Source organism: Diadema antillarum, unplaced genomic scaffold (assembly GCF_040938485.1).
Source record: "Diadema antillarum isolate AM-2024a unplaced genomic scaffold, OU_Dant_1.0 seq00001523_RagTag, whole genome shotgun sequence".
In the NCBI taxonomy this organism is placed as follows: Eukaryota; Metazoa; Echinodermata; class Echinoidea; order Diadematoida; family Diadematidae; genus Diadema; species Diadema antillarum.
Genome location: NW_027272255.1, coordinates 126,745 through 247,782, shown reverse-complemented (window position 1 = coordinate 247,782; position 121,038 = coordinate 126,745). Strand labels below are relative to the sequence as shown.

The window sequence follows — 121,038 nt, the reverse complement described above, 5'->3', positions numbered from 1 at the left end:
TGAAATAACAAAAAAGGTTATCGTTCTCTTTATCTCTTTATAACCTCAAACAAAAACAAAATGGGAAACTAAAAGGGGAAAATAAGAATTTTCTGTCAACTCAAACTTTAAATGAAATAGGGAATAAAGGCACAAACATGATTAAATCAACAGAATTTCTAATATTACTCTTTTGATTTAATAATTCAAAATCCATGAGACAAATTCAAGGACTAAATATCATTCACAATTTTCCTAATTTGAAAAATCAGTTCAAATTTTTACCATTTTTCTTGATATTGGTTCTTTTCTCATTTCATTTGAATTTGGATTTTACAGGCATTTCTTCATTTTCCACCATTATTTTTGGCCTCTTTTGAACTTTTAGCTTCAAAGATGCTATAGAGATCATAGGTTTAACTTTGAAACTTAATTAATGTTTCTTATTGTGTTAAATTTGTCTTTTATTCTTATTGTTATATGGAAGAGCACTTACGCATGAATGATAACTTGTTCATTTTTGCAATTTTTACTTTTGTGCCTTGGAAGAGAAAAACAAAAATGTTTTCTCATGCGTAAAGTTCAGCTGTTTTTTAATCTACTAGGTTGATAGCCAATCAAATCATCTTTAATATGGCATATAGCACATTTAGCTTTTCGCCAAATATTCTATGATAAATATAAACTTGAAAAAGTGTTTACTTTCTTTTTTCGCTGAGTGTAGCTCTCCCTGTAAGACTGTTATCTCCAATCCCCGCTCGATTTTGCTTTCAAATAGATATCTTTTCACCCTGCTAGATTGTACATTTCACCTCGGTGATGCCGAATCAAAGGCAATACGTGTAACTGGTATTGTCAGTATATTGTATTATTGTTATTGTTATTATCGTTATTATTATCATTATGGGTATATAGGAGTAGTAGATCTATAGCAGCAGCAGCAGCAGCAGTAGTAGTAATAGTAGTAGTAGTAGTAGTAGTAGAAATAGTTGTAGTTGTAGTAGTAGTATTAGTCGTAGTAGTAGTAGTAGATAGCACTATAGATAGTAGTAATTTGTTATCTATTACTTTTTATCAATTTAAGAATATGTTTATATTCATTCATTTATTACAAATGTAGTTTCTTTCATCCTTGTGCCAGTGACAGTCGGGGAGGGTCTCAGCAAACTCAGTATAAGAGTATAGGCAGTTGTTGTTTTTTTTTTTTGCTTATAGTGTGAGATATATATGTTGTGGAGAAAACAAGAAAAGAATCTGTTGAGTTGACTTGAGGGGTAAATCGGATGTAATAGTTATAATTGTTGATACCAGTTAGAATATATTTCTTTCTTTTTTGTACACAAACTTTATTCAATTAAATTCATTTATTTTCATTCTCTTTTTCCCCCAACGAAACACAGAATAAATCAGGAGTTATATCTTATATGCATATACACCTTTGACTGCAAAATAGATAAATTACAGTTAACAAAGTAGAGTTATACATACATATTACGGGAAAAATACTGAGTAACGTTTGGAGAAAAAAAAAGCAAATTTTCTCTTCCTCACTGGCCCCATACCATTTTCTGTGATGCGAAGATCATGTCTACCACTTGTTTCTTTGTGTGTGCGTATTTTGTCAACTTCTGTAATGGTCTTGCACAATTATTTCCTTTGTTCATATCCTCTCTTTTAAATTTTCGTCATCTTCCTCCTCCCCGTTAACTTCTGCTCTTTTCCGATTGTGGCACATGCCTAGAGTGCACCTTCTCATTTTGTTCCCACTCTTTTCTTTTTTTATGAGCAGCAAGAGTTGCTTCGATTTTTTTTTTTTTGTTTCTGAGGGAGACTGCCATATATAAGCTAAACTTTTTGGGGTTCCCTCCATTTTCAACAGCCTACGGCCTATTTACCTATTTTGATACAACGTAAATAATATTGATTCCATATGAATCTTTTTTTATCTACCAGATTATCACATAAAAATTCATGCACAGATGCAAATATTTGAAATGTTTAGTATATGTCTTCAGATAATAATGTAGTGTTTATGATAATTTTTGCTTGAAATGGAAAAAATGAAATGAAGTGGAATGGAATGAAATGAAGTGGAATGGAATGAAATGAAGTAAGGTGAAGTGCAATGAAGTGAAGTGAAATGAAATAGGGAATCAATCCGTTAGCAAGGTTGATATTTTAGAGGTATAGGAACGATGATAAAAGATAAAAATGTCAGAAGTATCAGTGCCAATCAATTCTAACATAATATTTTCCAATTCTCCTTTCTAAATACAGATGTACCTCTATAGCAATTACCCTCTTGAACAATACACGGAACACTGACAATGACCGACCCTCTGTATGGTTGCCTACTCTCAAGAGTAGTGCGATCTTAAGACACACACACAAAAAAAAAAGAGAGAGAAAAGAATAGAAATAATTCGTTGGGACGCTTGTATATTCACTTTGTATGGATTAAATAAAGATAAAACACACACGTGCCATCCTTCTCCCTCACTCTCGCTCTGGTCTCTCTCTATCTCTTTATATATATATATATATATATATATATATATATATATATATGTGTGTGTGTGTGTGTGTGTGTGTGTGTGTGTGTATCGTGATGTATTTATATGTATACATATATACATCACGACATGCTATTAATGCTATTAATGCATTTCCTGCATTTCTCTGTTGTGACTTTATTATTGCTATATATATATATATATATATATATATACATTGTATATATAAATATATAAATATATATATATATATATATATATATATATATATATATATACATGTACATATATTTCCTTTGTTCATATCCTGTCTTTTAAATTTTCGTCATTTTCCTATATATATCATACATGTATATGTGTGTGTGTGGGGGGCGGGGGGTCGTGTATATATATATATATATATATATATATATATATATATATATATATATATATAGTGTGATGATAGCTGAAGACAGCCACAAGACATCCAGGCAACTCAAACGTCTGCTTAGCAGATATTAAAGCTGAGGAAGACCACGGTCGAAAGCTTCACAACTCTGCCGGTTTCATGCGACATCTTCTGTTATCTACATTGTCTCAACTATATATGTATATATGTATATATGTATATATATATATATATATATATATATATATATATATATATATATATACTGTACAGTAAAGATTATTTTTAATCGGGTTGATCTGGAGATGATGATAAGAGCCGTGTATATATCCAAAGAGTGATTTGATACATTCTTGGAAGATGTTGAGTGGAGGGATCAGACTGGAGAGAAGGTAATCATTCCAGTATATCAGTATAACTTCTTGGGGTATGATATGATAGATGGGCAGATTCCCGGTTTTATGAGACGGGCATTCCAGTTGTTTGTTTGTTATTATTTTCCTCTCCTTCTTTCGTGCACGGTCTGATCTTGCGCTTCCTTAAAGGACAAGTTCACCTCAAAAACATCAATGATTGAGAGAATGCACCAATATTAGTAGAACACAGTGAAAGTTTGAGGAAAATCTGACAATCCCTTCAAAAGTTATGAATTTTTGAAGTTTCAGTCGCAGTGATCACTGAATATGAAGAATACTACAGCTTGTGATGCCATATGTGTAGAGTGATATAAAGAAAATATACAAAGAAAATTCAACATGTTTTCACTTTTCTCTCATGATAAAAGAGCACATGACTTCCAGAAGGCAGGGGGAGTAATATTACCATTATCTATGTCAGTTACAAGTTGAGGGAATGTATACATTTTTTCAAAAAATTAAATTTTGTGGAACAATTTTGTACACAATTTCACTTTGTGTCTGAATAGTTTTTGATGAATAATTTAAAACTCAAAGCACGCAGCATAATATGACAGAAATTTCATTGACATATAGGATAGGCCCTAAATGTTCATATAGGAAAGCCATGATTGTTTGGTTTGTGTATAAACAGCGGGAGAGTTATGAGGTGACGACAGGATCACCTTATCTAATTTGCACATGTGGTTGCGACCAAAAGTCAGTGTTCAATGAAGACGTGTGAAAATTTCAAGTACCAGAACTTTATCACTACTTATCTCCAATGCTGATGAAACTCAAAATCATGTCACTCTTTGTTTGAGTCTTTTTCTTTTTTGTTTTTTAGTCTATATACTGTATACAATGTGGAATGACCCTATTTCATGTTATGATCTATATGACATATAAATCAACTTTAAGTGTATGTTTGTGTGTATAGATAAGACTCTTATCGTTATGTAAGGATATGATTTAGTAGGCCTATCGTCTACAAACATACTTCAATGACTGGAAAGAGACCCGAACACAATCAGCCAGGATGCACTTGGCCGCGCGTATTTCCCGTAGCGAGGTCCTGGTACAGCACCGCACCTGTACACACAGCACCACCAGCAGGTAGGTACCCCATACCCAGTAAGTATAGTCACGTCACCGATTTCACTCGTTGCTACGTACGCTTTGATGTGTAGTCTGCAGGGATAGAAGTCCGGCCTGACATATCTTAATCTAAGTATGTTTATGTGTTCTGTGAGCTATATATGTGTATCGTTCTGTATGAAAAATATATATATTTGATTAATCTGGTAACATCTGTGCAATGAAATAAGTACATGTATATAAATGACAATCTTACTTCAAGAGCGCAGAGGATGACAGGAGTGTATTCGGCGATTCTTTCTTGTCGCTGTCCCATGTGCTCAAATTTGTGTTGGCACCAGGATGGTGTTTCACAAAGAATTTAAGTCGTAACGTTAGGCCTAATTTTACTTAAAATTTAAGATTGACTAAAAATTATGGTATGCTGTGTGTGTCTTCAATGTTGCTCAACTTTCTAGTAAAAATGAAGATTTTGGAGACTTTTCCAAGTAGCCATTGCTACAAGATACAATATGTAAGTTTATAAATGTACCGGTAGATGATATTGATAATTTGGAGTGTGTGGTGATGAGGCTATTGAATGAAATTGAGCAGAGAAACCAGTGGCATGCCATAATTTTTAGTCAATCTTAAATTAAGTTCAACTTCGTGAAACATCCCCCCCCCCCCCCATGGTAGGGAGCTTTTTATTTTGGGATTACAAATTGTGCAGTTTGGTGCATTGACTCATCCCTACCTTGTGCTTAGAGTAGTAGGCAGCCTACCTATGAATTTACAGAGTGGCACATAGATCATTAATCTATCCAATTCATTTTCCCAAGCCTCTTTGTTTTTAGCCAATGAATTTAAGCAACAATATACCCATTCTAAATAAAATATGTTTAGATCTATAAGGTCTAAATAGATCTATAGTTTATTTAAGACAATTACTTAGAGTAATCCACTTTTTTTTTTTTTTGGAGCAAATTGCCCACTAGCAGCTAGGCCCCATCAAAACTAAAACAACAATACCAACATTATATGAAATCAGTTTTCTTTTATGTATTTTCGTATATTTACTTGATAGATGGCACAGATTTCCATATAGACCTTTTGAGATTATTTAATGTAGAACAGTTTCTATCTGTAATTTTTTAGCATTTCGTAAAGATGTATCCTACTCATGATATCGGCTCTCCAATGTCAAACTATCGTATGACTTTTTACCTCAATGTCCCTGTCCAGGAAAGAGTGAACCTCCCACCAACCTCCATCACCACCCCCAAATAAAAATAAAAGAAAATAAAGATGGCAAGACGGCGGCTTGAGGCGGCCATCCGTGCAGGGAGGGCTATCGACACAGAGCAGAGGAAAAACACGGGCACTTTCACCAAGGTCAAGGAGCTGGTCACCATTGAACTGGGGGAGGCTTCCATGGGAACGTACAGCCTGCAGTTTTCCCACGACGGCGAGGTTCTCGCCGTGGGTACGGGAAACGGAGGCATACAGGTGAGGGCAATTTGATTCACAATCTTTTCTTTGTCATTGCCATGTCGTGATTTCTTTGTAATGTATCTGATGAGCAGAAAGAACATAAATGAAAGAGAATGTTAAGTAGAGGGGTGAAGATTGAGGTTTGACTTTTCTGCAATTTTTCTCCCTCTAACAAAGTTCATGTGTTAGAGGGAGACAAACTGAAGAAAATTCAAACCTCAGAAAGAACATGTTTGCTAGTGTCTAGATGTATGTCACACAGCTTGTAAAATAGAGCTTTAGATTAGTATCCAAGGGACTTATTGTAAAGATATCAGTTTTCAGCCTTGTTAAATCAGTGTGATGTCCTTAAAATATGGGAAAGCTACGACAAAGAAAGAATTAGACAAGGAATCATTTCTGTGATTGTCAGATTTGCAGATAAAACAATAATAACCCTCAGGGATAAAGAGATTATTATTTTTTTCACACCGCCAATGCTAAGGATCAGGATTTCAGAGTGATGGTAGTTAGAAATTTCAATGGCATTAAGATAGAGCCTAAGCCATCTGAGAATGAAATGACATCTTTAATCAGTCTCTGCTTATCTGTGTTCTTACATTTAGCTTTTTAATAGCAGAACTGGTGCGCTGTCCCGAGCGCTGCATCGTGGCGACAAGGCGGGCCTTCCCGTCATGTGTCTGAGCTTCCACCCTGGCCTGCGAGATGTGATAGTGTCAGCAGGCTCAGATGGGATCATCACACTCTGGAATGTGACGACGGCCACCCGCGTTGAAACAGTCATTGGTGAGACGTTGCACAGTGCCCTCAGCTGATGAGCCCTCATTTCTAAAAATTCTTAGAGTATCTTGAAGTGGAGATTGTTTTTTTTTTTTTTTCATCGTACCTTTCGGTGCTATCGCGTGAGACAAATATAATATTGCTGAAATATTTCCGGGAGAAAATTAGACGCTCATATTGTGGAGGGCAACTGAAAGACCTTACAAGCATGCAGTGAGGAAATATAAATTAATTACCTCTACCAAGGAAGGTTGTTGTTGTTTTTGTTTTTTTTCCAGCAGTATTTTGTTGGTCAGTTTGCAAAATAACTCCAAAAATTATAAACAGGTTTGGATAAAACTTTAAAGAAAAGTTGATATTGACACAAAGAACAGATGATTAAATTTTGGTAGTGATCCAGATCACTGTCTAGATCCAGAATTTAGAAAAAAAAATGATGGAAATCATAATATGGGTGGAAATGAGCTGATCGGCAGAGGTCTGTGCTCTGTGAGTACTTTCCTAGTTTTAGAATTGTTTTCATATTTCATCTTCGAAGAGGGAGGGAAGCAGGGTACCAGTGGTCTTAGATATTATATTGGACATTATGTCCTTTGCCATTTACAAATTCAATTTTATAAAATTGCCAATATATTTTTGTAATTCCCCATTTTCATTTTCTCTACAGAGAGAGGCAATGAGATCAACGCTCTCGATTTTAGTCTCCTGGGTGGAACCTACGCTACAGCTGGGAAAGATCAGTGTGTTCGGCTTTACCACGCCAACTCAAATAAGGTCGGTTTCTCTCCTGCTTCAGTGAATGCCTGGACCACTTTATGAAGCATTTTACAACAAATACAGCTAGGAGTAATTGCAGAACATTGCACTGGTAGTCGCCAGGCAACAACTGAGTAATTGTGAGCACATGGAGTTGTTGCCATGGTATTTGTCATAAACTACAAATATGACAATTACAAGCATCTGTTTAAAACAGGCCCCTAATGTACACTGTACTATACATTCTCTCTATGTTATGTGTATGGAATGTCGTCATTTTATTAGTTTGTAGTGATATTGCAATAAACCTTAGAGTCCTAATGCTGGATATATGTTGTATGTGCGTGTGTTTGTGTTTGAGCACCTAGAATGAGCTCTTTTTGCCCTTCAAAACTCAATTAATACTCTGTTTTTTCAAGAAGTTGTCACTACTTCAAATGAAATGGAAAGAACAGTGGCAGTTCTGTGGAAGAAATTATAGTTATAAATCAGTACTTTGTTTTAAGTTTACGGACTTAAAAGATGCAGGGATGATTGTACAAAGTATGCCTGGAATGTGTTATGTCTGACATGATGTCAGACAGATATTACAGAGGATCATAGTACAGAGGATCATAAGAGTTACGCATACTTTTGCATTCCAACAGCTATTGCGAGTCTTCCAGAGCTCCAATTCACTTCTGCCCGCCAAGGAAGAAGTGATGGAGTTTGGACATGGCCAGCGCATCTTTGCCCTCAAGTTTCATCCTGACGATGATCACATCTTTGTCACAGGTGGATGGGATAACTGCCTGAAGGTGATTTTAAATTGATCTTGTTTTATTTTGTTTTTATGGAACTCACAATATACTGTAAAAGTGGATATAATTTTTTGTGCTCGAACGGGTAAGATGAATTTCGCGTGTTTTTAATTCCGCGGAATCGGGACAATAACTACTGGAACGTATGGCACACGAAAATATTCGCATGCTTTTATTTCCATGCTAGCTTCTGGTTGCATGCAATGCGCGAAAATTTCCACACCGCGAAAATTTCCACTTTTACAGTATGATGTTTTTGGTGTAGCACAGGTCCATCTGTAACAAAGTTACAGAATTTGATAATTTCATAAATTATCTTGTTTCTTTCAGTTACATTCAACTAGTCGTGACATTCACAGCATCAGGCCAGTCTTGCTCAGATATGCCTTGATTTTTTCTTTATTTAACACAGTTTCCTACTAGAACCACATTTGCTTCATGGCAAATTCCCCTTTAAGATCTGTCTTAACCCGTTGAGGACGGTTTGATTTTGCTACAACATGTATTTCCCGTAGACTTTTGCCCCAGTATACTCGGGACTCTTCCTCAACGGGTTAACATATTTCCATCAAACTGAAGATGATTCTTCACCAGCTTAGAAAACAGTGAAATCATCTGCAATCATTAAAGGCAGCCGATCGCCATCCCTAATGGTACGTAAACTCCGAACGACCGAAGTTTGTGCATGCAATTGCGCAATGCTACCACTGAGACAAGTGTGTGTGTGTGTGTGTGCGTGTGTGTGTAAGCATCATACACAAACATTGTCACCGCGAGCTACGGTGATTGGAGGAGAGAGGCCAGAAGACGCTGCGGCGTGTGTGTGTGTGTGTGTGTGTGTGTGTGCGTGTACGCATCATACACAAATATTGTCACCGCGAGCTGCGGTGATTGGAGGAGAGAGGCCAGAAGACGCGTGGCTCTTTCGGCCTCTCTTCATGTGCATGCGCACTGAGAGTGTGCGTCCATTCGGAAGCTCTCGTGGCTCGCTTTGACCGCCATTTTGGGTTAGGAGATAAGCACAAGGAGCCCTCTTGTAGCCTACCGTACTTTCGCTGACCCATTGAGCCATCGCTATTCTCATTCGGGGGTCACTACATTTGATACAGAATGGGGGAGGCAGCGTGTTGCGTTCGTCTCCGTGCCGCACAAACCACTCGCCACGACTGAGTGTCTTTAATACATTATTTGCCACAATATTTTCAATATGAATGGCCTGTCTTGCCATATTTTCATTGATTTGCTACAAGTGAAGACCTTTTCCAACTGAATCTGTGTTTGCCTATGAGTAGAGTTCAATCCCATTAATCAAGCTCCACCTAAATATGTATCCATCAAATCACAGATGAATATTCATCAGCACAGAATTCAGTGAAATTATCTAGGATGACTTGCATTGTTTGTCTCATCCAGGTGTGGGATACAAGAACGGAGCAGGGAGTTCAGCGCACCATCTCTGGGCCCCACATCTGTGGGAGTGGTCTGGACGTTAAGGTGAGACAGTTAGAGCTGTCAAGCATATTCCCACACTACTAGTTTACACTTTGGCAACATTTTTGTTCAAAGGTTGCTTCCATGACATTGTTTGTAATCAGCACCAACATATATTGCATCATTTCAAGACTTGCAAGACTGAAAATGTTTTAGAGTTCATTTATTTCTGATTCTCTCGTCATGTGACTCTGACAGTTAGTTTCTGCAAAGCAGCAGGAATATCATGACTCTGACATTGTGTGCTTCTTTCTTTTTTTTTTTTGGAATCTGTACAGAAACAGAAGAGGTGATTGATGGAAATGTTAGTATTGAGTAGCAACAGATTACTTCAAATAAAGAGAGTTCATACAATTGCCTCCACCAAGGCGTAAATGGTCTAGTTCGAGTTACCAATGTTAATAAAGTGCAAGTTTTTTAAATGCCTGCTGCTCCTAAGAAGAAAAAAAAAAAGAAAGACATAGTTGATATTTTGCAATCAACTTTTTGCCATCAGTACATTATCTTGTCATAATTTTTTGTTTATTTGTTGGTATTTTACAGCCAACATTGAGAATATGTCTGGAATGTGCTCATGAATAAGTCCTGTATATGTTGTGATATGATTTGATTTCATGCAATCTTCTGCAGGATGGAAAGATACTGACCGCTTCATGGGTCCAGCACGATGCCCTCCAGATCTGGGATTTCTCCAGTGGTCAGCTTGACCGGACGCTGGACTTGGATGCAGACAAGAAGGCCGGTGACTTCCTCTACTGCGCCCAGTTCTGCGACAACAATGTAGTGCTGGCCGGTGGGAGTGGCACCTCGGACGTACAGGCCATCAATTCAGCCTCTTTTGAGGTACCCAATCAACAAGAGTTACCAAAGTGTGACATCGTAGCCATTCATCGTCATGGAAACTGGTTCTAAACAACGTCACATAGCCCATATATCTGTGAACACGACTGTCGCTAACAATGCTTGTACCCATTTCTGGCACAATGCCCGAAGCCTTGTGCAAGGCTATTTTGTTTTTTGTACAAAAAAAAAAAAATTAAAAATGTGACATCATCACTTTGATACTGTATACAAACATACATACATCCATCCATCTATTCTAATTCATTTTTGTTCTATTTACTCATCTATCCATGTGTTTATTTATATCCGTTTGTCTATCATATCTTTTAAATACTGTAAAAGTGGAAATTTTCGCGGTGTTGAGATTTTTGCGCATTTTGCGCAACCAGTAACTAGTGCAAAAATAAAAGCATGCGAATATTTTTGCTTGCCATATGTTCCAGTAGTTGATGTCTTGATTCCAAGGAATTAAAAACCTGCGAAATTCTTCTTACGCGGCTGAGCACGAAAAATTAGTAGAGCAAAAATATCCACTTTTACAGTAAGCTGCCTTTATCAGGATTTGTCCTCATCATCATACCTTGTGGCTTTTCCATTTTTCAGATTTTGGGTACCATAGACCTCGCTGGGAAGCCAATCCAAGCCCTGGACAGCACCGACGGAGGAAAGCTCTTTGCCGTGGGCGGAGCCTCGGACATCCTCCGGCTGGCATCCCTGAGGTAGCTGGCAATCTCAGGTAAGAAGATGTCATCTCGCATATATTATCGTATTAAAAAGTGGCTGTGATCAAAATGATACAAACTGGTACAAGCTTGTTTGGTTTTGTGGGTTTGAGCCCAATGCAGCCCGACACGTTTGCCCGTCAGTAAGGTTGTCCATATTGCTGCTCTCTACTCAGGAGTATAAATGGATACCCGTTAGGATGAGAATGTTGGTTGATCAGTATGTGCACGCCTATTCTAAAGATGGTGACTGACTGGAATGCTCCCCAAGGGGTGGAGAGTGAGCGCTGTCAGTACTGGTTGGAAATAATGTTGGCCTATCCAGTGACCAGGGTAATGATAGTATGTATGTGCCTTGAGCACTCTACAGAGTTGATTTGATGTGCTTTGAGCACTCTACAGAGTGGATTTGGTGCAATATAAGTCATGATTATGATTGATAATGTTATCATTATCTTTATACTTTCCTGGTGGGAGGTAGTGCTGTCTCGGATAGCGCTCTCGGCTCCTTAACAAGAGGTTGTGAGTTCAAATATGTTCAAGAATTGGTGTGGACAACATCTGTTGATGTCGAAGATGTTGTATGAAACGAACAGTGTATGATCTTTACTTGTGCTTTGCCTCATACTTTGCCTTGTTGAATAGAGCACCTCATCTTTCACCTTGTGGGAAATCTTATACCATTATGCTTGTGACCATTCACTATTTGTATGGTAGTCAAGCCACCTGCAATAGCCAAGACCAAGTGAAAGGCCCTACGAGATCTGTCCAAGTTTCTTAATTAACACGATCCCTACGAGAACCTGGTAGCTTTTGTATTAAGTCTGTGGGGATTTCATAATTCAGTGTGGAACAGGTTAACTTTTCGAACTTCTTTGACTTATCAGTACTTGGTAGCCCAAATTGCAACCAATCAGCAGAGCACCATCCAGAGATGCTTATGCTTTTGTGCTGGTGGCCGATGGTCGAATCAAGCAGCTGCACTGGTCAAAGTGACTAAATTACTCAGTAGGACTGGAATGAAATTCAGATAGATCAACAAAATGAAAGTAAAACAGATTATATTAGAATTTCTTCAACCATCCACAAATGCCTTTGTCTTTGTTGCTTTGCCTTTTGTCTTTTGTTTTTTTGCAAGTGGGCTTATGGTGGTAGAACATTTAGCGGTCTGTGGTTTCATGGAACTCCATGTTTCAATTCTTTCTTGAATGTGACTGTGGTCCTGTGGTTGAGAATGAGTAGATCCTCTAGTTCTCAGGACCACACTCACATTCTAGAAAGAACACATAGTGTAAAACAAGGAATTTTCGCATGCACTTTAATTTCGCGAATTTCGCGAGAGCCAAAATTCGCGAAATTAAAATGCACGCGAAAGCTTTTGTCTATACTACATGCATTGAATGCCAGTAGCAATTCGCGAAAATTTCATGCCGCGAAAAAGGCTGTCGGCTCCAATTCGCGAAAATTTCATGCCGCAAATATATCATGTTTTACAGTAGTGTACCGCGAAACCACCCATCACTTCAGTGACTTTATGTTTACATGCTTTTAGCACTGAGGCCTGCATTTCATAAAAGGCATCTATAAGGGGAGCTTGGAACAGAAGCCTTCAAATTGTTGTTTACAGCTAAGCATAATCCTTGGAGAATGTATGTTCCATTTTATGAGTCACTCTGACGACGACGAATATTTCTTTTTTGACCAGACGGGTTTGCGGCAGAGTGTTGTGTGTAAATGATTGATTCTTGTCTCAAGAAAGAAGAAATTGATTTTCTCTCAAAGTGTCATAATTTGTGAAGTAGTCTAGTGCCCTCTATTGATGACTCCATGCCACGTTTTCTGGTTCCTACACATCTGTGGTTCATTTGACTGTGTGATATAAAAATCCCTCAGAGGCAGGATTAGAGATGTTGATTCGCTTAGATTGAGAAATCATCAGTCAATTTTCTTAAAATCTAGTTGTTGTTTTTTCTTAATTAAATTAAGAATGTTTTAAAAGAATGTGTGTATAAGTGAAGTCTAGATGAAGAAATTGTTAAAAGTTCAATTTAAAACAATATGATTTCTGAAATGAAGGAAAAAATGATCTGTTGATGTACATTGTACATGTAGCTGTAGATATTTTATGTAACTTGCAAGTACTACCTACTCCTATTCATGTCTGTCTTTTAAAATATTGGTCAGTTTTGGTGAGTTTTCAGTGTCATGCAGTAGATCAGCTTATCCACGCAATGTAGAAAATATAAGAAATATTACAATCATACTCACAATACAAAACTCAGCCCATTTCTCTGAAATCATTTTTTCATTAGTATATATTATTGAAGCTTTGAGAATCACCACATGTCATATTTGGAACAGTAGCTTTAGCATGTGTTAGTTTAAGGGGGTAGACAGTACACAAGTATTTGCATGAACTCACTCTGTAAATATTTGTAATATAGAGTCAATCAAAGTGCCTCGACAATATTGAACAAAAAGTCAGCTTGGAACACATGTTCTATAATTTTGTCATGGTACTGCTTGGGACATAATTAATTTCTTTTTAATCATGAAATCTCTTTGCCAAGTATATGATGGATTACAATGTACCTTAAAGCAGTTGTTCCCTCAAAGGCTACTGACCATGCCCAATGGAAGAGTGCTGTGGCTACGAGACTCTCAATAATGTCACACTGTCGTGGTAGTGCAATGGCGCCCTCTGTTGCTGGTTTATTTTGCCGCTGTGCTAGGCTGAACTGCATGCACGTGGGAGATAGTGTGGCCGGAGAAGAATTACCTTGAAACCTAATGGAGTTCTTTCAAAAGGAGTCCCCATTAACCTCACTGTAGCCAAAGACAGTGCTCTTATTCCGAATGACACTGCCATTCTGAGACGGTAGTGCTCAGAGGGTTAATGGAGGTTTATTATATAGAATGCTCAAAATGTTTCTTTTAATCAAATATTATTATCATTTTTTTTTTTTAGATAGAGAGAGAAGTGGCTGTGATTCTAACATGACTGGAAGCTGTATTTGTAAGACTCTCCAAAGTGTTTGAGAGAAAAGAGAGAAATAGAAAAAGAAAGCTCTGTAACTTATCACCATGTGAAGAAAAAATCTTATGGAATATTATGAATATTTCTTTTCGCTTATGCTTACCGTTCCTTTATTGGGACAAATTAGCATAGGGTGAGCTATTGATCTTAGCTGGACTTTGTTCACCAGTTGTTTTCAGGTAGTTTCTAAAACAGATGAAGATGCACAACAATGAATATAATCTTGTAATGTTGATTGCATAAGATACATATTCTGCAAATCAAACCTTTGGGGATGTGTGTATCGCATTACAAATATATAATAAGATCATACCCACATCATACATCTGAGGAGCTGTGTGGATATCGCATGGTGTAATTGATGACGCACCATGAAGCCTGCATTTAAAGGGGCTGCCTAATTGTTTGCAGCTTGCTATTTGAGCCAAGCAGTCACATGGTTCTTTTGTTTTGCTATTTGCTGTCATCCAACCCCCAATGCTCATCAAACATGGTATGTTATGCATGTCTGAAAAAAAAACTCAACCTGAAGCAAGAGATGAAATAAGCTCAACCCAGCATCGCTCGTGGATGTGCGGGATCCTGTGCTAGTCTCTATTCCAAACCCACTTTTGGTCTTGAGACCTGTCTGCCTCTAAGTCGTGTTCATAATGGAATCAAAGAATGTCAACCATCCATCAAAAATCTCAGTCAATGTTCACTCTTGTCATGAACCATGCATGCCGTATGATGTACTCTAGTATGCATCAAGCAATATATTGTATGCAACTTGCAGATGAGATCAGATCATTGAGGGATCGAGATAACCTTAGAAAAAGGCTAAGAACATAAGGAAAATGATTTTGTCTCATACTAGTGTAGGTGTGCTAAGCAGCAATTTAAGGCATACACTGTACCTCTTACAGGGCCTAGTTAAGTCCATCACTCCTGTTCTAGGGCTGTAACAGTGTATGAGAGACATTGCAGCTACTTCATGTTTGACCCACCTGGTGTAACAGTATTCTCCATTCAAGGCTGTGATGGAAATAGAAACTTCATGGTCATCAATCAAAATTTCACAATTTTGCTTAAAAAAAAAAGAAGCTAACTTTAAAAAGCATATTGTGAGTGACTGACAAGCATGTGAATTTTTGCTATGTTTCTCTTTGTCTGACTTACTTGATTGCTCTAGACATTATGTTTGCGTGTTTCTGTTTTAATTGCTTTGAATTCAGACATTTTTCTTTGAAGATTTCATTCTGTTTGAAACGCTTGGAGAAAATTGAAAGCATCTGTGAAAAATACTGAAGTTGTCACTGCCAAAATGTGTCTACTGGTAGGTAGTTTGAGTGGGGCTTTAACATTTGCCATTTCAGTGCCTCCAGTCAAGCAAAGTTTAACGGTAATAGGAGATGGAGGGGGGAGGGGGAGGGGGTTGTTGGTGTTTTGAAATAGGGTCACTACCTTTAGAGGTAGCTTGGTAATGTACCAACATAGTTCCCAGGTGTGTTGACATCACTTGGCAGAAGATTGGCACATGAGATTGGGGGGGGGGGGGGGGGGGTGGGTGGCGAGGGAGGAGAAAGATAGGGAAGCTATAGGAGTTGTGGGAGGGGGTAGATGGTTATAGAGGGCAGTATAGGAGGATAAGGATCATCTGTATCCCAGGGACAGCAAGATGTGTAGATGTCACTTGGCAGGAGGTTAGTACGTGAGATGGGGGATGGGGGGGGGGGGGGGGGTGTGGAGGATAGGGAAGCTGGGAGGGGGAGGGGGAGGGGGAGGGGGAGACAGAGGGTGGTAAGAGAGGATAAGGATTGTTGTATCCCAGGGACAGTGTAAACACTCAAGGAAGCAGGAGATTGATGAAGTATAGGTCCCCATCGGCACTCCCCGAATCGCCTGGGATGATTCCAAATTTAGCGAGAGGTGAAAGGGGGGATGACGAGTTAACTTATGGATTGGGATTGGGAGAGAAGGGTTAGGGCTTATGAGGGGATACACACAAGTTCATGTCTCACAGTGTGTGTACTGTGTTTGTGACTGTCTGTGTTTGACAGTGCGTATCCCAAGAATCCCGGCCAGACGAAATCTGGTGCGGCAGTGATGAATTGTGTTGTGCAGCTTTTGGGATCACCAGATCATTATGTCACATGGCCATTGTCTGCAATTGTTAGAGGGACAGATGAGTGGAGGAAATAACTCGGAAACTCTCGAAGTCTCTTCTTCTCACTCATTTTCTCAATCCCTCTCTTTTCTTTAAGTTATCCATATTAGCTGCATTAAAGATAAAGGTAACACTTTGCCTTAAACGATGTTTCTTTTGCTTAAATTGCTCTCTTATAGTCATATTGCCTTAAACAATGTTTCTTTTGCTTGAATTGCTCATTTATAGTCATTAGTATTTACAAAAATAGTAAAAAAAATGTGATTCCATTAGGTTGCAGACTGTCTGAAGTTTACACTCTGCATTATAGTGACAACAGTGTTGAATTGAGCTTGTGTTTGGATCAATTTTGGTCCTCTTAGGCTAAATTTATGGGGTATATTGAATGCAAAAAACAGATGAATATCATTTTCGAGGGTTCTTAAGTAAGGTCTTTATCAGACAGAGAAGCATTAAATCTTTTCAGTGATATTGCAGTCATATACATAACAATAAGTATCTTTTAAGATATCATTGAAGTTATCACATATATTTCAGTCATTCTATTCGTCTTTCAGCAACTTCAATCTCAAATATTGCTGAAAAGTTGCTAAAAATTGATATACTGGTTTTTGCGTAATTAAACTCTATGCGTATATTTTTAATGCTAGAAACATTACGAAAGGAATTAACTGCCTCCTTTTCATAGTTGTATTACTTGGGAGGCCATAAACCGAACTTGGCAACGTTTTTGCTCAAAATGAGCTTGATGTAAGTGAGAGGCAGTACGTCTGCCTGTTGCTGCCCGGAAGATCCTCCCAAATTTATGCGTGGCAGTTCCGGAATGCTACATGGTCCTCTTAGCTTGAACAGATCTCCTTTTGGGTAGATACAGCACTCCTGAGGCTATTGTTCATAGAGCAATGGATACATAATAATATATACAGTACTTGGCTTGACTCTGCTTTCACCTTCTCTCAATGCCTTCCCCCCACCCCCTCCATATTTGTCCTTTTCTGGGTCTGGCCTGTTGCCTGGAGAGAATTCAAATTAATCTAAAATTGTCTAGACTCAGAGTATTTCACCAGTTCACATGTCATTGCCAATAAACGAGAAGTAAGGGGGCGGTTATCGTCTACCAGCGTGATTTACGCCCGTAGTTCATTGCCCCCTGCTCCCGCTTTAGCTGAGCAGACATCCTCCTGTGCCCAGACAGGTATTTCCCTGTGGTACGCACCCCGACCCGAGAGGCGAGTTCCGTCATGATAGAAGCCATGGCATGATGTTCAGGAGGGAACCTAGGTCGGTAGCTTAACATTGGAAAGGTATTAGTCACGAATTGCATCCATGACAAGATCAGTGCAGGGTTGGTAGGCATAACAGAGGTGTAAATGAAGACGGGCTGCAAGAATTTTCTCCTGGTCCCGCAAACCAGCAGCGAACGAAGACTTGATCCAACAATGTCTCTGTGCATCCATTTAACTCCTTGAGTCCCACCAGCAGTATCTTCCCATGCACTATCAGTAGGACTCCTAGGATGATGGTTGTTGGAGGGCTAATGATTTTCACCCAACAAACTCCAAGTTAAAGTGCACTTAGGCACCACATTCAAGATGGCCTTTAAAATTGAATGAAACCAAAAAATATGTGTGGATTGAGTGATTGCCGCATTATCAGCACTTAGAATGCACCAGCGAAGTCTAAGGAAAATCAAATTCAAATGTTGTGAATTTTTTTGGTGCAGCCATTGCTGGATGAGAAGACTACTACAGTTCATGATATGAACTGTATGTGTGTGCAATAGCATGAAGAAGACATAAGAGAATTAAAATAATTCTTTTTTTTTTTTAATGAAAAGCACACATTCTCTCGACTTGTTACTGATATGTGTTAAGGGTAATATTATTATTATTATGATTTGAATTTTGCTTGGATGTGTACTTTTTATAAAAGATGAAATTTTTCAGAATTTTCTCGATATCATTTTCCATACATGGCCTCATGAACTGTAGTAGTCTTCTTATCCAGCTATGGCTGCACTGAAACTCTTTGAATTCTTAACTTTTGAATGGATTGTCCGCTTTTCCTGAAACTTTGCTGACGTATTCTACTGATTTTGCTGCATTCACACATTTCACATGTATATTTGGATTTCATTTCTCTTTCAATCACCAGTCAGTAATCGATGGATTTTCATCATCTTTCCTTCTGTCCACTCCCTCTCTCCCTTTTCCTCCTCCCCCCCCCCCTCACCTTTCCCAGGTGTAATAGGGAGAGGAAGGGAGGGGGGGGGGGGCTTTTCTAATCCCACAAAAGGAATTAACTAATGTACCTTCATTTGTGACTTTATACATGTCATAATTTTCATAAAATGTCAAAATGGAAGCCCTACCCACATTGATACCTTATCAACATCCCTTGTTTTCCATTCTGCTCCCATTGAATTGCCTAAAAGAACAAATTAATTGATCCAGGAGGATAATCAAATTGTCCAGATTTCCCTGTTTTGTGCTATTTTTAAATTTTTATGGCTTCACGTCAAATGTCAGAGATAAGAATAGTAAGTTGAGTGGAAGCTACACCGTGAAAGCCTATTAATGGGACTACTAACCAGAAGGCAGACATTCATTTCCTAGTACTTCCTGTTTGCCATAACACATCAACTCCCAGGAACCACATTCCAGTGGCATGGTGCCATTTCTTTTTATTACAATTTTAGCTACTTATTCTTAGTTGCTGTTTTTTTTTCATGATGGTAGCTTTAATTTCATACCAGCTAGTGTTTTTCATTGATAGTCAATTCGGTTACAACATTTATTCAAAAAATTCTCAATCTCTAAATGGTTATTAAAACTGACTCTAACATTTTTCCCTCTTGTCTGTTTCTATCTGACATCCGCACATTTTGTAAATTTCTTGCTAGTTTTCTGCAATTTTTTTGTTTTGTTTATAAATCTAAGCAAATTTTGTGATCTTTCTCGAAGATATGAGATATGCAATGGAATTCACATTTACCAAATTAATGATGACAAGACAAGATTTTTTTTTTTTGCAGCAAAATTCCTCCCGGACTTGATGGGACAAATGTTGATCGCCCAAATACCAGCCAAAGTTGGAGGTAACCCTTCACCCACTGTACACTACTTCCTTAAGACTGCTGTGCTTATGGGCATCAAGATGAAAATGATTTTGAATTGACACCATTAATGTAGAGGAGATCGATCTCTACAACGTGATAGCAATAACTCAATACTCCCCAAAATTGCACTAAAGCCCTTCTGGTTCTCAGCTGACAATATTCTTCGCATTTCCTTTTTTTATTTGTGTGTGGAGGGCTGGGGATGGGAAAGGGAGTGTAGGTATGTGTGTGTGTCTGTGTGTTTGTTCATAGGACACACCGAAAAACATCCCAAAAATATCATACTCCCATTTTGGCCAGAAATCGCCAGCTGCTGAGTGGGCGGACGTGCCAAAAGTCGCACCCGGTGAGCGATATACGCTATCGTGGGATGTCCCAGTACGGTGAAATCATCTCACACTTGGGTATTTCAGAGGGATCGAGATATGATGCAGTGTGACAATCTTTTGTGCATTCATCTATATGTATTTTAAAGGGGACCGCCAGGGCTCATGAAGACTTGTGCTCATCAGTTTTTGCTTTGAAAACACATGCCAATGAAATATTGATAGCATGCCTATGATGCCTGCGATGAGAAAGCCAAGAAAATATTAATGGCATTTACCTAATCTATGGATTGTGAATTCCGTGTGCAACTTTTGTCAGTTTCTGCATTTTAGCGATATGCCTACGTTCAGAGGTTATATGGCTGATATTTTTCGGCTCTCCTGTATCGATGACAGTAACTTGAAGCATCCACTAGATGCAAGCATGTACAGTACACTATGTATGACTAGCCGTACTACCATTTATATGCACATGTAATGGTTTGGACAAGGTGCATGCAGGAACCCTGTGATGCATAGTGCTACGTTTTGTGTACCAGGCACAAGATTTCATGGATGTTGTCCCTTTTTGGAGTCAGAATTTTCAAGATAAAGCTGATTGTGATTATATGTTCATGAGTGGTGTATCTGTCATATGGCAAAAACACAGTCCTTGCCTAGCAGGCAGTACCCTTGAAATCACAAGTGAATAGAGAAAAGGTGAATGTTGTGAATATGAGCATCTGAAAGTAAAGTGAGAAATATGCCTCACGTTACCAGTGAGGGTTTTCACACTTATGCTAGAACTCATGTTTAATCCCGTTCAGAAACATCCTTCTAAACATGTCTATTTGGTGTTGCGTTGCAGTGTGTGCATAGGGGTTGAAATGAGTCTCCTCACCAGCCACTCATAGAGCAAAGAACATTCCCTGCAAAAGTTGGCAATACAACACAGCAACCATCAATACACCACAACAACTCTCAATACACCACAACAACTCTCAAGACACCACAGGACCTCTCAAGACACCACAGCAACTCTCGATACACCACAGCAACCCTCACACCCACTCTCAAGACACCACAGCAACTATCGATACACAGCAACTCTCGATATACCACAGCAACTCTCAATACACCACAGCAACTCTCAATACACCACAGCAACTCTCGATACACCACAGCAACTCTTGATATACCACAGCAACTCTCAATACCCCACAGCAACTCTCAATACACCACAGCAACTCTCAATACACCGTAGCAACTCTTGATACACCACAGCAACTCTCAATACACCACAGCAACTCTCGATATACCACAGCAAATCTCAATATACCATAGCAACTCTCAATACACTATCTTACATGCAAGAATTCAGAAGTATCACTGTGTATGCACCATGATGAAAGTGTAAACAAGATTTAACCATTTTCCACCTAAATCAGGAGTCAGAGGTCAAAAGTTCAGACTAAACACGCTTGCCTAGAATTGAGCAAAACTCGTTGGAAAACACCTCTGGACTGCAGTTGGCCAATCGTGATGAGAGAAATTATGCATTTTGGAGAAATGTGATTAGAATTTGAAACTTGCCAAATAAAAAATGTTATATCCGTCATTAATGAAGTCCTGTTTAGTGATTAGTCTCCATAGTATCATGCGACCAAACATAACATTGCTATGATGTTGATGATGGTGATGACAAAATGGTGTTGGAGAAAAATGTGCTAATGTGCTATACCATGAATATGATGTCGCAGATATGCAATCGATCAATGGTTTTTCATCAGTATACATGTGAAATTGCTATCAGTGTCAGCCTCACAGACCACTGTATATGATCAAGTCCACCGCAGTATACTGATTGTCCGTGCTGCAATAGCTACATGTAGGTACAACTATCATAACAATCTTATCAGCTCTTTTAAGATTCATGGAGTCATATAAAACACAAATATATCATAAACGGTTTTGAGCCACTATTAAGATTATGGATTCCATGATAGAAAGATATTATTTTCTTTGGGGCAGCAATCTTCAGAAAATAGTGCTATAATTCCTGCCACCTCAGCATCCATAATTTCTACTGGAGCCACTTAGTGCATGGTTATTTTCCTGCGAGATTAGCACAAAAAAAAACAGATGTTTCTAGACATGTTTACAGATTAGTTCTTCATAATCTAAAATCTGGAAGGCCTCTTGATTAACACAATACTGTATTCCCCCCAACCCAGTTAAAGTCCTACTTTTTCTCAGGGACCAACTTCGTTTCCTGTCCTGAGGACAAGAAGGCCGTTAGAAGAAAGAAAGATGTTCAGACTCGTGACTGAGTGGGTGAGATTTGTTGTTAAGATACAGTGTATCAAATTTCAGCGTTGGCGCTTGAGCAAGGTCTTTCTTGTTGCAGTGACTGATGGTAAAAAAAAAGAAATGGATTTTACAAATAGACATGAAAAGTAAGTGGGAATATTCATATTCTACTGTTGATTTTGTGACATAATGTTTATAGTTCTATCACACTGACAGATTTGTCCTTGGTGTTCCATACATAGTCAGAATACTGTAAACGTCAATATTTTCGCGCGATTAATTTTTCGCGCTGAGCGGCTCGAAAACATATTCGCGGGTTCTTAAATTCGCGCTCGGCAGCGGGTTAATACACAGTTGCTGTCTTCATCCAGCGATGCCAGCGTACGATAAGCGACGTAGCGAGTGGCGCGAGTGCGAGTACAAGCGCTCAACTACGTAGTACATGTATTTTACTCGATACATGTTCTGTAGGACTAGTACTGTAGTCGCGGGGATGTAGCACACCAATCGGCCGTGGGCTCGGTGCGTGCGGTGCGTGCGATGATACTGCTATATGCGTAAACATGTCTGTACTACGTAGCAGTATCATCGACGAAGTGCACCAGGCCGTTCAAAATGTGCATAGAAAATTGCGAAGATATATTCGCGCGTTTTTGAATTCGCGCTAGCCGAACGTAGCGCGAAATCCGCGAAAATTAATGTACCGCGAAAATTTCCACGTTTACAGTAAATGAGGTATTTACCTACCTGTGCAACTGTGTGTTGCTCTAGATGAATGGATAGATGAATGTATAGATAACTTGATAGATTGAAAGGAACTACACAGATAAGTAGATAGAGAATATATGTAGATAGATGGGGATTAATGAATAGGTAGATATAGATGGATAGGAGGATAGATCTCGATTAGCTTTTGGTATATGAATAGATAGATAGATATGGATAGATAAAATGTTAATAAATGAATAGATGAATAGATAAATAGATAAATGGATGTATGGATATACTATGTGTATATATGCATGTATATCTTCTTATTTGGCCAGGGTACTCTATTCAAGACCAGCACTGTTCGTTCAGGATGGTCTTCTTCAATTTATACCCCAGCATTGCCAGGTACACTTTTTGCTGCATGGGTCAAGAGGAACAAAGATGCCAAAACAATAACAGCAACAACAACAACAACAATAATAATAATAATAATAATAATAATAATAATAATAATAATAACAATAATGATAATAATAATAATGATAATGATAATAATAACAGCAACAACAACAATAATAATAATAATAATAATAATAATAATGATAATAATAATAATAGAAATGATAATAATAATAATAATATAAATAATAATAACGATATTATTATTTTTATTATTATTATTACTATTAGTACTACTACTACTATTACTATGAATAATAAGAATAATAATGATAATATTCTTCTTCTTATCAATTAATTAATTAATCAATGAATTATGAATCTATTTTGTCAATATAATGCAATGAATAAAATGTAACAGAGTGACACATGGCACATTGTTGGAGTACCTGTTCCTATATGGACACTGGGTAGAATTTGAACTCGGGGCTTTTCTGTTCCAAAAGTCTGGAGGCTATAAAGTCAACTATACCACATCACTTCCACCCGTTGTGTGGAGTTCGCAAATTCAGGGCCAAGCTTATCTTTCGAGTTTTAATCGCAGTCACCGCGGCAACAGAGAGCCCACTTTTTATCTTTATCATAGTGTGCAAGTTGTTGAAGCAGCGGAAGATAGCAGTACAGTGCAAGCTACAATGCGTATGTGCACTTAAAGAACAGACGATAGTAGCTTCTCTTCAACTGTATCCTATTATCGAGCTTTGAATTACACTTCCCACGAAGGTTAGGGAAATATGAGGCAGGCTTGCTTCTTTCTGCTGGTTGGAAGTATTTTTTCCCAAACTCTTTGCCTGGTTGAAAAGAAACAAGAAAAAAAAATGAATTAAATGATACATCATGTCATGTATAGATTGGAAAAAACAGCAACAACAACCTGGTGAATCTGCAGCAGTGGTTGAGTGTGGGGGCGCTTTAATCGTGCAGTGACATCGAACTACTTGCCCGGCTGGGGTCCATGCTAGATTATTTTTAGCCCAGCCTCTGTAAACAAGACCCGATGCAATCTAATTCTGTTCTGTGTGACGTCGGAAGATAGCTTGGCAGTAGTCTTCCCTACCAGACTTACATGTGTTTAGTTTTTGAAGGCATTGTTTTAACCATTTTCAGGTGAAACAAAAATCCACCCTTAGTGCTTCAAAACAGATCTAAAATGTGAGTAAGGGATAGAAAACAACCAATGTAAAAATTTTAATCAGTATAATTAATGTTAATTATTGTTGAATATACAAAATGTGAACAGTTTTAACAAAAAGGTTTCTAGAATAAACCATCCACAGTTATGGTTTATTGAGAAAAATAGCATCTCTGTATATTTTAGGCTGTATTGCAGATTTTATATGGCAGGATGTTTTGTGATACAACTGACCTGCACATATGCATCAAATGTGATAACTCAGACAATTTTGAAATCACTGCTTCTAACGGTGAACAGTACCTTTAATCTCTTTTATTTCTTTAATTCTTCTTTTGTCTTTTTCTCGAACCAAAGGTGATACTTTAGTTGTCATAGAATATATGGAAAAGGGTAAAGATATACTACAGTTTGTACAAAGCCAGAATGCACCTTTATTAAATTTGTCAGTGCTTTGCCTAACCCGTTGAAGACGAGTCCCGAGTATACTCGGGCAGGTGTCTATGGGAAATGTGTGTTGTAGCAAAATCAAACCATCCTCAATGGGTTAAAAGACTTGATACAACTAGATGTCGTTTAATCTCTCTTGCAATCACGGTACTGCTGCTTGAATTTCTTTTGTTGAGGTTAATGTGTGTGTGTGTGTGGGGGGGGGGGGGTTGTGTGTGTACACACATATGGTGAAATGTTTGTTCTAGGAAGCCTGCTTTGGTCGAGTGGAATCATGCCCAGTAATTTGCATACATGCATATGTATGAATGTAATCTGCAGTCACGTACCTGTTTATGCCAAGTGTGTTGGTTTAGTACTGCTATGTCGCTAATACAAAATGTCAATTCCAAACTTATATATCTTTTTCTTTTTCTTTTTCATAGCACACAAGTTTGGCAAAGACTATGTTGGGAAGTGATTCCAAAATTCACATTCCTACCATAGATTTGTAAACTGAGTAATCTAGAGTAAGTAGTGGTATACATTTATATATATTAACTAATGAATGAATGAACGTTGAAATCACGACCATGAATATAAGCAATGATTTTAAGGTTACCAGTGGATTTATAATTATTATGATAATAATAATGATTATGATGATAATAATGATAATGATAATAATGATAATGATAGTAATAATAATAATTATTATTGTATTAATATGATTATTATTATTATTATTTTCATAATTTCATCATTATTATTATCTATTTGACCACATAAATGCATCTAGCATGAGTCTGCATCTTTCATCAAATCTGTGCAGCTTCATGCAAGGTAGAATGTGAAGATATCGAATTGCTACAAGGGAAGTTGCCGTTTGTGTACAATGAGTGGGCCGAGATTACTGTTTGATCATGCTGTTGATTTGATTATTGATGTCGTTCAGTATATTTGCAGTAAGCTGCATGTGAATTATGAGTTTGCCAGCATGTATTTGCATGGAATGTCACATTGTTGAGCCACATGATTCTCATAAGATTTATCTGGTAGACCTCAAAGTATGTGAGTGTGCATGTGTGTGTGAAATGCGTGCATGTACTATGTATGTGTTGGTATGTCTTTGTCTTTATGTGTGACAGACAGACAGCTCCACTCTGAGAGTTTCATGGGTGACTGGTAGGCGTGAATGTCATTCCCCCGGTAATCTAGATCACCGATTATTCTTCAGTGTGAATCGCAATCCGGCCCAACAGCTGAAGGCCGGGGAAACGCGTCATAGCTTTAATATTATCTAGGGCAAACTTACTTTTATAGGTCGCAACTTCCCCTCCTCCTCCCCCCCCCCCCTTTATACCTCCACCCCACCAGCCACATGTGCATCCTTTCCCAGGTGAAGTATGCTGCCCTGTGGGTTCACATTGATAGAAAACTTGCTCTCATGTCTTCTCTCTTTGTCTGTTGCATTATACCTATCTATCTTTTTATTTATCTATTTATCTATCTATCTATCAATCTTTATCTATCAAATTATCTATTTGTCTCCTCGTTTTATCCTTCTTCCCCTTCTCTCATTCTCGCTCTCTTGTGTAGCTATCTATATTACTGTCTTTTCATCTTTAACTTACATTTCTGTTTTAGCCAAATTTTCTTTTTCTCCACCCCCCCCCCCCCCGTTTCATTTCTTTTGTGTGTTCCTTGTAGATAGATGTGAGTATACCCTCACTCATAAAGTTGTAGATCTCTTGCTACCAGATCTTCCCTGTCCATTGTCATTAGGTCTTTTTTTTTTGTCTCCATCTTTCCAGACATTTTGCATACATTTATTATTTTGCTGTTGTTGTTGTTTTTTTTTTAATCAGTCATCTTTACTGGTCCTGTTTCTCTCTGTGGCTTTGTTAGTAATCATCTGCCCATTTTTTTTTTTTCAATCTCAAACAGCATGACATATTAGGGCATTACAGTCAATGTTATGGTGTAGAAAGTTACACTCCTGATATCGTTCCTCCGTCCCACCTTTTCTCTCTATTTGTGCATCTCCGTTATCCTTCCCTTTTTGTCCTCTTGTTACATCATCATCTATAGTAGGTCATCTAGAGTGTCTCTCCTCATAAGTCTCTCTCTTTCTTATTCACTCTTTTGTAGTATGCTCCCTTGCCCCTCTTCAATTGTCGTTCTGTTTCGCCCCATTTTTCCTTCCCCCCTTTCCCCGTCGACCCTGCCATCTTTCGCGACCCTATCTTGCGTCATGTGCCCTCCCGTGGAACCTTCTACGACTCTGTCTTGCCTTCATGCCACTAACATAATTTTCACATTGTTTGGAGAGTTACATACACCATGATGAATTTCCCATCTGCCCGTACCTACCCACGCATCCATTTTTCAGATTATAGTGTGGCTAAGCAGTTAGTTAGTTGTAAGGGGGAAGCGAGAGGGGGGGGGGGGGGAGTATGTAAGATAAAGACTAATTCATATCATAAAGTATACCTTGAATTATGCAAGCTGCAGTAAAAAAATATCTTTCAGCGTACTTTGAGGTTGAAAATTTAGATAGCCTGATTTAGTAGCATTACAGAAAGCAGAGTCTTACTTAGAACAAGTGTGAGAAATAAGTGCCAGAAAAAATATTGGTTTGGATATCTAAGTGGATCTTGTGATGAAAGCTCGCTACTAAGCCCAACTGATCGTAATTCATTTGGATTGATGTCGTGATTTGAGGGGTTCCCCCCCCCCCCTTCTTGATGATCATCTGCACTTCTCTTCTGTGATGTGGGTACTTACGCACACATATTGTACATGGGATTATAACAAGACTTGGTGATGGGCAGGATGGGATATGTTTGCAAGGGATTGGTTACAAATGGACTCACTCACGTGTTAGGTGGGTGAGTGCAGGACTGTGTGCACATGCAAAAACTATTTTTGGTCAGCCACCCACATGCAGTGATTTCTTTTCTTCTTTTCCTTTTCCTTTTTTTTTGGGGGGGGGTATGGGGACTGGGGGGGGGAGAGGTTTTTGCAATTTCATTTCTGTGGATTGATTGCAAATTATTTTTATGAAAAGACAGCAAACTTGTCTTATGTATTCATTCTGTGCTCCCTTACAAAATTCAACATATTTTCTTTTTTTCTGTCATCATGAAAGAGCACTTGACTTACCACTTTCAGAAAGCATGGGGACTAATGTCACCCATCACACATGTTAGCAACAGGTGGAGGGATATGCACTTTTCATAAGAAATTAAATTCTTTTCAATTCTCTTTATATTTTCTTTATATAATTGTGCACACGTGACATTAGAAACTGTACAATTAGTCTTCTTATCCAGCGATAGCTGCCATGAAACTTTGAAAGTTCATAACTTTTGAAGGGATTGTCTAATTTTTCTTTGCAGATGTGTTCTACTAATATTGCTGCACTTATATTCTATCTATATACATTTATTTGGTTTTGATTCTCCTTTGAGACTCACTAATGTCACACTAAGAATACATATGACCTGACACCCTTTATCAACTTTTAAACTCCCTATTGTCACCACATAGTATTGTCAGTTATTATTCAAGAAAACAGAATTCACAATCTCGCAACTGTCCACGGCAGAGCACAGCCGAAAAACAAAGTTCAGAGCTTTGGCGTATGAAGAGAATAGAGTAAAACAAAACAAAACAACAAAATGTTGCAGTGTGCAAACACCCCACCATCTCACACCCCACCCCTGTTTTTCTTCCGAGTCGCCCGAGAGAATGTAGATTGGAGATGGAATACCCACACACTGACAAAATATTTTCGTAATACGGTGTATAATAATTTCCAATCCGACGGGGTAAAACAGAGTCTTGCTGCTGATAGAGAAGAATCAGCAAAGGTAAAGCACCACGCGGCCAGGAAATCCCCCGAAAGATCAGATCCGAAGTAGAAATTACGACGCTAATACAATCACAAGGCACAGTGATATTTTTGTTTGGAAGTGGCAGTTGTCAAGTCGGGGTGTAAAATTACGCACCGCCTGAGGGGGGAGACTATTTTTATGTTGTTTGTTTGGATTTTTCTGGCCGTGTTTTTAATCTCACCCATTCTCTGTCATATCTCTCTGTTAGTCTTCCCCCGCCATCATTTTTCCCCTTCTACCTGCTAATTTACTCCATCTATCTCTATTCATATATTCTCTTCTTCTCTCTCCTTCTCTCTTACTATGCTGTATTATTTATTCCCTTTATTTCATATATGATATATATATATATATATGTGTGTATATATTTATATATATATATATATGTATGTATATATATGGGGTCATTCCATGGGGTTGGGCCTGCTCTAGATTTTCATGTTGTGCAGGGAATAAAAGTCATATTCTGAAAATTTTATCAAATAATTGCTTGTGGTTTGTGGTTATTCTTGGAGAGAGATGTGTGAAGAATTATTTGATGAATAAAAAACAAGCCTGTGTACAAATTTATTTTGTCTGTGACTGTTTCATTGTTGATGTCTCATGGTTTTTTTGTGGTACCAGTTGTGACAAAAATATATGCCATTTTCATGGCAATGTAATACAGAAATACACAACCTTTCAGCATTATGCCTATCATAATTAAGAGAGGCAAGGTGACTTCTACAAAGACTATAAGGCACATAAACATGTGTCACAAAATAAGAACACCAGAGCATCTTGAAGCAACCTCATACCGATGTTACAAACGAAGTCCGCGGCGATTTTTTTTGTAACATCGGTATTGCATGGTTTTACATACACTTATAATCATAATATGATCAGAAACTTGATTTCTATAATTAGACTCATATTTTAGGAGTATTATTGTCCAAAAATTAGCATCAAAAAGCTCCAAATAAAAGAGAAAACACAGAACATATTACCGTACTTCCGTCCGAAGTCCGGCCTCTTCGTGTAACATCGGATAAGAAAGTCGCGCTCGCGACAAAAAGAAGAGCTACTAACTTCAGCAATCGTATTTACGTCACTGGCAGTACTTCCCCGACGGCGGGAAGACCACTTACAGCCCGTTCACACCTACCTGGACGGCGCAAGACCCGTTTTTCTGCTGTAGTCCGTGTTACATCGGTACGTGAATTTCGATGTTTCCGATTGGGAATTTCAATGTTTCCGATGTCAATCAGTAAGCTTGTACGCTATTTTACGAAGTAAATAACTTTTGTCACATTTTGTAAACTGTATTGGAGGGAAAAAACGATATTAAAACCACTAAACTGGCCAAATATACGGTGGACGATGATGCTGTTAACACGCTGTAGTCCCACATACTGAGATATTTGTTACTTGTTCATGTTCGTAATTGTGATCGCCAAATTTCCCCTTTTATGCCCGTCTCTGCAAAAGGAGCATGTGTCCCTCTCTTAGAAAACCATATAAAAGTATATCCAGTGTATCTTCACGGCAATATAACATTATTTTACCTCCCGATTCTTGTGAATTTTGGACCTTACTTATGTCATTCGTATCTACCGAGTAGATGTGCTGAACGTTAGTACGGTACTATGAAGTTGGAATACGTAGACGTCCAGACTGCGTCTGAGCTAAAGAAAGAGTTTGCCCAATTTTGTTGTTGATATTTTGGGAATTAAGAGCTGTTAGATTCTTTCTCTTAAACAGATTTACAATGTCAGCGTTTTCCTTTCAAGATTTCACTGACCTGTTAATAGTGTTAGATGGCTTTACGGTGCTCTGATGAAGCAGTACATGGGTTCACTGTTTCCATTCCACGTTCACCCACTGTAAAGTCTCAAAGCTAAAATGCCAGTTTCGTATTCATTTTGGGTAGGTAATTGGTAGGAAATAGTTCCATATGTACCGCAATCAAAATTGGCATTTTATAATATTGGTCTATCCTATCCTAAAAAGAGGGCAAAAATTTTGAATTTGATGGGGATTGAGTACCGTAAAAAAAAGAAGGGGGCCTAGTATTTTGTTTGAGGTCTATTTGGAATAGGACCGTAACCGTAAACCTAACCCTATCCCTAACCCTAGCCATGACACTGGGGGCAGCGCCCTGCCCTTGGCCTTGCTAGCTTACATAGATGTGAAAAAAAAATTAGCGTAGAATATTAAAATGATTTTTTACATGCTATATTATTATTAATATTATTAACATTACTGCTGTACATCATTTTAAGCATAACCCATATTTTTTTTTTTTTTTTTTGGTGGATGGTACACATGGAACTGTAGCCAACTGGTATGACAAGAGGTAGAAAGGTAAGCAAAATTGTCCAAATTATTGAATTCCATTCATATACACAGATACATCAACAGGAATATAAAGAGTACACAGACACAAATTTTCTGTTAATTCTTTCATTTTATTTCTCTTCACACCTTTTGTCCAGTTTGTCGATGAATCTGCCATGGATCCTCCTCTGCCGCCGCTACATGATTAAACTACGTGAAAGAGTGAAAAGGGCACAGCCACAGCACTCCACAAACAGAGAGAGGAAGCTGACAAAGCAACACAAAAGAAGAGCGAACATAACAAACTAGACAAAAAGAAAACTGCACGGAGGGAAAATAAAAGTGTCTTGCAGTTGACATCAGAATGGACAATCTTACTAATAATGATCTCATGTGCCTGTCAGATAACATGTTGATGTGTTATGGTGGAAAAAAACTGGGATATGTTCATTGTTATCATTTCAGAACACAAAATTATTGAGGATGTCACAAAATGAAGTCCATGTAACTTAGGTATTTGTCATACCTGTTTACCCATGCTGACTGAAAGTGTGCGAAGTAATAAACAGATTTCTAGTGGAATAAGTTGAAGAATGGGAGTAACAAATCAGGGGGAAAAAGAAAATTTCAATTTACCCAACTTGAATTTTCAACTTGTATGTCACAATTTCAGTCCCAACCCCATGGAATTACCCACATATATATATGTGTGTATATATTTATATATATATATGTGACCGTGCACCTCAAAACGAACATAAAGTCGCACACACTGGTTTTGCGTGAGGACTGAAAACAAGTGAAATGGGTCAACCTAGCCGAACTTGACTTTTTCATATTTTCTGCAAGAGCAGGTCTTCTTTTACATTATGCTAAAATTTGGTATCGTGAAACGGGCAGGAAAGTGTGTTTTTTAGCAGTTTATCTCGAACATTTTTGATAGAATAGTGTGATTAGGTGTGTCTTCAGAATCCCTTTTTCATTTCTGAAAAACCTTGTCCACACTCTTCACTTTCAACTCTAATGACTTTTGAAAGGATAATGCTACTGCTTTGAAAGTTGACGTTAATTATGGACAGAATGTGTTAATGAGGCATGCTTAATTTCAGTTTAATCTGATAATCCCTTCATTGTTGTTACTCCAGTTGTTTACTTCCTGTTTTTTGTCCCATTCATCGCACAGCCAGCACGGTTTGGTAAAGATTAAGCGCTTGAATACACACTGTACTTCAAAGCCTCTTTTCTCAGCTCACACTTTTTCTGAGATTGTGCTTTCTTTCCAATATTTAGATAGGTTAGGAGAGTCCATTTGATTTGAGTTATACATCATTTTAAAGCTTAAAGTCTGCTCTTTCAGAATATGGTCTTAACTAAAAATTCATTTCTGGCGACTTTTTGTTTGTTTTGAGGTGCACTGTCACATATATATGTATGTGTATATATATATATGATAATATATATTCATATATATTTCCTTGTTCACCACATATCACACATCTTACTCGCCCACTCTTTCTCAGACAGTGATCTGAAACTTGTTAACTTTATTTTCTGTGTGTATACCTCCCTGGCCTTTCTCTCCCTCTCTCCCCTCTCTTTCTACCTCTCTTGTTCGCCTAATCTTTCTCTCTCTCTCTTTCTCTCTATCTCTCTGTCTATCTCTTACAATGTCCTGAAATTAGTTCTATTTCATATATATTATATACTTCCTTGCTCATCATATACCTCTGGAAGTCTCTCTTTCCATGTCTTGGTCTCCCACTCTTTATTTTTCTCTCTCTATCTTTCTTACGGTGTCCTGAAACTTATCAACTTTATGTCCTGTGTGTATACCTCCTTGGTCTCTGTAAGTCCCTCTCTCTCCCGCTTTTCCTCTCTTCTTCTCTCTCTCCCGCTCTCTTTCTCTTTATGTCTCCTGAAACTTGTTTTATTTATTTCCTATACATTACCTCCTTGCCCTACCCCCTTCACCTCTTAACCCTTTCCATGCCAGAGACTTTGGAGAACGTGCACAATGCTACGGGATTTTCTATGCCAATTGGCACTCAAATCACACAGAGGGTGAAACTCATTCTCTTACTGTGCCCTGAAATTCTTATACCTCATTTATACACAAAGTCATGGCCCAGGAGCACTGCTGAAGTGCTTCGACTTATGCCCCTTTTGTCTGTTCATGCAGAGAATCAACATTCTCTGAGACCAAACGCAAAGTGGCCAAGAGGGGCATAACTGTCATGGAGACCTCAAGGTGCACGGAAACTTGTAATGTACAAACCATATGCACAGTGTGCACTGCATTCCACTCCCGGCACGCTCTAAGCAATCGTGACTGTTTCAAGTGCTGAGCCTAGCCTCGAGAGGGACATAACTTTAGAGTGCTCCAGGGCCCGATTGTGTGTTCATACAGAGCTCCTGAACCCCTGTTCAATCCTGAACAAATGACTCAAAGAAGAAAAATGTACAAAATGGCTCAAGGGAGAGAAATATACAAAATGGCTCAAGGGAGAGAAACATACAAAATGGCTCTAGGGTAAGTAATGTACATAATGGCTCAAGGAAGAGAAGTGAAGCAATGACTCAAAGATGAGAAGCATGCAAAATGGCTCAAAGAAGAGAAGCATACAAAGTGGCTCTAAGAAGAGATTTGAACAAATGGCTCAAAGAAGAGAAGCATACAAAATGGCTCAAGGAAGTGATGTGAACAAATGGCTCAAAGAAGAGAAGCATACAAAATGGCTCAAGGAAGAGATGTGAACAAATGGCTTAAGGAAGAGAAGTATGCAGAATGGCTCAAGGAAGAGATGTGAACAAACGGCTCAAAGAAGAGAAGCATACAAAATGGCTCAAGGAAGAGATGTGAACAAATGGCTTAAGGAAGAGAAGCATACAAAATGGCTCAAGGGAGAGAAATATATAAAATGGCTCAAGGGAGAGGAACATACAAAATGGCTCTAGGGTGAGTAATGTACATAATGGCTTAAGGAAGAGAAGTGAACCAATGACTCAGACGAGAAGCATGCAAAATGGCTCAAAGAAGAGAAGCATACAAAATGGTTCAAGGAAGAGATGTGAACAAATGGCTCAAAGAAGAGAAGCATACAAAATGGCTCAAGGAAGAGATGTGAACAAATGGCTTAAGGAAAAGAAGCATACAAAATGGCTCAAGGGAGAGAAATATACAAAATGGCTTACGGGAGAGAAACATACAAAATGGCTCTAGGATGAGTAGTGTATATAGTGGCTCAAGGAAGAGAAGTGAACAAGTGACTCAAAGATGAGAAGCATGCAAAATGGCTCAAAGAAGAGAAGCATACAAAATGACTCAAGGAAGAGATGTGAACAAATGGCTCAAAGAAGAGAAGCATACAAAATGGCTCAAGGAAGAGATGTGAACAAACGGCTCATAGAAGAGAAGCATACAAAATGGCTCAAGGAAGAGATGTGAACAAAATTGCCCTAGGATGAATAGTGTACAAAGTGATTAAAAGAAAAGAAAACAATTGGTACAAGGGAGAGAAATGCATAAAATGGCTCTAAGGAGCACTCTAAATGTTGGTGACCATTCATACAGACTTTCAAGCACTTCGGGAGGGCTGCTTAGCCTAGCCTCGAGAGGGGCATAACTTTAGAGTGCTCCAGGGGCAGATTGTCTGTTCATAGAGAGCTCAGAGGGGTTCAGGAATGCTCCTGTATTTCTGACTCAAAGAAGAGAAGCATACATAAATGGCTTGAGGAAGAACAGTGCACAAGTAGCCCAAGGAAGAAAACTGTACAAAATGGTTCAAGAAAGAGAATTGAACAAATGGCTCAAGAAAGACAAGTGAACATAATGACTCAAGGGAGAGAAATGTATAAAATGGCTCTAGTTGAGTACTTAGCATGAGGAATGGCTCTATGAAGAAAATCAAACAAATTGCTCAAGTATGTACAATACTCAACCAAGAGCTATTTTGTACATTTCTCTCCCTTGAGCAATTTTGGGTGCTTCTCTTCCTTGAGCCACTTGTTCAGATCATTCTCTTCCTTGAGCTATTTGTTCACCTCTGTCCTGTGAGCCATTTTGTACATTTCTCTTTCTCGAGCCATTTTGTACTTCTTTTTTCTATGAGTCATTTTGAGCATTTGTCAACCTCAAACCATATTTGCACTTCTTTTCCTTGAGCCCTTTTGTTCACGTCTCTCCTATGAGTCTTTCTGTGCACTTCTCGTACTTCAGCCATTCTGAACACTTTTCTTCCTTGCGCAGTTTTAACACTTCTTTTCATTTCTAGTGATTTTATTTATTTCTCTTCTTTGAGCAATTTTGTCTATTTTTCTTCCTCGAGCCACTCTGTACTCTTCTCTTTCTCCACTTGATTTATGACTGAAGCTCAAATGGAAATCCAAGTCTGCATAAGAGAGATAATTTCCTTCTACAAGTTCACCAGTCTCATAATTTGTCTGAACCATGCATATTTTAAACTGCATACTGTATACGCTATATATTTCGCGGGGGTTTTATTTTCGCGAATTTCGCGAGTCGGAAGCTATTCGCGAAATTAACAACACGCGAAAATATTACCTTCCAAAATGAATCCCTCGCCTTGATGATACGAACATTTCAGTACTAGTATACCATGTCACGGCTTACCGAACAGACCATACTGGCTAAGCTTGTTTACGCACGTCCACGTCTACTTACGAATACTGTAGAGAGCCAATCCATTATCGCAAGGGGACCACTCGTCAGAAATCTAGCGTGATGGACTTAACCACTTCAAAAATGTTGAATTCTAACTTACTAGTTCGCAGAGTTTGGCAAGTCTTTTTCATGCAGTGTATAACTAGTATCATTCTTATTTGCTAATAAGTTGAAAATTCACACTTTCTTTGCCACTTCATATTTTCTCTGGTCCCCCAATCGCGAATTTAACCACTCGCGAAAATGTGTGACAGCGGCAATTCGCGAAAATTTATGTACACGAAAATTATAGCGTATACAGTATGCTGCCAACAAGGTCATGCTGTTTACAATATGGGTTTGTCAGAGGTAGGGTCAGCCTGGCAAAATATCAAAATGTTTTGAATGTGACCTTTCATGGCAATTTTGGCCATCTTATGAATGCTTTTCCCTCTAAAAAGTCATGATGATGATCTGTGTGCAAGGCAGTGAAGCCATATTTTACAAGTAGTCACACTTTAAGCCTAACAGATGTTGTTTTTGCATTTTTTTAAAGAAAGCTGGTGTTCATGATAACATGTATGAAATGTGTTCTGTAAAGCCAATGTCACAATTCCCATACATTCTAGGTGATGACAAAACTGGACCAAGATTTCATTGACCCTCCAACCACATGTTAGTCATTTTCCCCAAATGTTTTATTTCAAAAATATACTTTGAGGGGATTGAGGTATATGGCAAGTGTACCAGAATTATAACATGAAAATGCCTAAATCATTTTGTTGATGTTGGTGTGTTTGTTTTGTTTTGTTTTGTCTTGTCCTTTGTTGGTTTTTTTTTTTTTGCTGTACCATCGTGATAGGACTTTTTACAGGCCTGCTTCTGCTTCTAGTTTGTAGGTAATATCAGTGTCAAAGATACTTGAACACGTACCTCCTCTGAAGGCTGTATATTCCATACACAAAATGCTCACTATAGTGCATGGTAAATGTGGGCTGTGTGAAGGCGATAAAAATATCATCATACCCAGGAGTTACCTAATACCCAATCACAGTTGTGATTCATGTATGTGTATCCCTCCCTGAATCAAGCATGAAGTAGTTCTAATGAAGCTAAACATGTCTCGTGCAGTTTGAGGATATTTTGCTTGAAATTTTAGGCATAATCAAGCATGCAGGAAAGGAGGCACCTGAACTCAAGAGGCTACTTTAAAATATCATTCAACATGCTTCATTATAACACAAAAAGGACAAGTTTAAAACTTCCCAACATTGATAGACTATGAAAATGGATATGACACAGTAAGTAAACGTCAAATGTGTTATAGATTTGACTTTTGTGCATTTTCATCTTAGTTTGCAGTTATGTTAACTGTTGCGTTTGCAACTTTATTAGTGCATCATGATAATGGGTACATGCATTATTCCATCGCCTGTATAACCACTAGTAAAGCTACTAATTCTTTCTGAAGGAGTGATTGTCATACGTAAACTTTTAGGGACTGTGAACTGGTTGATTTACATGATCCAGAAATCTCACCCTGCATCATGATGCTAAAAATGCTGTATGTCTATGCCTTGGAACGTTACAGTGGAGTGAGTAGGCTGGTGTGCACTGAGCTGAACTTTAGGTACAGACACCTCTCTGACTGTGTGGAAAAATGAAACTATTACCTAAGATGCCCTGCAGGGATTTTTTCTTTTTCTTTTTAGCTGATTAGGTAAGGAGTCCATTTCTGCTTTCGCAATCCTTTCAGATGACCAAATATAGCCACGAACTTAGAACACCCAACTGCAGTATCACTTTCCTTCATCCTAGGCTTTCCCATTCATGTTTTAAATTTGTCTGGTTTGATATGGGGGGGGGGGGGATGCTTTATGTCTCTGTTACCTGGAGCTGTGCAGTGTGTTTCCAGTACTGCACAGCAATTCCACCAGAGTAGGTGTAAGAAAAGAAACCAGTCTTCCGCGCATATCATTTGACGTGACGATTGATGCAGTCTGATTTGGGTTCCCCTCAGAATGGAACTGTTCTCACGTTACACATGTCTATCAAGACAGAACAGCACAGGGAATACTATGCCTTTTTTTTGAGGGGGGGGGGGGGGTATCTTTTGTCATCGTGTAGTTTCAATTTTCACATTAAAGTTTTAACTTCAATCTCATTTTCTCCTTTTAATCAACAGAACATCAACTTTAGAGACCCAACTTGTAGATTCATTGTCGTTTTGATGACGCATTGCAAGGAGCGAAATCCATAGTTTATTCAATTCTACATGCCGTGCTTACAAGATAATGATGTTCTGTGAAAAATAGTGAGACCAATGATAGAACAGCACTTAGGTAGTGTGGATCCCTTGCGCAAAGTCATGTTGCCCTAGCTGGAAAAGTATGAAGTGTGAAGGTGGATTCAAAAGGGTTCAAGTTAGGGGTGGCTACCCCTTTCATTTCAGTGTAATTCCATTACAATACCACTCGCTTAATAAGTTCATCTGTGTAGAATTAATGCATGCTTTCTTTATTTCTTCTACTTCCATGAGTAACCAATCATACATTCTTATGTAAGGCTGCTATGTCATCATCCATATTCACTGTGATTTGTTATGAGTATTTTCTAAACATTCTCATTCCTTATCTAAATCACTATTAATTCATTAACTCTGTACCCTGTATAACCAATTTATAGGTATTCCAATGCAAAAGTCTAAATATCAAAAGTCTAAATGTCATCTCCTTTAAATGAGGATTACTACTACACCTCAAGAGAGTTCTTGAAACTATTTTATTTTGGGTGGTGTTTTTTTTTTTTTTCGCACAGACACATGAGATTATGATTAAACTATTATTATTGCCAGTGTCATCTGTTTGCTTGTATTTGATTTTGTTTTGTTTTGTGTGTTTTGGGGTGTTTTTTTTTTTTGCTTGTTTGTAGGCTACATGGCAGTTGTTACTCTTTCACACTTTTGCTAATATTCTCATCAGCTGCTGTCTATTGTAACAAATATGTTGTCATTTGTCTTATGCTGAAATGCCATTGTGGAGAGTAAAGATATTGTTTGACTGTGGTAAACCCTTTTGGGCCTTTAAACCTTGAAGCGGTGCATGGAGACTCCGTCCTGATTGAGTTAACCCATTACATTTACATGACCTTCATCGTGACCATAATTTACTAAGCTGTTTTTTTTTTTTTTTTTTTTTTTTTTTTTTGGGGGGGGGGGGGCATCAACTCATTTTTACTCTCATTGCTCTATTGTAGAGTAGATTGTATACATCATTCAAGGGTCATGACGCCACATTGTAATATTAAGGCCACTCTTATACAAGAGGAAATTGAAGGATTACTGTAATTGGTATCAAAAGGCATTTATTTTCAGGACATTCTTTAATTGTGTAAGAATGCTTAGAAAAGCATGCCAGTGGAGGTGTAGATTGACGTGCTGTGAATGTGTGGTCATCTAGACTAGCAACCACCCTTGTGAGAACACACCTTTAAGAACCTCTCCCAGAATGGCACCGGAATTGTGCAGTCACCTTTTACCTGTCTGCGGCTTCAGCTTTGGCTTCATCATCATCGCATACCATACCTGCATGCGTGCGCCAATTCTTTCGCCCTGGACTTTGTTATCTCCATTGGCACGCGACCCAGGTATGCTGCCTGGCCCAGAAGTGGTGTATGCGTGTGTGTGTGTGTGTGTGTGTGTGTGTGTGTGTGTGTGTGTGTGTGCATGTGTGTATTTTGGGCATTCTTGCCCAGGGCAGTGGTGTTATCGGCTCTGTCAACACGGCGAAGTTCAAACAATGAATGTGCGCATAGGTGGGAACCAGAGCATTTGGTGTGGCCATACCGGGTGTCTCCACCTTACACTGTTCCCACCTCCTCTTCCTTCCACCTCCTTCCCCCCCCCCCCCCCCCCACCATTTCACCCTATCTGTGCCAGGGACTTTGGTCAGTGCTACAACCCTATGGGATTGTCTGCGTTAGTCGACACTCAAAAGGTTAAAGGTCCTGTTTACCTTGGGAAAAGTGATTTGAATTTTTTCAAGATATCACATTTGATGCATATGTGTAGGTCTGTTGTATCACAAAACATCCTACCATATAAGATTTTAGCAGTCAAGCCTAAAACTTACGGAGATATCAGTATTTTTTTCTCAATAAACCATAACTGTAGACGGTTTAGTTTGGAAACATTTTTTATTATAACTATTGTTCACATTCTGTGTATTTGACAATACTTAACATCGATATACGGATTTAAATTTTTACTGTGGTTGTTTCTATCCCTAACTCACATTTTAGAACTATTTTAAAGCACTAATGCTGAGTTTTTATTTCATCTGCAAATGGTAAATTATGCCTTTAAAGGAAACGCCTATCTTTCAGATATTCATTATAGACTCTTAAAAACAGACATCACTCATCAAAACTGAAAAAGGGGGTATAAATGTGATGAGTAGAGCAGAAAATGCATTTCATGATAACACTTTCACATTAGTCGTGTAGACTTGCACATTTATCAGGATCTCCCGTGGGAAAAAGGACTCACGTACTGTTTCTGTAAAAGGGAGTAGGATCAGATACATTCAGGAAAACAGCTTCTTGAGCAAAGTTTGCATCTGTTTGTGAATGGAGGAGGAATTTATATTTAGAACATCCTTTCCTGACTGACCCATCTAGAAAGAGGACTTTTTTTTTTTGTTTTTTGAACAAAAGAAAGAGAATCCTTTTTCTCTGTACCTTTGATCCCGTAGATATCTGAGTGAAAATACAGAGCACTGTGCTAAAGATACGTGTGATGACCACAAATGCCTTTTTTTTAAAATATATATATAAACGCACAAAACAGGATGCCATCGTAGATGTTTTGTAAAGATATTCAGAACGGTCGTTACTTCCTTGTAGATTGCTACAGTATCACTCCATTTGTTTTTTATAAATTTATCTCAGCTGATTTGTTATTTTCATATCGCTGTCAGCCTCAAAACAAGAGTCAGGCACCTGAGGGGGATATAGCGCCCTCTCGGGGCTTCGAGTCTGCTACACAGTGCACGAAAAGATTTAACAGTTTGCGAACCAGCAATGATATTAACACAAATACTGCAGGCAATGGCGCTTATCTGGGTTGTCATAACAAAGTGACTGGCTATTTTTAAGAGGCAGGGCATAAATCAATTTCACTGCGAGATGCCAATTTCAAATGTTTTGCCAGTGATAGGGAGGGGGCATTGATTTTTTGGTGCTAAATTGGATGTTTTCTCACCCAAAAATATTTGCCACCCTTTGGCATCTTCTAAAACTGGATACCTTGATGTTTTCCATGTCATTAACTTCTCATAAAAGCCCCAACGTGATATATACATATCGATATGTATACGTTTATATATACTTATATGAATAGATATATTTATGATACACATTATATACACATATATTGGTACATACCCATGTGTGCGTAAGTAGGTATGAAACAGTTTGGCATGAGTCAGTGTGTCAGTGTTAAAAGGAAAAAAAGATACTTCAGAGAATGCAGGTAAAGTGGTAAGCTGGAGTGATCACATCGACAAATGGTAGTATTGAAGAAAGCTCTTATTTTTCTGGTGTGAACGGGGCAGAGGGAGTGGAAGAAAAGAGGGAGGAATAAGATGCTGGTCTTTCAGAGAGAGGGAGAGAGAATTGATATCACTGAATATTTGAATGCAGTTGTGAAATGGCCTATTAGCTGTACTGGGTTTCAGTGGTCCTTGACCTTTTCCAGGCAGCCAGCTCAGATGAACAGGATTCAGGGCTGTCCAGGGTATTTTTTCTGGGCAAACTTATAAAAAAAAAAAAACAAGAATGAGCAGGGGGGGGGGGGGGGGGGGACAACAAATAGATGAAAAGAACAACAACGAATAATTCGTGTTGCAGCGGTTCCAGGGGCAAATCTGCATGCAGTTCTGCGAAGTGTAGCAACACCGTTATTTTCAAAATTGAAGCCATGTTGCATTTCCCATTAAGCACACAGAACTATAAGCTGTGTGGTGCTTGAATGCTCATGTATGAGGCATTTTCTTTCTATTTTTCTTTCTTTTTTCTTTTTTTTTTCTTTTGTTGTCGTTGTTGTCGTTGCAGATATCCAGTTGCTGGCATGTAACAAGTGTTCAATCCATGTGATCTTGCCACCTGGCAAGAAATAATCAATAATGTACTAAAACATCAATAATCTCTCTTTATCACTGACAATATCAGCTTTTTATTCATAAAATTATGACGGGGGTGTACTATTCTTTCAAGTCGCTGATCGCAGAGGAGAATTCATCGCATACAAAACCCAACCACGGGCAATAACCGCCAGAAAGTATTCTTCTTCTTCTTTTTTTTACATCCCTAACTTGGTGGTGCTTTTTGCAACCAGTCTCCGACAGGGTACTCATGTATCTCATAAAATGAATCCTCAGTCGCTATTCTATGACTTAAATGGCGGCTGCACAATGGATTTCGCAGAAACGTGCTGCTTAATGTCCTATCTCTTGCTTTGTTGCTGTTGTTTTTGTCTACCCTCTGTCTTCCCCTCTTGGCTATTCCCTTAACCCGTTGAAGACTAGTCCCGAGTAAACTCAGGCAGGAGTCTATGAGAATGCATGTTGTAGCAAAATCAGCTTGTCCTCAACGGGTTAAGAGCGGGAGCCTTCGGAAACTGTGTGTTCGAAAATGGAGAAAGGAGAGCGAAAACAAACATTTCAAGATTTCATTTCTTTTGTTCCCCAACTTTTTAGTGTAACAAAAGGAGGGAAGATATACATGTATATATTATGTCTTATCCTTTCTCTAAAGGGGAGATGAGGTGGATTTGATTATTGGAAAAAAAAAACAGCCTTATGATACAGTTGCCTCTTATATATAATCTGACAAAGGGTCAACATAAACCTGAAAAGGGGAGATTGTATTAAACAGTGCTGTGTTTGGAGTGATATGCCACTAATATCAGATCGTGCACAGGCAAAACTCAATGCTGCATTGAATTCTTATTCTATTTTGAGAAATCCTCTTGTACTCTGGCAGTGTTTATGTACGGCACCACATATAATGTACGTTTCAATATATTCCTTCACAAAAAAACATGTCATTTAGTGCCCTCTGGGTTTGAAAATTCCAGAAAAGCATGTACATCAAAGGAATATCTCAAGTAGAAGGGAAAGATGGAAAATATGTTATATATATCTGAACTTGGGGTTATTTACATAGTTTGAAAAAAAATGCATGTATTACCTATCATAATCTATTGAGGTCTGAGAGAGACATGCATTGAATACAATTTATGAAGAGGATCTGAAGGCTGTTTACATTGTCATATAAATACATATGTCACAACTTATGAAGCTACATGGTGTCGGGCGACGATTTGAAGGTCACCGAAAAGTATAGCGCAATTGTTGTATGGAATTCAGACGAAAAATTCCCTCCCTCAGGGTAAAATGAGCAAGGACGACAGATTTATGGAACTTGCACTGCTCGTCGATAGATATATATATTCGTATGATCATGTATGTGTATACGTTGTATTTCAAAACATGGTGTCAACAGGATATGTGTAGCAAAGAGATATTCTTTTTGAGTTATTTATATTCTCAGGTTTTAAGAAAAAAAAATAGAAGAGGAAGAAGAATGATTTCAATGCGCCGTAGTAGTATGTTTGGAGGAGTGTAACTCGGCACTGCTGCGGCACAATGTATTAAGTCCATTATAGCTTCTCGGCTTTCAAGTCAAGTAAATAACCGCCCGCTTAGTGTGGCAGACTGTCCACACTCACCCATACAAAGTGTCATGTATACCATTTTCATTTGGCCAGCTGCCTGTGAAAAGAAAAAAAAAATTGTCTGACAAAAGTTGATGTATTTTTGTCATCGGCAATTGTGTTTGTTGTGTGTGTGTGTGTGTGTGTGGGGGGGGGGGGGGGGGGGGTCACACCAGTCCTTCATACTATTCACTTTTCATTTATAGAACTTTTTTTTCAATCGACAGCAATTTTACCAGTGACACAATTCTGGTAACCTCTGTGAACTGCAAACTTGCTGTCATGAATGGTCAATGAAAGGAAGTCAAATGAAGAACATAAAATAGATTAAGAAAGCAAAACTTGTCGAGAAAGAGCTTTTCGAACTTAAATTATGGTACCGCCAGTTCAGCTGACATTTGTGAGTGTAAGAGTGTCTGTATTACATGTCTTGCTGTTGTTGTTGTCATCATCATCATCATCATCATCATCATCAGTAGCATTATTGTGTATACTGGTGTTGATGATGATTTTTTTTTTCCCTGGTCTTGTTGTCATGTATCACAGAAGACGACATTTCCATTGCAGTTGATGTAAGCCATGCCCAGCTTTTTTTAAGGTTGGGGGGGGGGTGTTCAAATCTTTGTTTTCACAGTAAATGATACCCCCACAAATGGATGAAACTAGAAATAGTGCTGGTAGGACAATTCCAAAATCTGAAATATGATTCAACTGCCCCTCCTCATGAATTACAGGGTAGGGGGAAGACTCAATTATAACGCAGAATCTCGCTTGTTCTATCATAGCCTGGTTTTGTCAGATTGCCTGTCCGACTGTCGCATTGAATGAAGCTCATAGTATCACTGACACCAGGTGAGCTGGTATAATTTTTGAGATGAAGTCTGAAGCATCATCAGAGTAGTCTACTGTATACGCCATATTACTGTAAAACGAGGAATGTTCGCGTGCATTTTAATTTCGCGAATTTCGCGAGAGCCAAGATTTGTGAAATTAGAATGCACATGGAAGTTCTTGTCTACACTATATGCATCGAATGCCAGTGGCAATTCGTGAAAATTTAATGCTGCGAAAAAGGACATCGGCTCCAATTCACGAAAATTTCATGACGTGAATATATCATGCTTTACAGTATATCTAGCAAGGCTAACTCTTTGCGAATTTGGGATTTCCTGACGATTTACCCGTGGTTAAACTCGCCTACGTGGAGTACAGTAATGATGGGAGAAATGTGTGCTTGCACGTCACATTTGTGTCGGGATCAGAGTTCATATTTTTGTGTGTTTTTTTTTTAATTCATAAATAGCTCTCCACTCACAGAATTTATGAAAATAAAAATCCTGCAAAATATATGGTGCATTCAGTAGTATTTGGTTGAAAACGCACAAATTAGGTTACAAATTAGTGCTGCAGTAACTTCTCCTGCCATAGAGAAAGTTGATTTTGTTCTTATTTTTTTCTGTCTTGCCTTTTAGAAGCTAAAGGTGTGAAAAACTGTTGTCAAGACTAAATGACCTGGAAGTAGATAAAAAGGTCACAGGAAGTTCAGCCTTGTACTCAATATGCTGACAGAGCTTTTGCTTTACAGTAGTCTTGATTGTAGAGCACCACTTGTAAGAAAGCTACGGTAGTTTAAAAGAAAGAAAAGATAAAAACTCCGGGCATGACATATTTGGGTTACAGATCTGTTTTGCTTACTCATTTGTTTAAAGTTGTATGAGTACATGAGCTCTCGATGTCTGTAAAGTCGGATCATGAATGTATTTTTTTGAAGAAGAAGAAGTTGTTATGAATTTAGATTTGGAAATGAGTACACAGATTGCGGTGAAACCTGATTCTTTTCATATGAACTACACCGTCAATGAGTGCATTTGCTTGCAGGCAGCAGTCAGAAGGGAAGCGGGGATGTTGTTTGGATGGGTTTCTGCAGGCAGTGTCTTTCTGAGCCATCACATGGATTTCTCATGGTATTTCATGCAAGCGAGGTTGGAAGCAAACGAGGAGCGTTTACACATGCAGTTACATAAATGGACACGATCACTCTCAGACATACAAGTTCACACATACTAGCACACAATCACTCCTCCTGGGCATATGCTATACAATTGTATTTATCTGGTGTATTTCTCTTCCTTTTTTTTTCAATCATGCTGTAAGCAACTTCCAAGTAGATGCCTGCATGCAACAATGCCAAAAAGAAGTCGCCGTTCTTCTGTGGCGGCAATAAAGCAATTAGGTAACAAACCAAGCCAGACCGAACAAAGGGGCATGGATCTAACAAGCATGAACATTTTCTCCGAGTGCATTTTTCCGAGTCGCAGGGACTTGCCATCTCTTCTGCTGTAAAGCAGACGGCTGTGTTTACTGTTTGTCTCAATCCTGCAGCCACCGTAGTGAATCAATACCAAACTACAAACACAGGGGACATACTGTTGCTAGTTTTACCTCTTTTTTTTTTTTTGACAACTCCCTCCTACCAACTTCCTACACTATCCCCCTTTTCCACCCCATCCCTCCCTTTACCTTCTTTCACTTCTTTGGACACTTTTACCCCTCTTCCCCCTCCCCTCCCTAGCAATTTGCATTACACTGACTTAGACATTTGCTGCTTTGGGGAGCCGAATAATTGTCAGACTCTAGATGAAAGGTTATATGTGACCGTGCACCTCAAAACGAACATAAAGTCGCACATACTGATTTTGCGTGAGGACTGAAAATAGTGAAATGGGTCAACCTAGCCGAACTTGACTTTTTCATATTTTCTGAAAGAGCGGGTTTTCCTTTACATTATGCTAAAATTTGGTATTATAAAACGGGCGGGAAAGTGTTTTTTGGCAGTTTATCTCGAACATTTTGGTAGAATAGTGTGATTAGGTGTGTCTTTAGAATCCCTTTTTCATTTCTGAAAAACCTTGTCCACGCTCTTTTCTTTCAACTCTAATAACTTTTAAAAGGATAATGCTACTGCTTTGAAAGTTGGTATTGATTACGGACAGAACGTGTTAATGAGGCATGCTTAATTTCAGTTTAATTTGATAATCCCTTCATTATTGTTACTCTGGTGGTTTACTTCCTGTTTTTTGTCCCATTCATCGCACAGCCAGCACCGTGTGGTAAAGATTAAGCGCTTGAATAGACACTGTACTTCAGAGCCTCTTTTCTCAGTTCACACTTTTCCTGAGTTTGTGCTTTCTTTCCAATATTTAGATAGGTTAGGAGAGTCAATTTGATTTGAGTTATATATCATTTTAAAGCTTAAAGTCTGCTCTTTCAGAATATGGTCTTAACTAAAAATTCATGTCTGGCGACTTTTTGTTTGTTTTGAGGTGCAGGGTCACATATATTCATTCTAAAGAACAAAGATTCACATTAACAGGCATGAAACTGTGTGGTGGTAATTTCTTGAGTAGTTTTGAGTGGTAGTTAGAACATAGAGCATGGTGCTCCTCTTTATTATGTAATCTTCCACTGTGTTGTTCCACCAATGCCATTCTTTTTGTAAAACAGTAAGTATGATTTGTGCAATCCTTGCTCAGAAAGATGCAGAATTCACTACATATATTACTCTGTCTTTTTAACCAAGCTTCGCCTATATACTCCACTCCTTAGTGTTTCGTGCATTATTAACAAATTGATTGCAATACCACAGGTAATCCACATGCTTCCCTTACCATTCTCTGGTTTGTTTGTCCACTCTGTTTACACTCGTCAAAAAGGAAGCAATAAATTCGTTTCAGCAGGCACCCACCTGGGGATAAACTGATTTGAGAGCGAGTTTTTGTTGACGGGAGTTAATTTCACTCTCCGACGTATTTGTCTTGCCTCTGTTTGGCTTATAAATATCTGACATGTGCAGATTCTTCTCAAACAGTTGCATGCTATAGGAATTGGAAGACTGTGATGACAGGATTTCCAGCAAGGGTTTGTTTTTGTTTGTTTAGGCGGGGGTTTTTTCTCCCCCCCCCCCCCTCGCGTATCATCATCGATTCGGAACCAACAGAAAGAAGGTTGGAGACTCCACCCCCTCGAAGATTGTAAACGGATGAAGGCAACCACCTGTGTCCAGTGCGTGTTAATGTTTGCTCAACATCTGGTCTCGACTCCGCCACCGGAATGATATTACTTCCTGCCAGACCCCACACATATATCTATTTCCCTTTTCTGTCATGGTTTTGTGATTGAAATATATATGTGTAATATTTTTTTTTCTGAACTGTTCTTGGAATCCCATAGTTACCAGCATGTGTGTTGGATTGATTTCAGCATACTCTGCACTCCATTGTCTGCCACTTGTGCTTGAATGCCTCGACTCTGACGTTTCGCACCAATCGTGGTAGTCAAAAAAGCTGTTAATAAAGAAACTAACTAGAGCTTGTGTTAAGCTGCAACATTCATAGTTGATGTAGTAGTCTTTTGGAACATAATTATGTGTCCTTGTTTATGTGGGATACCATTTGGGAATGTGTGTGTATGTATCTCCAGAATGTGCCCGCTAGAAATGCTTTATGTATGTATTATGCAGTCCAACCTGTCTATAACAGCCTCCTAAGGGAGACAAAAAGTGGCCATTTTACGCAGGTGGTCGCTAAGGCTTGACTGTATACTTTATGATATGTTCTGATCTATCATTTACTACATATGATATCTACGCATGCATATATGTAAGTATATTTATCCAATCATCTATGTATTCATATGTGTGTTTGTTGTATACATGTATGTATGTGTAGATTGATATGATTTGATTTGATTTGATTTGATTTATTTCTGCTTAATTCCGTTACATCAGATATGATTATGTACACATCATTTATGACAAACAGTATATCGACACATAATTCTTGGTACAATTATACAAGACAAATACAAACAGCTTAGGGAACTATAAACAGAAGGGTCTCCAAAATAAGCCGAGGCTTGACGGTATGGAGACTCTATATGCTTAGCTACTCTGGATAGAATAGGGGATAGAGAGAGAGAGAGATAGGGAAGGGTAGGGGGAAAAGGGAAAAGGGAGAAAAGGGAAAATTACAGAGTGTATATGTACCACTCTAACTACTTTACAATGATAGTAATGGTAATAAATATAATATGATAATGATATTTAAGTTAACACGTTCAGTTGCCTTTACCGGAGTAATGACCGAATATGAACTATGAAAATAGTAATGTGTGAATACAAAGTATTCTATACATCAGATTATCTGACATGAAATAAGATATATCGTGCTTATTTTATATGCGCAGTAATGTTAAGGCACATCGTATACATACATATACATGCTCATATAATATACATGATGTACCTATCCTATACATACACATACATACCCATATTCATAATACTAGTATATATATGGATAGATAAATAAATCGATATATGTATGCACACATACATGCAATATGTATCACATACATGTTCATATACATTTGATTATTATACAATAAAGAAATCAGAATGTTATCCTGAGGAATACTGCTTAAGGAGGTGAAGTTTTACAGCCTTCTTAAAAGAATACATAAAGGTCATGTTTTTAATTTCGGTGGGAAGGGAATTGCAAGTGTCAGGGCCGGAGTGTCTGATAGAATGATGCGCGAGTGCGGTTTTGGGTTCTTATGTGTATGTTGTTATCAGTAGTTTTATTATTTTGATGACTTCAAAACAGGTTTCCAAAGCAATGCATCCATGGTATATGGCTATATAGTGACTTTGGTCCTCAAGTCTATATTATGACACATTTTATTACTTCAAAAGACACATCTTCTTATCTATTTGCCATCCAATTTGCAGATATGGCGTCATTACACACTACAGGTAACATATTGTAGTCAGGCATTATTGCAGACAATTAAACACATGATAAACAAGGTATTTTTTTTTAATCAAAGTGCCTTTAAATATGCTCATGACAGTGTGTGGGCAGCGCTATATAGAAGCTCCAATGCATTCTGTCTGAATTTTTCTGTCTCTCTTTCTTGGGCTGTTGTGATTTGAACTTTTATCTCTCTACGAATTTTTAGCGATCTTTGTTTGATATGAATGTAGCAGACACGTGCGGGGAGTCAACATGTTTCGTCAGTGTGTTGGTATGAAATTGAGTGGGAGTAGAGACTCGAATTGAAAAGACAGACAGAGAGACACACAGACAGACAGACAGACAAGAGGCTGACAGAATGAGATCAAGCTTCATTTGTGTGCGTGTTCATGTTTGTGTTTGTATGTGGGCGTATGCATGACGGACAAAACTGAAAGTTTTCTTGTTATCTTGTACGCACTTGTTTTGAGATGTGGGCATTCAGCTGTTAAGACTTGATGTGTATGTTGACCCAAGATTCATGCTACTTTCTTCAAATTGACTCATGTATTGATTCAGAAGTCGTACAGTATTAGATGATATGTGTACATATATTGACCTACATGTAAGTATGTCTGCACATATATATATATGATATATTATGTATGTGTGTACCGGTATATGTGTGTGTGCATGTAGTATATGTGTGTGTTGCGTGTGGAAGGATATGCAGATAGCTTTTTGGTAACTGTAAAATGAGGAATGTCCGCGTGCATTTTAATTTCGCGAGTGGCAACATTCGCAAAATCAAAATGCACACAAAAGTTCTTGCCTACACAATATGCATTGGATGCCAGTGGCAAGTCGCGAAAATTTAATGTTGCGAGAAAGGGAGTCAGCTCCAATTCGTGAAATTTTCATGCCGCGAATATATCGTGTTTTGCAGTATGTGGCAAACTGGTATATAGCAACATATACTGTATACGCCATATATTTCACGAGTCTAAATTTTTGCGAATTGGGACTTCCCAACAATTTTGCGAGTCCTGTACTGAATGGAGAAGCGTATACGCATATGTCACATTCATATCGGCACTAGAGTCAATATTTCGCGTGTTTTTAATTTCGCAAATAGCAGCTGACTCGCGAAAATCGAGAAAATAAAAACCTCGCGAAATATTCGGCGTATGCAGTATGCTGTGTAACATGGCTTTAGTATGTTAACCTACTGACAATAGAGCATTACTTCCTTTGGAAGGCCACAGTCAGAAAAAAGGGGATTTTTCCCACTGGGAGATTTCAAGGGAAAGAATCATAAAAAAATGATGGCATGAGAAAGAAGCAAAATGAAAGAAAACAACACAGATACAGAGAGAGAGAGAGAGAGAGAGAGAGAGAGAGAGAGAGAAGAGCAGAAATAGACCGAGAGAAAAGGAGAGATAGTGAGATAGAGGGAGAGATGATAAAAGGGGAAGGAGAAATTGATACTTTTCTTCTTCTTTTCTTACTATCAGCAGTAGATATTAATATAGTGATAGAACATTCAGCTCAAATATTGAACTGTTATAATTGTTCACAGTCACTGATGACTAATTAGAACAAAACCAATAGATGTTAAGCCCGTATAATGTATATTGATGTGTGAAGTGATAAACATTCAAGATAAGTTACCCTGCCCATCTGTCCCAAATTTTCGCATCATGTACTTACCCCCTTCTGTCGATGTTCCATCTTTCCAGGATTGTAGGGAATATATCCATGCACATCACTGCTTCTAACAGAAAGAGAGGGAGGGAGAGAGAGAGAGATGGAGTGTGTGTAAATGTGTGTGTGTGTGTGTGTGTGTGTGTGTTTGTGTGTCAGTGTGTATGTGTGTAATCTTCAGCAATGCCACAGTCAAATTATCAATTGAACTCACTTGTCCAGGGGTTGCTTTCACACGTGGCTGGCCAAATTTGATATATGTGAAATTTTGCGGTGTAGTGCATATCTCATACATTGAGTTATAGTTATAGTGCCCTCACCTCCTCCGTTTTGAGTATTGGAAGTTTGCATCGTGCCTGATGTGTGTAGTCATGTATTGAGCAATAAGATGTTTTCTTTTTCTTTGGGGGGGGGGGGGAGGGATGTGAGGAGGGGAGATGTTCTACGACACCAACCTGTATATACATTTCATAGAGTGAAAAATGAAGACAAGGAATGCTACTTGTTAAAATAAGAGTTGTTATCATAATCTTGATTTAGAGGGGCAGTTTGGAGAAAAGAATAAATTCTACATCAACACTCCGCTTTATCCCATTATTTCAGCTGAATATTAAAGTCATGTTTGAAATTTTGCCTAAAAACTGCTAAACTTGCTGTCACTCATGAGTGGCCTTAGAATTTTCCTATCGCTATAACATATCAGTTTGAATTCATCCCTGTGCATCATTTGCACAATGCTTTCTCACACTTGTGCTTGTTGTTTGGCATGTGAATGTGTGGCAAAATATCTGGCATGAAACCTTCTTTGTGGGCTGTGGGTTCTACCGAGGCTTACCCGTCCTTCGATTTACCACCTACACATGTTGGTGTGCCTTTGATGTGCTCTAGAAACATTTGCAATGTGTCTCAGGTGGTGGTTGTTGTTGTGTGGTTTATGTGTGTGTGTGTTTGTTTGTTTGTTTGTTGTTGCTGTGTTTTTTTGAAGTTCAGTTCTAGTCTAAAGCTGTGTGGGAGTTGCCACTCACAGTACGTGCACTCATTGCATATCCTTACCTTCACGAAGTAAGAGACTTGTGTGAATGCTGTACTGACACACACACACCTCTGTTTTTTCAGAACGAAAGTCTCTAGCTAGTAGCGATGATCAGAGGGAAATAAGGGAAGGCTAGAGGGAGAGGGGGAGGGGGAGAGAGAAGAAGAAAGAGAGGATAATCATCTTTTCATTCTGTGAGCTGTTAGCAGGGAGGGGGGGAGAAGGGAGAGGGGTACAGTGTTGAGGTCAACAGGGACCATTGTTGAAGGCAGAGATTCCCAGGGCACCCCGAGAGCTGCCCTGGGAATCGTCAGACTGACCCACATTAATAATTCTCTCATCTTGTCGACATTGTCACTTACATCACGCGCAACTTCTTCTCCCGTTTCACCGGCTCGATAGCCCTCCGTATCCCCCCACCCCTCTTCTTTCCCTGTAGGTTTCACACTTTTGTCACCTGCTTAGTCCACTTTACGCATTACCCCAGCCATAATTTCTGTTGAACTCGCGAAATGTTTTAGGCCACCACTGCCGTATGTGCATTTTTTCATTTTTTATTTTTTGCTGTAGGGATTTTCATTTTTGCTACCTATTGTGCGCATATTTTGTGTCTGACTCATGTGACATATCCTGTTTTTTCATCTTTTATTATCATTTTTTTTTCCCTTAGGGGTCAGGAAAAGTCCACAATTCTGATACAGGTTGAGTCAGGGTGGCCTCAACTTTACTGTTCCTTCACACTCTGCAGGGTTTTCTGCACATCATAACCGTCTTTAAAAGCTACATAAAGTATCCTTTGTGATTTGTTATCAAAATTGCAGAGGTAAAAAAAAAAAGGCTATGTAGATGAATAGAAAGAGAGCAAGAAATTTGGGGAGGGGAGGGAGGGAGTGTGTGGGGGTGTGTTTGTGTAAATATGTGTGTTAGTGGATCTACCCACAGTAATCCTTTTGAATGAACTCCATGTTTTTAGAAACCTCACTTTACTATTATGAAAAATGATTGCTCTCAAAATCACGACATCTGCGTATAAGACTTTATGACAGTAAGCCTTTGCTGCGATTTGACAATCAGAGTTTGATTGCTTAGATGAGAAAATAGGTGGTTACGACAAGTTTCTGTATATCTGTTGTTTTTGTGAATCAAAGATGTGACTCATCACATTACCATGCTAACAGTCATCGGCAGTTAATGGTGGAAAAATGGCGAAATCATGCACGCACAACATTCCAAAATCAAGAGTTGCCTATAAGAATTTGCAATCTTATCAAGTACCGTAATGTAGTAATGGGTCACAACGGACTTGTTCTAAACAGGCTTGATTCTCACTCTGTCAGAAATGAGCTTTTATCATTGTTGTCATCATACATCAATATGATAATGATGACTTCGAGGATCAGAATTTGTGGTAGAAGTAGAAGTAGTTTAAAAAGGTAGTCATACTGTAGTTATATAGTAGTTGTGGTAGTGGTAGTAGTTAAAGTAGTCACAGAAGTGATGACAGTGGTAGTCAGACTAGAAATGATAAGGGTAAAGTACTTATGCCATTTGAGATACCATGAGCTGGAGCGTGAGAGGGACCATTGTTGGGATTTCTGTTGCCATGGAGACAATAGAAGTATAAGACGTCAGAAAGGTTGATGATGTAACAATAGACATCCCATTATTGTCTGACAGTGTCTGTGATTAAAACACATGCATCTTGTTTTCAGTGCCAATATCAGGGCATAATTAGAAATTGTTTTGCAGCCAAAGTACCCAACCCTGTATGAAGTCAAGAAACAACAACAACAACAACAAAGAAAAACAATGAAGCTAAAACCGGTAGTGGAGAATACATCTAACAGCAAAGAGCAATCATGGTATATCGTGCTTTAATCTTTCAGCAAAAACAACAAAACACAAGAGATGCGTCAAAAGCCAGCTACATACGTCATTAGGCCCCCTTTGAGTGTCTTCGCCAAAGCAAGCTGAAAATTCCCCCTCCGACGCAAACATACTTCCAGTGCATGTGTTTTCCAGATGCATGCAATGCAAAGGGGCTGTTTACACCGAGGTTATAATAGCCAGTTTCATGTCAACAGAAATCATGTCAAGTCCTGCAAATCGTGGTCGGTTTCTGGAGATGCAGCAAAGCATTCCATGATGTTGTCACATCAAATCATATTTGCTCTTGTATTTCTAGGTGAAGAACACATCAATTGAAAAATAGTTTCTTTATTATGGAAGAGCTGCAAACAGAAATTTTAGAAGGCAAAAAAAAAATGAAGATTGGGTGAGAAAGAATATATTCATATTGTTTCTTTCATCAGTCTTGCCCAATGCATTTTGGTTTGCGGAGAAATATATCTCACTCTGTATGTTCCCCTATCTCCCCCTCCATCTCTCCCTCTCTTCATCTCTCTCTTCCTTTTGTTATCCCCTTTTCTCTTTCTCTTCGTTTCTGTCTCCTGCATCTTTCTTTTCCATGATATTCCTGATTGTGTCTAGCTTTTATGACAGGTTTTTAAGGTGTTTTTTTTTTCTCTCTCTCTCTTGAAAGCCAGACACGTGGGCAGGCTTCAAGGTGGATTATTTGTTTGTTTGCTGGGGATAATTCTTTCTCCTTACCTGGTACTCATCTGTCCTCTAGCTGGCATCCAATCAGATGGGGGAATTGTGTGTGGAGAGGTGGGTGGAGAATAGTGTTATTAGCCAGCCTTCGGGGTATGGGTATTGTGCAATGGTTCTCCCTCTTGCCTTCCCCTCCCCCATTGCCCCCTCTCCCCCCCCCCCCCCCTCTCTCCTCCATCTCCTGTTCCCTCCCTCTCAGTCTGTCTCTCTCTCTCTCTCTTCTTTTTCTTTTCTCCTTCTCTTTCCCTTTGTCTCTCTCAATATCTCTGTCTCTGTCTCTGTCTTACCCATTTTATACTGGGAGCTAGCTCGCTTCAGGCCCTCTTTCTTGCCCCTTTCATACTGGGGGTTATCTTGCTTCAGGCCCTCTTACTTACCCTTTTTATACTGGGAATTATGTCACTTCAGGCCCTCATTCTCACCCCTTTCATAGTGGGAGTTATCTCGCTTCATGCCCTCTTTCTTACCCCTTTGATACTGCAGGGTTTTGTCGCTTCAGGCCCTCTTTCTTACCCTTTCGGAGCTAGCCTGACCAGCCATGCACCAGCACGGCGTCAGACATTAAGAGTCTCCGATACACCAGTCTCCTGAGACCCCTTGAAACACAGCTACAAAACTACAAGACTCTTGAATGCAACTGTTGATGTCGAAAATGCCTGCATTCTTATTTCAAATTTCATGAATTACTCACGTGAAACGAAATGCTTGGACTATAAGCATGGTATATTAGTCCTTAGTGAGCCCTCACATATCATAAACTGAGCAAAAATCGCAATTTCAAACCAGAAAGCTGACCATCGTCACAGCACGATTCAGAATACATCCGGCCCCAGCTTTGAATGATGCAACAATTGTGCACAAAGATAATAGAGCGCCGCATAGCGCCGCACGTGTACCGTAAAGTTCCGTGTATAAGACGCACTATTTTTTCATCGGAAAACGTTGAAAATCGGGGGAGCGTCGTATACACGGGTACAGTCGAATCACGGAAAAAAATCCGTCATGTACACCCAATTTTATAAGGCCAATTTGGGGCCATGTATGCCCATCGACGTTTGGAAGGAAAGCAATCACTAAAACTTACGGATAAAAGAGCGATCTTTCAATCTGGACACACACAAAAGCTGCAAATACGAGATAAACTTACATCGGCCTTGTGCAGTAACGATGTATCAATCTGGCCATAGACAACAGCTGTAACAGCACTGCTGTATGCTACCGATGTCAGTCTACCAAGCTACCAACAGCCAACCTAGTAGCTGGAATACGCGATGTACAGGTATCATTACTAAATTACCGTTACCGTAAAACTTATCAATGTACTAGTATCAATATGGCCATAGACAAAAGCTGTAAAATACGGAGTAGGATCGACACTATGTCACCGTAAATATGAACGATGTGTGAAGCATGCATGCACATCCCTGTCGTTCGTTTGCTCTTCATTTCACGAGTGCGAGGCCTGCTAGGATAGCATAGCTACACTGCTGGCTAGCTAGCTAGCAAGCCTTTGGCAAAGGCAGCATGCAGCAGCTGCAGAGAGGCTTTTGCAATGGACTCGCGTGCACACAGTGATCGGATCGAAGCGCGCTTGCCCGTTGCGCGCTGTGTGTGCAAGTCCATTGCTCTCTGTGTGCGTGTGCTGAAATTATAGCGAGCTGCCTTTTGCAAAAGGCTAGCACTGTGCATACAAGCATGGTACAAGAGACACACATGTTACTGGTAACAGTGCTTGAGTGTAATTACCGTACGCACCGTACGTCTTGCCGTATGATCCCTCTGCTACACTTGTTGATGTTTTTCTTATTTTTCGTAATGAACCTTCCAGTCTGACATGCGTCAATATGCGAGACACCCTCTGCTATGTATGACAGCAAAGATCGTACTGTACACTCATGAGTACGATATGCATGACACATGTACCACGATTGAAAGGCGAAACAATAGCAAGTGAGTACCGAGACAAGTCTCACATTTTGCGTTTTCCATATTTTGTTGATGTCCGATGAATACCGTTAAAAGAAAATATAAAAGGAAACAAAAAATAGAGCAAATACATGCTGCATTCTAGGGAAATTTTGAGCTGAAATAAAATGTATGACACACGCAATATTTGCGTGGACATTTTCGGTTTTTGTTTTTTTTTTAATTTTAGGTCCGAAATTAGGGGTGCGTCTTATACACGGAACTTTACGGTATCTTGCAATAACCAAATTCGAGGCTGGAACCACGGTGCTCCGTGCGCACGCTGCTTGAGTGTCTCGCCCGCACTGTCCACAGCACCAGTGCTGTGACTACATTTCGAATCACTGCCGTTTACTGAGCGAGCGTATACGATATTTAAATCTTTGTTTTCGGTGAGTTGTGAATTCTGTATGTCAATATCGATAGCAAAACAAGAAAGCTAAATAGATCAAGTTTTCATCCTACATAGTCTGAGTAACAAATATGATGTAATAAATTCAGAATAGTGTTGACGCTCCGGATTGCATGGCTTCCAGTATGTACAGCCCTGTCGCGACACTTGTGTACAGCGACAGGGCTGTGTATAGTTAACTTGGAGCTAGCTCTCTTCTCACCCTCTTTCTTACCCATTTCATACTGGGTGTTTTTTCGCTTCAGGCCCTCTTTTTTACCTTTTTCATACTGGGAGTTAGCTCACTTCGGGTCCGGACCCGAAGCAAGCTAATCCCAGTATAAAAGGTCGAAGAATATTTAGTCTTTGGAGCTAAAGTTAGCCCGCTCTTGGAATCAGGCCCGCTTCAGGCCCGAGCTAATGTCAGTATAAAAGGCATCTCGATTTTGGTTCAGGCTAAATTCTCAGACTCATGAACCAGAAAGCGTGTGTGTTTCTTCCGGGTTACCAACAGATACATATACGTAACTGCTGTTCTGTTCCCACCAGCATGCTGTGTATTATGTACTGCATCCATTATATAGTGTATATTCATGTACAATATTCTATGCCTGCTTTGTTCAGTGTTCAGTAAAACTCTTGAACTCCTTGAACATGGCAAATGACATGATGAACTTATGGAAAGTAAAGACCAGTGCGGTACGTATATATGCTGATGACAGGTTGAATTTCGCGTGTAACGTATGACATATTAGTGGAAAAATGAGCAAAGAAAATGGGATTCCATTGGGATTCGAACCTGAGACCTCCGGATGCTAGCGCGGTGCTCTACTGACTGAGCTATAGAAAGCCCTACAGTGTTTGTCCCGGAAACCCTTAATTCTCAGTGCTCGACTGGTTAGAAGCTGTAGCAGTGTGTTTGTGTGAAAATGGGATTCCATTTTCTTTGCTCATTTTTCCACTAATAAATTGAATTCATTTCTGGTACAGTTTCCATCTGTTTGCATTTGTTACATACACTCAAAAAGCTGCATCACTTCGGTGATTCCTCACATTTATCCCCAAGTTGAATTATCCTTCGGGTTTATGTCAGGTTTAAGTGCGTGCGTGTGTGTCACGCGTGCAACTTGGGTGGTCGAGAATGGCAGTATAACACGACTCAGTTTGAGATAAAGTTAAACTTGGTGGATGATAACATGTATGATTACCCAAATGGGTGCCATACCGTACTGAGGGTACCCCCTGGGCACCCAAAACTGGAGAATCTCTAATGAATGGAAAGCTCTTTCTCTTAGAACCTGATATTATTGAGTCAATGATATGAGGAGGCCTAAATGCATTTGTGAGAGTACTTTCAAATTTTGGGGTCAGCCTTCTCATTTTGATCGTCTTATTAGATTGCATGGTATTTTTTTTACAAACTCAGCAGGAGTTATTAGCAGCGTGAAGAAAATACAAATGTACACCATATTGTCCCCTGTAGCCCTCCCCCCAGCTATGTTTCTCAATGTACTCAGTGTACTCAATCATAGACTTGTTGCAAGAAAAAGGCTATTCTCACATTGTTTTACATGGTTGTGTTTCTCATGGATATCGGCAAAACCGATTAAGAGAGGGTGCATAGATTGAGAGAAACATTTTTCAGTGCTTACATTAACACAGAAGACGTGAAAGTCACAGGTATCTAGGTGAACTACCAGGGCAGCGTGTGATGTGATAGCCTAAGACTAAGGCAACAAGGCGACAGACATATGCTTATTTATAAACAGATTGAATTTAGATATACTGCAGATTTTAACATCAGTGCATTTCTATGAGGGGAGAAAACTAGAATCAAGAACAACCAGACATTGGGATGTAGAAAGATGCTGTTTTTTTGATGCCCTTAGGAGATACACAGGTTGCACAGAAATACTGACAAATACTTAGATATTCACATGTGAAAAGTGATTATCACTGCTATAATTGGGGGGAAATAAGAAGGGGTGATTCACGTCTACATATTGAGCTTTTTTATGAAGCAAATTGCCCAGTAACATGGAAAGTAATTTCTTGGTAAAAGATATGAAGTTGAGATATGAACCAAATATGAAAGTGCGGATTCCACGCGTGATGCAGTCCTGAAGCAATTTACTGAAGAGATCATGGGAGCGTGTTTTGATGAAGGAACATCAGCAAAAGAAACATGAAAGATGCCTTGAGTGGGTGGGGGATGTGATTGCCAATATGGCTATCATCCACCATGATGATGACGACCTCGGTAAAAGTATGGCAAGTCTTGGACGATGAACTGATAACAGTGAGAGCGCCCTTCCACATTGGGAACTTGTATTCAAGCGTGTTTGGGAACACGTTTCTTACTAATCGGGCCATATGTGTAAGTCTGAAAGCGAGCTGGAATCACGTTTCTCTTATTTCTTGTGTCTCTGATCAAGTCTGGGCAATCGTGGTGCGAAGTTGCATTTTCCCCGAGTTTCTCTCAGTTCTGAGTGCGCAATTTTTGATCCGACAGATTCAACCTTTCCATTTAAAAACCTTGGTCAGAGGAGGTTGACGATATATTAAAGTGACCTCGTATTCACATTAGCCATGGTACGTTCTTATACTTGTGTACTCCTGCATGTTAAGCATATGAAGAATGAACACATGAAGAATAACAAGTAAGTGGAAGAGTTCTATGCTACGTCAACATGAGGCCTGAAAGGTGTCTTTATACCCCATCACAAAGATACTGCAATAAATCAGAGAAATCAGGGAAAACTTCTTAAAAAGTAACCCTTTAACAGGCCGTGAATATTGTCACCTGGCTGTGTGGTGGAATGTCGTTTCACAAGGAGATTCAATTCAGTGTTGGAGTTCACCTTGACTGTAAACTATAAGAGAAAATTTTTATCTCAGAAATGTGATTACAAACGAGAAGTTTTTTTGCAGTCTGAAAGTGTCATGAGATTCTCAACATGGATTTATGATAGACGTGGCAGATACACCGAAACAAGGTCAGACCGTGAGATGAATCTGTCAGTGATAACTGCATGGAAGGAGAAGGTTGCGAAAGTGTCAATAGATTGGGAGCACTCTGAACACACAATGCCACGTAACCTTCTCGGTACCCTGACGAGTCTTGCGATAGAAAGGCCGCGTGGGCGCGCTTAGTCTGGGAAACTCCCCCCCCCCCCCCCCCCCCGGGTTTTTTCTGCAACACAATGCGCTATAATTGCAACATGGATAAACAATGCATTATGTTAAAGAAAAATTACTTTAAATGTGGCAGTAGTGCAAGGAAGAAAACTGCCTTAATGGGACTAAGTCATTTCAAGAAATCATCAAACGTCCCATGTTAATTTCTGAAATATGTATTGTAATAATCCTGAGCTGGATCATGCATGGAAGAATCAGATATAGAAATATTAAAGTACACATAGATCTTGTTTGGGATGGTTTTGTATCCACTGTGACCTGGTATAAGGCATACTTTTTGACTTGCGATTTTCTCGTCAAGCAAGACCCTCAACAAATGACACACACAACACAGTTTCATCCGCGATACCTATGCAGGCAGGCTCCTGAAATGGATATATGTAACGTAGGTAAACCAGAAATCAATGAGCCGAAACCTGAAACTCGTGCATGCAGGGTAGCCGAAAGTATTTTCCCTAAAAATCTGCAGAATGCATGCTGTTATAACTCACCCACAAGTGACCCTGACCAGAAATTTGGCACAGGCCTTCGTTCCATCAGTTCCATGCCAAATTATTGTAGGTTTATCACAAAGTGGGTTATTTGTCTCGGCACGAGAATTGCACAGGATGTTGCAAATCGAGCCTGAAGATGCTTATCACGCCAGCCTCTTACTGCAATGAATCATGTCATTGATCTTGTTCATCAACCAACTGATAACAAAGTGAAAAAATACTCTATGAGGGACTGTTGAACAAAAAACCCAGCTTTAGTGATTCAAATAGTGAGTTAGGGATAGAAACAACCAATGTAAAAATTTGAATCAGTATAATCAATGTTAAGTATTGTTGAATATCCAAAATGTGAACAGTAGTTATAGTAAAAATGTTTCTAGACTGAACCGTCTACAGTTATGGTTTAGTGGGAAAAAATAGTGATATCTCCATATATTTTAGGCTTTATTATGAGATTTTTATATGGTAGGATGTTTTGTGATACAAAGGTGTACAACTGACCTACACATATGCATCAAATGTGATATCTCAACATTTTTTAGATCACTGCTCCCAATGGTAAACAGTACCTTTAAGAACTTAGGTATCTATTCTATTATTTACAACATTGACATTCATTTCAGAAATTTCAGAAAGTGGGTTGGGGTTTTTTTTCAGTGTGAAATTAGGAAGCACAAATAGGAAAAGAAAAACATTTTGTATCTTGTCCTCTGTACCATCTCATTTGACATGTTACAAGTCTCATACCTGTAAGTACAAAATTCCCTATAGGAACGTATGCAAAAAATATAAATTAAGAAAATTAAGATACACGTACATGCGATTCAGCTTCTTTTGTCTCACATGTTTGATTAAGTCAATCAACTTTCTTTTTTTTTTTCAGTCCTAGAAATTTCAGGGAGTGGGGATCCGCTCTAACCAATCAGAGGTCCTCAGCAAAAGACTGCACTTTCACCTTTAAAAAAATGCATAATGTGCTTTCTGAATCTGTGCAGATGATTATAGTCCCTTTGAAATTGATACAAAGTTTGTCTAGCCTCCAAATGGGGTGTGTTTTACTGAGGGATTTACCTCAATCAATCAATCACAGCTTCTTACTTAATCTCGAAAATGGCTAGATGAAGTTTTTCGTGATATATTGTTGGAGCTTTGTTTATACCACGGTGATGGGGCTCAGGCTGGTTGAGGAATCCTGAGTATAATCGGGCAGGTATCTGTGGGAAATGCGTGTTGTAGGAAAATCAGTTCAGCCTCAATGGGTTACATTGGAAAAGAAGGTTGGCCTAATTGACTCAATTGTCATTCGCTGCCTGCCAGGAATCATTGTGAAACCACGACTAACTCAGGCTGGCTAGGATAAAATTGCCCATCCGCCAATATGTGCACCAAAAAGTGCATGCTCATCGGTAATGCCAGCCCTCCCACTCAGTGGTATGACCACACTACTGGGTCTCTAACAGGTGTGAAGCCTAAAGGGCGTGTTAACCCATCTGAGTGGGATAGAAGCATCATTAGGTGGGTCTAACGGGACAACTGTGCTGTTGAAAAACAACAATGGTGGGTGTCTGGAAGGCCTGGAGAAAGGTGCGTGGGTGAAGATTAGGAGGAGAGGGAGGAGGATTTATGTAGGCATTTAACAGGATCCTGCAATCCCTGGAGCCGAGAGCAAGGGGAGATGGTGGGATGCGGACAAAAGGATTGCCATGGCAACCAAACTTGCATCCCAACCACGCGGCCTGTCCTCTCGCTTTTGTGTAACCACACCCATTTCATCCTCCAGGCTCTCTGATGAACTGAGTCTCTTGGCTCAGTCTGAAGAAAAGAGATGAACTCTGAAAGCTTTGCTTTATTATTCTCGGTTCTGAACTACACAAAACTATGGTAAATGACCCATTGAAAGAGAAATGATAGGGCCTATACATCATTATTCACTGTTCTTGGTATGGCTGATAGTTGATTGAGGTAATGGTATCATCATTTGATATTTTGGTATCATGTTAGATTATAGATACACTGTAGATTGTATGCACTGAGGATGACAGCTGGTGCTATCAGACAGTTTGAATTATATCCATCTCTTTCTCTCCATTGATATACCTCTCTCTCCATCTCTTTCTCTCTCTCTCTCTCTCTCCATCTCTCTTTCTCTCCCTCTCCATCTCTTTCTCTCTCTCTCTCTCTCTCTCTCTCTGTCTTGATTGTGGGTTATCACTGTCCCAAGCAGGTCATGTAAATACCAGCTGTTTCATCTCTCAAAGATAAGGCTTGCCTACTAGTCAGATGAGAACCAGAAGAATCCATCCCAAGCTAGTAATGTCCCAAGTCATGTAAACCCTGCCAGGACTGCTAATTTAATGGGAAATAAAAAGCCACTCAATGGGTGCATTCACATTTATGGTGAAACACCGCAATATTCTGTGCAGTAATTTGTGTAAACATGACTGCAAATGCACAAAACTGCATAATTTTGAAATACCTCGGTACTCAGGGTGGTAATTTCAACTTTGCATGAAATACGTATGAGTGTGAATCCGGTCACAGAATACCAGTGATCGTACATCAGTGTATATTTCACGTCACCTGACACAATGACTATCTTTTCTGCATCATTGGAGATATGCACAAGCGCAGTGCTTACCACTGAGAGGTGTACTTTTAGCTAGAAATACTAAGTTTCCTGACCAGTAAGCATATGGTACCAACAAATTACCCTCGTTCAAATGTGAATACACCTGGTGTGTTCAGGGACCTGAGCATGAAGAGTACAATCAAATAAACCAGATGGAAAAAGTTAACATATAAATAGGAAGTTGTGGCATTTGCTGTAGTAATATTCATTAAATGCAAAATTAATGATATTGGTTGCATTTAGGCATGCAGATTGGTGAAGATTATGTGGGGGAGGACCCATATTAGTGACTTGATTGGAGGTCATAAAACATGAAATGACAAGGAAATAGGAAAAGTGGTCTAAAACTTTTGATAAAGCCTACAAACTTGTGTTAGTGTGTTTGGCTTTTATTTCTACCCATAAGGGTAATTCTACAGTGTCTGTCCACATCTCAGAATGATAAATGCTCATGAGAACAAAGAGAAAATTATCATGCAGTAACACATAATATGCATGTATCATTTCATGTGGAGGGCATTCCCACTCCATAGAAGCAGCATGGGAGTTATTAGAATGAAGCAACTGTGCTCATCCGCCTGACCTCGAATGGAAAGTCACGCAACATACAGTGCACTCATGTTATAAAGAACACGGTTATAACGAAATTCTGGTTACAATGAAATAAAAATTCAGGCCGCAACATTATTCGCTCTATGTTTCTATTGTTTATTTGTTCGGTTATAACAAAATTTCAATATGATGCAGTATTTGGTACCCTGGGGCACCAAATGAAAATTCGCCATTTTGTTGAATTAATTTTTTTTTTTTCAGCGCTGTACCCTGGCTTACCAAAAAATGTGTCAAAATATTTTTTAGTATTATTATGCACAAAAATGTTTTCTAATTTGTGATTATGCATCAATTAATGCATGCAAGTGTACTTCGAAAAACACGTATGGTGCTAGTTCATTGCGACGACTTTGCCGTATCCGAATTCAGAATCGGCGTATCTGAATTTGGATACGCATTATAAATAATTGGCATGAGATGGCGCTATACAACGCGGTACCCCGGGTTACAACGGTACCCCCGGTGTACGGCGTGCCGAATCATATAATGAATGAAGACTGCCAGTCCTGAGGACTTTGTTATAACAGGAGTCCACTGTATATAAAACTGAATCTCAGACAAGGAGAACAGAAGGTTTTGTAATCGCGACATATTTCGTAGCTTTTTGCAATCATTGGAAGCGGGCATTCATCCACTCGTGTCAGTATCCGTCTTCGCTGTGTGTGAAATCTGCTGTTCTATTCTCTGAATCTTGTGGCATACAGAGAGTTGACTTGTCGATAAATTCCACCCAACGGTATCACCGTTACGCTTGTGTTGCTGTTGGCAAAAGTAGGTTAGCAATAATTATATAAGCGTGAATCCCCCGGTCACTTCAAGTTGAGTGAAGGGGAAAGCTGGCATTGTTCGGGAGGAAGAGGGATTTCCCGTTCGTGGGCGACCCACTTGTTGCACATGATTGTGAGATACCTACCTCACAGCACTCTTTAGATAACTCAAAAACCATTTCACACTTTGAAATTAAACAGAGCTAGTGGCCATTCAAGACTTTTGGCAGCTGTGGTCCCGCGCTATGTGTCGGGTAGGAATTGCCCGTGAGGGAAAAATGATGTCGTGTGTGAGTGCAAGGGTTGATGTGATCCGAGTGCAATCCGTAGACATGAATGTTGTTGTTTCATCTTATTCTGATGTGATTTCTTTTTGTAGAAGATCAAGCTTCAGCTTTTCTCTGTTCTCATGAAGCAGTGCCATTCTGCCCAACCTCCTTTTTTTAAAGGGAACGCAAACCCAAAGAACAATGTGGATTGAGTATTAAAAAGCATAAACATTAGCAGAACACATCAGTGAAAGTTTGAGGAAAATCGCACAATCGATGCAAAAGTTATGAATTTTTTAAAGTTTTGGTGTTGGAACCGCTGGATGAGGAGACTACTAGAGGTTATGACGTATGAGTGGACAAAAATATAAAGAAAATGTAAAAGGAATTCCACAAACATTCACTTTTCTAGCAAAATGAAAGAGTACTTGACTAACCACTTTCAGAAAGCACGGGGAAAAAGTGCTACCCCTAACATATGTCAGTATCAAGTTGGTGGAATGTGTAATTTTCATGAAAAATGAATTTTTGTTAAATTCCCTTTTATTTTCTTTATACAGTTGAACCTCTCGTATCCGGACAAGTCGGGACCGGGGCTCATCCGGATAAGGGATTTGGCCGGATACGGGAGACTCAATGCTTTATACATGTACATATACATACACATGTACTGATGTAGCCCATTGTAGTACCACATGTAGTAATGTGTATACTGCAACCTTTTCATTGTTACATTTGGGGATGTTTCGGGATGTTGAAATGTCTGAAGGTAAGCAATTTGGAAGGAAATTTGATGCAATGTATGTTAATCATATTGGAAGTAATATGTAATTCATGTGTGTTTGGGTAGGAGTTCTCAAGGAGTTGGGAATCCCCCTTTCTTCCCGTAATTATTATACCCCCGCCAAACGAAGTTTGAAGGGGGTATATAGGAATCAGCGGACGGTCGGTCGGGCGGTCCGTCGGGCGGTCGGGCGGTCGGGCGGTCGGTCCGTTGCAAATCTTGCGTCGCAAAGTACTTCCTCAGTTTTCAACCGATTCCCATAAAACTTGGCACAGATGTGTGCCTTGGGTTGTAGATGTGCAAGACGTATTTTTTGATAGTACCCAAAAGTACGTTGCCATGGTAACGGCATATTATGGGCAAAAATGGGTACAAATCTTGCGGCGCGAACTCCTCCCACAGTTTTTGATCAATTTTTATGAAATTAGGTACAGATGTTCATCTGAATATGTTAATGTGCAAGACACATATTTCCGCAGTGGCAAAAAGTGCGTTGCCATGGTAACGGCATGTTATTAGTAAAATATAGGGCAAAATGCTTCATGGCAAACTGCTTCATCAGTGTTCTTCCAATTCTCATGGAATTCATACTGAATGTTTGTCTTAGGATATAGGTCAGCATGACACATTTCTTGACAGTGACAAAAAGTATGTTGCCATGGTAACAGCTCACATATTATGAGCCAAAATGATGGAAAATTTTGTGTTGCAAACTACTTCCTCAGTTTTTGCCCAATTTCCATGAAACTTGGTACAGCTGTGTGCCTTTGGTTGTAGATGTGCAAGACGCATTTTTTGACAGTACCCGAAAGTACGTTGCCATGGTAACGGCATATTAATGGCAGAAGATCAAGGAAAGATCTTGCGGATTTAACTACTTCCTCAGTTTTTTGACCAAAGCTTATGAAATGTGGCACACACCTTGATCTTGGTGGGAAGATGTGGAAGACATATTTTTCGGACATGTCGGAAGCTGCGTTGCCATGGTAACGGCATATAAATGGCAGAAGATCAAGGAAAGATCTTGCGGATTGAACTACTTCCTCTGTATTCGACTGAAGCTCATGAAATGTGGCACACACATTGGTCTTGGTGGGAAGATGTGCAAGACATATTTTTTGGACGTGTCGGAAGCTGCGTTGCCATGGTAACGGCATATTAATGGCGGAAGATCAAGGAAAGATCTTGTGGATTGAACTACTTCCTCAGTTTTTGACAAAAGCTTATGAAATGTGGCACACACAATAGTCTTGGTGAGGAGACCGCCGACGCTGTGCTTGAATGAGCATTTCGGGGGTTGCTGGGGTTTACCTTCTATTGTCCGTAGGTGATAACTGACTTGCGTGTCCCTTGATCGCGATTGCGTCGCAAGGAAAACTTTCAGGGCGCTTTTTTCGAAACAGTGATTTCCCAGATGTCTCGACATGCTCTCTTTTAAACATCGATATCTCCACAGCCGATTATTTTCATAACATGAGTTATATATCAATTTAAAGCAGAAAGATTAGGGAATTTTGTCATGCAATTTTCAAATAATCGACCTCGCCCGACTTTAGGATCATTTTGTTGTAGCGGATCACATATTGTAGTTCACTCATGCATCATAACCTCTAGTAGTCTCCGTACCCAGCAGTTCCAACAACAAAACTTTAAAAATTGGTAACTTTTGCATTGATTGCCCAATTTTCCTCAAACTTTCACTGATGTGTTCTACTAATGTTACTGCTTTCACTCAATCCACATTGCTCTTTGGGTTTGCATTCCCTTTAAACCTGTGGTTACATTTTGTATAGCATTAAGTGAATTTATTTTTATGTGTGATCTAAATAATCATGTTGTCCCATATGTTTGTCAAGATATGAGCATTGAAATGATTATTCAGTTTGCGGTTGTTGCAGTCTCTGCAGAGTTTTCTGATTTTTCAGGGACAACCTCTGTTGGAAGGTATGCGGATGCATTTGATATCAGTATTAGTTAATAGTAAGCTGTTCTACCTAATGATTTAAAAGCAAGCCAACCAGTCCAATGAGACAGATTTCAAAGGGAGGATCTGATTTACACAAATATTTGATGAGGAACATTTCCCATTTAGCTGATGCGTCATCCCATTTAAGCAGTGAGATTAACATATAGATATACATCTGAATCTGAAAGGAAATGATCAATAATACATGTTATTTGTCTGCATACATTATATGTGTATCTCTTGATTTTTCTTAATGAGCTGTCCAAATACTGGATTACTCTAATCATGTCTTCTCCTTTTTTTTTCACCTGTTCTTTCAATTTCAGGTCTGGCTGCGTGGCATTTCAAACACGAAGCTGGTTAAGGGGGACAGATGAGAAGAGGAGTGATATCACCTTGAGGTCCGTGGTGGAATGACTCGTCGTTGCACACACACACGCGACAAGAAAACGCTCTCGGCGCGATTTTCACCTCTCAACACAAATTAGGCTGAAGGGGCTTTACTTGGAATGTGTGAATGTGGATGCAGTGGGATATTTGTTGTTGGTGTTGGTGTTGTTGAGCCAATTGAATGTTTGTTACGGGTATGCGTATGTGTGAGTGTGTGAAGTTATCATTCAAGATCAAAAGATGAAAGAACTGCCAGGCAGCCAGGGTACGGTAACAAAACTACTTTGTGCCATACTGGGTGGTATATAGGTACCATATGACAGTATATTTGATAGGACATGACAAACTTTCTTCTTTGTTTTTGTTATTTTTTTACCATGCTCTCTCTCTCTCTTTTATGAGAAAACATCATCATTCCTTCTCGTATATAGCTCTCTCCCTCCCTCCCTCTCTCTCTCTTTCTTTCTCTATCTATCTCTCCCTTTCTCTCTCTCTCATTATCTCTTTTCTATCTATCTCTCTCTCTCTCTTTTTATCTCCATCTTCTATGAGGAGATAAAACAAAGCACACACACACACACTTTGGCTAGAGCTGAGTTTAGCACATTTGCAAGTCATCAAAAGGTTACTAACGATGCTTTTAAGCCCCGATCTGGTTTGTTGCTATTTTGAGGTGGAAGCGGCGAGACAAGATTCTGCGGAGAGTTCATCTCTCCAACGATCACTACATCACCACCCCCAAGCCCCCCCCCCCCCAAAAAAAAACTCTCAAGATCATCATCTGATGGTGTGATGCCAATTTGCATCGCGATGTCGCTCGCAAACTTGGTGCCAGCGAAAATGCCGTCGTACGTTTACTGGGTCAACAAGATGTTCTTCCCTGTTTTCAGGACTTCATGACATAAGACTTGCTTGTCTACTTCCCATAAGATTGAGGGAAACACTGTCGCCGCCTCGTACCATGGGGATTAATTTAGATTTTCTCCTCAATGGAAAATTGCCAGAGTCCATACCACTGGGATGTAAAGTGTATTTTTGTCCTCCACTGTATGTGTTGGATGAGATTCTAACCTTGAGTGCCTATCTCACCCATTAAAATTACCACCTCTTTTAAACACAGTTCCATGAACATTTGCTCCTGCAACAATCGCTCTCATAAAATATATCTGCACACGAAGCCAAACATAAATTCTACCCTCAAACATAATCCTAGCCCTAATCCTAATCCTTACTTCAAACTAAACCTAAAACCCTATCACATCTCTAACCCTAAACCTAAGTCCTTGGAGAAAATAAGACCAGAGCAGTTATTGTCATAGGAGCAAATGTTGTGTCACCTTGAAACAAAGAACTCCGTATGCAAGAATGCATCGTGATGTAGACCTGTCAATCAAAGCATACACAATCAATTAAACACACTGATGCTATAGCTCCATGATATCCAGATTCAATTCTCATACCGATCCACCAAATGTGATGCATAGGCAACCGAGGCCTAATCCCGATTCTGAAGTGTACATTATCAACACACGCTTTCCACAATATCACTGTGCCGTGGTCCATGATCCAGCAGTCATGTTAAAAATCAGAGAGTGCGAGCCTGTGGAACCGAAGCAGATTCCTGGCTGCTGTTTTGAGTCAGAATTAAGGAGATTTTAGGATGTATTGTTTGGAAAGAAGAAAGAGTTATAAAGCTTGTTTTATGCATTTTGATCAAATTTTCAGGATGAAGATTCAGAGGGCACTTTTTTTTTTCCAATCTCAACAAGATATGAATTATCATGAAGGATTTTGTGTTGCTTCATTGTGAGTGTCATACATTTGGTGTTATCATTCTAATGCTTACGAAGAAATGTGATCAAAATAATTATGTAATCACATATCTTGTCAAGATATTGAGCGTTGATATACACGTATATCCAGTCTGCCTTTATTGTTGCTGTGTTGAGCCAGTCTCTGCAGGGGTTTTCTGTTCATTTGTTTTTTTAGCAACAAGCTTTGTTGGAAGGTATGCATATACGTTTGATGTCATTAGTAGTGAGCTGTTCTGACAAATGATTTGAAGCTAGCCAGCCAGTCTTTCTAAATTAAAGTTCCAAGCAGTCTACCTTAATTGAAGTTCCCAACCAGTCTACCTAAATTGACGTTCCCAACCAGTCTACCTAAAGTGAAGTTCCTGAAGTTGAAGTGTCTTTTGTATTAAAAAAAAAAATGATGAATCTGCACAAAGTCATGAGGGGAAAAAAGTCAAATCTGTAGAGTCTGATACATTTAAACACTGGCCTATTGAATTTGGCTGTAGTTCAGTCTCCCAAAGTGCACCATTGTTGAAAGTTTCATGTTCTTCCCCAGCATGCATTGACCTCAAGTCACATTGACATTTAACGCTAACCCTCTACTGGAATTCAATGCCTGACTGTAATCTGCTGGTGTTTAAACCACTCCTTGAAATCACAATTTCTTTTGTGAGTGACTTTTCAGCGTCATTAATTTATGGTAACCGAGTCCTATCCTACCAAATTAGATTATTATGCAAATCCAAAAGCACGCGGTGAGCAGCGGTTTGCGTCGTCTTACTCCTTGTATTTGCTGGGCGTATTTTGTAGCTGTAATGCTCCCCGCAAATGTGGTCTGCAATCGGTCTAGAGTTGAAAATGCCGTGGATGCAAGTAAAGCCTCCTCCTTATCGCGGTGTGCAATGAAAAATTAGACACCATAAATAGCAGCAGCCAGTATTAAGTGACTGGTGGTGATAACCTCTATTTTTGCTTCGGTAAGCCCAATTTATCCATCTCGTGCGGCACTTGGTGGTCCTCAAGTGTGATAGCTGGCCACCAGCTATCGTTGTCTTATCTTGTGGGAACCAGAGCAGGAGGCAGGGTTGCCATGGCGATAGCCTTAACTCTTCCACAACCCTTCTTCTCTTATCACTCCTAACCATTGTGTTCCAGTATTCACTCCATGGTTATCAATTTGTGAAGGAATTATAATCAAGTTTCCTCCATAGAAGAAGAAGAAAAAAAGATGACTTTAAAATCAGTGTCTGTTTCTCAACAAAGAAGCTTTTGTTGGTTTATGTGATCAGCCATATATAGTAACTACTTCTGGGATTATAAAACACCTGAGACTTCACAGCCCTGGACTTCACGGCCCACAGGGCTCTGAACAAAGTATACACCATCTTTGTTTTGTGGTAAAATCTGACTTAGGTTGTCAGATACATCCAATGCTGTGATAATGTTTGGAGTTGTTGCATACTTCAGTAATGATTAAAAATAAAGGGATAAAATGCTGGACTCACAACACCCAACAGGATGATAATCTTGATTGCTCTTCTTTGGTTTCTTCATTTGGTTTTTTTTTTTCCTTGTAGTTAAGAGCCATTAAGAAGATCATTAAGATGAGGAATGTGTGAATATCAATTTATTAACATAGTATTTGGGACAAGATAGAAGAGATGAAGAAGAAGAAAAAAAAAGAAGAAGAAGAAAAAGAAGAAGATGATGACGGTGATGAAGTAGAGGAAGAAAGAAGAAGAAAGAATGATGCCAAATGGTTTGAAGGTTCATTGGTATAGTCCCTCCTGAACTGCAAATCATTCAAATATTACCATTGTCGATGTTGATATACACAGGGATTGCCTAGTTCTAAGGGCACATAAAGACAGAACACTGCTGATGATGATAAGGATTATGTTGCTGGTAAAGGAGCAGAAGAAGAAAAAGGAAACAAGTGGTGTCAAGGTTATTGCACAGAACCTTGAAATTTGAGATAATCAGTGTGTATCTATCATTGACAGGTGAGGAAGACTGTAACTGGATGTGTGCTTCTTCTTCTTCTTCTTCTTCTTCTGTAATTTCACACAGTCTTGGGTGTGGCTTCAATTTGGATGCTTTCCAAACTGAACCATCAATTTCTTTCATCGATCAAGTGGACAAAGAAGTATTGAAAGGTGTGTTTTTTCTCCTGTTAAAATGCATTTGGCTTCTGAAGAAAGTATAATGTTGTAGATAATTGTTACACTTGGCTTACTGGTTGACATTTCCTCATTGGTAACTTCATTTATTGATTATTGAATTAGTAAATTTCGGCTGAAATATTTCTTGTAGTAAAAGACCCACTGTTTGTTGAGATGGTGATTGTAGTGGTAAACATAGCTCATCAGACTTGTAATTATCAAATCATACTGATCAAACCAAAGTTGCCCATTTAAAAAGATTGTATAGTATTAATGGAGATGAGAATTGGGCTTATTTTTGTGAGATACCAAGAAACCACTTAAGAAATAGTACAGAGCATACCATTTTAAGAGGAATTCAAAGTTTATTAGATGAAAATTGGTTTTGGAATCACCGAGACATCAAACAACAAAGTAAACAAAGCGATCCTATTAAAAAGGTGGGTCCCACTTTTTATTAGGACTACACTATTTTGGATATCTTAGCCATTTTTAAACCAATTTTCATCAAATAAATGCTGAATCCCTCTGAATTACATGCTTTTTCATATTTCATAAGAGATTTCTCATTATCTTACCAAAAATATTAAAAATCTGAGAGTTAGGTCTCAACCAAAACTATACACTCCCTTTAAGTTGTACATTTATGATTGTGCTGAGCATTTTTTGAAGTGTTTGCTAATCAGTTGTCATTGCTGTTTGAATCTGAATTTGAAGTACTGAAAGCAATCCTGTAAATATAATATAATTTGTATTAACATGAAAATATGATTCAGCCTTTAGTCATTTATACTGATATTTTCACGAGGGTTGTGTTGTATGTGTACGTAAGATCTTGCGCCAAAACATTGTGGCGTAACAGGTGGCTACAGTGTGTGTGCACGTGTTTTTGTGTGCGGTGTGTAAAGGTGCTTGTGTGTCACCCATTCGTTGAACACATAATGTGTGTACTACAGTACTATGTACATCACAGGCATGGCGTCGTCTGGATGTGTGTTCGTTTGTCTGTACAGCTGTTTCTGTGTCTTGAATGTATGTGCGTTGTGTGTGCATGACAGTAATGGTGTTTATGTGTGTGTGCGTCTGTCTCTGTGTTTGCTTGTCTGTCATGGGCGCCATACTCAGTACTTGAGTGATTTATGCATGTTTGTGTGTATGTGTGTGTGTGCGTGTGTGTGTGTTTATGAGCAATGATTATGTGTGATGCGTGTGAAAGGGCTAAGGGGCAGAAATGGCAGTGATGAATGAATGAGTGAAAGGCGATTGTACGTCGTAAAGACCTTTGCGGAGTGCATCGTGCACAAAGGAATCGCAAGCGTGTTTTTCAAGTGCCCAGACACACTCCTATGCGACCCTTTTTTCTTCTTTTTTTTTTTGTCCACTGAGACCTCTTTCGTGCACTGAATACTCATTCTTGTTTTCGCCACATTAGTACTTAATTTGTCTCGATAATGCATGCCTGTTATTAACGTTAAAGGCATTCAGTATTTTGTTTGTGTGTGTGCGTGTGTGTGTGTGTGTGTGTGTGTGTGTGTGTGTATGAGAGAGAAAGTCCACAGATAGTCCTTTTATACTTGACTTGCTTGTTGCATTAGCGAGCTTGTAGATCTGCGACGCATAATGATGCTAAGACGACGCCAATCAGGCAAAAGATTTTTTAAAAATGGTGTTCTGCACATGCACAAGACGGTTGTTTCCATTGTCCAACCCCGGAGGCTGCGTTGTCTTAGCGTTCGTGTCGCAGATCTAAAGCTCGCTATAATTTCCTGGCAACTTTCGAATTTTCTCTTGATGGCTGTGATACTTGTGGTATACAAGAACTTGAACAAAAGCCAGGGTATATTTGCCTGATAGGCCTATGTGCAGTGAAGCTTTCTCGGTGCTGGGGGTCTCGGAGAAAGAAACACATTCAATGCAACAGTTCGACTAGCCGTTTTACTCATATTTCCCCCTCTCAGAGCATAGGAACGAGCTGTTCAATTGGTGACCTATTACTAGGTCTACTCCAACTTCGTCCAATAGCCGTTTAGTCTCAACCCACGTGGTCCAATCCTGTTTTGTCTACAACCAGTTCGTCTAATGACCAGTTTAGTCAAATTGCTACTTAGCCTCATTACAAGTCCGTCTAATACTTCCAAATTGGCTATGCCCATTTCGTCGTATGCCCACGGTATCAGACGAAATGGAAGAAAAAAAATCCAAGTAGACGAAACGATAATTAGCCAATCTGGGCATTAGACCAAATGAGGATTGGATCAAACGGGAATTAGACAAAGTTAATAGTAGACCAATGGAGTTTAGCCTTAGTCGTGTTAGACGAACTGGGAAGTAGACCATCTGATTATTAGAGCAATTTAGTGGCAATAAACCATGCAATCCACCTGCTCATAGTGCTCGATGCATTTCAATACTTTGGGTCCACTTTGTTTGTATCAGTTATTGTCGCACAAGCTTCCTGGTTATAGGGAACAACCCATGCTGACAAGATGTACATACATTTTGAATAACTGCGAAATGAGTTCATAAGGTTGGTTGATAAGTACATACCAATAAAGAGTTCTCTAGACACATCCAAAAATTGTATTTACCTGTGACACTCGGATGTCACACCTGGGTGATTGCTGATTGGCGCCAAATCGTCAGTTGCCGATTAGCCATCGTTTGAGAAAGATGACAGCCCGACGTCGATACTGTCACAGGTAAATACGGCTTTTGGATGTGTCTAGAGAACTCTTTATCTATACATCTTGAGTAACGTTAATAAACCAGTCATTGACAACTAACATAGAAAATCGAAATCAATATTCTATTTATTACCATACGAAAAATGGCGAATGATGCCGACCCTTCGTGGTTCGCTCGGTGACAGGTACCGTAATCAGCAAACGGTATCAACCATGCAGGCGCATTGTGCCCTGCGGAGAAGAAGACCATGAGATGTGGAATTTTAACTCTGATTTTTTTTTTTTTGCTATAATTATGCACAATTTTAGACCAATCAGAGCAAAAGCTGTATGCCTATTACTATGCAAATGAGGAGGCAATATCACATTAATTATCTCAAGCCAATCAGTCATCAATGATACAGCTTTCAAGAAACACCTGCTTGTTCCGTCAGTTCCACAAGGTAATTTTTCAGGCGTGACGTCAGCAACAGACTGATAATCGCTGTACTTCATTTTTTCATTAGATAATTATAAGTACTATATCGTTCGATAGCGTTATTGAGGTAGACCCACTGCATACATTTTTAAGACGAACTTTTATTCGCTCACGGAATTAAGGCTTGAAATCTAAAAAGTGAGCCTCAATTGCGTGATGGTGAAAATTGCCGAGTTTCTGCATTTCTTTTGATAATATGCGAAGTGGTATACCCTTGGGTCTCTTTGCTAACTTGTTTGAGACGGACAAATTTGAGAACGCATCGTCTTCCCAATATATATATATATATATATATATATATATATATATATATATATATATATATATATATATATATATAGTGCGAGAGATAGTTCCCTTGCCAAACGTGCGCGGTGCCTCATTGTGGGTAGCATATACTGAAATAAATTATATATATATATATATATATATATTTGTCATATTATATGTATACATATTTGTCATGGAATGAATAAGGGCTTACTTTGTTTTCTGGGCTTGTGACTGCTATTTACAAAATATGATATACAAGTAGCATCCTATATATGGCTGTATACATTCAATGACATTGTCCCGTATAACACATTTTTTCTATCTCTCTTTCTCACGCACACGCACACACACACACACACACACACACACACACACTCACCCACTCCTAAAGTGGATACATGTCTTGAGGGGTTGATGTTTAAATTTGGGCAGTTGTGACGTCATTGCTGTCCATTTCAAGTCTCAAATATTGCCTCCTTTTCTCGGAAAAAGGAAATGTGTATATGTCGAGCTTTAATATCAGGCCGAGTCGAGGGGGAGAGAAAAACACGCAGAAATATTCGGGAAAGTGCGAGAAGGAAGAGACAGAGAGAGAGAGAAAAAAAATAGACAGAGTGATTGAGTGAGAAAGAGTGGCAGAAAGATCAGAAGATCACATCCGCCGTAAGATACAAGCATTTGCTTTGCTAAACTCCGTGAGCACGCTCTACTGTGAAACCAGTCGCTCCAAATGATGTCACAGCGGCGCTATTTATAGTCTTTCAGTGCGAACAATACCCCCAGAGCAGTCGTTGACGTAAATTGCGTGGTGCCATGCTGCTGCATTTTTTCCTCTCTCTCTCTCTCTTTCGTTGCTCCTACATGCTTTGCGCTTTTAAAGGAACTCGCGGAGCTGCAAGCAAAGGGGTTATATTAGTCCGCCGAAATTTCTTACCCCCTTTACCGAGAAAACGGATATAAACGACCGAACAAATAACGGATAGATGAAGAATATAGATGGAGGAAAAATGCAAACACAATCTCAGCTCTTTGAATCTTCCCACGCGTTATGTTTTCTTTCCGTGTAAACTTTCTCGTGTTAAAAAACGATGGACATAAAAAGAAAAACCAGGAAGATATACGAGGAACCATATCAGTGAACGATATTCACCCCATATGACACAGTTTTTGATGTAAGTTCTATGCGGGACAGGCTATAAATGAGTTTGATTTTTTTTCTCCCTCCCACATCCTTTTTCTGTTGCCCCCAGTCTTATTTTTACTTCTGTGGTTTCTCGTTCCATTTGATTATGATGCTTGTTTGTCGCTCAACGAGAAATCCATATCCAATCCCCCATCCCACGGAAGATTTTACGACAAGACCTGAGAATAAGAGATGCTGTTTTAATTCTGTGAAGAAAATTAGCAGTTCGGACGCATCAACAAGATTATATATAGCTCTGTCTGTCCCACGCTTGGTCGCTATTTTTTATCCCTTTTTTAAAGAAAAATTGTATACACTTCGTTACTACCTGTCGGGAGTTATTATGAAATAATGGGTTACCGCGGGTTGATTGTGTCTTGGTGAATTTCACGCTGCGACTGTTAATGCGTGTCAAGGTAGAGGTCCATTCACTGGCCTGCAAAATTGCCTCGTTCCTTATCACAATCGTAGATGGCATACACATAATAACAAGTTCATTCTGTGAGGACGATTGAGTATATATTACAGTGGAAGTAGCTGGGTGACATTGAGAATTATGTGTAGCAACGTGTCGGTTTAGAAATTGTCAGAGGTATGAAATTATCGAGCATCGATATGACAAATTCTAAAATCTTTCCGTAATATCTTTTCCTCTGATACCTTCACGTAGCATTGTATACTAAGTACAAAATACTTAAATTTTGATAATAATGATTATGATAATGATAACAATAATTATCAGATTAATTTATATAGGGCGTTTGTAATGCCCCTTTTTAATACCATTCTGAGTGCTCAGTGGGTAGGGGGGGGGAATCTCACAAAAATAAAGATAAAGGAAAGAGAGATAGAAATAAGCTTATAGATTAATCATAAAATCATTATGCTAATTAAACTTTTCAGTGCTCATTTTCAGTGCTGTCTGAAAAAGGAGACAGTTATACGAATAGCAAAGTGAAGGAACATTGAATGTTCCAAAGAGAGGATCCAGCAGAGACAAAATTATGACCTGTCACCCCTACAGGGTTTATGTTTGGGGAGCAATGAGGAAGTCAGTATTACAAGAACGACATGATCTTTCAATATGATCACCCGGACATTTTTATCCTTCTGACATTTTTTTTTTCCGCTGTGACTTTTTTTTTCTCTCTTACATTTTTTTTTTTTACTTTTAGTAACAGCCAACCGAAACAAGATCATGTCTTAAGTATCGTGTGATGTTAAATTTGTTGTTGATGTTGTTGTTGTAGTTCCTGGTTCATTTTTATATAGTATGCGGGAGCTTTCTCAATGGGCGTGCGAGTTTACCAGAAGCTTTTCGCACGACACATGGTGCGGATACGTATACCATAGTGTGAGCTTCTGTAAAGTGGCCTCGTTTTCTGATCTAGCTAGTTTTTTTTTCCGCAATTGGCTTATTTTGTTTTCTGCATGTGCAATCTCGCACTAAGAAGATAGTGAGAGAGATGATAGCTTAATTATCAATGTTGTACATTAAGAGGAGGAATGTTTGACGTTAACGACCATTTTGTCTTTGACCACATTTTAGTCCACGCGCAAGCAAACATTGCTATCAGGATTAGATGTGAAAACACTATGCACGGCTACGTCAGCCACACACACATGCTCGCCCGTCCGTCCTCCCGCAAGTTGATCGAGAGACGGAGTCATCGGAAAGAAACCCAAACACTGTTCAGTCGCTCATTATTTTCATTACTCGCCCCAAACTGAAATCGACCTTCTATCAAATGACACATCCATTACGTTCGTCAATACCGCAACACTTCAAGTCCTGCTCGTACGGTCGTCCGTCTCAAAAGCGCACCACATCAGTAAACCGCACTTATGCGCTTACCCTCAAGTCCCACCCCCCCCCCCCCAAAAAAAAAGAATGTAGAGTTTTCTCGTACTCAGCAGGACGCCCCCTATTTACTTTCTGTCGTCTTAGCACAGACCGTCACTCAACAACACAACACAAATCAAAACGCAGCTGTATCTGTCTCCGAAAGCATTTGTCATTAAAAAGTTATCGGCTGACCTGGATTAATATTGCAATAGGATCCCCTTATCTAGTTACATTAATGCTCGAAAGCCACGTGAGTGCAAAATTTGGGGAGTGATAAGCAACACTCACAAACAGTGTTTGTTTGATCAAGTAATTTACAATAATTCTTCGTTTTCATATTAGTGAAGCAATCATGAATGATAGTACAATGCTTCAGCCAAAGTATCTCCACGGGTTTCATGACATTTGCTCCTCCGACATTTATTGCTCCCATGAAATATCTGCATGCTAAGCCAAGCATTAATTCTACCCATCACAAACATAATCCAAGCTCTAATCCTAATCTTCACATCAAGCTAAACCTAAAACCCTATCACTGGCACCCGAACCCTAGCCCTAAGTCCTTGGAAAAAATAAGACCGGACCTACCGTCACAGGAGCAAATACCGTGTCACTTTCTCCAAGAGACATGGAGTTCTATAGAATCATACCGATCTTCTGGCAGGACGGTAATGCTAGCCACTTTGGGGGAGGTTTTTTTTTTTCATAAATCTATTCTAATGACAAAGTTTCTCCTCTGTTCCATCAATGATTTATTTCATTTGATTTATTTCCGAATTCAATCAAATGTAAATTGAATACATGATATTATTTCACTGACATAAAGATAGAGAATTACAAGTGCAGTGATTTAAAACGATCATACAACTTTACACAAATAGATACACATAAGAAATCGTATTGAGTATTATAAATAAACAGAAACATACAATCAGATGTAATGTTTTTCAGTATACAACAAAGATAATGGAACGCAGGAGATCACCATCGTGAGCGATTAAGCTTGAGATGGATGGGGCCTCATAAATTAGGGATAGAACATAGTGTTAACTTTGGTAAAAAGTAGAACCAGTCTGTGAACGTGCAAGTATTACATGAAAATCATAATTTTCGTATTTTTCCTGCATAACAATGTCATCACTTAGTGTCCTTTCTTCTTTTCTTACGAAATTACCGCTCACTATGGCATTATTACCCCCTGAAAGGGTCGTGTGTGACGCAGATCATTATCCAGCCGCTTGTTTTGTCGTTTACCCTGGCTTAATCTCTCCACCTCAAGAACCAATCATTGTATCACAAGGTCTTATACACCTACACACACACACACACACACGCACACACACACACACACACACACACACACACACACACATACACACACACACACACACACACACACGTAATAAAAGATAAACAAAGCACTACAAAGAATCACCCGCATCAGACGATTCTTATTATCATGAAATTTCCTAATTCGGACACAAACCATTATACAGAGCGAAGGCAGACGAGATGATAGACCGGTTATGAACAATTTTCCCGCCATGACGTCAGAGCCATTGACCAGGAGCGCACCATCTGTTTTGTGACAAATAATCGTTTTATCATGTGTTGTTTGAGGAGAAATATCTTGTTTAAGCTCAACAATTACTTCTTGGGGGGCAAGGGACACAGGAAGATAGTTTTACGTAAGCGGATAGTGCTCGAAGACATTATTTTAAACTTCGCTTCTGTGAAAGTTCAATGTCTCGATCTACCCATGCAAACCAGACTTCTGCGCATAATAAATCTTGTGCCGTATATTGGTATAGAAATTTTTCTTGGGTAAGTTTTGTGTATTATTCTCTACCGTAGAGGAGCACAACTGCACATGCTACCATTTCCCAAAGAACACTGAAAATTTGTGATATTAAAAGTTAGAGAAACATGTGTAAAAACGAATGAATATGGCAGATTACATATTCGCACAGTGAGTGTAACGTGAAGGGGAAGAATGGGTATTGCGTTTGAGTGTGCACGCGCTTATGTGTTATATCTTATCCATAGGGACTATATTACTAGTAATGATAAAACGATAGCGATGATAATACCAGAATGATAATGATAGTAATATACTACTATATTGCTATTTGTTAGCATTTTTATCAGCACCAGTATCGTTATAAATCAATTAAATGCAAATAAAGTCCTTTATATAACACAATCTTGCAAACTGCGTCTTTTTTGTTGCTGCTTTTGTTTGTTTTATTCAGATTTTGGCGACGGGGAACGGAGATAGGTTTGCAAGGAGAATAATTTTTCTATCAATCACCGTCTTGGCAGTCCAGATTTGGTAACTATAAAGATGATTATCAAGGTCGTCATTCGACGAACTATTGTCATTTCAGACTGTGTCTAGATACTGCAGGTATAGACATAGACCGGGTGTTGTGGGCCAATCGGCAAGCGCCACGTCGTCAACACTATGGTTAATGGGGGAACCCCCCCCCCCGACTAAATACCAGTCAGTGATTAGGTCAGAGTAAAGATTAAGGTTAGAGTATGGTTTAGGGTTAGTATTTAGGTTCGGGTTAGAAATAGGTTTATAGTCAGGGAAGGGTCTGGGGTGATTGTCCAGGGGGTATTGTTCTAGAACCAACCCACCTTCTTCTAGCGAATTCATTTCAATATTATGAATCCTGTTTGTATAAAAAGCATCAGTGGTTGTTGCTATGTCTGGCAAACTCCAACATGCCTTTGATTGTCAACAACAATTGTAACCTTTTTCTCGAAGTATCCATAACAATACAAATATGCGAGCAAAGAGAGCTATAGAATGATCCCCTACCCCTCCCCCGTGAAGTAAGACACGTTTAACAAGTCCTAACCGTTCCAAAGAGGATGTGGCCCTGAACTAATATGGCGCCCCAGTTTTAGCACACCTCAGAGCGCCCTCTCTAGCTCAACCCTCTCTCTCTCTCTCTCTCTCCCTCTCCCTCTCTACGAAGTACATCATGTATCCCTCTCTCTCTCCTTCTCTCTCTCCCTCTCTCTCTCTCTCTCCCTCTCTTTCTCTCCTCTGCGATCTGTCTGACAAACTCTTCGTCATTCACTGTATTGCATGACTCAGATACAAAAGTGGGTAGTATTGTACAATGAATGTAGATTTGACATTCACTTTGACGAGTAATTTCCTTTGGGTGGAAATGACATCGATGCAAATATTATTGTCCAGAATTTTATCATTCTAATTTTTCAAATCTGTTGTCTTCGCCACATCAAAGCGTAAGATTAACATTGCTAACATTTTCGTTTAAAGTATTTTTTCAGACCAAGATATCTATGATGACATATAAAAGAGCATGTTTGTTGGTATTTTGGGGGAGGTTTTTTGTCGTGTCATACTTTTTTAAAACCGAATCAGTCGAAAAGGTCTCGTTTTTGCCACGAAAAGACATGTACATCTTATTCCATATGCATGATTTAGATGCTACTGTTATTTCACCTCTTTATGTAAATTATGTTAAACTTCAAAGTTTTGTTCAGTTTATTACAGTCAACTATAACGGTGTGGAGGAAACGTTAATTTTGTGTCCGTTTATGACCATACCACGTTATTTCGTTGTAGCTAATCTAATTACGAGTTTGTGCATCACAAATGCAAGGGGGATCAGCAATTAATCCGTCAGACGAACGTGAACTCAAATGCCGGTAGTAATTTACGCCTCACTTCGTCGTTACCTGCAACATTCTGTGATTCGTCATTGGTTCGACGAACTTTCAAAGGTCCTCAACGCTTAGTGACCGATCAAAATTCAACAGTAAGCACGTGCAGCGGCCTCACCCGGACTGTGAAAAGCTACGGGGCACACCAGAAATCGCGGCATCGAACTCGGTCGAAGTTGGGGCATGTGGGTTGGGTTGGCCTCTGGTTATGATTCACCTCGACACGATTCCCCCACACCCCTCCTCCTCGGGCGCTCAATCATGTCATGGCATGATCAAGGGGACGCATGAAGTTTGCCGCGCTGCTACCGGTCATTGACCCCATCCTGCCTCTGTGCTCCCAGCAGATAAGCACCCTGCAGGGGGGATTCGAGGTATTTGCTCGTTATAAGCGGGAAGCAGATCATAAGAAAGCCCTGAATGAATGACGAAAAAAAATAGTACGAGAACATTTTGACATGAGTATCAAGAGTAGTTAAAGATGTCAAACTGACGAGAAATTTAATCACGCCATCCAACAGGGATCATTCACGCTCCAAAATTACGTGAATAAGTCAATAATTCAACTTGTGCATGATTGTCAAGTTATCATGTGGCCGTAACGGCGTGCCGATGCCTCGAAATCTCATATCGATCACGGCGTATAGCCTTCGATGACTGGGCCGTTGATAATACGCATGTGTAGCCGATGACACTGAAGGTTAATGGGTTCCATGACATTTGCTCCCATGAAATATCTGCACGCTAAAGCCAAACATAAAACTTATCCACAAACATAAAATCCCTAAATTAACCCTAATCCTAATCCTTGAACATCAAACTTAACATAAAACCCAACACAACCCTAACCCTGAGCCTATACGTCCTTGGAGAAAATAAGACCGGAGCAACTGTCGCGTGACCAGTTACTGTATAGGGATGGTAATGATGAATCCGACTTCAGAACGCTGCAACTTATGGCGGCCATAAGTCGGCGGGGGGGGGGGGGGGGTTGTCACAGAAGTACAAAATAAATTTCAATGGGGAATGAGCCAGGTATGTTATGCCAATGCATAGATTATCTTTTGTTAATCATACTCGAAGCCCCCAGATAGAACTTACCACTAAAAAAGTACACGAACCGAATTGGTCTATATTGAGTGTCAAATACAGTCATAGCACAACTAAGACACATTAACCTGTCTAAAGGTATAGTCTCTCTCTACCGCTGTTCCTCCAAAATAATACTCCATTATTTTGATATGATGCAATAATGCGAATGGAAATACACTACGACATCCATCGCGAAATGCCGTACTTGGTAACTCAAACTGTCGCACAAAATAGAGTTTATAATACGCATGCGAGATATGAGTGTGAAATGTGTCATCAAATTCCATCAATCATACAGCAATATCTTTATCACGTAGCCTTACACTGCATTTCCTTTTCCTACACATTATATGCAATGCTTTCCAGCAATACATTTTGTAACGTGGTGTTTCGGGAATGAAAACGGTATAACATCTGTGGATTACCGCGGTGTCTATATTATTCTGATATTTCGTCAGTGAGAAAGCTCTCAACAAAATCAGTGATTACCGTGATGTTTGATGCCACGGTAATTCATATGTGAAGCAATATACCTCTATAATACTGTATCCACTGCAACTGAGGTTCAACTTCCCAGCGGGAACCCATTCTTAAACCTTGATGGAGAGGGGCGTTGCTGCTGAAGTGTCTCTCTCAATCAAATCTTCTTGGGTCAATAAACTACACACTTACCACGCGTCTTTATTAACCATTTTCTTCAAATCCACTCATACAGAAGCCACACAATACTTGAATAAACTATACTCCATACTCATGAATCGACGTACCACCACGATCTTCGAAGCGATTTTCCTTAGTCATTCCAAAGATTCCAAAAACGGATGGAGATCGTTCATTTTTGGCATAGGGACTACATCGCTCCAAACTTTGGAATTTATCACCATTGTTCTTCTCTCGTATCCCCATCAGCAATCATCCAGTTTATTGATCAAGACGCATTTGAAATCATATATGTTTAAGAAATGCTATGTAATGTTTCACACTGTTATTTCTGTTTAATGAATTGCATGTATATTCAGGTATTCAAAGCTTATTATTTCTTTGATATTATTGTTATCACTGTTACATAACTGCGCATTGCATAAAATGATTTATTCCCTTTGGAAAAGCGCTTTTCAAATGACACATGCATGACATGACTGTGTATGCATGTATGTGTGCACGTATGTATGTATTTATATAGGGCTCGACCCATGACCTTCAGATTACAGGCATACAGAGCACAGGAAAATGTAGACCACGATACCACCTTTCTAGCAATCGTGTAGTTGTAAAGTCACATACAACTCGATCTCCAGTCTTTTACCGCGTTCACTGACAGTTTCAGTCACAACAAACATAATTCACGTGGCCAAGACGCTGCTTTTTTTTTTAATATAATGATTGCTTCTGCTAAAGTCAAAGTTCATAGCTTCCGAAGCGAAGGAATCAAGGACGACCAAGGAAACTTTCTTTTATTTTACCGTGATGTCAACTTAAAGTTCTTTCTTCCGAGACGACCTTATATCCCTTCTATACCATGGACAATAAGAAAGCTCAAAAGACATACGCAAGCAACATATAATACGCCTGGAAATAGCTTTGCCAGTATGATATTATTGTTTGTCACATTTGGAGAAAAGCGTGTGTTTGCGTGCGTTGCCTTCCCAGCATGCACATGGGGGAAACACGTGCAACTGCCATGGACAATGCAAACGACACATCAAAACGGCAATTAAATATAACTATATTGAAGAAAATCTGTTTTAATCTATGCCTCCGCTTCTAGATGAGAAAGAATAAAAAAGGAACCTTTTCATGGTCTCGTTTTTCTGACGAAGATCATGCTATCATGAACTACGACTAAACAGAATTTAAAAAACAAGTCGTCCTTCTCTTGAAATGGCAACCATCAAAATCACGGGAAGGTGAATCGCTCCGCGTACTCCATTCATCGGAAAGATGAATTGACATTTATGATGGGAGTGTTGATTACTAAATCTTGTTTACGATTATATTGAAGACAAAACATGCGTGGAGCGACCTTTGTTGCTGTAAATATAGCTGGGACTGACATTTTTCAAATGTTAATGTTCACTGTTGCTGAGAAGTCCTCGAGTTTTGTTTTTGATCACTTTGTTGAGGATCAAACCATCTGTACTGGAAATGTATAACCTGCCCCCCCCCCCCCCCCCTTGCATAAAACTGCTTAATGAAGTTACCGTATGGTAACTTTACAATAAATGGGAACCATCCATGATTCGTTGGGGTCGTCCCACGAGACCGACACCCACGAGTCATACAGCCCATGAGTTCGAAATTAGGCAAATAAGGTCCCTTAATGAGTTCGACATTAGGTAAAAACAACCTACGAGTTCGACATTACAATATACGGGGCTTAATGGTCTCATGGGTCCGATTTGCTTAGTGTTAAAATATGGGCTGCATGACTCGTGGGCTGCATGACTCGTGGGCTGTATATCTCGTGAGCTGTATGACTCATGAGCTGTATGACTCGCGGGCTGTATGATTCGTGGGTGTCGAACTCGTGACGTGCACACTGATTTGTTGCCTCTGACTGGCTACGGTATAAATTGTTGCTATGGGACTTAACTGATTGCAGAGACTGTAAAGTTACCATAGTTTTATGTAGCGGCCCTGGTCTTGGCATATTTAATGACAAATGCTATTACTGCCAGTCTCTTCACACAAGAACAAAAATCAAAGTCGGTTACAACCAGTGTCCGAACTTGTAACATTTTCGATGCCGGCATGAAATTGATGCGTAATGAACGCATAATGCATAAGTACAGAAGAATATGTTCAAGTGTTGTGCGTGTGTGTCACACACAAACACACTGCTATAGCTTCTGACCACCCGAGCATTGAGAATTAAGGGTTTCTGGGACGAACACTGCACTAGGGCTTTCTATAGCTCAGTCGGTAGAGCACCGGTCTAGCAATCCGGAGGTCTCGGGTTCGAATCCCGATGGAATCCCATTTTCTTTGCTCACTTTTCCACTAATAATTTATATTCTTTCTGGTCAGTTTATTCTGTCTTTATTTGTTACAAACTCAAAAAGCTGCATCACTTCGGTGATCCCTCGCATTTATCCCCAAGTTGAATTATCCTTCGGGTTTATGCCAGGTTCAAGTGTTGTGCGTGTGTGTCACACACAAACACACTGCTATATAGCTTCTGACCACCCGAGCATTGAGAATTAAGGGTTTCTGGGACGAACACTGCACTAGGGCTTTCTATAGCTCAGTCGGTAGAGCACCGGTCTAGCAATCCGGAGGTCTCGGGTTCGAATCCCGATGGAATCCCATTTTCTTTGCTCACTTTTCCACTAATAATTTATATTCTTTCTGGTCAGTTTATTCTGTCTTTATTTGTTACAAACTCAAAAAGCTGCATCACTTCGGTGATCCCTCGCATTTATCCCCAAGTTGAATTATCCTTCGGGTTTATGCCAGGTTCAAGTGTTGTGCGTGTGTGTCACACACAAACACACTGCTATAGCTTCTGACCACCCGAGCATTGAGAATTAAGGGTTTCTGGGACGAACACTGCACTAGGGCTTTCTATAGCTCAGTCGGTAGAGCACCGGTCTAGCAATCCGGAGGTCTCGGGTTCGAATCCCGATGGAATCCCATTTTCTTTGCTCACTTTTCCACTAATAATTTATATTCTTTCTGGTCAGTTTATTCTGTCTTTATTTGTTACAAACTCAAAAAGCTGCATCACTTCGGTGATCCCTCGCATTTATCCCCAAGTTGAATTATCCTTCGGGTTTATGCCAGGTTCAAGTGTTGTGCGTGTGTGTCACACACAAACACACTGCTATAGCTTCTGACCACCCGAGCATTGAGAATTAAGGGTTTCTGGGACGAACACTGCACTAGGGCTTTCTATAGCTCAGTCGGTAGAGCACCGGTCTAGCAATCCGGAGGTCTCGGGTTCGAATCCCGATGGAATCCCATTTTCTTTGCTCACTTTTCCACTAATAATTTATATTCTTTCTGGTCAGTTTATTCTGTCTTTATTTGTTACAAACTCAAAAAGCTGCATCACTTCGGTGATCCCTCGCATTTATCCCCAAGTTGAATTATCCTTCGGGTTTATGCCAGGTTCAAGTGTTGTGCGTGTGTGTCACACACAAACACACTGCTATAGCTTCTGACCACCCGAGCATTGAGAATTAAGGGTTTCTGGGACGAACACTGCACTAGGGCTTTCTATAGCTCAGTCGGTAGAGCACCGGTCTAGCAATCCGGAGGTCTCGGGTTCGAATCCCGATGGAATCCCATTTTCTTTGCTCACTTTTCCACTAATAATTTATATTCTTTCTGGTCAGTTTATTCTGTCTTTATTTGTTACAAACTCAAAAAGCTGCATCACTTCGGTGATCCCTCGCATTTATCCCCAAGTTGAATTATCCTTCGGGTTTATGCCAGGTTCAAGTGTTGTGCGTGTGTGTCACACACAAACACACTGCTATAGCTTCTGACCACCCGAGCATTGAGAATTAAGGGTTTCTGGGACGAACACTGCACTAGGGCTTTCTATAGCTCAGTCGGTAGAGCACCGGTCTAGCAATCCGGAGGTCTCGGGTTCGAATCCCGATGGAATCCCATTTTCTTTGCTCACTTTTCCACTAATAAGAATATAGTGATACATTTGTTACAATATAGCCAGCAAGAGAAGCTATAACAGATTTTACAGCAAACGAAGATAACAATCGAGAAGATTTAACAACTCTCTTCTTTCACCCTGTCATCAGACTTGCACAGTTTGAAAATAAATATTTCAAATTGAGCGGGACGAATACACTTCTATACGACCTTTCATCTGCGACTATAGGGTATACATCCAGTGGTCTCGGGGTATAATGTCAGGGTCCTTACAGACAAATCCATCAAGATAGTATTCATCATTTGCTGAATCATTTCAATTGATTCAATTTCAGCTGATCTTATTTAAAAATTTGCTATTCATTCTTCAATTCATTCATTAGTAAACACTCGTGTGCGTATTAATGGAAATCTGCAAGACAGTACTCTATACACCCCCTTATCTATCATAATCGTAGTGAGTGTGATTGATATCATTATCATCATAAAAAAACACGTAAAACTTACTTCTTAATCAATGGCCTTTTTAAACTATCTCCCATTCTATTGAAACTTCTAGAGATCGTTTTCGTTTGGTTTTACGCTATTTTTTCGCTCATTCTATAGCAGACCTACCGCTACTTCATCGTTTGTTTCTCTGCCTCGCCTCTTAGAGCTTTATTTCTCAATAGGTTCTTTAGCTCAGGTCTGGCGTGATTACTCCCTTGATGTGCCACACGTCAATTCCTACGAGAGCAGAGACGATGACAGTGATGTGGATTATACACAGACATCAACCTCCTGGGCGTATATAACGCTAAGCTTCGTACTTTACAAGCGTCTCCCCCGCCCACAACGCTCATATTATACGGAACAAAAACACAGACGGTGTTTAATGCCTGAACGCCTCCAAACGATTTTCCGTCGGGTATTAAGGATCTGACCATCTTTCAACAAACAACACTTGACCATCCTTCTCCATCCTCCTTCCCCTCCTCCCCCCCCCCCCGTCCCTCTTTCTTCCTTTTGCCTTAGCTCTTACTTATCGTGAAGTCAAGCACAGACTTGCATTTATTATTGATTCACCAAAATCTGCGATCTCAGTCCCAGGTGCCTGATCTGCAGGGGTTTTTGGCGCTTTGTTACCCGAGTGTCACAGTGTATAAAGGAGATAAACATTTAATAATTAATATGTCGCTTAAGTGTTTACCAGACTCTTTATATTATGTTGTTCTAATGTAGCGTCTTATTGTTGTCTTCCCAGGGAGGTGAGGTAGAGAAAGTGGCGAGCTGCCGGACTAGGCCTCATTTCTAGGGACCCCTTTCTCCTTCGCTTATTGAGGTTAACAAAATTATGAAATGATGATGATGATGATGCTGGTTTGTCTAGCTACTCATCCTCAATAAAGTGCAATAACTGTTTTAAGTTCGTGTGTGACCTTTCCTACCCTGAAAATTAGATTCTTTAATGCACTGCAACTGAATCGGAGAAACGTACGCAGCCATTCAAATTTGGACTTCACGCCTGTCGCCAAGGTGATACCTGCCACGATTATGGATGCCAATACAATAAACGTGTGTGTGTGTGTGTGTGCGTGTTTGTGTGCGTGTGTGTGCGTGCGCGCGTGTGTGTGTGTGTCAATGCCTGTCTGTGTGTATGTATGTTTGTTTGTATAATAATATAAGTTTTATGCGATTGAAACTACTGCTGCACTGAAATGATCGTGATTATTATTATTACTTTATTTTGATCCCTAAAGAACGTAGTGTTATCTCCCACTCACTGTGTCAATCAATTTTGAAATTCTTTATTGATCGTTCTAGTTAAAGTCACCGTGGTTATGATAGTTCTTGTTGTCCCTGCTGTGTAGGAGCTATTTTTCGAATTATCTATAAAATGACTACTTTTATCATCACCACTTTCATCACGAAGAATTTGCAGGTATAGGAATGAAAAAGAAGACCCCAAGAATGATTACCTCTGCGCGGAAAGTCAGGCACGTCCGTAAAAATTGTTCAACCTTTATCACTTTGCTATAGTGATTTATGTTCTGTTGAAGTGCAATTTCATCTAGCACACGGAGAACTTGTTTTTCCGAATTTTTCCAATTTAATGATGAATGTAGGACGCTTTGTCAGAGGTTGTGGAAACTGCTTTGAAAGAAATATGTTAGTCATAATAGTGTCGGGTGAAAATATGTTAATCGCCGATTTTTTTTTTCTCTCTCTCTTTCTATGTAATTCAATCTCATGTTAGTGTACAGTTGATTCAGTGCAATTATTTGCCATAAAAAAAATATCACGCATGAGCGGCCGAATATTCACGCTATATTATGAAGACGAAAATATTAAGTGGTGGAGAACATAGTTTTTCGAGCTCCTGACGTCATTCTCCTAAAATCAAGATTTGTCAAGTTGCACATCAGCTTTGTTGTCGCTGGAAGATAGAATATCACCACGTTTGTTCGAATGACAGAACGATCCTCAACGTTCGACGTATAGTATCACATCCGTGAGGCGCGTGTTTTGCAGTGTGATGTGCATGCATGTGATACTCTTCTTTTTTCCCCTTTTTTTTTTGAATAGTGATGTTTACTGATTTTGTGGGTTTTAGCGCAAACGTTCGGTGTCGCACACTCGTTATGAATTAATGAATTGTGCCCTGCCAACTATTACCACCACAATGCATGGTAATAGAGTCGGAGGATGGAGGAGTAGGGGGGGGGGTAAGGGATAGTTGGCGAGATACAGAAAACAAAGAAACAATATGGCACCGCGACAAAGAGTGGGAGCCGAAGCCAATCCAAACAAACATGTGAGTTTTTCTCTCTTTTTATTTCTCATTCGCAGCCACTCACCGTCGGCAACGTAGGCATCACGTCGTCATAGCAACAGGTGCCATGACGCAAGTTACATCAGTGGTATCCTCATGCAATTCGGTTCGGCGCAAAACAATGGGTATCCATAATATGAATATTACTGTGGCTTCCTTTTTCTTTTCTTTTCTTTTCTTTTTTCCTTCTGGTCTCCTCATTTTTCAGGGTATTTTTATTTGGTTTATGTTGTTTTTTCTGTTATTTCTAGAGAATATCAATACGCCTTGAATTCATACTGACGATCATATATCGTTGTTGTAGATTATTGTATACTGACGGTCATATATCGCTGGTGTAGATCATTGGATATACTGACGATCATATATCGTTGGGGTAGATTATTATATACTGACGATCATACATCGTTGGTGTAGATCGTTGGATATACTGACGATCATATATCGTTGGTGTAGATTATTGTATACTGACGGTCATATATCACTGGTGTAGATCATTGGATATACTGACGATCATATATCGTTGGGGTAGATTATTATATACTGACGATCATATATCGTCGTTGTAGATTATTATATGAGACAGAAAAGGAATCGTTACAGGTAGAGTTTGAAGGAAAATGGGAAGTGTATGGAAAGTCGAAAACAGAGAGAGAGAGAGAGAGAAACTCGAGAGAGAAACTGGAGGAGAGATGGAAAATGTTGAAAGTATATACTGGACAAGGGGGATGGGGAAATAAGAACACAATATATGCTAAAGCAATTCGAATCCTTGCATCACCTTAAGAATATGAAAAAAGTGAAAAGGGAATATCCATGCGCGTCCTTTAATGAGCACATGGCGAATACTTCTAATTTGTTCACTCAGCTGTATTTTTTGTGTAACTACACTCTTCATCTGTCAATATGTCTGTATATAAACACATCGATAGATCCAAAAAGGACCGTTGAAGTTCTGTTTAAATGTCAACCTTTATTTAATTGCGCATAATGTACCTTCTTAGCTATATTTTTTTTCCCGTGAGGAGCTGGTGACCAGATATACCAGTAACCTTAAATTCACCTGCCATACATTTTTTTTAAAGCTCAGAGTCTATATGTAATGCGTGAGTTTTTGCCAGATCAGCTATAGAAGGCATGGGTTAGATTTCCGCTTGTCGGGGACTACTGCAGTTTTTGAAGGTTTGAAAATTAGAAATGTCGTGAATTTGACATATCGTCAGGGAAATCGGTCTATTGCATCTTTCTATTTCTGGTGCTGTTTAATAACATGACAGTCGGCCCAATTCCATAATATGTCATGCGTGGGCTGGTATATAGACTTGGCCAAACAGTTACAAAAGAGAAAAGACACATATTTCTTGTATCTTACGCAACGTTTACCACGTGTAGGCTACATGGCAATCAAGTGCTTACAAGCCACCAACCCCGTGGGTTCCATGGCATTTGCTCCTGCGACAATTGCTTCCATAAAATATTTGCACGCTAAGCCACACATAATGATTTAGATTCTATACCCTCAAACATACTACCCTAAGTTAAACCCTAATCTTCACATCAAACCAAACCTGGGGCCCGTTGCATAAAACTCCAACCGGATTTTTTTCAAGGCTGCTAAAAAAGTTTTATGCAACGGGACCCTAAAATCGTATACCACAACCCTAACTCTAACCCTAAGTCCTTGGAGAAAATAAGACCAGAGCAATTGTCGCAGGAGCAAATGACGTGTCGCCACCATGTGTCTGTTTGTTTGTTTGTTTGTTTGTTCGTTTGTTTGTTTGTTTGTTTGTTTCATATTCCACCTGAGAAGATGGCTGGATAGCCCATATTTAGGTGCACTAGCTGGTCTTCCAATGGGTCCAGTTTTACGTATAAGGCGGGAACACTTCACCGGGTTAAACACCCTGCTCTTTGCGATGAATAAATGAACCGGGATCTTTTACGTGCATGAGTTGTGACTCTCTCGCACACGGAACCTCCATTTTATGTCCTACCCGAGGGACAGAGTGTTTTGCCTCTTACTAGAGGGGACGGTATGATTACACACAACATTTATACAGGGAGACCCGGGAATCGAACCCGGGTTCTTTGGATCTGGAGGCACCAGACGCGCTACCGACTGAACCCACTGAGCCAACTCACCACCCTCTGATGTTCGATAGCCTCAAGTAAGTGGCCCCCGCGGATCGTTGGTAAAAGTCGTATGAAAGACTAGTGCCATGGCACTGCCGGTGTTAACATGCAGGATTTGAACCGGGGACCTCAAGCCCTGTAGAGTCCGTATAGCCTTACGACTCACGACAACTCGTGTCACTGGTGTATAAGGTTACCTTGTATACCAAATACTACAGTGCGTTTACATGACACACGTCCACACCGAATATGATTGAAATGTTGAGATATATCATAAATTATATAGTTAAATTGTTAAACAGAGATATTGGCATGAGTCGACAGCTAAGGATATACTCAGTAGATTGAGAATAACAGAACGTTTAAAGGACTGCAAGCTTGACCTGTAAAGACAAGACTGAAAGACTTAGGTATACGGGAAGTGGGAAGAGGGGGAAATGTTCGAACACACAAATACACACACACACACACACACACACACACACACACACACGCACAAACACACAAACATACATGCAAACACTCACACGCACACGCAAAATAATGTGCGATGTTTGTCGTGTACTTAAGACGCGAATAATTATCCTCTTCCATCAACTCAAGTCAAGCGCAAAAATGGAATAAAATACGGAGTACAATAACGCTGCCAGACTGTTATCGAACTATACACCCCAGATTATTCCTCGTCTCAACTTTGCCGTTTCATAAGCCCGTAGAGTCTACTCCAGTTTTCTTGTTTTCTTTCTTTCTTTTTTTCGGTCTTTCTCTCTTGCTTCTCCCATGCACTCTTATTTACGTCACGAGATACACGTCAATCGGTAACATTTTGTAAGGTCCAGGAGCCGGAGTAAATACTATTGACCGAGTGTTTATTAAAGTAGGGCGCATCACAGCAGTTTCGGGATCTCGCTGAAATGAATATTTTTGTGTGTTTGTGTGTGTGCGTGCGTGCGTGCTCTGTAACCTTTTTTTTCTTTCTTATATAATTTTTTTTTCATTCGTAATATTGACAATGTGGAGTTTATATTGTCATAATGAAATTTGTATTATATTGCAACTAACTAATTTGTATATTATTTAAGTGAAAAAAGAAAGAAAAAAATTGACAAAAACAAACAGTTTATGTGTATTCATACATAATTGGTTCCGATATATGGTAGTGTTGCCACGAAACAGTAATTCGCGTATATAAGACGAATTAATGTTCTGATACTTTATTCCGTATGTTTTTATTGCCAGCAACATACCTCACCAAATTTATTGTTTTCTTTTTCATCATTTCAGTCATATATGTATAGGCCTACCTACAATTCCATTTTCATAAGCAATGGTTAAAACAAGCAAACTAATGTACGAGTTATTCTTTTTGTTCAAAGGCAACATTGCCCTTTTTCTGAACGAAGATACATAGCTCTTACCCTTGAAACGCCGTGTTACAGGCTACTAAATTGTCCATCCTGGCGTTCTTTTCGCTGCATGATAACTTAGTGTCCTGTTTACATTTCGACATGTTGACTGCAATACATGGGAAAGGAAGAAAGAAAGAGAGAGATATGGATAGAGAAGAAGAAAGGGAGAGAAAGAGAAAGGAAAGGAGGAGAGCCAAAGAGGAGATAAGTGAGATACATGTATATACTACGGAGTACATGAGCGACCTGAAGTCGCTTCGCCTTCTACCACGTGCTATGCGACTTGCCAGCATCCGGGCCAGTTGCACATCCCCCCCCCCTCACTACCAACTGACGGCGCAACCCCCGTCAATTCGTCTCATGCAAGCCATGCCTTGATATCTGGCATAATAGAATTGTAATTATACTCACTCGCCGCTTCACGTTTTATCCGCGTTCCCATGGCCACGCGCGCGTCCACGTCACAGCTAATCTCGCCGTGTTTTCACTCCGATTCTTCCCGCGCTTTTTTTCCCTCTCTCTCTCTCTCCTACCGTCTGCCTCCTCCCATGCGAAGAAGGGGAGAGAGAGATATATAAAAAAGGAGAAACGCTGATGAAGTGGCGGTTTAGGAGTCAATCTTGCTCTACGTGCGCACTTATGACGCAGGTCGGTTCAGGATGCCAAGTACAAATGAGTAGGGAGTGAAAAAAGGTGAAAAATAGTGCCTTTTCTATAGAAGTATTGGTGGAAGTAGTACAAAGGTGGCACTCCAAAATCGGTTTTCGCAGATTGCCGAAAATAAAACAGGAAACTATTCGTTTCAAAGCGAGGAACTGCGATAAATCTTTATCGGAAATCCGTTATCTACAGGAAAGAAGTTTTATTTTTTCCGGTTTGATTTCTCTGAAAAGTAACAGAACAGGAAATATATAGGTTCCATCTTTAAAACTATATCTACATGTTTTCGTGTCACAAGATTAAGCTGTCAATTCAAGTTTCTTTCTAGCTCCTTCAGAAATCTTCTAACTTTTAGTACTTTACCTTTTGTTGTTGTTATTGTTTTTGTTCTTGCTGCTGCTGTTGTTTAGGGGATGGGGAGAATGAATTTACCTATTATACGCAAACTGACTATACTTCAGATATTGCCTTAACCACTGTTATATCAAAATGTAGTAGGTTTGAGACAGTGCATCTTAATGCGGTGCATGCACGCACCCTTGGCATTAACCCATCATCGCTTACATACAGGCGGGACCCAGGTTAATGATGGAACCTGATGTGCAGAGTCTTTGGAGAGTTCACAATCTGGCAGAGAACGGGATAAGATTTTAAAAAAAAAAAGCATGTTCAGTTCAGTTCAGTTCAGTTTGTTTTTGCATTCCGTTTTCAATACAACAAAATTTGGCGATATGTCATAAATCATATGAATTGTTCCAACACATCAATTCACATTGTAGGGTACGTTCTTATAAAGAAAACTTTATAGGGAGAAATATACAACAATGTCAAATTGAATGCAAATTGTACATATGCCACATATTATATGCATGCACAGATGTCATGATTTTTCGTTCTTTGGCCATTTTGTTCTTTATATAGACAGGCTCAATACATCTGCCACAGTGGCACATTGAATTCCTATGCTTTATATAAGTCTCGACTTTTTACTTCAGATACATAGGATACGTCTTCAATGTGAGAGTACATGTATTACATTTACATACCTACGAGAGAACGGCCGTCAATTGCTGTTATTAATGGGTATTCTAAGAAAACTAATGTTGATTTGGAAAGACAAAAAATGCAAAAGTCGAAAAAAGGAGAGAACAGTGTCAGCTATTTCGAGATTGCATGGTTAAGTGAATTAAGGGAAAGATAGAGTTGCAATGTTTCATGGAATTGTCCATCCCTGGTCGTCTCCTAGCCGTGAGTAGACTGCAAGCGATGCTGAGGGTGAAAATGATGTACATTATGCAGCAATGTGTATGGTCCTCATTTCTTAAGCCATAACCTTATACGGTAAACGGATGTGCCGTGTAAATATGTTAAGGAACTCAAATATCTCAAAAGGCAAAAAAATTAGATTCACAAAAGGAATAGAAAAACACAACTAGATGATACAAAATATTAAATCTACATACTATCTCCTGTATACACTGTGTTGTATATTTCTCCCCAAAAGAGCAACTGCGCCTTCTGCGAAAGGGTGAAAACATTGCTTGAAAATGGACCCTTCACTCTTAAAACATCCGAATCAGAACTGACCCGGAACTGGGTCCGTTGGGGTCATACACCGTTCCGGGTCAGAAATGACAAGGAGTGGGGTCAGATATGACCCATTCAGAGTCATGAATTGGGTCAGGGTGACCCCATTCGGGGTCTTCATGACCAAATTCCAAGTCATTTCTGACCCGGAACGGTGTGTGACCCCAACGGACCCAGTTCCGGGTCAGTTATGACTCGGGTTTTTTTTTTAGAGTGTATGAATTGTTCCAACGCATTAATTCAAATTGTAGGGTACGTTTTTATAAAGAAAACTTTATAGGGAGAAAATATACAACAATGTCAAATTGAATGCAAATGGAACATTATGTCACATAATATGCATGCACAGATGTCATGATTTTTCCTTCTTATGTCATTTTGTTCTTTATTTAGACATGCTCAATGCATTTGCCTTCAAACATTGGCATACTGGATTCCTCTACCTTATATAAGTCTCGACTTTTTACTTCAGATACATAGGATGACTGCATGTGTCTTCGGCAATTTATGAGAGAATTAGATTTACATATACTACAGTATACCTGCAAGAGAGAAGCCATCATTCGCTACTATTAATAGGTATTCTAAGAAAACTAATGTTGATTTAGAAAAACAAAAACAGAAAAGTCGGAAAAAAGATAGAACAGTGTAAGCTATTTCGAGATTGCATGATTAAGTGAATTAGATTGAAAGATATAGAGTTACAATGTTTCATGGAATTGTCCACCCCTGGTCGACTGATACCCGTGGTCAGACTGCAAACGGTGCACTGGGTGAGAATGTGTATATAAGGAGCAATGTGTACGGTTCTATAAGAACTCGTGTACATTGTATCTCGAAAGGCAACGAATTAAATTCACATTGAAAAACAAACAAACAAACAAACCACGACTAGATGATACGAAATGTTTCATCAATATACTATTTCCCTTATACACTGTTGTTTCTCCCCAAAAGACCAACTGTGTCTTCTACGGAAGGGTGAAAGCATCGCTTGAAAATAGATTCTTTTACAGGAAAAACTGTTTTGAAAGAGGGTCACCATGATTATTACAACTGCGGGTTGATAAAGACAAATTCTGAGAGAAATCGGGGAAAAATCAAAATATTACGACCATACAAATGTCAGCATGTTATTTAACCTAAGGTCACATGATCATTTTCAATAGATATGTAAAATGTGTTTTACGGCTCCTATAAGGTTCTTTCGTGGGACTCATTAAAGCTTTCATTTCATTTTTCAATTCAATATTCAGATTTAATTCTTAATTTCGGAGTTCTCAAATGAAGACACGGCAGAATCACAGTATTATTCAATCACTCAGATTTGCTGAACATAAGTTTATCAATGATAATAATAATGATAATAGTAGTAGTAGTAGTATTAGTGGTAGTAGTAGTAGTAGTAGTAGTAGTAGTAATTATAATAATAATAATGATAATAGTAATAATAATAAGAAGAAGAAATCCGAGATAGGCGACCTACATCTTGAAAGGATGTCTTGAGAATTAAAGAAAAAAAATCATATGATTTGAAGATAAAATGGTGACAAAATGGTGACAAGCACAGTTCAAGTTAAAAGTTTAATCACGTGTCTTCACAGTCACATTATCACTGAGGCTATCCTCATCGGGTACTCACAGAACATTTACTGCAGATCACTTTCTGGTGTTTTGTCCTATTTCTCTTGAATTTACCCTCATTTGTCTTATATGGGTGTTTTCTTTTCTGTTTCCTTGTTTGTTTTTGTTTTTGTATTGTAATTACCTTTCTCGTTGGACTATGGGTTTTCTTTTATCGCAAGCAGTATAGGAGGAAAGCAGATCAGTTTAAAGGAGCACCTCGGTCTGTTTATGCCTGATGATAATATTAGCTCGTCTTTTTATTTGCTGATTCCCTCCGAATAGGACTTCTATCACAGTTCTGAAGCCACTTGCGAAATTATTTAATGAGGACAAGTTTGCAAACGATGTATAAAATACAGCATTCTGTGTCAGGGATTGCGCGAACTTGACAAGGTAGCTTTATACGTAAGTCTGTCTATTGCTGTCTACTGATCTCGCACAAGAATATTTAATGATAATCTAAATTATATCTAAATCTATGTCTTCATCTATCTGTTTATCTATCTATCTATTCGAGTATACAAACATACATACATACAATATGTATATCAACTTTATATCGATTCATATTCATACTTTCTTCCACAGAACATAATATAAGAAAATTACAAATGATCTTCTGTAAACATTGGTTAACATTTTTACTGTATGATAAAAATAATGTAATTAACGAATTAAAAGCATGTACTACCTCATTTCAAATCAAACTTGATACATTATCTATGTTCTGGGAAAAGAAAATGAGGGGTCCACTAAAAAGCAGTGCTTGTAATCTGTGGACAACTCATTTAGACTTTCTTAATTGCAAAAGTAAAATATAAAGTAATTCAAAACGTGTAGGCCTATTTACATTACAAAGTATACGAGTACAAGACGAACACACACAAACGGAAGGCATACTTGCATTCAGATACCTGCTCACTTTCACTTAGGAAAAAAGGAAAGAAAGTAAGGGAGGGTTGCCACAAATTTAGAAAGACACATATTTTCATAACCCCACGGTTATTAGCATAATTATCTGAGACGAAATCTGCATGGATGGTACAATTGCACCTCATTAATTCCAAAGCAAGTGCCTGTTTGCGTGGTGTACCTTGCCCACATCGCTGGTTGCATTTTCTTTTCTTTTTCTTTGTGTTATCATCACTCCCCCCCCCCCCCCACACACACACACATAGCAGAAGTCGTTTTGAAATGTATCATTGGCGGATTCGCGGGCGGACACTATGCATTATTATGATATAAGGCTCCTAATTATGTATTATTTTGAAGCAAATGCAGCATGGACATGTAGTGCTTAAAAGAACCTTACTATTCCTGGAAAATACTGCTTTTGATTTCAGAGTAACTCAACCCTTATATAGAACAAGAAAAAACAGATATATCTATTAAAAGGGCCACCAAAGCTGATTTTTGACCATCAAGAGACTTGACGAAAGTAAGTTGTTTTCATTTTAATCATCTTTGCGTTTCCTGGGAAGTTTCTGCCGAAATAAAGACTTTTAGTTATTCATAGGAAGAAGAGAAATATATACGTCATATCCTCCATGTTGTCAACTATCCAATCCCAGAAAATCTGCTTTAAGCGATCGGAAATTAATAACATTAACGTTTAACATTTACCACATATTGGTTGCAAAATGAGGACAGTGAGCATTATTGGACCCTCCCCCCCCAAAAAAAAAAAAAAAAAAAAATTGATGTACATTATACATTATGGATGTATATTTGAAAGTATACATAATTATATCAGTAAATCAATACACGCACACAGTCACACACACATTTATATTTATTTATGTATAAATATATGTATATATATATATAAATCCATTGGGTATAAATCCGTTGGGAATATATAGTTTGGAATATATAGCATATCACTTTGAAAGTCAGTCTGCCTGAAGATCGCCACATCGTGAAACCGCCGGTATAATGGGCAAGCCGCCAAAGCACAGATACGCATAGGTACGCATATGATATATATATATATATATATATATATATATATATATATATATATATATATATATTGCGTCTTGCGCGCAGAAAAATGTGCATATTCCTTGAGAGATTGGTATCTCGATTTCGCAAGTACGACGGTGTTATCTGATGAAATTATTGTCATGTAATTGCAGCGTCGACATTCAGAAGTGTAGATTGACTTATCAAGATATCAAACCAGCTTTTTATGAAATCACAATTATCAAACGACCATGAATGAAACTTAATTTTCGATAATTTGGCTCGCTATGGAAGAGTGATTGTCCGTAGCTGTATCAAGTCTATTTATGGTCCAAATAGTTATCCTCGCCAGCGGCCCTATATAGCCCTTGCTAAGGCTCCTATTTCGACGGATTTATTTGTTTATTATTTTGTTGTTCCCTCCCCCCCCCCCCGACAAATTTAGTGTCGATAGCATGTCTGTGAGAAACACCTCGAGAATACTTTCATCACAAAGTGTAGAATTAAGAAGATAAGATTCCAGTGTCTAAAGTTTTCAAGTATACATTCTCTTATTGTCAAGCACAGAGTTTAATACAATATTATGTAATAACTGTGCCAGAGAGAGAGAGAGAGTTCGTTCTAGTAACGTTCTACGTAAACTAAAAATTAATGCTTCGATCATTATACCTTTTGTTGATAGAAAGGTACGTCTGGCATAAATTATTTGACGAATACAAAATGTAAACACTATAAAATATACGATGAAATTAGAAGACAATAATATATAGCATTTCTGTTCTCCTGTGAAATAATTATGTTTTGATATACTGTTAAAAAGCAGTTGTGTCAAAATAATGTTCGGAATATTTTTATGGATATTACACGTTATGTTATTACATTGTTATGTGCATGTTCCTGTTGTACCCGAAATTAGACCATTAAAAAGCAGTTAAAGTCAGGGCGCTGCCATTTTCACTCAGTCGCTGGTCACCAAGGGATAAAGCAAGAACGAATTCATTTGTAATTCTCTCGTTGGCTTTTATTCATTGTGCTAACCAATTGGAGCCCACGGTACCGTACCGCCTGCCGCCTCCTCCGCTGTGGCGTGCATGTTCACACGGGACGATTAACATTGATAATGATGATGGCTTTTTGTGTGTTTCGCTTCCCATAAGACTGTGCGCGTGTCGTGCGTGGACGTGTGAGGTACGATTACCGATGGTGTGTTGTCTTAATTGCCGTCTGCGGACTATTGTGGTCACCATCGATAGGACATTCTGGTCACGTTTTTGGCTGCTAAACGCACTCACCTTACACGATTCGCTGGGCAATGCACCGGGAACGAAGCGGCGGGCGATTTTTAGCAAAATGGAGACAGTCCCCTTTGGTGTGCGTTCACCGACTACCAGTGCCACACAGATTCTATCGCGGAACCTGACGCGAATTGGGTTATCGTCATAAGGCTAAAGGTCAACCGCTCGCGGTGATTCATCAACTGACGTCATCAAATTAAAGCTATGTTACCCCCCCCCCCCCCCCCATCCTCCTTTCCCATCAACCACCAATTTTCCGACACTCGAGAAGGTCAATGGGATCGTATGTGTGTGTATGTGTTGGGGAGTTTTAATGCATAAAACCACAATCGAGCATTACGTGAAAATATGTGCCCTGCGCTTTAGTCATATAATTCCTATGAATCTTTAATACCTTTTATTTTCGTTTAAAAGAAAGTATCATTTTATACTTCAAGCTTTCAAAAACATTCAGCAGTGGCTAGAGTGCATCTTATAACTTGTCTGTTTTCGCTCACGTATGGCCAAATTTGCAATGTGTAGTATAATGTATACCGGATAGTAAGGTGCGATCCTAGTTTTCGTCTACCTAAGATGTGAACTTATTGTTACTATACGAAGAGCCGGAAACTTGAAGTGTTGCACCGCATGGTTTATCCCAAACTTTCTGCGTTTCACGTGCCACATGGCAAAGATGTTCAAATGCATCAGACCATACGATAGATACTTTCTGATCCAATAGCATTATCTCGTCACATGTAACTTATCTCCTCTGATTCTTTCTATAAATCCATCAACCAACCAGATACAAACTAGAACTCTTATCGTTCCACGCTGTCTTTGAACAACTTCCCAATTACACTTTGTTAAACGAAGATTTATATGTACACATTCATATCATTTAACATCCTAGTTATTAGCATGACCTGTCCCTATTTCATCAACACCATCAGTCTTATAATGCACACTTTGTTCTCAACAACGATGTGGAAATCCGGTGTTATGTTGCCACCCTATTTTTGTATGGATGACATGCAGTTTTGTTATCATTTTTTTCGGATTATCCTGTTTTCGTTTGAATTGCACTTAAGGATCCCAGCACACTACAAAATTATGACGTATATAACTCAAGGTAAAAGTGGTACCCCGGGTTATCATTTCAAGATTCTATTTTAAAAGGATTCTAAGAATCTTCTCCTTTTCTTGTTCTTATTTTCCTGACAAAATAATTGCAGTTCATCTTTCACTTGCTAGTCATTTTTGTTTGAAATGAAATACAAGCCTACCACCCCACTAGGTGCCATTGCATGTTTGTGTGTTATAGATCAAATGTGACAAATTCTTGGAACGGATTATGACCTGAATAATCGGTCTTACTAAAAACAGTACTTTAGTATGTCAATGAATTCCTTTTTCATATGAATTCCCCGTTTTCATCAAACCGCTAGAGACGAATTCTGGGAAACTTCTACCCTACCCTCCCCCCCCCCCCCCCGATAGAATGTGAAATGGACCCTTGTTGTGTCCTTTATTAGTATTGATAACATCTTGGCCTCGTCCAGAGTTGATAACTTTTGTTTGAACCTCAAACTTTGTAATAAGTTTCTCTCATTATTGTCTACAAGATCAATATCAAATTGCAGCTCTTGTACTACCGATTTATTTAGATTATTGATTTGATTCTAAGTGACCGATCATGGTTGATCTAAAAAGGGATAAATATTCAAGATTTCAAAAAGAAAAAACAAAAATTTATCCTCTTGGCTTGGGACTTCGGGAAGGCTATGAATTTCTTCTAAATCTGAGTTAAAGAGGAAACTGCGACCACAACGCCTATTTTTAGATCGAATTTTCTCCCCGGTAACTTGTTAGTGATAAAAATCAAGTTCCAGGCCGGGTTGTTATTTGGACCCTGGGGATTTTTTTTTTTTTTTGGGTACTAAAACAGACTTACATCCTCCTCACGTGGGTCGATATCAAAACTTTACTTGACACTAGATTTAAACTTTTTTTAAAGCCCCTCGGAAAAAGTTATCCTAAAAATATCTCACTGAAAGTGGAAAAGTGTGAAAAGGGGCAGTAAAGGGTTGGAAGGGTGGTTTAGGTTGCCACGCGCCACGAGGCAATTAACTCCCATCAAAAGGTAAAGGGAAGTGAGGCTATATCCTCTCCCTCATTCGTGCAAGTGGGTCAAAAACATCCGATTTAGAACAAAACGCCGAGCTCAAAATACGCGGCGAGAAAGATATGATATTCTCGCCCCACACCATTGAATTTCCTTTGTTTGTTGCAACTTTCCCGGCTCCCGACTTGCGTCAGAGCGCGAGAACCACTCGCTCCGATTTTAGACTTGGGACAGCCTATTTTTGGTGGCCACCAAGAATGCCTGAATTATCAATACACCCATCCCCGACATACAGGAAACTTCAAGTGTGTATGTATATATATATATATATATATATATATATATATATATATATATATATATATATATATATGGGTATAAAGAAAGACGATGTAATTTATGTGTAGCGACGTTTGAGCATGCAAACAAGAGTTGACTACGTAGACAGTGTCTCGCCCTGTTCGACCAATCAGATGGCCGAACGCTAGCTACGACAGCGACTTGATAGCGTTTGCTGACGTAAGTACGTGAACGCGGCAGACATCTTCGCAGATTGTACGATGGGAGAAGGATGCAGCTAGACAAAACGTTGTCGAGAGCGAGAAAGAGAGAGAGAGAGAGAATGAGATGGAGGGGGGGGGGGGGGACGAGAGAATGGTGGGAGGTGAGGACGTAGAATATCCCCATGCCGTATCTCCCAACATTGAACGTCGTTACCTATTGATGTAATGAATATAACCCATGCTTAATTGTCGCGCGCAAACTGTCAAGCAACCGACACCTGTAAAACGGAAGTGGCTGTGTGCGTGTATGTGTGTGTGTGTATGTGTATGTGTGTGTGTGTGTGTGTGTGTGTGTGATCGTACCTTCCTATTTTCTCACTTTTTATACCAACCTCCTCAACAACAAATACACATGTACCCATTAACGCCAGGTATCTCGGATGGTGTTCAATCAATGTTCAACATAGTTTCATTCTACCGGTTTGCCGAATTTCTGAGATCTCGTTAAAGTTCTATATGACATGCAATATGTATCGTTTTATCAACACAGCAATATTTCATTTTTCAGTGTCTATTTCAAGGTCAATTGAGTTTTCATATTTCTAAAGAGAATGTAATATGTAAGAACTAAAATCATACAAATACAAAAATTACAAAGTAAAAATTAGGTGAAACATTCCCCTGAACGTACAACCGTCTCGATACGAAAATACGATGTGAAAATGGGGTATTTACAGTGGTAATGGTGACTGTAAATCTTGCAAAGTAAGAGAAATACGATGGAGCCTACATTATAATAAGTTTGTCAAGTTAATATTTGTCATCAATATGATAATAAAGTCACGAAAACAATGATAACGAGCGGATACGCGGATCACCTAATTACATTATAAGTAATAATTATGGTAATAATTTTGATATTGATAACACATACATACACGCATATATGGCATTTGCGAAACCCAGAAAACAATGATTTATGAATAGGGAATTTTTAATGTGACGGCTTTATACCCTATATTCCAGCATCTGTTTAAATTGATAGAGTTGAGGAACCATCGTTAAACACGTTTCAATTCAAACTTTAATCATTACTTATTGCGGAGACTACAATGCAGTATTGATCGGTTATGATCAAGAAACACAAGTTTTGTTTTCTTTCAGTCTTCCTCTCACCCCATCCCCCCCCCCAAAAAAAAAAAAATAAATCCGGTTCCCATGTCAACAGCAAAGCCTATAAATTGTTAATTGAGGTTGAGATTTGGATCTCAAATGTATATAATAGCATCGCATTCCACAGATTACAGGAAGTTTGTCGATTCTCTCTATTTTTTTTTCTTTCGTCCGTGACAACACAAAAGCCGGTCTGTCGGTATAGGAGACGGATAATATAATTCAAGGTTCGAATGACGTAAGGAGTGTGTGTATGCTCTTTCCGCATAAAAATAACGATGACAATGCGTCAATCACGTTGGTCTCCACTTAATGCTGCTGCTGCATGTCCGACTCTCCTTAAAAAGATCCGTCATAACAGCGTTGTTATCTCCATCCAAAACATGTTTATATAATATGATTATTTTGCTGTGTGTGCGTATGTGTGTGTGTTCTTGTGTGTATAAGCATTTCTGTATGTCCATATTATGCCCATATTTTTGTCCTTTTCAGAGGAGAAGAAAAATACTTCCTCGTTGCGTGCAAACATCCGGTAGAAGTAGGGACTTTGAGAAAAAAAAATGGGGAAAGTAGGAGTAGAAAACATGTCATGTCATGTAACCATGTCGTTCATTTCCAAAAGACAGATATTCTTGATATGCCACGTGAGGTGCCCTGAGAATGATGTGATTCTGGCAGCAATATTATAGTGATGTGAGTGTCATATCGCACCATAATACGCTGCACATGCGAATACATGCGTACCAAATTTTGATATTATAACAGACATGTGGAGACTGCTTCATAATTGTATATATTTGTTCTGTTTTGTTATATCTTATGAGCTCCCGAGTAGAGACATTTCTTCCTTTTTCTATTTCTTTTTTACCTTTTCCTTTTCCTATGAGCTCCCTCGTGGAGACACTTTATTAGCGTAAGTTTAAACAATAACGGCGCTTGATTTGCCTATAATATCTCTTGATTCGATCTCAGTATTGTCTGGGGCAAATCATTCCTTAATAGTGCTCCTTTTTTCCCCATAATAACAACAACATATTACAAGCCACACGTGTCAGGAACAAAATGATAATATACACTGTACACAGTGGCGTATTTTGCACTTTTGTGTTTTTGCTATATTTCATATAGGTTAAAGTCACAAAATATGATGCAGCATGCGAAATACAAGAGTGTCTATCATAGTCTTAAAATGAAGGAAAGAACAGAGTAAGCAAAACAAATCCCTATGTTGAAGTCGTAAAATCTATAAATAACTCCTACACTTTCTTCTCTCTGTCTCTTTATACATTTATATATATATATATATATATGTAAATATATATAATATGTTAATATATATACATATAAATATATATAATATGTAAATATATATATATATGTATATATAAATATATATATATATATATATATATATGCTTAGCTTTGACATCATTATTCCTCTCATTGTTCCTCCTTTTCGGAGGATATATATATATATATATATATATATATTCTCTCGTGTTAAAATAATGTAATATATATCTGTAAATCTATCTATCTATCTATCTATATTACTCTGTGTGTGTCTATTATCTTTGTCAGTCTAAGCGTCTTTCCCTCGCTCTAATCTTTGTATCAATCATTGTGTGTGTGTGTATTTCTGCTTGTGTCCGTGTGTTTATATGTCTGTGTGTACGCGAGCACGTCTGTGTGTGTATATGTGGTGCATGCTTTTTCGATTGACACTTGCCGGGAAAAAAAAAAAAAGATCGATGACTGACGTCACATCTTTATTATATCAATCGTTGATGAGGGTTTCGTCCATCTGTCCACCTCAATTTTTCTCGAGCTATTGCGACGAAGAAAAAAAAAAGGAGGGATCGTGAAATTTTATCTCTGCTGCTATCAGCAGAGCCTCAACAGAAACATGAACAAGACATGCCACCCGTATAGTAATATCTGGCCAACTTTGTTGAGTGATTTTACACGTGTATGTGTACAGCATTTCCAGCGCATCTTGAGCAGAATCACCTCATACACCTGCATATACACGGTCAGCGTTGTGATTATACATCAATTCGAAATGTTATTGTAAATGCTCTTCATCCAATTTCATTATGTGCAGCCCTAAATGCAGCCTGTATTTGAAGCTGGCTGAGCGGTTAAGGCCCCACGGATAAGGCCGCCGGCTGCCATACGTCATGTATAAGTTCGAATCCAAGAACGGCAGTAGCGCCATTTTTGCAAGGCTGTTTATCCCCGTTGCCAAGTCTTTTGGGGGAGACTACAAGCCGCCTGTCCAGTGCGAAATAGGACAGCTCACTTCACTTCTCTCTTAAAACGCAGAGTGAAATCTATGGTGAAGTGGTTAAACAGTTTGTTGTTGTTGTTTTTCAATCATCTTTATTTGATTTCTATAATTTCACATGATAAAACATTCATCTTGAATATATGCACACAATATACAATCGAAAATGTTTGACCAACGAAAAAAAGAAGAAGAAAGAAAATCATTTGGTCCGTGACCCGAAAGACATAACATATACAGTTGGCAATAGTAAACGAACTTACGTGTTTACCCTCCCTGCCAACCCCATTACCCCCCCCCCCCCCACACACCCCCCCCCCCCCCCCACCCCATGCAGTTCTAAGGTCCCTGCTCACGTGCCGGTCCTACACTTCAATAATTATATGCAATCATGTAGACACACACACACGGACACACAAGAACATGGCCGACATCTGCAAGAATATTCAGGATTATGAAGGAGGTAAACTACCTCCAGAAGAAGGAGAAAAAGAAGAAGTAGAAATTGAAGACAAAAGTACATCAATAAGACGTATTTCAATGAATGCAGATGCGATGAAAAATAGCAATTGTTAGCATTATACTCTTTCTGCGATGCAGATGGCAATCTTTTCTTTTTTTTCTTAAGAGTACCTACGAAATACATGTACAGTATAGGGTTGTAGTCAGTCTCTGTTTGGAGGAAGAGAAATAAAACAAAAAAACAAACAAAATACATAACCCAAAAGTTGTGCAGGTTGCTTGACGTATAAAAAACTATATTTAGGCGTGGGTAAAGATGTTCAGTCCCTCCAATTCCCCGAAGGGTTGTTTGATTGCTGCCTTACCCCGAGTCTATTTCACTTGTCCGTCGCCTGGCTTCTTGGAAACGACCTATTTGGCGGGTGATATCGCCCTTAGAGATTAGCTGCAATCTTCGAAGGAGAGAGCCAGCGGCGACATACTAGCTGGCTATCCCAAGAGCGAGGGTGATTTTTTTTTGTCTGTTTTGTTTCAAGACGAGGAAGAAATAGAATTTAAAAAGAAGTCATCCTCAGAGTTAGAAGAAAAAAAAAGTACAACCGCGAAAACGGATCTGCAGTAGACAGACCATATTATTACGACAGATACTAAGAAAGGTATTGAGTTTTATGACAATTTAGATCGTTATAACGACATAAGATCTTTACTTTTCAAACCTGGGCCCCGTTTCATAAAACTTGTTACCAGTGACAACTGCCACATTTCTATGACAAATTTACTCTCAGCCAATCAGATGCAAGGATTTCAGTAGCTTGTAACAACTATCACAACTTGTCACTGATAACAAGTTTTATGAAACGGGGCCCTGACCTCTGTGGTTTCTCTTGATTGAGGTGAACGTGAATTTTCTTTTGTGTATTATACAGTGAGAAAATTATACAAACCTCACCTAAGCGGACCCTTTAACATACACGATTCTCTTTATTCATTGATATTACATTGATAAGATATTGTTTCCGGAGATATAACCCATTTAAAATATTACCAATCATTAGAATTCACGACGATCATGCGTTCACTAACCGGACTAAAACCTTTTTATATGATGTTGTGCAGACCGATATGTAGATAAATGTAGGCCCTATAAAGATATTGTTGCATTATATATATGTATATATATATTGTAACGAAATTCGGTGGAACCGATTCGATTTAACCGTTTCGATTATAATTTGTTATGATCGGTTGTGCCTATAGCAAAGAAAATGGGCGATTATCGGAATGTTGGACAAACATTTTAATGTGGTAGTGCATTATTATGAGCTTTGACATTTATTATTAAATATGTGGTTACTTGTTTGTCATGGGCAAGTTTGGATTACTTTAATACCAACTCCGGTTTAGACCGATGATACATGCCGAATTATAGTAACCATGTACAAGAAATACTGTTAAAATGTATAATCGTTGCACGAATTTAATAACCACGCCAACATTGTAAATAATTTGAACAACCACTGCGGGTATTTTCTGCGTCGCTCACGGCCGTCCGGGATTGCCTCCTCATTCCGCGATAGGAGGAGAGGCATATAAAGTGGCCGTTGTGTGACATAGTCCGCAACAAGTAGCCCGTGTATGATACATTTCCAATGTGATGTTATTGTTCACTTCTATATGTAATAAACTGTACATGTGTTCCTGAACTGCTGCCTTCACTGTGTCTTCTTGAGGGTACTACCATGATGCAATAGCTTGAAGAGTTGGTGGTACATGTTCCTGAGAAGACCAACTAGCATGTCATTGGATTTCGGGTATATTGGTAATGTGACTTGTCGCATAGTCCGAGCCCAATCCAAGTTCCAGTCGTCGTCATTGGATTTCGGGTATAATGGTAATGTGACTTGTCGCATAGTCCGTGCCCAATCCAAGTTCCAGTCGTCGCCTGAGGAAGTTGGTAACGGTGCGATATAGCCCTTTACCCCGTGCCATCAACGATACCTGTGCCACCATATGGTTGTGAAAGGTGTTCCACGTTAGCGTGACTGAGTTGGTAGCAAAAGTTGGTAACAAAACTTGGTAGCAGAACTTGGTAGCAAGAGTTGGTAGTAAAAGTTGGTAACAAAATAAGTGTACCAATTTAACATCCTCTACAAGTGACGCTTAGGAGTGACATACTTTAAGTGATGCTGAACTTGGTATGTGTGCCGCTTGTGTTTAATAGTGAGCTGCTTCTGACCAGGGAGGTGGTTCTGACACAACATAATACATGGTAGCTGTGTACAGACTAGTAGTTTTAATAATTTAAAGGGATCGTTGTAAACTGCAACAAAACGAACCCCGCCTACTCGGCCATCCTGACACGGCTCGCGGAGACATTTGTACAAACAGTCAAATACACACTCTTAATTCACGACGAGAAGGCGAGTTCGTCACAATATATATATATATATATATATATATATATATATATATATATATATATACATGTTTCTCTATAGATATGTAATTTAATAGCGAGATATATATGAAACTGTTTTATATAATCTTATGTAGTTATTCGTATGTTTATTTATATGAAAATGATGCTGTGCAGGTAAATATATACGCAAAAGTACAAAAAAAATAATCGATTGCATTTTATGTATTCCATATATATATACATATATATATATATATATATATATATATATATATATATATATGTGTGTGTGTGTGTGTGTGTGTGTGTGTGTGTTCTCTAAAGATATGTCATATAATTCAGGTATATATGACACGTTTTTATATAATCTTATGTATTTATTTGTAGGCAAAAGCTTATAAGCATTATTATGTGCATAAAATGGCATGTATATACATGACTATGTGTGTCTTTATACGTTGATAGTAAATTGCAGTATTACATAATATGTCATATATTCATGTATAATCTAAATTGAATGGCTCAGTTGTTTATCACTTTGCAAAAAATGTATGGCTCTAAAAGTAAAATTCATACCATCCGAGTGTATCACACACACACACACATCGTACCCCCTGTGCAATTTAATTTGACGAGAAATAGGTGTTGTTGATGGTAGTGTTTTGTTCTGCATTTTCCGTTTCTTTGTTCTGATTTGCGTGTATGAGACAGTGTATCACTATTTTTGTTTTTTTCAACCCGTATCTTTTGTAATAGTTTATACACCTCTGTGAAATTCACGTTTGGTGCAACTATGGATGATCTTTCATTAGAATGGCCTTCGATGGAAACGTTTGAAATGATAAACTCGGTTATAAGACCTATAAGGTTGGTGCCATTTTCCGTCTGTTTCACGTCAGGTGTCTTTCATCTTGTCAGTTTCATGTTCGTATCGACAAATTTCGTCTCTGCTGTTTGTCAGGAACTCATTAGCCAATGGCGAAACATTCCCGGAGTATATACGGCTCAGACTTAACAATGTGGAACCCTTTGATTAACGTCGGTCAGGAGTGAAGGTCTTTTGACTTTTTGCTCGCTTGCTCTCCACACTTATAGTCGGTGGGTGATGTTCCTTGATATCCGAAGCCCTTGCGTGACTCCAAAGGAATGTACACACACACACACACATACACACACACACACACACACACACACACACACACACACACACACACACACACACACACAAATACACACACATGCATTTTACATTCTCACCAAAAAGCGATGAGCCCTTATACCAATCGTGATTACATGGCTCTCTTCAGAGGAGAAATTTGTTTCTTTTTTTTTCGCAAATGAAACGTTATATGAGATTAGCGCTAAATTACCATGTTTCCGCCGTTGGTTGCTAATTATTAGAGCATTAAACCACACGCCTGTCACTTCCTTTCTTCCCTGGATCTCTCTTGTCCTGCTAAGACACCATCTCCCCTCTTACATGGCTTTCTTTCCTCTCTCTCTCTTTCTTCCCAAGAAGACGACTACATCCTCCTCCTTCTTGTTGAGATGATGTCTGCCCCACTTCGCAGTACTGACGTAAATCGCGCGCAAGGTAAGAGAGATACGGGAAGAGGAAAGAGGGAGAGAACACGCTAGAGCACTGGTAAAGAGGGGGAGAGAGGGGGAGAAAAAAAAAAGGAATCTAGCGGCGTGTTTTGTTGTGATGGCCCAAGCTAGCTTTGGCTGACAGAGCCCAGAATGCTAAATATAGCACCCCGCGCTCCTCTCTCTCTGCGCAATTGAACGCCGTGTAGAAAGCCATGATGCAGTGCGTTCCGTTCGTTCGCAAAAACCCGAAGCCGGTCTCCGCTGCATCAGCGAGCGAGAGGCAGGCGAGCCGAGGGTACGAGCTCTGACGTCATCAACCGGAAGATAGCAAGCCAAATCGGGTTAGCTGATTACCACGGCTAGCTGGCGTGCGTGCGCTTGGATTTTTGTGTGTGCGTGCTTTTCTTTTATCTCTTTTTTTTCCCTCCCGCGAATCTGTAGTCCTATGGGTGTTTAACTTGGAAAGAGGAAATAATAGACTCAAAGGTGACATAATTCTCACCACCCTTATAGTCTTGCAAAGCAAGAAAATTGGAAAATACGACAGAATCTTAGGTTCATATTTCTGTGACCTTTTCTGGACCGATGATGCCGCTCTTCAGGTTTTGCTGGGACTGATTTCGAACGACAAGTCTCCGGCGGGGGATTACAGTTCGGATGGGGCCACCACGAGTGGAGCATGGAGAAAGAGGAAAAGAAAGAAAGATAGAGAGAGAGAAAGAGAGATAAATCAGAGATCGAACATTTTAGGCTGTGATGGGGAGCGATGGGTTTGGATAGGCTACAATCAAGTCTATTTGTGTATTGCCACCTTTCATTTAGCTGCACAGTCTCGCTGAGAGACCTAGTGCTTAGTCCCATTCCTATATATTTCTGTGGCGCCAAAGGAAAAAGAAAGACGCAAAAGGAACAAGATGTTGCTTGTTGATGTCTGAGCAAAAGGCCTGTCTTTTTGCACTGCTTGTGGACACCACATTCCTCTGTCACTCCACGTGCAGTTTACAATGTCTTCTCTCGGCTTTTCATGTGCCTCAATTTCTGCCTATTACGTATACGTCTACTTTCAGTGGCAATTTTCTGCTGTCTTACAATACCTTTCGCTCTCTTCATTTCGATTGATATTGACGGATGTAGTTCCACTGGCTTCGTTTCTATCGATACATAAGAATGTCATGATTAGGATCCCACGTTTCTCAAAAATGTTTAAGACATTCCGCACACACGTAGCCTTACTTATCAAAATCTATAAATCTTTCAAACTCCCCCAGCATTTCCCATTCCTTACTGATAATGAAAGGTGTGCGATTTCTGTCTCTATATACTTGAGCCAATCACTAAGATGTATTCCAGATCGTCACAATCAACCTGGTCCTTTTTCCACCTACATTAAAGGGATCGTATAGTTTTGGTTGAGACCTAATTTCAGGTTTCTACCATTTTCAGGTGGGATAATGAGAAATCTCATATAAAATATAAGAGAGCATGCAATTTCATGAGGAATTCAATGTTTATTTGTTGAAAATTGGTTTTGAAATGGCTGAGATATCAAAAAAGAGCGATTCCAATAAAGTGTGGGACCCACACTTTGTAACGATCGCTTTGTTCTTCTTTGTTTTTGAATGTTTCAGTTATTCCAAACCCGATTTTCATCAAATAAACTTGGAATTCCTCTTAAAATGGTATGCTCTGTACTATATCATAAGTGTTTTCTTGGTATCTTGCAAAAATTTAAAAGCTCAATTTTCATCTCAACCCAAACTTTACTATCCCCTTAATTTGACCTATTGGGGGCAATATTTCAAATGTAGTCTTGACTCTCTCTACTTTTCGACATTTCCTTTGTGACTTGGTTTGCGTTCTCCATCTCTTCTTCCCTTTAAAAGATTTTTTTTTTTCATTCTTTATGAGGAAATTACATGATCCTGTCATATTGATTCGTATCAATTCAAACAAACCTTGTCTACTTTAACTGGGAATGATTTCCATTCTTTTAGAACCCCCTTTCTACAGCGCTGGCCGGTCAGAAAAGGTTAACCCACGGCATGTCAAATGACAATATTTTGTGCAGATATTAAATATCATATCTTTGTATTCAATATCCTGAGATTCTGACTGTTTTGTCGTTATGCTTTCGTCATATCTTTCTCATTCTCTCTCTCTCTCTCCCCTTCTATCTGTCTCTATGTGTTTCTGTCTCTCTATCTCTCTCTCTCTCTCTCTCTCTCTTGTTCTGAACTTCGAATATTAAATTTTATACGAAAGACCAAATTTGCCGCAATGTGACCGACGGGGTTGAACCTGGAGCGCACGGACGCTTAAATACCACCGCTGACGCACGGGCGAGGATTTGAGCAATGTCAACAACGCGCCACCGCGACAACTTTCCGATCAAAATCGCGGACGAGGGGAGGGTGGGGGTAGGGTTAGTTGATGGGGGGTTGGTTGGGGGGGGGGGGGCGGGAGGGGATGGGTGTATATATAAGTGGAAGGAGAGCTTGCACTTGCTGTATTATACGTTTCCCCTCGGATTTTGTCTTCTGGTGAAAAATGTCTATGGCATGTTTGCATGTTTGCGTGTCTCTTTAGTCTTGGAAATATGTATATTTCAAAATATATATCTCTCTCTAACTCCCTATCTCTTTCTCATATCTCTCTCTCTCTCTCTCTCTCTCTCTCTCTTTCTATATTTCTTAAAATCACACAATAATAAAGCCGGGACTAAGATCCAGTACAAAAGGCATCACGAAACATCTCTTCGAGTTGAGAAAACAATCCATCGATTTACCAGGGCGTATTTGGCGTAAGCAGACATTGTCAGAAAACAACGTGATCTTTTTCTTTAGCCTCTAACCTTTTGCTCCGTTATTTTGCCTGATAGTCTCAACTGACGTCACAATTCATTGAAAATTGCATGCTTGTATCAACCGAGCAGGAAGGGCGTTTTGGCACAAAATGACGATGCCGTCTGCTAAGGCCAATTTGCAGTATATAGGAGTACATTACGATCAAGGAAACTGTGTCAGCGACATATTACACAGACTCTGGAGGGTTAATCAAAATTGAGGAAATGTATTCTTCTTGTCTTGATGGAACAGCTTTAAGTAACGTCGATCTGAAAATGAAATGTCTCAGGCGAAGAGTGTCACAGACTCATTTTCCCGCCCTCTGAGGAGACTTTCTGGGAGCGCTGTCGTATGCAGTACATGGGGTTGATTTGCAGTAACTGTAGGCTGTCTAGTTGACGTCGAATTGCATAAGGAGAAGTCATTGCAATCATGTGTGTGTGTGTGTGTGTGCGTGTGTGTGTGTGTATGTGTGTGTGCTTGTCTTATAACGAAATATCATGAGTTCTTTGTAGGAAATAATAACTCATATTTTTCATCATTATCATTAGGCAAGCATTTTGAAATCCCCTGATGCTTAATATCACCCCTCTGCTCCCCTAGTCCATTTCTTTGGCTCCTAACCAACAAATGGGATGAAACGCTTATTAATGACAGCCACAAATATCTTTGGGTTTGTGTTTTCAAAATTTTGAAGGTTTTCGTTGTCTTATGGGGATGTACTTGTGATTTATTAAAACCAAGATAAGGAGTGAAGTAGGAGAAGAATACTTTTTAAGCTTACTTTGTATCGCGTTCTACTTTATCATATATAAAGCAATCTAACAAAGAACTTAATTCTTTATGTGCTGTTTTCCTAGACGTTTAGAAGCGCATTGACCCGTGGTAGAGGGAAGATAATCATTCTTCCTTTTTTTTTTGGGGGGGGGGGGTGAGAGGAGGGGGTCTTAATCAGTGATGGCGAAATCTGTGTCTTTATCACCAGACATTTATATCTAGAACTGACATTAATGGGTAAAAATAACCATAATTTTCGTCGCCCACCTCCTCCTACCCCTTTCCATAAGATCTATGAAATGGGGATGTTATCTACTCAAGTAAATCACGTGAGTGATGAGAATGATAATCTATGGTAGACCAAAATGACGTGTTATGATGGGACGCGACATACAGCGTTGATGTATATGTAATTGATTTAGGCACAATGTGGGTTTTCCGTTCCAAAAACCATCAACCCTTGGCTTCATTCTTAAACTATTTTTTTTTCTCCCTTGAGATTCGTTAAAGTTGTGATATCATCAAACGTTCTTTTACCTTTTCTAGCCTTTTTTAACATATCGCTCATTAGAGAGAGATGATATGTATTCGCACCTCAAAATCGTTCGTATCGCAAAGTACCAAAAGCAAGATCAAACTTGTAAAGATATTAATTAGGAGCCCAGATCCTCAGAAACCGCATCCGGTGAGAGGTTAACCGTTGGGACACAAAATAAGAACCTGACGGTTTTTTTTTTCTTTCCTTTTCCGTAATGCTTTTTTAAAGCAGTTCTGACACTGTCTGTCATCATTATTACAGATTGATATACACATCAAAATATAAAATCATAAAATATATATCACAGGAAACAAAGCTTTCGTAAACTTTTATGTGTCTTATCTCGTTATACTAATCATCCTTTCTTTTCTAATGCTTTCTCATTACTATAATTATGGTCTTAATATTTCACCATGATAACTTTCTGCCTGTATTCTTCTATGAAATATAAGTATACATGACATGTATGCATACATATATATAAGTTATATATAATGTCAGATACACAAACCAATATATTCAGAAAGTTCTCGATCGTAAGTAACCCGATGTTGCAGTTGTGCGAATTCCGTTCGGGCCTGCGTACGACGTCGGATCATTGCTAACGGGCTTGCGGTGCCGCGATCCGCGCTTCACACTGACACTAATCTATTTTGTCTATGGGTAACGGAAACGTTTAATCCACCCTGGCCTATTCTCGGGAGACCGCTCGGCCTCCGACTAATAATAGCCTTGTCCTAGCCAAAGCAAAAAGAAAGGCCCCCCGTCCCTTGGAAAGCTTAACTTCCGCCCCAAAAGTCGAGTGCAGGGTCCCAACGAAAGCGTGTGGCGGATGCAAGGCTATTAAAACAGATATCACCCTCCTCTCTCGGCATGTTTTCGAGGCAGGAAAAAGCAATGCAAACGCGGGAAGCGTACCCGAGCTCGAAATAGGAGTCAGTAATAAACACGTGCGTGTAATGAGGAGGGTAGTTCGCTCTCTGATAAGTAGTGTGCGGCAATGTCCCGGCGTGTCGTACCCCGCTGGACGGACCCTACGAGTCGAGCATTTCCAATGCGCTCTAATGCACAATCAAAAGGGCGCCCGGCATTCCATATACCCCCCCCCCCCCCCTTCTCTCGAGAAGTCCGTGTCCCATCGACTGGGGAGCGATAATAGACAAATATTTGCCCCCTTGCTATCCATCACGACTGTCAATCAAATGGAAAGAATATTGCAACACATCGCTTTCCATATGGGCAATGAATAACATCACTAATATCCACCGATAGTTACCCCCTCTCCAAACCCCCACCCCTCCAAATGCCAAAGGAAAAATGATTAAAATACTTTGTCTTTTTCTCTCTATTTTTCAATCAGCATTTCACCCCCTTGCCAGTGTAAAGCTCAAGCCTATGTACTTGTTTTCTTGTCATAGCCAGATGTGACGCAAAATTCAGTTTGAGGCAAAATATTTGTAATAGCATTCATAAACATATTATTTTCTTTTATCTCGCATATGGAGTCAGCGATAACATCCTACCATCCGAGTCGATATCCTCCCGTGTTTTGATTCCTCTCGCTACTTAGTTATGCTAATGAGGGAGCGTGACCTCATAAGTGATGAGAACGTGTGCGTCTGTGTGTGTGTATGTGTGTGTGTGTACGTGTGTGTGTGCGTTGTGTGTGTTGTGCTCCTTCCTACCAACGGAGCTACCTACGCAGCGGTCGAATCTTTCGCACGTAGCAACGCAGCAAGTATAACTGAGCCGGCGACGCAGAATTTTCGTTAGTCGCACAGACAAGCGCAGGCCGCTGACACACACACGATCACAGCTCTTCCCCCCGAACGGTGAAAAGTATAACACCTACCGCTGACGAACGCCGAACTCATTTTAGTACTTCGCGAGCACACGTTCTAGATCGCCGGCAAGATCCTATGTCTGCACACGCTCCTACCTGGATCGGTGAACAATACGCGTCTGACCATTGAAACTTGTCTGTCTGGTACAGGGGTCCATAACATCTCCTTAAATCAAGGATTGCTCTTCATTACTTGTGAATACCTCGCGATTTATTTTATTTGAGGTGAGTTTCTCTTGAATATATGTTTTCGGTCGAGATTCGTTTTTGTATTTTTCAGATTCAAGATGTGCATATTACGATATCATTCGCCATGAATTGTTCAATGGTTAGATTTTATGTTCGTGACTGACGATGGAACCTATTCATTGAGATTCACATTGTATGCTGTTATTTCCAGCATTTTACATATGACTTTAAGGCAATGTCTAAAACACCATCCCCATGATATGGACAGTTTTTTTATAATCAATGTCAGGCAAATACGTTTTCCTTTTTTTTTCAAAAGGAATGTGGTGATATTTGAAAGTGAGTGTCTGAGTTACAGTTTCAGCACTATTGTGCGATGCAGAGCTCATGAAAGCTTGTCACGATGATCGGTAGGGTAGGTGTTTATGAATCACCGATCATGATCATAAGGCTGTCTGTATAGCTTGGTGTGCGCTGAATGTTTGTGAGTCGTCTGCTGGAATTTATGCCGATGAGGGAACGCTGAATGGATGGAGCGCGGGGGATCGGGAGGGAAAGGAATGCTATGTGCGGCATGTGTCTCATCCGTCCTCGTGCGGCCGGCGCCCACGGCAGTCACCGGCTGGGACGGATGAACGTTGCAATGACCAAGGGTCGTATAGTAGCATGGTATGCGGTGCCACTGTCATTTCCTTCTCACATAATCTGCCTTCCACCCCACCCCACCCCCCTTACCTACCATCAGCTGCTAGGCCCTTAGTACCATGCTGCTAATTGAAATATTCCTGCTAAAGATGGAAAGGCGACGAGTAGTCTGGCTCAGCATTAGCTACTTTCTGCTAAAGGTGAACAGTTAGTGGTGCTTCACAAGATGACAAGAAAACATTTTTATAATTGAAGTAAAATAAGTCAACCTTATTCTTTTTAGTTTGTTTAATTGGGACACATATGGTGCAGGTCTCTAATGGTAGTTTGGCAATACTATACATCCTGGCTATAAAAAAAAGAAATAAACAAACAACAACAACAACAGCTGCGTTCCTTTTTTTTTAATGAAGCATTTACCGCAGTTCGTCATACCAGCCAGTATTCTCAACAATTGAACCCATGAGGCTGATTAACCTGGATGATCCTTCCTCTTTTTTTTTTGTGCAACACATTTCCACCTAGGTAATGTGAAACCAAGCAGAAGTGACTTATTATATGAGAAAAAAAAATAGCTCATAAAATCCGACGTCTCCCAATGCTGCTAAAGATGTGTTGGATGAGGCATCTCTGGTGTCGCCGAGTGGGAATAAAATCTTGTGCGTGGGAAGCGTAGATTAGTCCATTCCATGTAAATAGGGCCATTGGAGACGAGCTATCTATGTCCCGAAGTATGCTCAATGCGTATCTCCCATCGATTTTTTGTTTAATTTTAAACCTCTCCTCCCTACCCCTCCCTACCCATCCCTACCCCCACCCTTCCGATCAGTCCCCTTCTCTCTGCATTATACTGGCCACCCCCTTTTTCTGCTCTCCGCGCGTCGAGCGTTCATCGCGAGGAGGGCGAAATTCTCGGAGGCTTTTCTTGTCTTGGTCCGGATGCACTCGTACGTTGGAGGATAAGTGATGCTAATGAATTAGTGACGTGTGTACGGGGAGATTCAAGGAGGGTAGAGAGGAGCAGGGTAAGGGGGGTGATAGAGCGCCAAGCCGACGAGACGAGTGGAAGAAGGGATCTGAGTGATGCCCGCTTCACGTACAGCGGCACTGGTCAAGCGTCGTCTTCCCGGATAGAAATGTTTACCAAGATTCCGATGCGGAGGAGGAGGAGGAGGAATAGGAGGAGGAGGAGGAGGGGGGGGGGGTAGTTGGAGTTGCTTTGGGTTTCGATTTTGTTCATCCTCTCCGTTGTCTGTGTATGTCCATAATGGTTCTCTAATAAGTAGGGAATACATAGGGAGGTGGAAAAAATAATAACAAAATAATGATAACAAAATCAGTTTTGGGATCCTTTCTTCTCCCACTGGCGAAGCAACACTTCTGAATTGCACTGCCATGCAACGTGCAATGCAATTTCGCACTTATGTCAAACATGGCCCATAAACAGTACAGCTATCCCCACTTGTGCCTATATCAGAAGAAGATAGGCTAATCTGTGTCGTGTGAAATACCATTCTGTAACAGATGTTCGGGCCGGCTGGTAAACATTAAGAAACAATCCGAGTGTGCTACGACAGTCCCCACTCCCATCGCCTAACCGATGCCATGATAATGTAGACTACATACATCAAAGCTGCAGCAAGTTATGGCTATACCCTCAGCTTTCTTTGCTGTTTTTTTTCTTTTATTCATATACCTCCCCTTGATATTTGATGAGTGCTATGATAAGAAATTGATTCTCGTCTTTGAGGAGTAAACATCGCATTTGCATTGCGAGACAGTATTGGTGATGAAGGTCAGCGAATAAAAACGCGGTAGGCTGAAGCAGAATAAAATGATGCTCCCGTCTCTCCCCTCTCTTTCTCTTTTTCTTTTCCTCTCTCTCTATCTCACGGCGTCTGTGATCATAATACAACGCGCCTGCCACTAGCAGCATTTTTTCTCTTCGTCTCTCTCTCTCTCTCTTTCTCTCCCCTCGGACGCTATTTCCACAGCCCAGTGACGTCACTGCTCGGGTTAAAGTGATATTGGTCGTTTCCGATGCAGAGCAAGCGCGAAACATTTTCATCCGTGTTGTTTGCACACAGCTCTGTGCACGCTTTCTGTTGTGTACGCAGCCATGCCATCAAACCAGAAGACACCTTTTACCCTATTGGCTGTACAGCCGTATTAGGTATACCTCCTATTTTTGGCTGGCAACA

The 121,038-nt window shown here is 39.4% G+C and overlaps 2 protein-coding genes across 2 annotated transcripts in view; both read left to right on the top strand.

Annotated features, from left to right (window-relative positions):
* The first annotated feature begins 5,663 nt into the window (after positions 1–5,663).
* Positions 5,664–90,830, top strand: LOC139710354 (uncharacterized). Its single transcript, XM_071622278.1, has 8 exons — positions 5,664–5,864; positions 6,455–6,635; positions 7,297–7,403; positions 8,033–8,182; positions 9,599–9,679; positions 10,307–10,519; positions 11,123–11,255; positions 90,807–90,830. Exons 1-7 carry the CDS (start codon positions 5,664–5,666, stop codon positions 11,240–11,242), a joined length of 1,053 nt encoding a protein of 350 aa, XP_071478379.1. The 3' UTR covers positions 11,243–11,255; positions 90,807–90,830.
* A 27,118-nt stretch (positions 90,831–117,948) lies between these two features.
* LOC139710356 (protein Tob1-like) overlaps positions 117,949–121,038 on the top strand; it is a 7,330-nt gene continuing 4,240 nt past the window's right edge. Inside the window, exon 1 of the mRNA XM_071622280.1 lies at positions 117,949–118,228. The gene's annotated coding sequence lies outside the window, so the exon portion shown is untranslated. The remainder of the gene's footprint in view (positions 118,229–121,038) is intronic.

Excerpts from the sequence above, each read along its gene's own strand:
- LOC139710354 (XM_071622278.1), top strand. The coding sequence starts at position 5,664 with ATGGCAAGACGGCGGCTTGAGGCGGCCATCCGTGCAGGGAGGGCTATC. Across the intron at positions 5,865-6,454 it reads CGGGAAACGGAGGCATACAG|CTTTTTAATAGCAGAACTGG; the intron begins GTGAGGGCAATT and ends TCTTACATTTAG. Across the intron at positions 7,404-8,032 it reads ACCACGCCAACTCAAATAAG|CTATTGCGAGTCTTCCAGAG; the intron begins GTCGGTTTCTCT and ends GCATTCCAACAG.